This window comes from Anomaloglossus baeobatrachus, chromosome 11 (genome assembly GCF_048569485.1).
Source record: "Anomaloglossus baeobatrachus isolate aAnoBae1 chromosome 11, aAnoBae1.hap1, whole genome shotgun sequence".
In the NCBI taxonomy this organism is placed as follows: domain Eukaryota; kingdom Metazoa; phylum Chordata; class Amphibia; order Anura; family Aromobatidae; genus Anomaloglossus; species Anomaloglossus baeobatrachus.
Genome location: NC_134363.1, coordinates 19,120,843 through 19,265,021, shown reverse-complemented (window position 1 = coordinate 19,265,021; position 144,179 = coordinate 19,120,843). Strand labels below are relative to the sequence as shown.

At 45.3% G+C, this 144,179-nt stretch overlaps 4 protein-coding genes across 4 annotated transcripts in view; all 4 read left to right on the top strand.

Moving 5' to 3' along the window:
• Nucleotides 1-43,862: 43,862 nt before the first annotated feature.
• On the top strand, nt 43,863-61,768 carry LOC142256159 (phospholipase A2 inhibitor and Ly6/PLAUR domain-containing protein-like). Its single transcript, XM_075327695.1, has 6 exons — nt 43,863-43,918; nt 49,151-49,211; nt 49,298-49,411; nt 56,075-56,221; nt 58,718-58,858; nt 60,774-61,768. Exons 2-6 carry the CDS (start codon nt 49,160-49,162, stop codon nt 60,965-60,967), a joined length of 648 nt encoding a protein of 215 aa, XP_075183810.1. The 5' UTR covers nt 43,863-43,918; nt 49,151-49,159; the 3' UTR covers nt 60,968-61,768.
• Nucleotides 61,769-74,735: 12,967 nt separating this feature from the next.
• On the top strand, nt 74,736-91,764 carry LOC142255943 (phospholipase A2 inhibitor and Ly6/PLAUR domain-containing protein-like). Its single transcript, XM_075327403.1, has 5 exons — nt 74,736-74,915; nt 75,002-75,115; nt 83,363-83,509; nt 88,100-88,240; nt 90,732-91,764. The coding sequence occupies exons 1-5, from the start codon at nt 74,864-74,866 to the stop codon at nt 90,923-90,925; spliced, it is 648 nt and encodes a 215-aa protein (XP_075183518.1). The 5' UTR covers nt 74,736-74,863; the 3' UTR covers nt 90,926-91,764.
• Nucleotides 91,765-103,837: 12,073 nt separating this feature from the next.
• Nucleotides 103,838-129,375, top strand: LOC142255944 (phospholipase A2 inhibitor NAI-like). The gene is made up of 5 exons (XM_075327404.1): nt 103,838-103,889; nt 104,137-104,250; nt 105,512-105,658; nt 107,415-107,552; nt 129,161-129,375. Exons 1-5 carry the CDS (start codon nt 103,838-103,840, stop codon nt 129,349-129,351), a joined length of 642 nt encoding a protein of 213 aa, XP_075183519.1. The 3' UTR covers nt 129,352-129,375.
• A 4,650-nt stretch (nt 129,376-134,025) lies between these two features.
• LOC142257071 (phospholipase A2 inhibitor NAI-like) overlaps nt 134,026-144,179 on the top strand; it is a 32,984-nt gene continuing 22,830 nt past the window's right edge. The window contains exons 1-3 of the mRNA XM_075329133.1: nt 134,026-134,140; nt 137,395-137,508; nt 139,362-139,508. Of these exons, the coding sequence (XP_075185248.1) occupies nt 134,089-134,140; nt 137,395-137,508; nt 139,362-139,508 (313 nt within the window). The 5' untranslated portion in view covers nt 134,026-134,088. The remainder of the gene's footprint in view (nt 134,141-137,394; nt 137,509-139,361; nt 139,509-144,179) is intronic.

Sequence of the window (144,179 nt, the reverse complement as noted above, 5' to 3'; positions counted from 1 at the left end):
AATTGCAGAATACATTTTATGGTGCATTTTTTCCTGATACCCTTGTGGAAAAAAAAGATACCTGTTTGAAAAAACAATTTTGTGGTAAAAAAAAGAATAAAATATTTTCACGGCTGAACATTACAAACGTTTGTGAAGCCTCCAAGGGTTCAAAGTGCTCACTAAACAGCTAGATAAATTCCATGAGGGGTCTAGTTTCCAAAATGGGGTCAATTGTGGGGGAGCTCCATTGTTTAGGCACTTCAGGGGGGTCTCCAAACGCAACATGGCGTCCGCTAATAATTCCAACCAATTTTGCTGTGAAATGGCGCTCCTTGCCTTCCGAGTCCTGCCGTGCGCCCAAACATTTGATTTCCACCACATATGGGGTATCTGCGTACTCAGGAGAAAATGCACAATACATTTTATGGTGCATTTTTTCCTGATACCCTTGTGATAAAAAAGCTACCTGGTTGAAGCAACAGTTTTGTGGTAAAATTTTTTTTTTCTTTTCATGGCTCAACGTTATAAACTTCTGTGAAGCCCCCAGGGGTTCAAAGTGCACATCAAACATCTAGAAAAAATATTTGAGGGCTCTAGTTTCCAAAATAGGGTCACTTGTGGGGGAGCTCCATTGTTTAGGCACCTCAGGGAGTCTTCAAACCCGACATGGTGTCCGCTAATGAGTGCAGCTAATTTTGCACTCAAAAATTCAAATGGCGCTCCTTGCCTTCCGAGTCCTGCTGTGTGCCCAAACATTTGATTACCACCACATATGGGGTATCTGCGTACTCAGGAGAAAATGCACGATACATTTTATTATGCATTTTTCCTGATACCCTTGTTAAAATACTAAGTTTTATGGCTAAAGTAACATTTTTGTGTTAAAAAAGTAAAATTTTCATTTTTTCGTCTACATTGCTTTGGTTGCTGTGAAGCTCCTAAAGGGTTAATAAACTTCTTGGATGTGGTTTTGAGCAGAGTGAGGGGTGCATATTTTAGAATTGGGTCACTTTTGGGTATTTTCTGTCGCCTAGGTTTCTCAAATCATTCCAAATGATATGTGGTACCTAAAAAATTTTTTTTTGTAAATTTTGTTGGAAAAATGAGAAATTGGTGATGAACTTTGAACCCTTCTAACTTCCTAACGGAATTTTTTTTTTTTTTCAAAAATTGCGCTGGTGTAAAGTAGACATGTGGGAAATGTTATTTAGTAACTATTTTGTGTGACATATCTCTCAGATTTATGGGCATAAAATTTCAAATTTTGAAAATTGCAAAATTTTCAAAATTTTCGCCAAATTTCCGAAATTTTCACAAATAACCGCAAAACATATCGGCCTCAATTTACCACTGACATGAAGTACAATATGTCACGAAAAAACAGTCTCTGAACCGCCAGGATCCGTTGAAGTGTTCCAGAGTTATAACCTGTCAAAGTGACACTGGTCAAAATTGCAAAAAATGGCCGGGTCTTTAAGGTGAAAACAGGCTGGGGGCTGAAGGGGTTAAAAAAAAATAAATATAAATATATATATATATATATATATATATATATATACATACACAGTACAGACCAAAAGTTTGGACACACCATCCTATTCAAAGAGTTTTCTTTATTTTCAGGACTCTGAAAACTGTAGATTCACATTGAAGGCATCAAAACTATGAATTAACACATGTGGAATGAAATACTTAACAAAAAAGTGTGAAACAACTGAAAATATGTCTTATATTCTAGGTTCTTCAAAGTAGCCACCTTTTGCTTTGATTACTGCTTTGCACACTCTTGGCATTCTCTTGATGAGCTTCAAGAGGTAGTCACCGGAAATGGTCTTCCAACAGTCTTGAAGGAGTTCCCAGAGATGCTTAGCACTTGTTGGCCCTTTTGCCTTCACTCTGCGGTCCAGCTCACCCCAAACCATCTCGATTGGGTTCAGGTCTGGTGACTGTAGAGGCCAGGTCATCTGGCGTAGCACCCCATCACTGTCCTTCTTAGTCAAATAGCCCTTACACAGCCTGGAGGTGCATTTGGGGTCATTGTCCTGTTGAAAAATAAATGATGGTCCAACTAAACGCAAACCGGATGGAATAGCACGCCGCTGCAAGATGCTGTGGTAGCCATGCTGGTTCAGTATGCCTTCAATTTTGAATAAATCCCCAACAGTGTCACCAGCAAAGCCCCCCCCACACCATCACACCTCCTCCTCCATGCTTCACGGTGGGAACCAGCCATGTAGAGTCCATCCGTTTACCTTTTCTACGAAGACACGGTGGTTGGATCCAAAGATCTCAAATTTGGACTCATCAGACCAAAGCACAGATTTCCACTGGTCTAATGTCCATTCCTTGTGTTCTTTAGCCCAAACAAGTCTCTTCTGCTTGTTGCCTGTCCTTAGCAGTGGTTTCCTAGCAGTTATTATACCATGAAGGCTGCTGCACAAAGTCTCCTCTTAACAGTTGTTCTAGAGATGAGAAGGTGTGTCCAAACTTTTTGTCTGTACTGTATATATATATATATATATATATATATATATATATATATATATATAGTGCATTGCAAAACATATTTCAGGCTTTAAACATGAAGATAATATTTTTAATGCTATCGTGAAGAATCAACAACAAGTGGGACACAATTGTGAAGATGAACGAAATTTATTGCTTATTTTAAATCTTTTTTGAAAACCAAGGAACACAACAGGCAGGTCCATGATACTTTTGTGGAGAAGTTTAAAGCCAGATTTGGTTAGAAAACGATTTCCAAAACTTCAAACATCCCAAGAAGCACTGTGCAAGCGATCATATTGAAATGGAAGGAGCATCATAACACTGCAAATCTACCAAGACCTGGCGTCCATCCAAACTATCATCTCACACAAGGAGAAGACTGATCAGAGATGCAGCCAAGAGGCCCATGATCACTCTGGATGACCTGCAGAGATCTACAGCTGAGGGGGGAGAGTCTGTCCATAGCACAACAATCAGCCGTACACTGCACAAATCTGGCCTTTATTGAAAAGTGGCAAGAAGAAAGCCATTTCTCAAAGATATCCATAAAAAGTGTTGTTTAAAGTTTGCACAAGCCACCTGGAGACACCAAACATGTCGAAGAAGGTGCTTTGGTCAGATGAAACCAAAATCAAACTATTTGGGCACAATGCCAAATGATATGTTTGGCGTAAAAGCAACACAGCTCATCACCCTGAACACACCATCCCCACTGTCAAACATGGTGGTGGCAGCATCATTGTTTGGGCCTGCTTTTCTTCAGCAGGGACAGGGAAGATGGTTAAAATTGATGGGAAGATGGATGGAGCCAAATACAGGACCATTCTTGAAGAAAACCTGTTGGAATCTGCAAAAGACCTGAGACTGGAACGGAGATTTGTCTTCCAACAAGACAATGATCCCAAACATAAAGCAAAGTCTACAATGAAATGGTTCACAAATAAACGTATCCAGGTGTTAGAATGGCCAAGTCACAGTCCAGACCTGAACCCAATCGAGAATCTGTGGAAAGAGCTGAAAACTGCTGTTCACAAACGCCTCCATCCAACCTCACTCAGCTCCAGCTGTTTACAAAGGAAGAATGGGCGAGAATTTCAGTCTCTCGATGTGCAAAACTGATAGACACATACCCCAAGAGACTTGTGCTGTAATCGCTGATGCTGATGATGATGCTATGCTATGCTGACACTAATGGTGATACTGGTGCCAATATTGATGCTAATGCTGACTCTGATGCTGACCCTGATGCTGACCCTGATGCTGACCCTGATGCTGACCCTGATGCTGACGGTGATACTGATGATGATGCTAATGGTAAATCTGATGCTGATTCGTATGCTGATGCCCTGTTCTGCACAGCATCCATGATCAGACAATGCCAGCTTCTTATCCCCAAAGGAGACTATAAAATACTTTAAAAAATACAAAAAAGTTTTTAACAATATGAAAAAAAAACCAAAAGTTCTAATCACCCCCTTTTGCTGCATTAAAAAGAAAACAAAAAAATACACAATTTGTGTTCAGAAATGTCTGATGCATCAAAACATCAACTAAAATAATCTGATCAGTAAACAACATTTTGAAAAAAAATGCAAGACTCTTTTGAGAAGCGCTGCTAATATGGTAATAAAATGCAATAAGAGGCGATCAAAACGTAATTTATACCCCCAAAATAATATAAGTAAAAACATTAAATCCTGAAAAATTAAAATGTTACGAGTCTGGGAAAATGTCGAGAAAATATAAAAAGAATTTTGCAAAATTTCCAAATTTTTTCCATCACTTGGGGTCATTTAAAAGTTCAACTTGTCCTGCAAAAAAACCAACAACTCTATGTGGCTATGTGGGTGGAAATATAAAAAAACGTTATTGTTCTTGGAAGAAAGGGAGGAAAAAACGAAAGAGAAATAAAAATGTAAAATCGTCCAATGAGGAAGGAGTTAAATACTTCAAATATTTGAGATCTTAAGATAATGTACCTGTCTCTTAAGGGACTTTACTGGAACTACACAATGTGGCACGCTGTTTGCTTTCATGTAACCAGCACAGAAGTTTCATTTCTCCTCGCTCCTCCCAGGAGAGAACTGTATAAAAGCAAATCCCTAGACGTCTCCAACCCCAGGACCAAGAGCCAAACCATGACGTCTCTGCCTCTGATCCTGAGCCTCCTCGCAGCTCTTACGGCGACAGGTAAGTCTTCTGAAAAAAAAATCCTCCTCATCAGTTTGCACCTGTTACACCGAACTATTAAACCTGCACGGACTCAACTTACGGGCTAAAAACTCTCCAATAGGGCAAAAATGGGACCTCAGGAAACCAGACAAAAAGAGCTTTTCAGAAAATCACATAAAAACAGCAAAGGTTTCATATATGTATCTGCAAAAAAAAAAATCTGAGTAGGACCTCCATATAGAATAAAGCAAGTGTGAACAGGTGCAAGCTGCATACACTTTACGTAGATATCTGAATCAGCAAAAAATGGGAGCAGCACTCAATAATAAGATGGGGAGAAAATGGATTTTACTTGGACAACGTTTTATCTCAAAACAGCTTGCAAAAGGCTCCACTAATTTGAGTTGACACATTGCATCGGCTAAATAATATTTGTTTTTTCACTTCCGATTATTAGCATGCATCCCCCATTTTTGGACTTAAGTTCAAGAGCTTTTAGTGATAAGCTTGGGGGCTTTGTACAATTTTTGATGACATTGCTACCCTTCCTTCCTTCCTTCCCTTTACATTTTATTTGTCTCTATTCCTTTCCTTCCTCCCTTCCTTCCTTACATATTTCCTTCCTTCCATTTTTCTTTCCATCCTTCCTTCCTACCTTTTCTTTCCTTCTTTCCTTTCTTCCTTCATTCCTTCCTTCTTTTCTTCCTTTTTTTCCTTCCTTCCTTCCTTCCCTTACTTCTTCTTCATTCTCTTTCTTGGATTTTTCACATGACCCCTCTAAACACATCAATGGTGTCTATTGTACAGAGTAGCTGGTGAACCTTGTGCTTATGTCTCTATGGCTTCCACTCTCTCGTGTGTCAATTGCTTTTCTTTGTCTCCATTCCTTACCTTTCTTTCCTTTCTCATCCTTTTTTTCCTTCCTTCCTCCCTTCCTTTTTGTGTTCTTTGTTTCTATTCCTTTCCTTCCTTTCCCTTCCTTCCTTCCTTCCTCCCTTCCTTTTTGTGTTCTTTGTTTCTATTCCTTTCCTTCCTTTCCTTTCCTTCCTTCCTTCTTTCCTTCCTTCCTTTCTTTCTTTCTTTCTTTCTTTCTTTCTTTCTTTTTTTCTTCCTTTCTTCTTTCCTTCCCTTCCATGTTCTCTGCCTCAATTCCTTTACTTTCTTTCCTTCCTTCCTTTCCATTCCTTCCTTTTTCCCCTCCTTCTTTCTCCTTCCTTGCTTCTTTTTCCTTCCTTTCTTTCTTTCTTTCTTTCTTTCTTTCTTTCTTTCTTTCTTTCTTCCTTCCTTCCTTCCTCCCTTCCTTCCTTTCTTCCTTCCTTCCTTTCACCCTTCTGCCCTCCCTTCCTTCCTTCCTTCCTTCCTTTCACCCTTCCGCCCTCCCTTCCTTCCTTTCCTTTCACTCCTTCCTTCTTTTTCTTCATTCTTTCTCCTTCCTTCCTTCCTCCCTTCTTTCTTCCTTCCTTTCTCCCTTCCTCCCTCCCTTCCTTCCTTCCTTTCCTTTCCTTTCATTCCTTCCCTCTTTTTCCTTCCTTGCTTCTTTTTACTTCCTTCCTTTCTTCCCTTTCATGTTCACTGTCTCCATTCCTTTACTTTCTTTCCTTTCTCTCCCTTCCTTCATTCCTTCCTTCCTCCCTTCCTTCCTTCCTTCCTCCCTTCCTCCATCCCTTCCTTCCTTCCTTTCATCCTTTCTTCCTTCCTCCCTTCCTTCCTTCCTCCCTTCCTCCCTTCCTCCCTCCCTTCCTCCCTTCCATCCTTACTTCCTTTTTTCCCCTTCCTTCTTCTCCATTCTGTTTCTTGGATTTTCCACATGACCTCTCTACCCTCACTAGTGGTGTCTAATGTATGGAGTAGCTGGTGACCCCTGGGCTTCTGTCTCCGCAGGTTCTGCGCTCTCGTGCATCAGTTGTATGTCTTTCTTGTCCTCGGCATGTTTCGGCAGCAGTGTCACTTGTCCTTCGCACGATCGGTGTGGATCTATATACATAGAAACCAGCACGAGTGAGTACTATGATACAGAGCAATGTTTTACCGCAGTTTGTTGCCATTGAGCTCGCTGATTAGCTGCAGCGTTGTCAATATCATGTCAATGTAGCAGTTAATACTGGAAGCCATAATCAAAATGGAAATTTATCAGAAGGTCTGAAAAGTAAAACACAGTTTGTAGTTAACATCAAACTGTATTCAGGGAACTGGGGTTTTCCAAATGGGATAAACACCTTTAGTGACATGTAAGACTGTAAATATGTTTTTGTAGTGTCACTGCGAATGCAGATATTAAACTGAAAGAGCTTTACCTGTATCTGCTATAATAAATATAAACTGCTGATCCTGGAAGAGACAAAAAATACACAAATAAGGTCTTATCCTGGTGGACTCAGAATACAACTAACTTCAGGGAATTACTCACCTAGGATTGTTGAGCAAGTCGCAACTACTATGTAGTGCATGGCTTAAAACATAATGGCTTTTGCAGAGGTAGATCAATCTGTAGCGTGATGGAGGGAAAGGGGTTAATCCTGGTGCAATGACAGAGTCAAATAAGGGGTTAATGACAGCTGTGACTTGTCAAAAATTACAGCTGAGACAAGGCCTAGTTTAGTAATGAAGAGGGGACTATGAGACCCCTCATTACTAATCCTGTAAGTAAAAAGTTATAAACCAAAACACATAAAAAGGAAAGAGGGAAAGGGGTTAAACCTGGTGCAATGACAGAAAAAGAAAAGGGGTTAATAACTGCTGTGATTTGTCAAAAATCACAGCTGCCACTAAGCCCTGAATTAGTAATGGGGAGGGTACTATGAGACTGTTCTATTACTAATCCTGTAAGTAAAAAGTTATAAACACAAACATATAAAAAGGAAAGGGAGGAAAGGGGTTAATCCTGATGCGATGACAGAATAAAATAAGGGGTTAATGACAGCTGTGATTTGTCAAAAATCACAGCTGCCACTAAGCCCTGGATTAGTAGTGGGGAGGGGACAATGAGACCCCTCATTACTAATCCTGTCAGTAAAAAGTTATAAACACAAACACATAAAACAGGAAGGAGGGAAAAGGGGTTAATCCTGGTGCAATGACAAAATAAAATAAGGGGTTAATAACAGCTGTGATTTGTCAAAAATCACAGCTGCCACTAAGCCCTGGATTAGTAATGGGGAAAGGACTATGAGGCCCCTCAGTAATAATCCTGTAAGTAAAAAGTTAGAAACTCAAACACATAAAACAGGAAGGAGGGAAAAGGGGGTTAATCCTGGTGCGATGACAGAACAAAAAAAAGGGTTAATGACAGCTGTGATTTGTAAAAAATCACACCTGCCACTAAGCCCTGGATTAGTAATGGAGAGGGGACTATGAGACTCCCCTATTACTAATCCTGTAAGTAAAAAGCTATAAACACAAACACACAAAAAATACTTTCTGAAAAAAACACCCTCTTTCTAATATAATAATAGTAATATTAATAATAACATTTAGATTTACATTTAGATTGTGAGCTCCAACCAATAGGGACAGCGATGATCACATTTGTAAAGTGTTGTGGAATTAATAGCACTATATAAGTGAGGAAAATGAAAAAATAAATAAATCCGCCGCTGTGTGTAGATCAAGAACATGATCATTAAGATGAATTTGTGATTTTATTATTCAACGCGTTTCAGAGAATTACACTCCTTTTTCATTGATGTACATTAGTGATTTTTGTGTCCTGAAGAAGGAATGTAATTCTCCGAAAAGTGTTATATAATAAAATGACAAATGTATCTTCAACTCATCGTCTTCTCGATTAACCCCTTTCCTTCCTTCACTCTACACATTAAATATAAACAAATCATTCATATAAAGTCTGAAGTTTACACTATAAAAAAAGAAATGTCCTAACTTATTACTATGTATAAGAAACAGAGCATCAGAAGGGAAGAAAACAACCGCACCAGCGCTCAACTTGCCACAATGTGTTCAGAGCAATTTTTTGGGTGTTGTTTCACGCCTCAAGAAATCTTCATAACATCTAAAGAATATTTTTTTTTCCTTAATCTTTAACTGGGAACATTTTTTTTTCCAATTTTAAGGAATATTTAGGATAAAAAAAATCATCAAGAAACATCTTTTAAATCCCATTCCAAAGGCCATTAACCAGAAGATATAAAATTATTCCACAAGTAGCGTTAAAATGTTGCCTGGCCTCCTTACAGAGAGCTAGGAGCCACTAACTTTCAGTCATAGATGTGTCTGCGGAGTGTGTTGTGAATTCCATCAGAGATGGTGCTGTCCCTGGGAGTGTTTCTGCACTCCCTCTGGTGACTGGTGCTGGTAGTGAGTCTGATTCTGCATCTGTCACTCAGACAGGTGTAGAAGATGATTGCTGTTTCAGGAAGCCTATGGAGTCCAGCCTGAGGGTATAAGGCAAAGCAGTCTCTGTCTAACCTTTGCCGGTGATAATTGTTTCTGCCTCATGGTAAGATGTCCTGAAGTCTTGTCCTCCAGCCTTTTGGCTTTCACTTTAGGTTTTTATTTTACCTTTTAAGTCTTTTTGGATTCTTGTAATGCCTGATAGGAGCCACAGACTCAGACTGGCTGTAAGGGGAATCTAGAGAAAAGTCACTCACAAAGCAGGACCCCAAGAACTCTACAACCCTTTAACCCCTTTACAGGGATTTGGAATTACACAAAGCCTCAAAGATCGCTACCTGTGGTAGACTGTAGTCTGTGGTCGTCAGGCAGGGTCAAAATCCAGGAGATGCAAAACAGGAATAGAATTGGCAGGCAAGGGTGCAGTGAGGAGACAAAGCAGGGGTCAAATCCGGAACTGGCAGCAAGGTACAAAAACAACAGGCAGGGGGGTAGTCAAACAACAAGCAAGGTCAGCGCACAGGAATCACAATACAAATAGCACATGAGCCAGGAGAACAGAACTATCACTGGCAGTGGTCATGTGACAGGAGGGGGAATAAGAAGGGTGTGGTGTCTTCCCATAGGCTGCAGGTGAATGTTGGCCACTTCAGCCGGGAGACACACGCCACCTACAGTCAGCCAGTGGTATTGCAGGTTCCAGGGAAACCCAGCCTAGTGGTTGAGCGGAGCCTGTGCTCCGCAGAACCTCGGGCACCGACTCCTCTCCCATCACCAGCACTATCCATGGTGGGAACATGGCGTTGTCTGGCGATCGGATCAGAAGTCGCAGGAGCGGACTCCGGTGGGGACGTGACAATCCTCCAGGAATGCTTTCAACCGCGTTTTTTAATTCCTTTGTATAGGTTTTGTTCCCATGTCATCCTAAGTCTTCAGCAATGCCTGATAAGTATTTTGTTCTCTTGTTCTGGGCTTGGTTGGGGCTGAATTTGCACTAAAAGGCATTTCTGCTTAATCTATGCCATTTCCTAAACCTGTGTTTGAGAATATTCTCTTTTGTTTCTTGCTGGTGAATAGGTGCTTTTCCTGCACCATTTTTTGAGCGTGATTTATTCCCAGCAAGAAAGGGAGTTGTTACTCCCTGTCTTATCGGGATTTGTATTTTTGTATCTCATGATCTTTTTATTACATTTGCATTTTCCATTTAAATGTATTTGCACAAGCGTTTCTGATATAGTGGGTGGAAAGATCGTGTGATCCTTAGGGGGAATATTTTTTACTATGCGTTATTGGTATTTTTCAGGGTTTTTGCTGACTGCAACCAGTAATCTAGCCTATACTTTTGTATCTAGCTAGCAGAGCCTCACTTTGCTCATTCTATATTAACCATCTGTGTGTTGTTTTTTCTTATATCACCATCATTATATGTTGGGGGCTTTTTCCTTTTCTTTGGGGCTCTTCCGAGGCAAGTCAGGATTTCTCATTTCATCTTTGAGGTTGGCTAGTTCTTCGGCGGTGACGATGCATCTAGGTTGGTTAAGAACGCTCCACCGCTACTTCTACTTGTGATTTGGTAGTCAGTGGATTGCATCCAGCTAAGTGTTCAACTACTCTACAACAGGAGTGGCTACAATTATGGCACAGGGGATGGCGGTTCTAAGCACACTCTGAAACCTTGATTGACAGCTCACTCTCTAGCACATCTGTGCAGAACAAGCTGTCAATCAAAGCTCTGGAGTGTGCGTACTGCCACCACGCACTAAGTACTAAGCAATGCCTGTAGATGGATGTTTTATCGGATAGCACTCGACCCAATCTTATACTATATGCTAGTGACGACTAGCGTTTTTCCGATTCGGCATGAGAAAAAAAATCGCTGCATGCTGTATTTGGCAGCATAAATGTAAGGCGCACACCCATACAGGGTAATCCATCAAGTGCCTGTGATGTTTATCATATGATATAACTTGCAAAATATTGTGGTTTTCACCATGAACAAGTACGAGCAAAGCCTAAAGGATTGAAACAATAATGTATTTTTTGTATTTCAGACGTCTTTCCGGAATTTGCAGGAATTTCGCTAACAATCAGGGACTGCGTTCCTTCATCTCTTTGTGACATGAAGAGCAGCCTGTCCAATCTGTATGCACAAGCCAGGACGGTGACTTCATGTTGTGACACCGATGACTGCACCCCTGAAATTCCTGCAGGTAAGACATTCATTTTATTCAACTTCATTGCTACACATTTTTTTTATTTTGCATTTCCTAAATATACAGTCAAAAGTATTGGCACCCTTGAAATTATTCCTAAAAATGAAGTATTTGTTCCCAATAGTTATTGCATTTACACACTTTTGTTATATGATTGTTTATTTCCTTTGTGTGTAAAGGAACAGCCTCCCAAAAAATGTAAAAAAAGGCAAATTGGACAAAATTTCACACAAAACCCCCAAAATGGTCTGGACAAAATTTTTGGCACCCTCAACTTAATATTTGGTTGCACCCATTTTGGAATAAATAACAGCACTCAATTGCTTCCTATAACCATCCACCTCCTCTCACCTGGAATTTTGGACTCTTCTTTATAAACTGCTCTAGGACTAGATATCTGAAGGCACCTCCTCTCTTCTCTATTCTCTTCTCTTCAATCCTCTTCTTTTCTCTTCTCCCATTTTTCAGATCTCTCCGCAGGTGTCAATGGGGTTTAGATCCAGACTAATTGCTGCTATTTCAGAACTCTCCAGCGCTTTGTTTCTAGCCATTTAAGGGGGCTTTTTGAAGTGTTTGGGGGTCACTCTCCTGCTGGAAGACCCCTGACCTAGGACGCAGATCCAGTTTTCTGACACTGTGCCCTACATTGCCACCCAAAATCCTTTGGTAATCTTTAGACTTCATAATACCTAACACACAGTCAAGACCTCCAGTGCCAGAGGCAGCAAAACATCCCAAAACATCTCTGTCCTCCACCATGTTTGACTGTAGGTGTTGTGTGCTTTTCTTTGTAGGCCTGATTTAATTTTTGGTAAACAGTAGAATGATGTGAATACCAAAAAGCTCTATCTTGATCTCATCTGTCCACAAGATGATTTCCCAGAAGGATATTGGATTATTCCCGTACATTTTGGCAAACTGCAGTCTAGTTTTTGTTTGTCTCTGTGTCAGTAGTGGGGTCCTCCAGGGTCTCCTCTGTAGCATTTAAATTCATTTAGATGTGGGTGGATAGTTCATGCTGACACTGATGCCTCCTGAGCCTGCAAGACAGCTTGATTTTCTTGGGAACGTGACAGAAGCTGCTTATCCACCATCAAGACTATACTGTTTCGCAACCTCTCATTAATTTTCCTCGGCAGTTCATGTCCTGCAGATTAGTAACAGTGTAAAACATAAACATTGTAAACATGTTGTACATGGGTTGTAAACATCTTGATTATGTTGCACATTGTAGGCAAAGGAACATCAAAATCTCTGAACATAGACATATAACTTTGACATTATTGATATTTTTCAACAATTTTGGTTCTGAAGTTTTTAGATAGTTCTCTTCTTTTATTTCTCTTCTCTACACTTAGCATAGAGACACACAATTCAAAGATTGACTTCTCCCCTTTTTATCTGGTTTCTGGTATGATTTTCATATTGCCCACACCTATTATTTTCCACAGGAGAGTTTGATTGAGCATTACATGTTTGAAACAAAGTAGTATACCAACAATTTTGGAGAGGTGCCAACAATTTTGTCCGGTCCATTTTGGTAGTTTTGTGTGAATTTATGTCCCATTTGAAGTTTTTTCAGGTTTTTTTTTGGTGCATTGTTCCAATACACATAAGGCAATAAACGTGTATAACAAAACGTGCAATTGCAATAATTGTCTGGGAGAAATACTTTATTTTCCGGAACAATTTCAAGGGTGCCAAAACTTTTGGCCATGACTGTACCTTTAAGTCTGGAAAAATAAACAGTTCATTGACTCCACCTTTATCCTTGCAGTATTGTTGAGTTACATATCAAATGGGTTGTCAATAGTGATGAGCAGACTCGCAGATAACCATGATCGGCGCGTCCGTTATCTGGTTTTCGAAATCTAGTTCCGGGCTGGATTCCAGTCTCCATATAAGTCTATGGGGTCCAGAAATCAGTACCGAGCCTCCGTGACGGCTGTATGCTGATTCCAGACCGCAAATTCACTTCCGGGGCCGCGCAATACGTTTGTTGCATATTCACTGCTTTTCCAGTCCAGCGGCATCTGTGATTGATTGCAGTCAGATGCGCCCCCACACTGAGTGGCAGCGTATCTGACGCTTCCAGTCACAGGAGCTGTGTGCGTCTCCCGTGGTATAAAAATATATAACTAAATAAAGAAAATTGGAGTAGAGTCCCCCCATATCACTATACCCAGCAAAGAAAAAGCCTACGGCTACATGCTGTAGTCCCAAGCCTTGCGCTTATCTTGGCTGTGTATCAAAATAAGAGGAGCCGCATGCGATTTTTTAAAATTATTTAAATAAATCATTTTAAAAAACAACGTGCGGTGCCCCAAATTTTTGATACCCAGCCAAGATAAACCCTGACAGCTGGGGGCTGGTATTCTCAGGCTGGGGAGACCCATGATTATTGGGAGCCCCCAGGCAGAGAACAGCAGCCTACAGATTAGATGCGATGCGACAATTCGAGCACTTTACTCGGCTCTTCCGAATTGCCCTGGTTCTGTGGCAATCAGGGTAATATTGGTTAATGACAGTTCACAGCTGTCACTAAGCCCAGAATTAGTTATGGGTAGAAGTCTATGAGGCTCCCTATCACTAATCCTATAAGTCAAAAGAAATAATCACAAACACCAAGACCAATCCTTTATTTAACATAAAATAAAGCACTCTCTTTCCAATTTTTATTTACCCCAAAAAGACCGTTGAAGTTCAGCCGTAATCAACACAAAGTCCCACGAGGGTTCTGGCTCTGCTTAATCTGAGCCTGGAGAGACCGAATACATGTCCGCTCTCTCCAGGCTCTGGGAAACCCTGAAAAGGGGGACCAATCTGAAAGCAGTGATATCACTCAGTTCCCCAGAGTTCATACCCGCTTTCCCATGGTATGATGTCTGGTGAGCCCAAGCACTCTGGCTTAAAGTGTAGGGTCGCCAACCCTTTAACACTGACAGTGCCAGTCAATAAGTGTGGGGTTGCCTGCACTCCCGTCCCCTCAACTGGCACCATCACTGTTAAAGTGCGGGGCCATGCCCTGCATCCTGCAAGTTGACAGTGCCCATTTGGGCTCGAGGAGTGCAGGAAAAAATGCTTGAGCTTCCCATTGACTTCCAGTATACTTGGTACACAAGTCGAGACTCCAACAGATAGTTACGAATGCCGAACACATGAGCACGGTAGTGCGCGCTTACCATTAGTTATGAGTACCGAGCATGGTAGTGCCCGCTCATCAATAGTTACGAGTACGGAGCACCCGAGCATGGTAGTGCCCGCTGATCACTAGTTACGAGTCCTTAGCACCTGAGCATGGTAGTGCTCGCTCATCACTAGTTATGAGTACAGAGCACCTGAGCATGGTAGTGCCCGCTCATCACTAGTTACCAGTACTGAGCACCCGAGCATGGTAGTGCCGTTCATCACTAGTTACGAGTACTGAGCACCCGAGCATGGTAGTGCCCGCTCATCACTAGTTACGAGTACGGAGCACCCGAGCATGGTAGTGCCCGCTCATCACTAGCTACGAGTACGGAGCACCCGAGCATGGTAGTGCCCGATCATCACTAGTTACGAGTACTGAGCACCTGAGCATGGTAGTGCCCGCTCATCACTAGTTACCAGTACTGAGCACCCGAGCATGGTAGTGCCGTTCATCACTAGTTACGAGTACGGAGCACCTGAGCATGGTAGTGCCCGCTCATCACTAGTTACGAGTACGGAGCACCCGAGCATGGTAGTGCCCACTCATGACTCGTGATAATTTTTGCCATATGCTTATACTTACAGTATATGTGTAATAAAATGTCTATAAAGTTGTGATTAATAGGCATTTGTTATTTTATTGATTTCTCCATTGCACACTGTTGTCTTTTTCTCTTAATTTCAGTACCAAGAAAACTTTCTGAGCCCAATGGACTGTTCTGTCCATCCTGCCAACCTACTGACCCTTGGTGTTTGACTTCAGAAAGAATATCATGCCTAGGGAATGAGAACAAGTGTCTTCATCAGTCAGCACAAATAAAAGGTATCAAGGAACACCCAAGAAAAATGCAAACATTAGCAAATACCCTAAAATAAGTTAATAAATAGCAAAAAATATCAAGGATTATTTTTATAATTTGGAAAGACATGGTGATCGATTTTTGCTGGGAAACATGGTTTGTATTGTATTTGTGCACAACTGCCATGTAAATTAACAGACTTGTATCTGGACAAACTGGTTCAACCCGAGCAGAGAGATGTTAATGGCAAAGTTTCCCGCTTTGGCAGAACCGGTGTGATTGCCTTTGTCTTGTGTGCAAAAACCCCCTTAATATCCATGTGTCTTAACAGAGCAAATGGAAACTAATGAAACTGATTCTTGGTAAGATAACTAACTTTACTTTTTCAGAAAAGTTTACGAAAGTTTACAAAAGTTTACAAAAGTTTACAAAAGTTTACAAAATAAGTGTGTGGCGCCCTGGACAAGCCAGAATGTCACAGGTACTGCAACAACACACCCCACACCCCAATTAGGCACATCAGTCACACATACAAACCCTTGTTGCCTCACTCCAGGGGCTGATGTCCACACCAGGGGGTGGAGCCAGGTGGTTGGCCCCGCCCATCGAGGAGTTCACAGTCCTGGAGGCAGGAAAAGGGTTCAGTTGAGTTGAGTTGAGTTTTAGAGTTCCGTTGGAGAGCTCAGGAAAGTGGTAGTGGAGGAGCTGACTGACCGTGTCCGGGTACGTGGCCCGGGCACCTAAGAGCAAGGTTGGCAGACGGTGGTGACCGTCTGCATGTGAGGCCGATTGACGCCCAACCGGAAGGACCGGGGTCGGGCGGTGGCCCGCCGATACCGGATCGGGGAGCGAAGAAACACCAGCATCACTCGGCAGGGCCTACGGACCCCGACCAGGCTTGGAGTCGCCGTTAAACCAGTCAAATCCATCAGCGACGGGAACCTCCGGGGTTCCCCAGCAGCAAAGACCCGACTGAAGGCAACCGCTCAACCGTGAAGGGAAATACAGCTACTGCCACAGCTAGAGTTCCCAGAGCCAGAGCCTGCGGGCATAAAGGGGCCCCTCCAGCAACACACCGCTGGGGAGCGGGCTACCGGTGGGAAGCCATCGGGGCCGACAACACATCAAAGGTGCAGGGAGAGACAGTCACCGCCATCCTACCGGGAGTGACCACCGCAGCCATCTGTGGGACCCGTCCATCCAGCCGTTTGTTTCACCAGAGAGTGTACGTTACTGGCTGAGTGAGTACCACTGTGCCGTCTGGCACCGCGCTGCCCTGCGACCCTGCACCTCACCAACTCCCGCCATCCACATTACCGGGCCCCAGGACCACCAAATCCCCCTACCCATGGAGGGGAGAGAAACATCCCAGCTGCTCCCTGTCATTGCTCCCGGGATCCCCGTCCAGAGCAGCGGTGGTGTCCCATTATCACCACAAGCCGTGGATGGCGTCACGGACTACATTCCCAAACCAAACCACCCCTTTCACTCAAGGGCGAGGAGCGCCGCTCGAGTCCCTGGATATGGCCCACCGCTCGAGCCACCGAGCAGCAGCAGCAGCCGGAGCCGAGCCGCGAGCACGGTCGAGCAGCGCATCCTCCGCCCGCGACAAGTGTTCTACTATCTTTGCTTCGTTAATAAATGTTTAATAAATTATGTCCAATTTAGTATTAAAATCAAATTGGTTACTGCAATATAGGTGCAATTTTTATTATTCTACAACCAATACAGTCATAGCACTGACTTTAGGGTTTGTTCACTTCCCAGTTTTTCCTGTATTTTTCCCCTGCACAATTTTGTAGCATTTCACTGATCCAGAAAAGTGAAAGGTTTCTGAAATCTCATGAACACTTTCCTTAATTTTTACCTTGCAAATGTGAAACGGTTTTGAATCTAAAAAACGGTGAAAGAATTGAATCACTGCAATTCAGTCAAGAACAAATGAATAAGCATGTGCGTGAGAGTTTTGGAGTCTAATAGCTTTTGCTGTTACTGTAAAATGCAGCTTGTTATTTGAATAAAAAATTGGCGTAAAAAAATGAATTTGAAAAAAGCTATCAAAAATCACCCCCAGAAGAAGGCAGATCCCGAAACGCGCGTTGGGGTATAGGTACCACTGTGCTATGGCTAGTAAGTTAGCCCTTAACATGTTTGAAGTTATATAGTTTTGGTTGATATAATAGAGGGCTGTCATATATGGTCTGCTTCCACGTTCGTCTGCTTTATGGTCTGTTAGTAGTGTCCTTGGATTGCTTTATAGGACAGTGATTTGCACATATGTATATTATTGGTACTACCACTTTATGTTGATGTACTGGTTATTGCAGCACATTTGTTATGTTAAGGCAGATGTATATAACCGTGCACTAGCACTCTATCTTTATTTATTGATTATAAAGATAGGAGAATATTTTTGAGAATTTTATTTAACTTTTGGTTTATATTTATTATATATAACTATTTTTTTGTTTATAAACATTTGTCACATACATTTAATGTTTGCAATATATTTATTCTTTTTTATTTATTTATTTTTTTCAGTATACTGCTTATCATTTCCTCCTCTATTTTCTCATATTGTACTTCGTACTCCATTTTTATTAATTATTATTTTTATATATTTACTAGCTGTAGTATCCGGCCCTGCCCAGGATAATAACTAAGTCCCGCTTTCTCGGTCTCTCTCCCACTTACCCTCTATCCCTCTCTCCCTTTCTCACTCCCTCTCCCACTCTCTTACTCTCCCCCTCTCTTCCTTTCTCCCACTCTCACTCTCTCCCTCTCTCCCAGTCTTCCACTCTCCCACTCACCCTCTCTTTCTCACTCTCCCTCTATGTGTCTCTCTTCCATTCTCCCTCTATCAAACTCTCCCTCTCTACCACTTTCGCATTCACCTTCTCTCCCACTTACCCTCTATCCCTCTCTCCCTTTCTCACTCCCTCTCTCCTTCTCTCCCACTCTCTTACTCTCCCCCTCTCCCTCTCTCACTCTCTTCCTCTCTCCAACTCTCACACTATCCCTCTCTCCCTTTCACCCTCTCTCCCATTCTCACTATCCCTCTCTCTTCCACTCACCCTTTCTCACTCTCTCCCCACTCTCCTACTCTAATACACTCTCTGTTTCTCTCACTTTGTCTCTCACCCTCTCTCCCACTCTCACTCTCATTCTCACTCTCCCTCTCTCGCACATTCCCACTCCCCTTCTCTCCCACTCACCCTCTATCCCCTTCTCCCACTCTCCATCTCTCTGTCTCTCTCCCATTCTCCCACTCTTCCTCTCTTCCACTTTCTCACTCTCCATCTCACCCTCTCTCCCACTCTCACTCTTTCCTTCTCTCCCTCTTTCCCATTTTCACCCTCTCCCTCCCTCCCACTCTGCCAATTTCTCCTCAAAACATCATCTATGACGTTCCCTGAGTCACATGAGATGTCTGTGCAAAATTTTATAATTGTAAATGTGATGGTGCGGATTCCTTTAGCGGACATACACATATACATATACACACACACACATACACACACACACACACATACACAGACACACACACACATACACACACACACACACATACACACACACACACACACACACACACATACACACACACACACACACACACATACACAGACACACACATACACATACACACACACACATACACACACAGACACACACATACACATTCACACACACACACACACACATACACAGACACATACACACACACACACGCACATACACACACACACACATACACATACACACACACACACACAGACACACACATACACATACACACACACACACATACACAGACACATACACACACACACACACACATACACAGACACACAAACAGACACAAACACATACACACACATACACAGACATACACACACATACACAGACAGAGACACATACAGACACAAACACACACACACACACACAAACATAGACAGACACAGACAGAAACAAACACACACACACAGACACACAGACACACACACACACAGACACACACACACACATACACAGACACACACACACACACATACACAGACACACACACACACACATACACAGACACACACACACACACACACACACAGACACACACACCAACATACACAGACACACACACACACATACACAGACACACACACACACACACACATACACAGACACACACACACACACACACACATACACAGACAGAGACACATACAGACACAAACACACATACACAGACAGACACACAGACAGAAACAAACACACACACAGACACACACACACACATACACACACACATGCACACACACACACACATTCACAGACACACACACACATACACACACACACACACACAGACACATATACACTCTGATTTATATATTAGATCTTTAAATCTTTGTGCACTTTATATGCTTTGGATGTGGGTTAATTTAGCAGGTGTTTGCTATATAATCAGTTACCTACCAGCCATGCATTGTTTGGTGCCACCTTGTGGTTCCCCATAACGTTACATGGTTTTATCAATTTAATTTCATTTTTCTGTAACAAAGAATATACATTGCATGCTTCATACGACTTGTTGTGTACACTTTTTATATAGGATTTAAAAATGCTGCATGTGAACATAACTTAACGAATGGGAAAAAAATATAAAAAATGTGTGCATTTACATGCAGCATTTTACCTGCCAAGAAAACTGTTTTTGGTGCAAACATGTATTAACCCTTAGTAAAAAAGTCCTCTCATTTTATTAACGTTCTTATGTGTTCTGTACCATTTCTGCAGTACCCCTGTTATTCTCCGCAGCCCTTTGGTCATGCGCATCACACAACTTCTGTCATTTTGATCCCCAGGTCTATAACTTTGAAGACATCCATGCTGAATTAAATTTTACCTGCAGAAATCAGGCCTTTTCTTGTACATAAGGCTCCTCGGCTTCCAGTATCGTGCACCTTGTGCTGCTGAAATACCAGAAATATAACTATTCATTGTGCATGTAACTGTTACTCATCCTCTGAACGGTTTATCACTTGCTGATTTTTGTATTTTTCTGTAACTATTGTATTGTAAACCAAGATCCTCCTCAATAAATTTCTAAATGTCATAAAGAATCAATATATACAACACTGGGGAGCTTGTGTCTTATATGATCTTATTTCTTTTGTGCACATTTTCAGCATTTTGTGCTCTGACTGAAAGCAGGTACTAATGCTGTGTGGCTGTCAGTCAGTGCCAGGGGCGTGGTTAGAGCCGCCGCTCTCCAATCACTGATTGGTGACTGAATACGCACCACCCCCATAACTGAGATCCAATTACTGCCAGGAGGATTAAAGTTCATTTCCTCCCAGCAGCAAGTTTCAAAATACGGGTGCGGAGCAGGATTCAGACTTCATTAACCTGCTGATTAATATGGAGGAAGACTGGAGGAGGCATAAACATCTCACTTTACTGAAACTGGATATGGTTTTAGCATTTTCACCTGCTGGTCAAAAGTGTCAAAAAGGGAAGTCTGGAATGAAAACATTAATCCTTCCACTTATCCTTTGTAGAGGTTAGAAACAGCTGATCAATGGAGTTGTGGACTAGAGATGTTCACAATCACTTCACTAAATGCAAAGCTCCAGAACGGCCACTACACAGCATGCGGGTGTCACGGGGACAGGATAGGGGCCCCTAGGCTGGCCCGCAGACTTACACCTTGATCTGTTGTAGCGCCCCTGAAGCCATCAGGGAGCTACAAGGTACAGCATTGCCACCAGGATGCAGGGCCTACCCCCTAGGGACCCAGAAGACCAGTGCGGTAACATCCAAAAACTCCTGATAATCCCTGTTTTTCCCCAACATCCCCCATAAAATGGTACCAGGCTAGGGTTGGACTAATGGATGGCCGCATAGAGGTGGAGCCTATCCAGTCCACTAGGTGACCGGGTGGGAGGGGCAGACAGTAAGACAGTAGTCAGTCTAGCAGTGACAGAGGAAGTGAGCAGACGGACAGATAGGAGTGAACCGTGACCTGAGGGCCCAAGTGGTTAGTTGCCAGTGGAGTATTCCCGGAACTATGCACCAACGGGGTAGAGAATCCCAGGTCAGGCAAATGCTCCAGGCAGACCTGATAAAGTCTGAGGGGACCATTAAGGACCTCACTGACCTTGATATTCGGGACTCAGTAGCAACGGGAGAACTGGGGACATGACTAGAGACTCCAACCCCACAGGGTTCACGCTACCATCATATGGAGTGTCGATAAGAGACAACCAGGAGGGGACCCCAGCCGCTCTATGCCACGGTGTATTGCAAATATAAAAATGGCTATTTTTGAGTCTATACATTATGTTAAACTAGAACATATTGATTAATCAGACAGACAAAGTGTACATGGTTACAAAATCTTGTATATACTTAAGGATTTCTGTGTATTTGTCTTCAATATACAGACAGACAATATACCATTGTAACAGAAACCTTATGATTTACTTATATCAAATATCTGATGGTTTTGTGTGTTTGCTATCCATTGAAATAGAAACTCTGATTTATTTACTTCAACAATCTGATGTTTTATGTTTTTGCTATATACACAGACAGACAATATATCCATTTACCTAGCTCAAATACTTGATGTGTATTCTTGGGAGATTTGAATGTCTGGGGGTTTATTACCCCATTGTCTGATGTGTGGTGTATCTCTAGTTCATCTATGCCCAAAGACTGGCCATCAAAGGGCATGGATCAATAAGGCTACAACACATTAACTTTAAGGTTTGTAATTATTGTACACACCTCTATTTAAGATCAGATGAAATATAGCACAGACAGAAGCTCGTGTTTCCTGTACCGAGACGTCCGGTCAGTGTTGGGATTTCCAGGAGTTCTCTGTCTATGTCATGCTTCTCTGATTCTTAATGTTCCAGGCAGATGATGTTCAAAACTTCTTGGTGATGTAAGTATTTAACTGTACTTAACCTTTGTACGTTCAATATACAAAAGTGTACGCAATATCATACTTTTCCTTTAAGTTTGTATTTCATATTAACCTTTATAATAAAATTACGTATTTGCCTTCTTTAAAGCCGTATCTGAACCTTAGTGCTAAAAATGTAGCAAAACATTTGGTTCCAGAAGTGGGATATACGCAGAAAGCTATTTTTCTATTTTTTATACAGTGTGATATTGCGTAAAATATGCCTCTTTTTAAGAAAAAAGTGGTTGTGAGTGAATCCATTGAGATTCCAGGTTGGGAACAGACTCCCTATGATATTTTGGCAACCAAGTGGTCGCATAGTGTTGGTTTGAGTGAATCATGGGAAAAATGTCTGAAGGATGCTGAACCTGTTGATGTGGTTGAATGCTTGCAGAAAGTGAAAATGGAGAAAGGTAAAGAATTGGGCGCTGTTGGTAGGCGTGGATGGATCCTGTTGTCTGCATATAGAAAACAGCATGAGGAAAAAATACGTATGGTAAGAAAAGTTGAGGAATTGGAAAGACAGTTGTGTGAGGCCCAGAATGCATTGGTTTTAGCACAGTGTCAGAATAAGTTCTTAATGGACAAGTGTGATGGATATCAGCATGTTGCAGAAAAGGCAGCTGTACGTGTAGTGCAGTATAAATACAAAAAGAGGAGAGGAAAAGTGAATAAAAAGAAAGTAGCTTTGTCTATAGCTAAAGCAGGGATAGAGTGGAATCCAGATCAGTGGGATGGTGACGTATGGAACTCAACTGATTCTGAAAACGTCACCGACTCAGAACAGGAGGATGACCATTTCAGTGGGGAGAAGGAAATTGATCCTCCTTTTAACTCCGTAAAGGCTCATCCTATATACCATAGACGAGTTGTGGAAACAGCTACAGGTAAACAGAACAAGAATGTGGTAGAGGATTACAGTCAACAGGAGCTTAAGGACCTTCATGATCGTTTTTCACAAAGGCCAAATGAACCTTTGATAGCTTGGGCAGTCAGATTGTGGGAGATGGGGGCTCATGGAGTACAAGTGGATGCTATGGATGGCCCAAAGTTTGTTCAACTCAGCCATGAACCTGTAGTGAAGGAGGCTTTTCGTACCTTAAAAATTCAGCAACCACATGTGGTGTGTAGTATGTTGGATGTTGTGGCTATGGCATTGCAGCATAAATATCCATCTGAGGTGGACTGGCCGCCCAATGAAAAACCATGGTTTACATTAAAAGATTGCACTCTGAGATTGAAGGAGGAGGTTATGAAAAATGCTATTTCAGCAAGTACTTATGATGATTACATGCAAGTTATTGTAGGGCGGCTTTGCAGACTACGACATCGCAGGTGCGATGTCGGTGGGGTCAAATTGAAAGTGACGCACATCCGGCATCGCATGCGATATCGTAGTGTGTAAATCCTTGATGATACGATTAACGAGCGCAAAATCATCGTAATCGTATCATCGTTGCAGCGTCGGCGTAATCCATAATTACGCTGACGCGACGGTCCGATGTTGTTCCTCGTTCCTGCGGCAGCACACATCGCTGTGTGTGAAGCCGCAGGAGCGAGGAACATCTCCTACCGGCGTCACTGCGGCTTCCGTAGGATATGCGGAAGGAAGGAACTGGGCAGGATGTTTACATCCTGCTCATCTCCGCCCCTTCGCCGCTATTGGCCGCCTGCCGTGTGACGTCGCTATGATGTCACGCGACCCGCCCCCTTAGGAAGGAGGCGGGTCGCCGGCCAGAGCGACGGTCACAGGGCGGGTGAGTGCGTGTGAAGCTGGTGTAGCGATAATTTTCGCTACGCCAGCTATCACACGATATTGTACCTGCGACGGGGGGCGGGCACTATCGCGTGCGACATCGCAGTATCGGCCTGCGATGTCGCAACGTGCAAAGCCCGCCTAAGTGTATCTATTAGAAATCGTATCATTAGAAATGCCCCTCCAGCTTATAAACATATCATGATGACATTAATGATAAATCAGACTGGAAAAACCATCTCCAATACATTGGAGGCGATAGACAATTAGGGGATTTGGGAGAATGGGGTCCCAAACAGAAAGGTAATTTTCCTTCTGAAGAACAGCGTGATGACATCAAAAGTAGTAACAACCCTAGATCCCGTGTTACCAGGAGAGATATGTTTATGGCCCTGATAAAGGATGGTGTCCCCAGGGAGAAAATAGACGGGATTGGTACTGACGAGATGTGGAAATTGTATCAAAAGAGAGGACTTAATAAAAAGTCAGGGGTTTCAAATAATAAAAAGGTTACAGTGAAAGATTCTGAATCTCCACAGCGGAGGCGCAGCAGGACAGGGGGAGAAAGAGGGCCCACTTTCTCATCGTCACCAGCAAAGCCAACCGCACCGGGGTTTGAGGATCTTTATGCTGAAGTCAAATCTTTGGTACAGGAATTCAAAGCCCAACAGAAAGGGTTATCATCTTCTTCCACCCAGATGTCTTCATCTGAAATGGAAGATGGATGGGGGGAAAAAGATAAGATTAATTGACTTGCTGGATAATAGCAAGGACTAAAACATAGCTTTTAATAAATACATTAAAAAAGGGTACCAAAGTGCTTGTGCATGAATTGTGCAAATAACAAAAAGTGATGCCGAATGGCAATAAATCAGACAAATCTCACCCAGATCTTCTCCATGGGCAAGATTAAACACCGGTCCAGGGTTGATCACAGGCTGGAAGAACCAGGGCAATGCGTCGGGTGATGGAATAACAAACCCTGTCGTGCCCCGTGATTGGACTTCCGCCCTGACAAGGGCAGCCCCAAATGAGTTGTCTGCCCCACAACCACAAAATATGAAAATATATGTCCTCCCGACGCGTTTCCCTCTTAATAAAAAGAGTTCCTCAGGGGAGACAAGGAGGGAGATCAGCCTGCAATGGCAGGAGAGAAAAGAAGATCGACCTGCAGTGGCAGGGATCAATACAGGCTAATGGATCAAAAAAAGATCTATGTGCCCGGGTAGACGGTAATACGTAGCCTGTATTGATCCCTGCCACTGCAGGTCGATCTTCTTTTCTCTCCTGCCATTGCAGGCTGATCTCCCTCCTTGTCTCCCCTGAGGAACTCTTTTTATTAAGAGGGAAACGCGTCGGGAGGACATATATTTTCATATTTTGTGGTTGTGGGGCAGACAACTCATTTGGGGCTGCCCTTGTCAGGGCAGAAGTCCAATCACGGGGCACGACAGGGTTTGTTATTCCATCACCCGACGCATTGCCCTGGTTCTTCCAGCCAGTGATCAACCCTGGACCGGTGTTTAATCTTGCCCATGGAGAAGATCTGGGTGAGATTTGTCTGATTTATTGCCATTTGGCATCACTTTTTGTTATTTGCACAATTCATGCACAAGCACTTTGGTACCCTTTTTTAATGTATTTATTAAAAGCTATGTTTTAGTCCTTGCTATTATCCACTATTATATTGGACTATTGGGCTATTTTTTATGCTTGGCAGAATCTGCTATTATAATTGACTTGCTGGCCACGCCCCAAAAATGGATAGACGCCCTCACGTAGATTTGTTGATTAACTGGAAACATAAAAACAGGCAACATGTTAAAGCTTTGGTAGATACAGGGGCGGAGGCCAGTTTGATTTATGGAAATCCAAAACAATTCAGTGGGCGTAAGGTAATAATTACAGGATTAGGAGGAAAGCAAATTGAGGCGGTGCAGACAAAAATATCATTGAAAGTTGGAAATCTTCCTACTGCAATGTACCCGGTAATGATTGTTCCTATTCCAAAGTATATAATTGGCATTGATATATTGAAGGGAATGACCCTGCAACTACCAGATGGTAAATACCAATTTGGAGTGCCTTCCTTAGTAATGGCTCAACCTTTTCAACTATCAGTGAAGCCTTTTATTGAAATGGCTCCAGTGATGGTGGGAAAAATAAAAATGCCTCCAGTAGAGATTCCTCCAAGTTCAAAAATTGTCAGCATGAAACAATATAGGATCCCGGGGGGTGATCAAGAGATCAGTGAAACAATTCAGAATTTGTTGGAGACTGGTGTGCTTGTGCCTACAACTACTGAATGGAACAATCCTGTGTGGCCAGTGAAAAAGAGTGGAGAATGACTGTGGATTACAGGGAATTGAACAAACCTCCCCTCACAGCTGCAGTACCTGACACCATCACTCTATTTGAACAAATACAGAAACACAAAGGAACCTGGTATGGTGTTTTGGATTTAGCTAATGCATTTTTCACCATTCCAATTGCAAAGCAATACTGGGATCAATTTGCTTTTACCTGGAAGGGAAGACAATATACCTTTGCACGCCTTCCTCAGGGTTGGTTGCATAGTCCCACCATTTGTCATCGGGTGGTAGCTGAACATTTAGATGATTTTGTCCTTCCATCACACATGCAAATATCCCATTACATTGATGACATCATGGTACAGGCGGAGACTGAAGCAGAGGTAGCACATCAGTTAGGCCGGTTTCACACATCCGGCTTTTTGGCGTTTTACCAGATGCGGCGCTCTCCCGTACAGTTCATACAGTACAATGACAGCGCTGTAACTTCCGGGTCACATGCGCCGGTCACATGACAGCATGTGACCGGCGCTTGTTGCGCTGTCACTGTACTGTATTAACTGTACGGGAGAGCGCCGCATCCGGCAAAACGCCAAAAAGCCGGATGTGTGAAACCGGCCTTAGATGCACTCTGTGAACACATGAAAAGTAAAGGCTTGGAAATTAATCCTAACAAGTTGCAAGGATCTGCACAAACTGTGAAGTTCCTTGGTATCCAATGGAACAAGGGACATAGAGAAATGACACCAAAAGCTAGACAAAAAATTCTTGACTTTGCGATTCCTAAAGACAAGACACAAACACAACAGTTCATAGGACTCTTTGGATTTTGGAGGCAACATATCCCACACCTTGGCCAGATTTTCACACCCCTTTACAAAGTTACATGGAAGAAATATCAATTTGAATGGGGAACGGAGCAACAGATGGCATTTGAAAGGGCACAAGAAGCAGTGCAAAAGGCAATGGACTTGTGGCCAGTGTTGGATAATGAACCTATGGAACTAAATGTGTCAGTGCAAGAAATGTATGCTAGTTGTAGTCTGTGGCAAAAGCAGGGAAGAATTAAAGTACCTTTGGGTTTCTGGAATAAAAAATTGCCTGATGCAGCCCAGCGTTACACCCCCTTTGAATGCCAGCTATTGGCATGTTACTGGGTATTAATTGACACAGAACAGTTAACAGTAGGACATGAGGTAACGATCAGGCCAGAGATTCCAATTATGCAGTGGGTATGTAGCTCCCCAAAAACTCACCGCATAGGACATGCCCAGGAATCATCAGTAATAAAGTGGAAATGGTACATTCAGGACAGAGCAAAGCCGGGAGTTAGTGGGATCTCAACATTACATGAGAAGGTAAGCAAAGTCCCTACAGGACTTCAGTCGCAGGCGACAAAGAAGTCAATTCAAGAATCGCCGGTAAAATGGGGGGTCCCCTTTGAACAATTGAGTCCTGAACAGAGAAAACATGCATGGTTTACAGATGGATTAGCTAGATACCAAGGTAATAACCGGGTGTGGAAGGCAGTAGGGTATCAACCTTTGAGTAACAGGATGCTGGTGACAACTGGAGAAGGAAGGAGTAGTCAATATGCAGCACTGTATGCAATTTACAGTGTTTTAAGACAAGAGTCATTGAGTGAATGTCACCTGTATACTGACTCTTGGTCAGTATCAAATGGATTGACCACATGGCTACCAACTTAGGCTCAAAATGATTGGAGAATATATAGCAAAGAAGTATGGGGAAAAGAATTGTGGCAAGACATCTGGGAAATTGTACAAAGTTATAAAGTGACTGTGTTTCATGTTGACGCTCATTGTGCTTCAGATACCCTGGAAAGACTCTTCAACTCGGTAGCAGATGAACATTCCAAAATATCAGTTGCTGAATCCACTGAAAAGACTGATACCACTGAGGGGCTACTTGGATTGACTCAGTGGGCACACCAGAAATGTGGACATCTGGGAGAAAAAGCTACTTATCAATGGGCACAGACCAGAGGGTTGCCCATCAGGTTAGATTTGATAAAGGAAACCATCCTAAAGTGTCCAGTATGTCAACATTCACAACAGAGACCAATCCCTCATGTGGTGAGAGGCCAGATAGTTCGAGGAAAGCTTCCCGGGCAAATCTGGCAAATGGACTACATTGGCCCTCTTCCACAAGACGGAGGATGTGTATACGTATGCATGGCGGTGGATACGTATTCTGGGTATATGCTGGTTTGTCCCTGTAAAATGGCCAATGCCAACAGTACTATTAAGACTTTGGAAACAATGATATTATACTATGGTATCCCAATACAGATTCAAAGTGACAATGGAAGTCATTTTAAAAACAGGAAAGTCTCAGGATTTTGCTCAGAATATAATATTGAGTGGATCTTTCATATTCCATATTATCCGCAGGCCACCGGTTTGGTTGAACGGATGAATGGATTATTGAAAGAACAATTAAAGAAACTAGGCAGTGGAACCTATAAAGGGTGGAGAAAAAACTTGAATGAGGCTCTCCATATCCTTAACAACCGACCAATTGGAGAACAAGAAACCCCACTAATGCGAATGATTACCCCAAATCTGCAGATCTTGCCTTTAAAGGCCATGCCCTCAGAACAGACAGTAGTCTATTGGGAACTGGAATCGGGAGCTCTAGGACCATATAGAGCTAATCCACAAGCAGCAGGATTAGACCTATACTCCCATGAGGAATTACCATTAGAAAAAGGAGTTGTAAAGACAGTCAGGACTGCTATAGGCTTGCAAATGCCATCAGAGCATTTTGGTCTCATAGCCCCAAGATCAAGTTTGGCTTTAACCCCTTCACCCCCGGCCACTAAAACACCCTAATGACCGGGCCATTTTTTGCAATTCTGACCAGTGTCACTTTGACAGGTTATAACTCTAGAACGCTTCAACAGATCCTGGCAATTCTGAGATTGTTTTTTCGTGACATATTGTACTTCATGTCAGTGGTAAATTTAAACTGATAATTTTTGCGTTTATTTGTGAAAATTTAGGAAATTTTGCGAAAATTTCGCAATTTTCAAACTTTCAAAATGTATGCCCATAAATCTGAGAGATATGTCACACATAATAGTTACTAAATAAACTTTCCCACTTGTCTACTTTACATCAGCGCAATTTTCGAAACAAATTTTTTTTCGTTAGGAAGTTAGAAGGGGCAAAGGTCATCAGCAATTTCTCATTTTTCCAACAAAATTTAGCAAATAATTTTTTTTAGGGACCACATCACATTTGAAGTGACTTTGAGAAGCCGAGGTGACAAAACATACCCAAAAGTGACCCCATTCTAAAAACTGCACCCCTCACTCTGCTCAAAACCACATCCAAGAAGTTTATTAACCCTTTAGGCGCCTCACAGGAACCAAAGCAATGTGGAAGGAAAAAATAAAAATTTTACTTTTTAACACAAAAATGTTACTTTAGCCATAAAATTTCCATTTTCACAAAGGAGAAAAGAGAAAGTGCACCCTACAATTTATTGTGCATTTTCTCCTAAGTACGCTGATACCTCATATGTGGTAAAAATCAATTGTTTGGGTGCACAGCAGAGCTCGGAAAGGAAGGCGCGCCATTTGAATTTTTGAACGCAAAATTAGCTGCACTCATTAGCGGACGCCATGTTGGGTTTGAAGACCCCCTGAGGAGCCTAAACAATGGAGCTCCCCCACAAGTGACCCCATTTTGGAAACTAGAGCCCTCAGATAAATTTTCTAGATGTTTGGTGAGCACTTTGAACACCTGGGGGCTTTACAGAAGTTTATAACGTTGAGCTGTGAAAAGAATTTTTTTTTTTTTTACCACAAAACTGTTGGTTCAACTAGGTAGCTTTTTTTTCACAAGGGTATCAGGAAAAAATGCACCATAAAAATGTATTGTGCATTTTCTCCTGAGTACGCAGATACCTCATATGTGGTGGAAATCAAATGTTTGGACACACGGCAAGGCTCGGAAGGCAAGGAGCGCCATTTGAATTTTTGAGTGCAAAATTAGCTGCACTCATTAGCGGACGCCATGTCGGGTTTGAAGACCCCCTGAGGTGCCTAAACAATAGAGCTCCCCCACAAGTGACCCCGTTTTGGAAACTAGAGCCCTCAAATAATTTTTCTAGATGTTTGGTGAGCACTTTGAACACCTGGGGGCTTCACAGAAGTTTATAACGTTGAGCCGTGAAAAGAAAAAAATGTTTTTTTTTACCACAAAACGGTTGCTTCAAGTAGGTAGCTTTTTTTTCCACAAGGGTATCAGGAAAAAATTCACCATAAAATGTATTGTGCATTTTCTCCTGAGTACGCAGATACCTCATATGTGGTGGAAATCAAATGTTTGGACACACGGCAAGGCTTGGAAGGCAAGGAGCGCCATTTGAATTTTTGAGTGCAAAATTAGCTGCACTCATTAGCGGACGCCATGTCGGGTTTGAAGACCCCCTGAGGTGCCTAAACAATGGAGCTCCCCCACAAGTGACCCAATTTTGGAAACTAGAGCCCTCAAATAATTTTTCTAGATGTTTGGCGAGCACTTTGAACACCTGGGGGCTTTACAGAAGTTTATAACGTTGAGCTGTGAAAAGAATTTTTTTTTTTTTTACCACAAAACTGTTGCTTCAACTAGGTAGCTTTTTTTTCACAAGGGTATCGGCAAAAAATTCACCATAAAATTTATAGTGCATTTTTTCCTGAGTACGACGATACCTCATATGTGGTGGAAAGTAATTGTTCGGGCGCATGGCGGGGCTCAGAAGAGAAAGAGCGCCATTTGACAGCAAAATTGGTTGGAATCATTAGCGGACGCCATGTCACGTTTCGACACCCCCTATGGTGCCTAAACAGTGGAGCTCCCTCACAAGTGACCCCATTTTGAAAACTAGATCCCTCAAGGAGTTTATCTAGATGTTTAGCGAGCCCCAAGGGCTCCACAGAAGTTGATAATGTTGAGCCATGAATACAATTTTTTTTTTTTACCACAAAACTCTCACTTCAACCAGGTAACTTTTTTTTCCACAAGGGTATCAGGAAAAAATGTAGCATAAAACGTATTGTGCAATTTCTCCTGAGTACGCAAATACCTCATATGTGGTGGAAAGTAATTGTTTGGGCGCATGGCGGGGCTCAGAAGAGAAGGAACGCCATTTGACAGCAAAATTGGTTGGAATCATTAGCAGACGCCATGTCACGTTTGGAGACCCCCTATGGTGCCTAAACAGTGGAGCTCCCCCACAAATTACCCCATTTTGGAACTAGACCCCTCAAGGAATTTATCTAGATATTTAGTGAGCCCCTTGTACCCCCAGGGGCTCCACAGAAGTTGATAACGTTGAACCGTGAAAATTATTTATTTTTTTTTAACCACAAAATTTTTGTATCAACTAGGTAGCTTTTTTTTTTACAATGGTATCAGGAAAAAATGCACCATAAAACGTATTGTGCAATTTTTCCTGAGTACGTAGATACCTCATATGTGGTGGAAAGTAATTGTTTGGGCACATGGTGGGGCTCAGAAGAGAAGGAACGCCATTTAACTTTTCAAACGCACAGACGCGGTGCACTGATCGGCCGCTGCAGGACGCACGGTCGGATGAGATACAAAAAGCGTTGGGGATACGGAAAAAAAAAAGGTCACGCCAAAAATTGAGCAGGGATGCAGATCCGTTATGTGCATCCCTGATCAGCGCTTGGCGGGACGCACGGATGGATGCGATACAAAAAGCGTCGCGAAAACGGAAAAAGGTCACGCCAAAAATTGAGCAGGGATGCCGATCCGTTATGTGCATCCCTGATCAGCGCTCGGCAGGACGCACGGACGGATGTGATACAAAAAGCATCGCGAATACGGAAAAAAGTCATGCCAAAAATTGAGCAGGGATGCCGATCCGTTATGTGCATCCCTGATCAGCGCTCGGCGGGACGCACAGACGGCTGTGATACAAAAAGTGCCACGAATACAGAAAAAAGTCACGCCAAAAATTGACCACGGATGCAGATACGTTATGTGCATCCCTGATCAGCGCTCGGCGGGGCGCATGGACAGATGAGATACAAGAAGCGTCGGGGATATGGGAAAAAAAGTCCATCTGAAAACTGACCACGGATGCAGATCCGTTATCTGCATCCTTGATCAGCGCTCGGCGGGACGCACGGATGAATGAGGTGTAAAAATGGACAGGATACAAGAAAAAAAAAAAATTATACTCACAGTACCAAGAGGATGACTGACCAGAGGAACTGCAGAGGAACAAGAAGGCAGTGAGATGGAAAGCTTTACACGAGCAGCAGGCAGGATGTTGGACAGATCAGCAGAAGGACCCAGCGATGGAGGCAGATGTGATCGGGCCAGTGAAGACCTCGTACGACCCGTGAAGGCAAGTAAGTGGACGTCGGGGGGGTTGCAGAGGGGGATGGGGAGAGGGGGGGGCAGAGAGGGAAAGCAGAGGGGGCGGAGAAGCAAAGGCAGAAGGAAGGAACTTTGGAAGCAGAATAGAGATGACAGAGGAGGCAGGCAGATCGCATGGGGAGCAAATCGGGATGCCGGGGGGCAGATCGGGGTGTAGGGGGGCAGATCGGGGGGGGCACGGGCAGGGGCCTTCATGGGAGCGTGCAGGGTCCATCGCAGGAGCGCAATACTTACAATTGGAGCAGGAGAGGTGACATCAGAGGCTGCGTCTGCGGCGGCAGCAGTGGTGGCGTGGTACCAAAAGTACCAGCCAGTGCACGCTGCAGACATGTTGGGGGAGGGTCCCCAGTCCAGCACAGGCCTGGGGAGAGCGGCCACCTGCAGATCACACCGTCCCACTGCACACTGATTGGAGCGATTGTGCATCATAGCACGATCGCTCCAATCAGTGCTGCAGGGGCTGGGGGCGACATGTTTGAGATCCATTTATGATCTGCTGTAGCTGCTACAATAGATCATAGCAGGATCTCACAGTATCGCACTAATTCGGGCATTATTTTTGCCGAAATTAGTGCGAACGATGTGGTTGGCGGTTCAGATTTGAACAGCCAATCACATCGATTGCCTATGGGGGGTGGCGATGCCACCCCCCCTGGGGTCAAGCAAAGGTCCCCTGCTGTAAGAAACAGCAGGGGATATCATTTGAAAGCCGTTGCTATGGCCACGGCAATCAAATGAAGTTTAGGCAGTAAAATTACGTCCCTGGTCGTTAAGTCACGTTAAAATAGGACGTAATTTTACTGCCCGCGGTCGTGGAGGGGTTAAAAGGAGTTCAGCTTATGGGAGGAGTGATAGATCAGGATTATCAGGGAGAAATTAAGATCCTTTTAATGAATAATGGAGAAAATGACATGCTAATTCAGAAGGGAGATAGGATCGCTCAGTTGCTGGTACTGTCTATTTCTAAAATGCAGGTGGTCAGAGGAAGGGCCCCTACAGTTGTTGCAGTCAGAGAAGATGAATGTTTTGGATACTCACATCCTATCAATAATGGTGCAAAAATTTGGGTGAAACAATTGGGGGAGAAAGGTCCTACAGAACCTGCTGAAGTCATTGGTCAAGGGGCAGACAATGTGTTGATAGTTATGAAACCCGGACAAGACAAGTGGGAACATGTCCCAACTGACAGATGTTATCTCAGAGAATATTATGTGTATTTTTGTCCCATCAGATCAAAATCTGGAAATGTTACATCATTGGCGCCGCCATATCCATGCTCCTCTCCACATCCATCAGTAGCCAAGCAATCTTCAGACCGAAAACAGAAACACCAACCATGGAAAATGTGGCCTTATGGGAAACTAAACAGAATCTATGGGTTTACCTGGCTCAGCTAATGAACACGAGCCATTTTTGTTTGACAAAGACTGCTACTGCTACCAATATATTAGAAACTTGTATGGTGGCAGTACCAACCCCTTTACAATTATGGACAAAGCTGATCGGGATATCGACTCAAGATAAGGACATAGAAGAAGGAGATGTGACCAAAAATTTCACATACAATCCGTATTATGCTTGTGTGGATTGCACTGGAGAACTTTCTCTAACGGAAGAGATGATTACCCTAAAGACTCAAAGTGTTAGGGGTGCTTCACACACAGCGAGCTTGCTGCCGAGATCGCTGCTGAGTCACGCTTTTTGTGACGCAGCAGTGACCTCATTAGCGATCTCGCTGTGTGTGACACTGAGCAGCGATCTGGCCCCTGCTGCGAGATCGCTGCTCGTTACACACAGCCCTGGTTCGTTTTCTTCAAAGGCGCTCTCCCACTGTGACACACAGATCGCTGTGTGTGAGAGCGAGAGAGCGACAAATGAAGCGAGCAGGGAGCAGGAGCCGGCGTCTGGCAGCTGCGGTAAGCTGTAACCAAGATAAACATCGGGTAACCAAGGTGGTTACCCGATATTTACCTTAGTTACCAGCCTCCGCAGCTCTCACGCTGCCTGTGCTGCCGGCTCCAGCTCTCTGCACATGTAGCTGCTGTACACATCGGGTTAATTAACCCGATGTGTACTGTAGCTAGGAGAGCAAGGAGCCAGCGCTAAGCAGTGTGCGCGGCTCCCTGCTCTCTGCACATGTAGCTGCATTACACATCGGGTTAATTAACCCGATGTGTACTGTAGCTAGGAGAGCAAGGAGCCAGCGCTCAGTGTGCGCGGCTCCCTGCTCCCTGCACACACAGCTAAGCGGTGTGCGCTGGTAACTAATGTAAACATCGGGTAACCATACCCGATGTTTACCTTAGTTACCAGTGTCCGCAGCTTCCAGACGCCGGCTGCTGGCTGGGGGCTGGTCACTGGTCGCTGGTGAGATCTGCCTGTTTGACAGCTCACCAGCGACCATGTAGCGATGCAGCAGCGATCCTGACCAGGTCAGATCGCTGGTCGGATCGCTGCTGCATCGCTAAAGTGTGAAGGTACCCTTACACCAGCTGATTTATGTTATCAAATAACTTGTGATAAAAACAAAATAGGGAAATGTCAACAATTAAAATTACAAAAACAGATAGGGGATGGAGAGATTGCTATTATTTGTGGCTCTCGTTCAGATAAGAATTGTAAAAGTATAACGGCAGGAAAAGATATGAAATGTAACAATATAGTGACCTCTCCGTCATAGACAAAACATGTAAAATTGCCTAAAGGGTGGATGTATTCCTGTGGAAATATCACCTTTAATTACATTCCAGCTAACATGACTGGTGGGCCATGTGCTATTTCTAGGTTAGCTCTAATGATGTATCCCTTATTCCCAGCTCATAAAACTCCCCGTATAAAACGAGACTTTTCAAGTTTACCTGAAGATTGTAATTATGATGTCAATCTGTTAACTGAATCAGAAATCCTAGGATTATCCATAATATTTGTAGGGACACCCGCTGTAGCAGCATATGCTGCTAAAACAGTAGGCCGATTGTCTTGTCTAGTGACTAAATTTATAAATACCACGAGTAGAGCTCTGGAAGACATTCTACTAGATATACAAAGTTATCGAAAGGCTATTTTGCAAAATAGAACAACAATAGATTATTTACTGTTAGCCCATAATCATGGATGTCAAGAATTTGAAGGTATGTGTTGCTTTAACCTATCTGATCACAGTAAAGATCTTCAATCCCAAATAGATCAATTATATGTTGATATTAATCACATTAGACAAGATGATGGTAAATGGTGGGATTGGCTATTTTCTTGGTTACCTGATTTTGGATATATTCGTTACCGTATTTTTCGGACTATAAGACGCACCGGACTATAAGACGCACCCTGGTTTTAGAGGAGGAAAATAAAATTTTAAGCAAAAAATGTGGTCATGACACACTGCAATGGGGCGAGGATCTGCTGCTGACACTGTTATGGAGGTAATGTCCCCAAATTCTCTACTAAGGTGCCGCATCCTGGTAATGATCCTCCTGCCTTGTATATACAGTATACAGTTAGGTCCAGAAATATTTGGACAGTGACACAATTTTGGCGAGTTGGGCTCTGCATGCCACCACATTGGATTTGAAATGAAACCTCTACAACAGAATTCAAGTGCAGATTGTAACGTTTAATTTGAAGGTTTGAACAAAAATATCTGATAGAAATTGTAGGAATTGTCACATTTCTTTACAAACACTCCACATTTTAGGAGGTCAAAAGTAATTGGACAAATAAACCAAACCCAAACAAAATATTTTTATTTTCAATATTTTGTTGCGAATCCTTTGGAGGCAATCATTGCCTTAAGTCTGGAACCCATGGACATCACCAAACACTGGGTTTCCTCCTTCTTAATGCTTTGCCAGGCCTTTACAGCCCCACAGCCTTCAGGTCTTGCTTGTTTGTGGGTCTTTCCGTCTTAAGTCTGGATTTGAGCAAGTGAAATGCATGCTCAATTGGGTTAAGATCTGGTGATTGACTTGGCCATTGCAGAATGTTCCACTTTTTTGCACTCATGAACTCCTGGGTAGCTTTGGCTGTATGCTTGGGGTCATTGTCCATCTGTACTATGAAGCGCCATCCGATCAACTTTGCGGCATTTGGCTGAATCTGGGCTGAAAGTATATCCCGGTCCACTTAGAATTCATCCGGCTACTCTTGTCTGCTGTTATGTCATCAATAAACACAAGTGACCCAGTGCCATTGAAAGCCATGCATGCCCATGCCATCACGTTGCCTCCACCATGTTTTACAGAGGATGTGGTGTGCCTTGGATCATGTGCCGTTCCCTTTCTTCTCCAAACTTTTTTCTTCCCATCATTCTGGTACAAGTTGATCTTTGCCTCATCTGTCCATAGAATACTTTTCCAGAACTGAGCTGGCTTCATGAGGTGTTTTTCAGCAAATGTAACTCTGGCCTGTCTATTTTTGGAATTGATGAATGGTTTGCATCTAGATGTGAACCCTTTGTATTTACTTTCATGGAGTCTTCTCTTTACTGTTGACTTAGAGACAGATACACCTACTTCACTGAGAGTGTTCTGGACTTCAGTTGATGTTGTGAACGGGTTCTTCTTCACCAAAGAAAGTATGCGGTGATCATCCACCACTGTTGTCATCCGTGGACGCCCAGGCCTTTTTGAGTTCCCAAGCTCACCAGTCAATTCCTTTTTTCTCAGAATGTACCCGACTGTTGATTTTGCTACTCCAAGCATGTCTGCTTCTCTCTGATGGATTTTTTTCTTTTTTTTCAGCCTCAGAATGTTCTGCTTCACCTCAATTGAGAGTTCCTTAGACCGCATGTTGTCTGGTCACAGCAACAGCTTCCAAATGCAAAACCACACACCTGTAATCAACCCCAGACCTTTTAACTACTTCATTGATTACAGGTTAACGAGGGAGACGCCTTCAGAGTTAATTGCAGCCCTTAGAGTCCCTTGTCCAATTACTTTTGGTCCCTTGAAAAAGAGGAGGCTATGCATTACAGAGCTATGATTCCTAAACCCTTTCTCCGATTTGGATGTGAAAACTCTCATATTGCAGCTGGGAGTGTGCACTTTCAGCCCATATTATATATAGAATTGTATTTCTGAACATGTTTTTGTAAACAGCTAAAATAACAAAACTTGTGTCACTGTCCAAATATTTCTGGACCTAACTGTATGTCCCTCATCCTGCTATATACCGTCATCCTGCCATATGGCCGCATCCTGCTATATACTGGCATATGGCCGCATCCTGCTATATAACCCATCATGGCATATGCGCCCATCCTGCTGATGTGACCCCATCCTGCTCAGATGACCCCATCCTGCTCAGATGACCCCATCCTCCTCAGATGACCCCATCCTGCTCGTATGATCCCATCCTGCTCAGATGACCCCATCCTGCTCAGATGACCCCATCCTGCTCGTATGACCCCATCCTGCTCGTATGACCCCATCCTGCTCGTATGACCCCATTCTACTCAGATGACCCCATCCTGCTCAGATGACCCCATCCTGCTCATATTATACCCCCATCCTGGTGTATGGCCGCATCCTGTGGCACATAAAAAAAAATAAACGTTCATACTCACCTCAGCTCACCTCACTCCCTGCAGCATCGCTCGTCCTCCGGTCTGTGTCAGCGGCAGCGCCGCTGAGTGGTGCCGTCCCCGTTCTCCTGCAGCATCACTTGTCCTCCCATCTGTGTCAGCGGCAGCGCCGCTGAGAGGAGCCGTCCCCGTTACCCTGCTGCATCGCAATCATCTCCTGTGTCTGTGCCGGTGGCGGCTGCGTGTGGACACGTGCGCACAGCGATGACGTCATCGCTGTGCGCGCCGCTAGTCTCCACCCAGCCGACGGCACAGGAGATGATTGCGATACAGCAAGGTAACGGGAATGGCTCCACTCAGCGGCGCTGCCGCTGACACAGACGGGAGAATGAGCGATGCTGCAGGGGAACGGTCAGTACTGTACACTGATTCACTGCTCCCCGCGCTGATGATGATGCGCGGGGGGCAGTGAATACAGCCGCACATGATCACTCCAGGCCATAGTTGCCAGGGGTGATCATGCGGGCCGACTGTTTATCCCCCACCCACCTGTCAGTGCCTGCTTCAGCGCTGAGGGATGATGGGCGGGGGATGGGCGTGCATATTAAATGAGCGGGTCCACGTGGTCACGGCAGGCTGCTACAGCCTGCTCGTGTCCCCGATGACCCGCTGTACCGCAGCACCCTCATTCCCCGCAGCCACATTCAGACCATAAGACGCACCTCCCACTTCCCCCCAACATTTGGGGGGAAAAAAGTGCGTCTTATGGTACGAAAAATACGGTATATATTAGGAGTAATATTTGCTATAATTTGTGCATGCATTGCTTTGTGTTGTTGTATACAGTGTACACTTTCCTTATGTCAATCATCTGCTAAAACCATGCCCTTAGGATATGGTACCTTGTATAAATAATCTATGGCTCAAAATAGCCAAGGGTGGAATGTATTGCAAATAAAAAAATGGCTATTTTTTGAGTCTATACATTATGATAAACTATAACATATTGATTAATCAGACAGACAAAGTGTACATGGTTACAAAATCTTGTATATACTTAAAAAAAATTGTTTAAAAGAACTGAGAGTCCTCAGTGGTTGATACCTTTTAATGGCTAACTGAAAAGATGGTAATAATTGCAAGCTTTCGAGACTACTCAGGTCTCTTCATCAGGCATGGTATAACACAAAATCTGAAGAGTCACATATTTATACACAACAGGACATAGAAAAGTGCAGTAAAAAAAAAAACAAAAAACAAGTTATATAAAACAGAACTATCACTATGGCAGGGGGGCAAACTGTTGTGGCCATAAATTTTGCTGCAGTTCAGTGTGAAAGTTTTATTGTCCTTTGATAAGGGTCTGTGTCACAGCCCGGACCAGACCCTTATCAAAGGACAATAAAACTTTCACACTGAACTGCAGCAAAATTTATGGCCACAACAGTTTGCCCCCCTGCCATAGTGATAGTTCTGTTTTATATAACTTGTTTTTTGTTTTTTTTTTTACTGCACTTTTCTATGTCCTGTTGTGTATAAATATGTGACTCTGCAGATTTTGTGTTATACCATGCCTGATGAAGAGACCTGAGTAGTCTCGAAAGCTTGCAATTATTACCATCTTTTCAGTTAGCCATTAAAAGGTATCAACCACTGAGGACTCTCAGTTCTTTTAAACAATTTTTTTTATCTCTACTGGCTAACACGGTACAAAGATATATTTTACTTGTATGTATATACTTAAGGATTTCTGTGTGTTTGTCTTGAATATACAGACAGACAATATACCATTGTAACAGAAACCTTATGATTTACTTACATCAAATATCTGATTGTTTTGTGTGTTTGCTATCCATTGAAATAGAAACTCTGATTTATTTAGTTCAACAATCTGATGTTTTATGTGTTTGCTATATACACAGACAGACAATATATCCATTTACCTAGCTCAAATACCTGATGTGTATTCTTGGGAGATTTGAATGTCTGTGGCTTTATTACCCCATTGTCTGATGTGTGGTGTATCTCTAGTTCATCTATGCCCAAAGATTGGCCATCAAAGGGCATGGATCAATAAGACTACAACACATTAACTTTAAGGTTTGTAATTATTGTACAAACCTCTATTTAAGATCAGATGAAATATAGCACAGACAGAAGCTCGTGTTTCCTGTACCGAGACGTCCGGTCAGTGTTGGGATTTCCAGGAGTTCTCTGTCCTTGGTGTGCTTCTCTGATTCTTAATCTTCCAGGCAGATGATGTTCAAAACTCCTTGGTGATGTAAGTATTTAACTGTACTTAACCTTTGTACGTTCAATATACAGAAGTTTACGCAATATCATACTTTTCCTTTACGTTTGTATTTCATATTAACCTTTATAATAAAATGACTTATTTGCCTTCTTTAAAGCCGTATGTGAACCTTAGTGCTAAAAATATAGCAAAACACACGGGGACCCACCAACCAAAAGATAGGTGCAGGGGAAGAAGTCACCAGGTCACTAAACCGGCACTGGAACTACGGGGACCTGATGGTGGAGCCAGCTGGCCTTGAGTGACCAGTACCAGCTTGCAATGAATAAAAGAACCAGTTAAACTGAAACTCTTGTGCTTCCTGCATTCTTCCAACAACCGTTACATCACCTATCCTCTGAGGCCTGGCCCTGCTTGAGAAGGGTCTAACATCCAGGCTTCCACTAACACCAGCCGCAGTAACAAAGACTGTGCAGCGGCGGCTCCATCCACATAGCCGCAAACTGCAAGTGGCGTCACGTGTGAACTTTATTCTAAAATCCCTTGTAAATATAACCCCTTTTAAAAAGCACCCAGGGCATGGAACCAGGTAACAGCCACCAGAGTGACATTCCCCAGTTATACCACCCGGGACTCAAGTACCGCATAACCCTAGGCAACACGCTGTCCCTTATCTCGGAGGTAGGTTTGATGGTAACCAGGTCCAAGCCCCCAGCATGGCCCTGACTCCTGTTCAAGCCCTGATCTTATTACCCCACTCTTGGGGTTGGCTGGATAACACAAAGACAAAACCCCACAAAACGACACGGACAAGAGAGAAGAGAAACTCTTTCACATGGCACTCAAAACACACAGGAGAGACAATATGTGTACCGGGGAGCAATGAAAAAGGGGAGGAAGAAACACACAGCAGAGGAATGCTCACACCACTCAAAAGCACAGCAAGGATCACCATAAACAGGAAAATCACCAAGACTGGCTTTGCTGGAGAAAAAGCTGAAGCTATCATCAGAACATAGAGGAAGGAGGCCATGCCTTAAAAAGGGAAGAGACAGCTGCACTAAGAAATTAGCAATCTGATCACTAAGGTCCTGCTCAGCAGACTGCAAGAATTCCTGAAGAGCTGAAGATCAGTGAACCTGAACCAGCCGATGCCCGGCTCTGGCTGAACAATTCAGAAGCTTCAGGTTGCTTGTCAGACTCGGTGATGTGAACAGAGTCTGATGACACCATGTCAGCAGGTGTGAGCAGAGCTGTGAACCTGAACCAGCCGATGCCCGGCTCTGGCTGAACAATATAGAAGCTTCAGGTTGCTTGTCAGACTCGATGGTGTGAACAGAGTCTGAGGACACCATGACAGCAGGTGGGAGCAGAGCCAAACTTCACATAACAGCGATAAACAATTAAGTAAAATCCGGCACTCAAACTTGTAGAATTTGCAAAAAGAACATTTTTTATTATTTTTTTATTACTTTTTTGACAGGCGTAGTATTCTGTGTGACAATCAATATAACGTTTCGGTCATATATGACCTTCTTCACATTATTTCACACAGGCTGCCTGTGTCAGGGGTCTCTCCACTGATAAGGGTGCTATTCTGCTCTGCTGCCACTCAGGTCCTCATTGGTATGCGTAACCAATGACCCCTAGGTGGGCGCTCCCATCCGCCTGGTCCCGCCCACTGGTGTGTGTCCCTATTGTCATGTGGGATGACTAGGCTATACTGGCTGGTGTTGTGCACCCGGGTGTCAGTTTTGTGTTGGACTGCCAAGGAGGATGGAGTTTTTTACCTGAGAAATTGTACAACCTCTGTGACTACCTGGTTTTGCCAGGTCGTCACATCTATCTATATATATATATATATATATATATATATATATATATATATATATATATATAGATATATATATAGATATATATATATATATATATATATATATATATATATATATATATATATATATATATATATATATATACATGTCAATGAAAATTGCAATTGAAAACCAAAAGACTCCACAGGAACAATGTAACAAAAGGGATGTGAAACAAAAACAGTGCATTCCTGAGATATACAAGGGGAGATATAAAGACCCTAAAGTGCTAGGTAAGGCCCCCTTCACACATCTGTGTTTCCGGTATGTGTGATGCCCGTTTTCACATGTACCGGAGACCCGGGCACATGTAGACCCATTAAAATCAATGGGTCTGCGCACATATGTGTGTCTGTGGGCTCCACACATTGACATGTGGAAAAAAGCTGTGGAAATAAAAACGCAGATAGGGTATTACCCCAATATGTGCGGGGTGAGGAGGGGGGAGGAAACGTACTCACCAGATGCAGTTGTGACAGTCACAACTACTTTATTCGCGTGTACAACTTGATCAAGGCTGCAGCCACCCAAACGGCAGATAACAGAGAGAGGTACAGAAAGGGTGATTAATGCTGCGCCAAACGATCACTGTCCAAATGTCAGATTAACGTGTCTTTATTGTTGGCATAGGTCTACGCGTTTCAGGAGCTCAGCTCCCTTCCTCAGGACCGTCAAGCACCAAAGAAACATCAAATCACATTGAGATTTGATGTTTCTTTGGTGCTTGACGGTCTTGAGGAAGGGATCTGAGCTCCTGAAACGCGTAGACCTATGCCAACAATAAAGACACGTTAATCTGACATTTGAACAGTGATCGTTTGGTGCGGCATTAATCACCCTTTCTCTACCTCTTCCTGCACAGTGACACGTGTGTTTTTCTCCAGCAGCACGGGTGTCACACGGACCTGCTCCGTGTGACATCAGTGTGGCATGTATCGGAGAAAACCACGTTTCTGAGAAATAAAGTTATTTTATACAGTCAACTTCTCCAGCACTGCTGTCTCTGCTGCTGCTGTCACTTGCTTCTGACTCCTGCTCATTATGCTCATGCATATTCACTGAACTTTGGGCCGGAAGCAGCAGTAGCGAGGAGTTGGCAGGACTGGAGACTGTAGAGCGGAAGACATCAGCACCGTGGACAGCAGCGCCGAGGACAAGTGAGCATAAAGTTCCTGCTCTCCGTGTGTTATCACAGATAGCACACGGAGAACATTCGTGTGACAAAAAAAAGGCACAGAGGGCTATACGCACCTTCTACATGTCCGTGCAAAACGTGCGTGGTTTTCACGGACATGTGAAAGAGGCCTTACATACATTCCACTTGTCCTTTATTGTAAGCTTCTCTCTAGTAGTGTGCCTGCTTGGCTTTGTTATAAACAACTCTAATAGGCATGCTCCAGCGTCCTTACCCTCCTCCATTGTATTCCTGCACATTATCATCTTGACTTTGGCCTGGCGCCAGTCCCACCCTCACCCTCAGCCGCTTATTTGCTCACCTAGGCTCATCACAGCTTTATTTGCCTAGTGCTCGGCTCCTTTTACGCTGCCTATTTCTCATCACTGAAGGATCCACACCCATTCATACACTCCAGGTTTGCATTGGTTTCACTGTATAGCCTTATGTGACCCTGCTTTGTTTGAGATTGCGGGTTTCTCAATTGTAATTTAATATCGGTACTTATGGATATACAGTTATCTATTTATTTCTGTTTATTGGGCTAGTCCGTTCCGTTTCAGAGCCTTTTTTTGTGATTTTGTTCCTGTGGAGTCTTTCGGTTTTCAATTGCAATTTTCATTGATAAATATATATATATATATATATATATATATATATATAAAAAATATATACATTTTATATATACATATATATATATATATATATACATATATATATATATATATATATATATATATATATATGTATTCAATATAATGTATTATTTATTTTGTATTTGAGGGTGTGTACTATTGTATTCTATCAGCCTGTATGCTTTTTACATGTTTTTATGTGTCTTTTGTCCTTTGTTTCTTTGATATATGTTCAATAAAAAGTCTATTGTTTATGGTGACCCCCCCCCCCTTTGTGTCATGGCACATACTTTTGCTTTTGGCTTCCCTTATTATAATGCACCCCCATAATCCTCCATATATTATAATGCATCCCCCATAGACACCCTTATAGTATAATGCACCCCATAATCTTCAATATATTAGATTGTGCCACCAGAGCCCTTCATATATTATAATGCAACCCCCATAGACCCCCTTATAGTATAATGCACCCCATAATCTTCAATATATTATAATACATCCACCATAGTCTTCCATATATTAAATGCACCCCCATAGACCCCCTTATAGTATAATGCACCCAATAATCTTCAATATATTTTAATGCACCCACCATAGTCTTGCATATATTATAATACCCCCTTCATAGACCCCCTTATAGTATAATGCACCCCATAATCTTCAATATATTATATTGCGCCACTAAACTCCTCCATATATTATAATGCACCTCCCCATAGACCCCCTTATAGTATAATGCACCCCATAATCTTCAATATATTATAATTCACCCACCATAATCTTCAATATATTATAATACATCCACCATAGTCTTCAATATATTATAATGCACCCCCATAGACACTCTTATAGTATAATGCATCCTATAATCTTCAATATATTATATTGCGCCACTAAACTCCTCCATATATTATAATGCACCACCCATAGACAGCCTTATAGTATAATGCACTCCATAATCTTCAATATATTATAATTACGTCCACCATAATCTTCCATATATTATAATGCACCCCCATAGACCCCTTTATAGTATAATGCACCCCATATTAATCAATATGCTAAATTGCGCCACCATAGTCTTCCCTATATTATAATGCACCCCCATAGAACCCCCTATCGTATAATGCACCCCATAGTCCTCAATATATTATATTACGCCACCAAAGTCCTCCATATATTATAATGCACCCCTCCTAGACCCCCTTATAGTATAATGCACCCCATAATCTTCAATATATTATAATACATCCACCATAGTCTTCCATATATTATAATGCACCCCCCATAGACCTACTTATAGTATAATGCACCGCATAATAATCAATATGTTAAATTGTGCCACCATAGTCCTCCATATAATACAATGCACTCCCTATAAACCCCCTTATAGTATAATGCACCCCATAGTCCTCAATATATTATAATCCGCCACCAAAGTCCTCCATATATTATTATGCACCATGTAGTCCTCCATGTAGTGTCATGCACCCCTATAGACTTTCATATGTTAAAATGCATCCCATAGGCCTCGCTATTATATAATTCCCACCTCATAGATTTTTTTGGCCTCCCGTATACTCACTGATATTAAAAAAATCACCTTTCCTTGGTCCCTTCTGCTCTGACGATGCCGATACAGTTGGTGGTTCAATACTGGGTGGGTAGGGGAGTGGCCTGCTGTTTTCAGCACTGGCACCAGGCCCCCCATCTCACGGGCCCCATAATGGATTTGTGGTCTTCTGCCATTGGTAGTATGTCAATAGTGTTCATGAATGCCTGCAATTATTGTAGCTTGGATACTGTTAGAACTCCCAAGTGATAGTGAATTCCAGTGCGTAACCTTTTCCTACAATTTGGATTGATAAATTTGCAAACTGCTTTTAAAAAGAAAGCAACTTTGTAACTTACCTAAGGTTAAAAACTCTATCTCCTTTCTCAAAATGGAGCAATTTATAATTTCAATAATTCTATAGTTTACGGCTCGTTGGTTAGATTACTGGCTACTGCTGTCGTCTATCAGACGTGACCAATTCCTAGACAAGGAGTGTGCAATTGGAAGCTGTGTGCTATAGAGCTTGTAAGCGCTGCTCTGAAGGCTTTTTGCTGCAGGGGTAAAGCTAACTCTGCCAGCAGCATTGGAGAATGCTCAGATTCAGAGTGGCTCAAGTATGCTACTGCTTCCAAACTGCAATGCTACTCAGAAAGCAGAACGCCAGGATGTAGAGACGCTTTTCGCCGGTGACGTAACTAGAGTAAAATCGGCCCGATGCAAAATTTGGACTTCAGCCATCAACTGCTTGTTGGTCAGATGTATGGGCCATTGTAGAGTTCTAAATGCTATAAAGACATACTTGTTTCCCCCTATAATAAAATAATGTTCCCATCCTGTACTAAGGTCCTCCAACCTTGCCCGTTGCAGTAATAATTCCCAACATCCTTTGCCCCTACCTGTATGAATGTTCCCCATTCTGGATCTCTTCCAGTAATAATGTCCCCATTCCTGATGTAATATCTCAATCCTGGACCCTTCCATTAAAATATTTCACCCTTCCTAGTATAATTCCCCAATCTTTGGCCCTTTCTTGGTATAATCGTCCCCAGGCAATAAAAATGTCTCTCATCCTTGAATAATGCTCCACATTTTTGGCTCCTTCCTAGTATAATGACCCCCATCCTATAACAATGTCCCCCATTCTGGTATAATGCCCGACATCTTGGGCCCCTTCCTCATATTATGGCCCCATCCTATGACAATGTCTCTCATCCTGGTATAATGCCCCACATCTTGTGCGCCTTTCTGGTATAATGGCCCCCATCCTATATCAATGTCTTTCATTCTGGTGTAATACACCCCATCGTGTGCCCGTTCCTAGTATAATTTCTCCCATCCTATAACAATGTCCCCTATCCTGGTATAATCCCCCACATTTTGAGCTCCAACCTAGTATCGTGGCTCCATCTTATAACAATGTCTGCCATCCTGGTATAATGCACCACATATTTGGCCCCTTACTGGTATAATGTCCCCATCCTATAACAATGTCCCCCATCCTCGTATAATGCCCCACATCTTGTGCCCCTTCTTGGTATAATGACCCCCATCCTATAACAATGTCCCCCATCCTGGTAAAATGCAGTACATATTTGGCCCCTTACCGGTATAACCTCCCCCCATCCTATAACAATGTCCCTCATCCTGGTATAATGCCCCAAATCTTGGCCTCCTTCCTGGTATAATAGTCTCTATCCTATAACAATGTCTCTCATCCTGGTATAATGCCCAACATCTTGTGCCCCTTCCTGGTATAATGGCCCCCATCCAATAACAATGTTGCTCATTCTGTTATAATGCACCACATCAGTGGCCCCTTCCTGGTATAATGTCCCCCATCTTGTGCCCCTTTCTGGTATAATGGCCCCATCCTATAACAATCTCCCCCATCCTGGTAAAGTGCCCCACATCTTGGGCTCCTTCCTAGTATAATGGCCCCTATCCTATAACAATCTCCCCCATTTTTATATAATGATTCACATCTTGTGCTCCTTCCTGGTATAATGGCCCCATCCTATAACAATGTTGCTTATTCTAGTATAATGCACCACATCGGTGGACTCTTCCTTGTATAATGTTCCCCATCCTATAACAATGTCCCCCATCCTGGTATAATGCCCCATATCTTGGACTCCTTCCGGGTATAATGTCCCCCATCCTATAACAATGTCCCCCATCCTGGTATAATGCACCACATCTTGTCCCCTTCCTGGTATAATGACCCTCATCCTATAACATTGTCACATATCCTGGTATAATGCACTCCATCTTTGGCCCCTTCCTGGTATAATGGCCCTCATTCTATAACAATGTCACCGATCCAGGTATAATGTCCCACATCTTGTGCCCCTTCCTGGTATAATGGCCCCCATCCAATAACAATGTTGCTCATTCTGGTGTAATTCACCACATCAGTGGCCCCTTTCTAGTATAATCGCCTACATCCTATACCAATGTCCCCCATTCTGGTATAGTGCACCACATCTTGTACCCCTTCCTAGTATAATGCCCTCATTCTATAACAATGTTGCTAATTTGGGTATAATGCCCCACATCTTGAGCCCCTTCCTGGTATAATGTCCCCCATCCTTGCATAATGCCCCTCATCTTGGACCCATTCTTGGTATAATGGCCTCCATCCTATAACAATGTCACGCATCCTGGTATAATGCACCCCATCTTAGGCCCCTTCCGGGTATAATGTCCCCCATCCTTGCATAATGCCCCTCATCTTGGACCCATTCTTGGTATAATGGCCTCCATCCTATAACAATGTCACGCATCCTGGTATAATGCACCCCATCTTAAGCCCCTTCCGGGTATAATGTCCCCCATCCTATAACAATGTTGCTCATTCCAGTATAATGCCCCACATCGGTGGCCTCTTCCTTGTACAATGTCCCCATCCTATAACAATGTCCCCCATCCTGGTATAATGCACCACATATTTGGCCCCCATTCCCATGATGCCGGCAGCTCACATTGGTGTGCCTGTTATCGCTGACGCATACCATCACTGTTATGCGTTTTGCCTGTGACTGGCAACCAACGACAGCTTTTGGCTCTGATTACCGGTGGCACTTATTTCAGATCATGATGCCGGCATCATCAATGTATATCAGCTTAATGTGTGTCCTCGGAAGCACATCCATCTCAAATAGGCAGTTCCCCCTTCCACACTGACCCGGTCATGGGCGCACCCTTTGCAACTGCGATCACATTACTCTCCTGTCTTTTGCCAAAGAAATAAAGCACAAAGATTTACATAGTAAATACGGTTAAAAAAATACAAGTGGAAACTAGAAATTGGCAAGGGTGCGAGAGTGCAGAATATAAGTTTCGTTTCTCGGTAGACCAGGTTTTATTTGCTTAGGATTAATATGATATGCTCCTCCCCATAGCAAGATGAATAAATGAATTTGGATTGTAAGTGATTTTCATTTCACCTATCTTCTAGAGCGGAACAATGTCCTCCCTTATTGGACTTTTGAGCCTCCTCTTGACCATTGCGGCAACAAGTAAGTTTTCTGCATTTATCTTTTTCATTATCATTTATTAAGTTCAAGATTGAAGATTAATTAACCGACTGTGCCGTTCTCTTTAGGTTACGCTCTCTCGTGTACGGAGTGCATGTCTCCGTCCTCCACATGCTCGGGCAATAGTGGGACTTGTCCATCCGGCCAAGTATGTGGGACTGCATATTTGGAAACCACTAAAGGTGAGTGATAGGATTGACTCGAATGATTGTAGATTCTTCCATCCTTGTTACTTTCCCGTAAACAGTTTCGAACCATTTTTAAGAAGTGATTGGGCACATTCCCATATACATTCACAGCCTAAGAACTCTAAACACTTGAGCTACGTGCTCAAGATGTCTCAAGACGCTAGTGGACCCTCGAAGCTTTTCACGGTGAAGGCACTTCAAGGAAATGTTGGCGTTGTTTTCCTTAAGTCTCTTCTCCGGCATCTTTTTAGTCATTTTTGAAGCGGCTCTTATTGATTAAAATTATGAGCAGTTTCCAAGCAGAAGACGTCTCAAGAATTAACAGGCGACTTCTTTAGCTTCATAGTATGAGTAATGTGATTACAGCAATGCCAAATTTATACCGTTTCTTCCGTTTTTCAATTTTTGCACAAGAAAGTAATTTAATTAAATTTATATTTTTTTTTTACCTTTTTAATTTTTTTAAATTTATTTTTTTTTATTTTTTTTTCTATTTTAATTTTTTTTCAAAAGCAGTGGTCAATAGGGGCTTGTGTTTTTGAGTACATTTTTTTTTTACTTTTTATTGGTACCATTTGGAGGTAGATTCCTATTTATAATCATTTTTATTTAATTTTATGTGAGTTGGAATACAAAATAATAGCAATTCTGCTGAAGTTTTTCACATTTTATTTGTTTTTTTTTTGGGGGGGGGGCATTCACTACAGAATTAAGAAAAATAAATCTTTTTATTATATTATTGTATTTTTCATGTAGATTTTTTAATGTAATTGTATGATAGAGGATCACACATGGACGTCACACGGACATAAAAAATGGAAACATAGATGGTACACGGATTTAAAAAATGGACACACAGTTGGCCCACAGATTAAAATAGGATGTAAATTAGAAAAAAAATAATTTGCGTTCTCTGGATGAAACTCAGATGATTTCTTATATGCTCCTCTGCAGACACCCTTACATTGAAAGCCTGTCTATTAGCCTCAGGCATGGTCTATTAGGCTTTTGAACTAGGCAGTCCCGGTGGTCATCTGTAGGTTTCTGTTACCTCTAATAATCAGTTCCCTGTTTTGAATGCCCTTACCGTAATATGCTGTCTGCTAGCCTCAGGCATGTTCTATTAGGCTTTGATCTATGGCAGACCCCATGGTCATTTTTAGGTCTCTGGTACCCCCATTATCTTTTTGTTCACTGTGATGGGCCATCTGCAGATGCCCTTAGATTGTTAGGCTGTTTACCAGCCTCAGCCATGGTCTATTAGGCTTTGATCTATGGCAGACCTGGTGGTCAACCCTTAAGGTGGTGTCACACACAGCGACGACGACAACGACGTCGCTGCTACGTCACCATTTTCTGTGACGTTGCAGCGACGTCCCGTCGCTGTCGCTGTGTGTGACATCCAGCAACGAGCTGGCCCCTGCTGTGAGGTCGTTGCTTGTTGCTGAATGTCCTGCTTCATTTTTTCATCGTCGCTCTCCCGCTGTGACGCACACATCGCTGTGTGTGACAGCGAGAGAGCGACGAAATGAAGCGAGCAGGGAGCAGGAGCCGGCGTCTGGCAGCTGTGGAAAGCTGTAACCAATGTAAACATCGGGTAACCAAGGGAAGACCTTTCCCTGGTTACCCGATATTTACCTTCGTTACAAGCCTCCGCCGCTCTTGCTGCTAGTGCCGGCTCCTGCACTGTGACATGTAGCTGCAGTATGCATCGGGTAATTAACCCTATGTGTACTGTAGCTAGGAGAGCAAGGAGCCAGCGCTAAGCAGTGTGCGCGGCTCCCTGCTCTCTGCACATGTAGCGACGTTACGATCGCTGCTGCGTCGCTGTGTTTCACAGCTAAGCAGCGATCATAACAGCGACTTACAAGGTCGCTGTTACGTCACAGAAAATGGTGACGTAACAGCGATGTCGTTGTCGCTGTCGCTATGTGTGAACCCAGCTTTAGATCTCTGGTACCCCTAATAATTAATTCCCTGTGATGGTTCATCTGCAGGCCAGGTGCCCTTATCTTAATAGGCTGTCTACCAGCCTCAGACATGGTCTATTAGGCTTTGATCTATGGCAGACCTGGTGGTCATCTTTAGGATTCTGGTACCCCCAGTAATCATTAGTTTCCTGTGATGGATTATCTGCATACACCCTTAAATTGATAGGCTGTCTACTACCCTCAAGCATGGTCTATTAGGCTTTGATCTATAACAGACCCAGTGGTCATCCTTAGGTCTCTAGTATCCCTAATAATCATTGGTTCTCTGTGATGGATCATCTGCAGATGCCATTACATTGATAGGTTGTCTACTAGCCTCAGGCATGGTCTATTAGGCTTAGACCTAAGGCAGACCTGGTGATCATCCTTAGGTCTCCAGTACCCCCACTAATCATTGGTTCATTGTGATGGATCATCTACAGTCTCTATTACATTGATAGGCTGTTTACTAGCCTCAGGCATGGTCTATTAGGCTTTGATCTATCACAGACCCAGTGGTCATCCTTAGGTCTCTAGTATCACTAGTAATCATTGGTTCCCTGTGATGGATCATCTGCAGATGCCATTACATTGATAGGATGTCTACTAGCCTCAAGCATGGTCTATTAGGCTTGGATTTATAGCAAACCGGGTGGTCATTCTTAGGTTTCTGGTACCCCTAGTAATCATTGATGCCCTGTGATGAATCATCTGCAAATTCCCTTAAATTGATAGGCTGTCTTCTAGCCTCAGGCATGGTCTATTAGGCTTTGATTTATGGCAGACTCATCTTTCTGGTCTACGGTACCCCAGTAATCATTAGTAATAGTTCGCACTGTAGGAATCTGATGATTATAAGAAGGAGGTAACTCTGTCTCACTCTATTCTTGCTGTGGTCACGTTTATCGCAGCAAGTAAACAGTTATTTGCACCATAAAAACACCGGCAGCTCTCAATTCCCTCTGCTACAACTCTTCTAGGAGTGATGCTGCCAAGCTGTATTCACCTGGGGATCAGCATCTCGGGATGAACGTCTATTAGGGCGTAAAAAGGGCAGCGCAGTGATGGGAAGTGGTTAAAACACAGTGTATATAGGCAAGCATGCCACAAATGAGAATGCACCATATCAAGCCCTTAGGGCTTTTAGTATTTGCATATATTTTGTTTATTTTCATTTAAATACTGTGCTACAAATGCAACAAGATCACAAATTCTTTTTTCTCATTAGTTTGTTTCTTAACCCCTTCCAGCACAAAAAAAATGAAGTGAACCCAAAAAAATAGTACAAAGCAAACAAAAATATAATATAATAAAAAGAAAAACACCCTTCCAGCACCATAATATGAAAGCTATGACTCGGCAGATGCCAGATGAATCATTCATGTGCCTCTAACAGAGCCGTCTTTATTCCCTACGGCTACGTTACGACAGTGAGCTTCTGACGTTCCAGATTTTCTGCACCCATTCATTGATTAGGTTACTTGCATTTTTTGTTGTCTTTTTGTCATGTTTTTGATTCTGTATTTTTTTACTTTTTGTTTGTTTGTTGTTGGTCCGCTGCTTTGGGTTTGATACTACCTGATATTTGGCTTTCACAAATTTTATTGTATGTGTATATGTGTGCTGCCCCCACGTCAGCAGCCGGGCTGCTTCGATCCGGATCCGCGGTAGCTCGAGGGGCGTCGTGCGGCCACTCGAATTAAGGGGCTATTTACAGGGGATGGTATATCTAAAATTTGTGACGCCACCCATGGTGTGTGTTAAGGTGGAGTACCACCGCAGCAGCTGGGAGTACTCGGTGGTGATGGAGTGGGCAGCCAGGTGTGTAACCCCTCCACGGGTAGGGGGGATGCCCCGGCACTCGGTGGTGCGATAGGGGAGTGCCGTTGAGGAGGTAAGGGTCACTTGCCTACTCACTCAGTCCATAAAGCTGACACCGACAACTTAGTAAACCAAAGTTCTGGACACCGCTGCCCCTGAGGGGGAGCACCTCTGGGTCCCATTTCTGCTGGTGGTGCCTGATGATCTGTGACCATTCCCTTGGCACCTTGTTCTCTTCTTAGTTGACCCCTATAGCTTGAAACTAATCGGGTCCCGCTCCCCAGTGTGGCTAACTGAGGGAGCTTGCTCTCAGGGTTCACGCTTGGGATTTCCTTGACCGTTTTAGTGGAAAGTCCTATCCTCCTCGTTGCGGTATTACCCCGATTTTCGAGTGGATGGAGAGTGGATCTTGCAGGCTTCGTTCTCATTGGGTAAATTGTCAGGTTGCCTGAAGCTACTCCCTGACCTAGGGTCCACGTACCCCGTCGTGCCTGGTCCCAGCTCAGTGATGGCACAAGGTCTCTGGCTGTCCTCTACGATAATACCGTGCCCCTTGTCACAATCCCCTGCGACCGGGGGTCCAGCTCTTACCGGGCCCAGACCAACGTCTGCTTCCTAGTACTTCCAAGGAACCCAGCTCCTGACCTCCTCTCTCCTTCACCTCCAACATTACACTGGCCTTCTCCTGACACTCCTGACCTCCCCTTAACCAAACCCCCAAGTGGGGGGTTGGTTAAGGCCGTCCACTGGTGTGTCTGGTGGGTGTGGTGCAGAGTGTTCCTAGGATTTTTATTAGCTGGTTTTGGCAACACCATAGGTTAACGACCCGTAACCAAGGAGGAGGTGGATATTGCACAGAAGGGCAGATTGCACAATACCCTGTGATGACCTGATAGGCCAGGGCATCACATGTGCATATTACATGCGGTTTTGAAAGAGTTTTCGCCTCAGAAATGCACTAAAAAAACATGTTCAGTTTTTACCTGTGGATTTTCTGCATCTAATAAAAGTCTAGGGGAAAAATAATGACATGAAAATCAGCGTACCCGTCACACGTTTCGGATTTGGGTCAGTTTACAATGAGTAAAAAAAAATTGCAGTGGGTAGGAAATCTCTAGAAATCCAATCCACTTTACTAGAACTGTAAGAGGTTGCATTTTTTAAAGAAGCAAAAATAGGCAACATAAAAAAATCACCATGGGACACCATACTTCGCAGAAGTGTCACTCTTGGGGTCTTATACCGTGTTTGGGTCAATGTGCGGTTCGCTTATACTATGGAGGCAAACTGTGTACAGGAATTCACTATTGAGGTAATATACCATTTATGGGGTCATTTTGGGGAGCATTATACTCTATGGGGACAATTAAAGAGGTATGGTAGTGGGTGAGAACACAAAGCGACTGCAGTAAGCACAAAATTACTGTGTACGTGCTGAAAAACTTGTCCCTCTCCTTGTCTTTCAAAGTTTGGAGATGTGCCAATTTGTCATACTGTCTCTAGACCTCTGTGCTTTGACCCCATCTATTGTAACAATTTTTTGGGAGGAAGGGACAAGGTAGAACTTTTGCTATAGGGCTTTATTTATTCTTTCTACTCCCCTGCTTACTGTCCTCAATGAATTTGTGACAATGAACAGTAGAAAGACTGTTCTGAGCTTTCTAACAAGTCTTTTACTTCACCCCAGACCTGAATACACATCTACACTGCTCAGTAGGTACTAATTATGTAATCAAGAGCAGGTTTGTCTACTATGTATTACTATGCTGTATATGGGAGATACATATTATAACAGCCAGACTTTTCCCAGTAGCTCAAAGTCAATTGCATATTAAGGGCTGGAGAATTGTTATGCTCACTGGGCGAGCAGAGATGTTAGTGCAGCCACCTGGACCCAGCACACAGAAAACGCTGAAGGGCTTGACTACGTACCTGAGCCTGGTCTTCTCCACAGCACCTAAAGGTGAGGGTGTTACACTTCAGGTATGAGTCCAGGTTCTACTCGGGAAGACTGGTGCTGCATCGACTGGCCCCAGGGGTACGGGAGCTGTAGTTTTTGGTAATAGGTTGCAGTGGGAGTCGAGATTCTGTCTGGTATGGATAGGTGGATGGACAGATGGATGACTATCTGGCGTGGATACTTGTAACGGGTATTGTGTAAGTCGGCCAGCGTGGATATTTGTGGCAGCAGGGGATGATACTTTGTGACAGTGGGTATTGTGATAGGTGTCTGGGATAACGGCTTGCAGCAGCAGATAGTGATAAGGCAGCAGTATCCTGTAATGCAAACAGGTATCAGCAAGCAGAACTAGCACAATGTAAAAGTGGCAACAGCACAGTGCTAGGGGACCTGAGAAGTATTAGGCTCATTGCCCAGACACCACTGATGGGGTAGATGTACCTTAGGTACCAGTGGCCTCCAAGATGACCTGGAAGGTGTTTCTGGGTTAGGAGGATGCTGGCCCTTTAAGAAAGGGGACGAGGCTGTGGACATGCCCTACGGGCAGAGGACTAAAGCCTGCCAAATGTACAGATGCTTTGTGAGGCATGGGACATGACCACCACTGCAGGATGCCTGGATAGATGAGGGAACCAACGTTCTCACTGGGAGGGGGAGCAGGAGAGTGTGAGTAAGCCGGCATTGGTGTTTCAAGAATGAATGGGGTAACTGGTAAAAATGCAAGAAACAAGTCATATAATGGCTAGAAATCGTACTAATCCTCATCCATTCACAGGACAACTTATTCTGAGAAGTCATTATTTCTCTTTAAAGAAACCCTTCTAACCAATAGGTCTAATCAACTTTATGAATTATATATGTTTTATGAAATTTTAGAAAAAAAAAGTTTGCTATGTTTACCTTTAGGTGGAAAGAAGACTGAATTTGTCATGAGATCATGCACACCGTCATCTGAATGTAACATTAAGGGCAGCACAAGCACAGCAGAAGCACAATTACGGATGGTCACGTCATGTTGCAACACGGATAACTGTTCTCCTAGTTCTCTAGAGTGTAAGTCGGCCAAATTGGCTTTTACTTCTATTTGAACCTCAAGTTTGGAATATGAAATCGTTCTCTGACTCTATTACTCATAATTTAATTTAGATTTCACATTATCAATGTCTTAAGGGGGCTTTACACGCTACGACATCGCTAATGCGAAGTCGTTGGGGTCACGGAATTTGTGACGCACATCCGTCCGCATTAGTGATGCCGTTGCGTGTGACACCTATGAGCGATTTTGCATCGTCGCAAAAATGTGCAAAATCGCTCATCGGTGACATGGGGGTCCATTCTCGAATATCGTTGGAGCTGCAGGTACGAAGTAGTTTGTCGCTCCTGCGGCAGCACAAATCGCTCCGTGTGACGCCGCAGGAAAGAGGAACCTCTCCTTACCTGCCGCCGGCCCCAATGCGGAAGGAAGGAGGTGGGCGGGATGTTACGTCCCGCTCATCTCCGCCCCTCCGCTTCTATTGGGCGGCCACTCAGTGATGTCGCTGTGACGCCGCACGGACCACCCCCTTAGAAAGGAGGCGGTTCGCCGGTCACAGTGACGTCGCAGGGAAGGTAAGTATGTGTGACGGGTCCGGCCGATGCTGTGCGACACGGGCAGCGATTTGCCCATGTCGCACAACCGATGGGGGCGGGAATGCACGCTAGCGATATCGGTACCGATATCGCAGCATGTAAAGTAGCCTTTGAAGGGGTTGTCTAGGTTTAAGTTTCAACTCTGCATTCACTTTATGTGATTGAAGCCTTCTGAATCCTCAGAGCACGCACTGTATGCTTTCATGACTCTTCGATGCCAGAAATGGGTGGTTACGTGACCGCAAGTATGTGATTTGTATATATATGGTGATGTGCTGTCTAGACTTACATGACCTCTCTCAATACACTCATTTGTATTGGTTTGGCACGTCTAGTTGGAATATGACCGGAACTGCATACCGTAGGTCTATTGTCCACCTATTCCCGACACTGGAGAATCTTAACGTGGAATGTGCATGAACAATTTCAGGATTGTTAGGGATCCCTGTGGTTGGACCTCCAGCAATCAGGAAGTTGGAAAAATCCCTTTGAGGGAGTATTCTTATCTCATACATTAATGGCATATTCAGAGGATATAAGAATTCTAACCATCTCTCTACTGACAGCAACCCACGTCAGAACTCTGGAAATAGATGTTTGGCCCAATGGTTATAAGTACTAAGTAATAAGTACTATATCCCTGGATCAATAATATCTCCAAGATCATTGAGATTGATCAGTGATAAAGATATGTATTTAACATTTAGAAACAAAGATATTTTAAATTATTTTTAATAATTTTTTGCCATGATGAGAAAATGTTGAGTTGAGTTGAGTGAACCTCTCGAATTTGAATTTTGGCAGATTTCTAAAATTCAGGGAAGACCTTATATTTGAATGGAATAAATTTGGTGCAAATATAATCTCTCATTGAGGTTAAATGCTTCTACTTGTCTCTTCTTGGGCCATTACCTGTCCCACTATTGTTGTTCCTTGCGAGAGTCTCCGAGCAGCTCTTCTTCTTCTTCTTCTTCTCCTCCTACCGGGTCTTCCAGCCGTCAAAGCCACTTATTAAGCAACACAAAGTCAAATTGAGTGTGATGCATATTATTGTGGGGCTCATTCACTGTTGGCATCATCTTGAAGACCAACAGGAAAAAGAGAAGGGATAGAAGCCAATTGGAGGACTGGGAGCTTTGCCACGGGTGCAAGTAGGGGGAGCACAAGGATAGATGAGAATATGCAGAAGTCCATCAAGTTCAACCAAGGGATGAGAAGGGCTAAAGAGAAGGCGCATGTCATGACTACAGCTGAACACTGATGGGGTTAAGTCCGGTGGGAGGGGTCTGCTTGGTCGTGCCTCGTTCTGGGGCTCACACTGCTTTATCATAGTGTGGATTCCTCCGGAATGCCACCAGTAATAGTTCCTGCTCTGCAGCGTGTGCAACTGGTTCTTGTGAGTTAGCCCTGATCCTTACTGCTACCTAGCTTTCCTCTCCCTGACCTCTGTTCCCTTGTACTGTTTGTCCACCCTGTCTACCTGACTCCGGTCCCATTCTGTGTCTTTTCTCCTCCTGCTCCCTGTACTTACTTGCTCTCCCGGCCTCTGACCTCAGTAACATTTCCTGACCTCAGCTATGCTTCCCCTGCTTGGCTTTTGATGTGACTTCTCAGCTCCTGACCCTTTTGCTCCCCCCTGTATTGACGTGACATCCCGGTTTAGACTTAGGCTTGCTGACTAGACTTTCTGGTGCTTGTGCCTTCTTGTGGACTTTTGTCTAAGTTCCATCTCCATTCAACCTCTGTGCCCCCTGGTAGAAGCCTGACAGTGCACATGCACACGCACAATGCATGATCCAGTCTGCCCAAGAAAACGTGATCTTCCCCTCATGACTCCGATTTTTCCAATGAGATTTCTACCTTGGACAATCTAATTTTATATGCTGTGATAACTTCTCCTTTTTATCTGTTTGCTTTTAGTACCAGCAAAAGGCACCAACCTCAATGGACTGGTCTGTCGATCCTGCGTATCTGATGACTCCACCTGGTGTTACACTCCAGATACAGTACAATGCACCGGGGATGAGAATATGTGTCTTCTACAATCAACAAAAATGTCAGGTACCAAAAATAGTTTCTTTTTTTAATTCACTTTAAAGGGAACCAAAAGATAAAGACTTATTGGTCCTCCTCAATTTACTAACATTAAACTAACGAACAATAAAAAGATGATGATCATGCGCTAAACTGCTCGAATCGAGATGGTTGGACACTCAAACCCGCTTGATTCGAGTAACGAGTATAATGAAAGTCTACGGGAAATTTGGGCATTTTTCCAGCAGATCCCGCTAGAAGGCTGGGGAGGCCGGAAGATCGCTGAAATGAATGGGAACAGTGCTCAAATGGAATGCGAAGAGCATGAGGAAGACGTCTGAATCCCTGACTCCCAGGTTGCTGCTGGGACGTAAAAAAATAAATAATTTAAAAAAGAGTGGGGTCCCCTTCTTTTATGATAACATCATCTAAGCCAAGGTAGGCTCTTAAAAGAACAGTGCATTTTTGCTGATCAGAGCTGTACAGCTCTGATCAACAGATATGCACAAGCGATCAGACTATGATAACAACAGAAAATAATTGGAGTAACACATCCACTAAAATGTATATATTTTATTCAAAATTACAAAAAAATAGCAATTATAAACAGCAATAATATGAATCAGGTTTCTTCACAGAGGAAATGTCAGACATAGGCCCGTTTCACACGTCAGTGAAAAACAGACGTTCTTCACTGACGTGTAAAACACGCACATGTCCCTCCATGTTAGCGTGATTCACGGCACACATGGGTTGTCCATGTGCAATCCGTGATTGCAAATGTGCATTACTTACCTGCCTTCGCTCCTGCTCTCCATGGTGCTGAACTCCTCGGCTTTGCAGCATTCGCCCACCGCTCTCTGCAGCTACTTCCAGGTCGGCTGTTCCTGCTTTCATGAATATTCATGAGCCGGGCAGGAGCTGCAGAGAGCGGAGGCTGCACAGTGCGTCGCTGGAAAGGTGAGTTGAAAATGTTTATTATTTGATATGTCAGTGTTTTTCTGGTGCGTGTTTCATGGATCACACACGGATCACACCATAGTGTGGTCCGTGGGTCATCAGTGATGCCGGAAAAAAACTGACTTGTCTCCGTGCAGAATCACGGACACGGGTGTACGCTGCACGGAGACACGTTCAGTGAAAAATCACTGATGTGTGAGCAGACCCGTTGATTATAATGTGTGTGCGTATGTCAGTGATTCAGGTACGTATATATATAAAAAAAAACCATATGTACCAGAATCACTGACGTGTGAAGGAGACCATAAGAAGAGGGGAATTTTAGTAGGAAAAAAATCATCCAAAAACTTGGGACATATGTTAAAAAAAGTGAATACAACACTGAGTGAGGTATGAAATCAACTGAATTAATCAATACTCTTAAATACTGTAGTAAAGAGACATCAAAAATTCCACTCAGTAAGTGTAAATGGATTATCATAGCATAAGTTTACCCATGGTAGATGAGAGAAGTCCCCCTACAGATCTCTATCAACCCAACGCGCGTTTCGCCTGATGGTTTTCTCAAGGGAAGCGATCAGACTGTTGATCCATAAATTCCCCTAGGGGGACTAGTAAAATAAATAAAAAAAGTTTTAAAAAATATAAAAAAAAACTAAAAATTCAAATCACCCCCATTTGCCCCATTGAAAATAAAGCAGATAAAAAATATACACATATTTAGAATTTGTCGTGTTCAGAAATGCCCGATCTATCAAAATCTAAAATTAATTAATCTGATTGGTACACAGTGTGTCGAGATGATTTTTTCCAAACGCTAATATTCAGGGTTTTTTTGGTTGCGTCAATATATTTTTATAATTCAATAGCAATCAATAAAAATGTAGCATTTATGGAAATAGTGCACAAATATAAAAAATGTAATTTACAGCGCAGGTAAAATAATGGCATTTGTCATATTCATATCTGGGTATTTTTGCAGGAAGCGCCTCCAAATCTGCAGCCTATAGAGGATGTGCAACAAAATCCATCTGTGATCTCGGCAGCACCTCTAAAACCATCGGAAGTTTATTAATAGAAGAAAAGACGATTTGTACCAGTGGCGGCACAAGTGTCTACAAATTCTTCCTGACTCCGGCAATTGCATGTCTTCTACTTCTGAAATTGTTCTTTTAACACTTTTTAGCGATTTTTTTTGGAAGAATGTTGCAGAGACTATCTACAGTATAGTATATTTTTAGAAATATTTGCAAAAAAACATTTACAGTAATTATCATATATTTTCACATTTCTATACACACCCCTATGCTTCTTCTTGGTGCATAGTGCTAAGGTGTTATTTCTTTGTTTGGGGTACTATATAAACTGGTCATATGATGTTTTAAAGCAGAAACTTTCTATAGACCACATATCGTTTGTGCTGTACTGATCTTCTTCCTGACTCTGGTAATTGCGTGTCTTCTACTTCAGAAATTGTTCTTTTAACAGTTTTTAATGATTTTTTTTTGTAAGAGTGTTACAGAAACTATTTACAGTATAGTATATTTTTAGAACTGTTTGCAAAAAAACATTTAAAGTAATTAAGTATCATATAGTTTCACATTTTTATACACACCCCTGTGGCTCTTATTGGTGCACAGTTCTGAGGTGTTATTTCTTTGTTTGAGATACTATATAAACTGGTCACGTGATGTAATAAAGCAGAAACTTTCAGTAGACCACATAGTGTGGGTGCTGTATTGATTTCCCGAGCACTCGTAAAACAAATCTTACTAATTTGGAGTTCCAATGGCATAGAAGGAGTGTATTTCCCTCCCACCACAGTGAAAGATGAAAAATAATACAGTTATTAGTATTCTGCATAATAAATCATTGAAATTGAGTATCCAATGTATAAGAATTTATGTATAATGCTGCCTATGAGAGTAAGAACCTGTTGGGGTGAGGGCACATAATACAGAGACCCTGCGTCCTGGATGCAACATGTCTTCTCCTGCAGAGACACAAGTGTTCTCCAAGGGAAGAAAAGGGAGGAATCCAAGTCTTGAACATGCAATTTTCTTCTTCATTATTTAAAATAAATTGCATTACAAAGTGATCATTGGTAGGATATCCATCAATGCATTTCAAGTGCACATGACACACTTAATCATGATGATTCATTCACTGAAAAAGAAAGGTGGAAACGCGCATCGGGGCGCAGACTTCCAATCACCAGGCTCTCCCTTTCTGCAGATTTTGCTGGAATTCTTTTTTGGAGGGAGCCATAGCGCTTTTCCTGAGCCTTTGTGCTGGTGTTTTTGTGGGTTGAGTTGAATGTTATTTTTGGGGATTTAGATACAGAACATTTTGGATTACTTCACATTTATCCTGTGCTCTATACTGAGTGTTTACATCGGGGATTCCAGCTACATCTCCGAAATATGTGATTTAGGTGAAGCCCCCAACGAATCCATTCCCTAATGAGGCAGCAGAATTATTCTGGACACTGTTTGGCTTCTGTTCAACAGTGTCCTTCTTTTCAAAGGTGCACAAAACTGTTGTGCACAAAATACTTTTGTGCACGCCTAAAATTACATGTAAAAATACAGACACCATCGGACTACCAGCCAAACGAGAGTTCAAAGAGACTCCTCTGCCTCATCTTAGGATTATTTATTTATTTTTTACGTCGTTCATCTTGCAGTATAAGTTGTTAGGCAGCTTTATTCCTCTGGTCAGTATGATTACAGCGATACCAGTTTTATATAACTTTTTTTAAAGGTTTGGCTACTATCACACTAAAACGAAATTTTACCAAATAAAAAGGTGTTTTGCATCCTCGAATTTTGAATTTTTTATTTTTCTGCTTACAGAGAAATGTGAGGGCTTATTTTTTGCAGGATGAGTTAAAGTTTATAGTGGCATCATTTTGGGCCACATAATATTTTTTGATCGTTTTCTATTCTGCTTTTTGTAAGGCAGAAATCAAAAAGAAACTTCAATATTGTTTTTGCACCGCTGTATTGTGAGAGCTATAGCTTTTTTATTTTTTCTATGACAGAGTTGTATGGCAGATTGTTTTTTAGAAGACTGCATGTCGTTTTCAGCAATTCCAATTTTATATATATATATATATATATATATATATATATATAGCTGAATGTGTGTATGTATGTGTGTGTGTGTATGTATGTGTGTGTGTGTGTGTGTGTATGTTCAGCATTGGCATTCGCACCGTCGCAGCTACAGCCACAAAATTTTGCCCACTCACATTTCTGGACCCCGAGAGCGTCATAGGCTATGTTTTGAGGGGAAATTTTAACCCTGCACTTTACAGTTATTCACCAAAAAACCTGTCTCCATTAAAGCGAATAGAGCTGGGAGTCACAGTGCAGCCAGAACTTCAGAAGAATGCGCAGCCACGCCCTTAAATGAAATGTTGGCATGTCACAATGCAGCCAGGGAAAGAGACAGACAGGGAAAGAGGCAGACACAGACAGGGTAAGAAACAGACATAGACAGGGTAAGAGACAAACACAAAGAGACAGACTGACAGGGAAAGAGACAGGGAAAGGGAGGGAAAGAGAGAGACAGGTTAAGAGACAGACACAGACAGGTAAAGAGACAGACACAGACAAAGAGACAGACACAGGGAAACAGACAGACAGGGAAAGAGAGGGAAAGAGACAGACAGGGTAAGAGACAGACAAAAACAGGTAAAGAGACAGACAAAGAGACAGACTCAGGGAAAGAGACAGAGCAAAAGAGGGAAAGAGACAGACAGGGAAAGAGAGGGAAAGAGACAGACAGGGAAAGTGACAGAGATAGATAGACAGACGGGGAAGAGATAGATAGACAGACAAAGAGATAGAGAGAGACAGAGAGATCTATACAGAGGGGGAGACAGACATTATAATTACATTTATATCTATTTTTTTTGTGGTTTTTGTGTGCAGAATACATTTTTGCTAATACATTCTATTTTGTTAACAGCAGTTATTAACCCGGGCGAAACCGGGTGGTTATTTGTCCTTCCTCATTCTCAGCTCCTCTACCAGAGGCCTGGGAGTTTGAGTGTTCTGCGCAGGATCTTAGTTGTTCCCAGCACTGCGCTTTTCTGGACAGAGAGCTCAGATGTTGCTCCTGGAATCTGTTGCAGCCATTTTTCCAACTTAGGGGTCACTGCTCCAAGTGCTTCTATCACCACTGGAATCACTGTTACCTTCACCTTCCACATCCAGTTGTTTTTAAGGCCCTGGTATTTCTCCAGCTTGTCATATTCCTTCTTTCTGGTGTTACTGTCATTAGGCACTGCCACATCTATTATCATTGCTGTCTTCTGACCCTTGTCTACTATCAAGATATCTGGTTGGTTAGCTACCACTTGCTTATCCGTCTGGATCTTGAAGTCCCACAGGATTTTAGCCCTTTCATTCTTCACCACTTTTTCTGGGGTCTCCCACCTGGACGTAGGGGGACTTAGCCCATACGCTGTACAGATGTTCCTATATACAATCCCCGCTACTTGGTTGTGGCTTTCGGTGAACGCTGTTCCTGCTTGCATTTTGCATCCTGCCACTATATGTTGGATTGTTTCTGTGGTTTCTTTACATAGTCTACACCTTGGGTCTTGTCTTGTGTGGTAGATCACTGCTTCTATGGATCTGGTACTTAGCGCCTGCTCTTGTGCTGCTATGATTAGTGCCTCTGTGCTCTCCTGGAGTCCAGCTTTCTCCAGCCATTGGTAGGATTTCTTCATGTCAGCTACCTCGATTATTTGTCTATGGTACATCCCATGCAGCGGCTTGTCTTGCCATGGCACTTCATGTTCTTGTCCTTCCTTCTCGGACTGTTGTTGTTGCTGTCTTAGGCTCTCCTTCAGCATTTCCTCTTTTGGTGCCATTTTTCTGATGTATTCCTGGGTACTTCTTGTTTCATCCAGGATGGTGGCTTGGACACCTATCAAGCCTCGACCACCCTCCTTTCTGTTGGTATACAATCTTTGGGTGTTTGACTTGGGGTGGAGACCACCATGCATTATGAGGAGCTATATTGTGAGGAGCTATATATATATATATATATATATACATTTATATATCCTCTTGATCGCGTTTTATTCCACTTTTTCGTTAGCCGTATGATAAAAAGTTACATTTTTGTAATCTAATTTTTACCGTGTTTACTGAAGGGGTAAACTGCTGTGAAAATACTTTTTTGTTTATTTTTGTTCTTACATAAATACATTTATTGCTATATATTTCATTATCTGGGGTCTTAGATATTTTTACCCTTTTTTTCCCTTTTTTAACTTTTTTACATAGTCCCTATATGGGACATTAACTTTAATTAGTCTGATCTCTGGTATAATCTAATGCAGTGTACCAGCATTGCAATACATTATACCTGTCAGGGAGACATTGACACAAGCCCCTCACACCATGGTCCTGGCACTGTCTAACAGGCTTACTGTAGTTGACAGACCAGACAGAGCTAGTAATAAGTCATCTCTGCCTTCTATATGAAAAGTAAGATGTATTTGACAGCTAGCTCCCTCCTCGCCCGGCTGTAGGATCTCATGCAGCTGCTTATTCTGCAATGGTCATATATGCCGAGAAAAAGAAGGACTAACCACACGTTTAGGCCTCTTTTATACATCCGTGTAAAAAAAGCAGGTTTTGCAAGGCCCGCATTGAATATCCATATGACCATCCTTGTTTCCGTGTGTGTCATCAAAAAATAAATGCTAAAAAGCAATGCTATAAAAGCAATCTAAATGTTATAAAGGCATACTGTCACATCCGGGTACCGGACGAGGAGGAAGTGGGTTCACCGGTCCAAGGCGCTGTTCAATGACCTGGAGGATTAGACCTGGGCCACTGAGTCTTCACTACTACTACCGGAGGTGAAACAGGTAGAAATGCTGGTAAGTGTCCGGAGGAAGCACTTTCGGGTCCAGTGGAGCTAGCTCATTAACAAAAGGGAAGGAAGCGCGGCCGTACTGCTGCACCCTACCGTGCATGTGAGGCCGCAAAGTACGAGGGAGGAGGCAGCAAGAGCAGACCATCAGCACTTCTCTGAAGGAGGCAGCGGGTTACAGATGGAGGTGTGGAGGAGACCCGAGAGCCACAGGGCAGGGCAGGAGGGACGGAAGCTGGACAGGTGATTGGAGGATGGTATCAGCGCTTCCGGGCTAGGAGCACCAATGGTGTGGTACATACATGTTTCCCCTCCCACAATATAATAACGTTCCCATCCTGTACTAATGTACACAGTCCTTGGCCCCTTGCAGTAATAATTTAGTAATAAAGACTGTGCCTCTTCCGGTATGAAAATGTTCCCCATTCTGAATCTCTTCCTATAATAATTTCCCTATTCTTGATGTAATATTCTCATTCTGGCTCATTCCAGTAAAATTTTACACCCTTCCTAGTATAAAGCCCCACATCTTGGGCCTCTTCCTGGTATAATGGCCCACATGCTTTAAGAATGTTCCCCATCCTGGTATAATGGCCCACTTCATGGGCCCTTTCCTGGTATAGTGCCCCACATCTTGGGCCCCTTGCTTTGTATAATGTCCTCATTTCCCATTCAGTAATATTCTCTTTATTCAACAATTCAGTAGTATATGTTATCCATCCTGGTATAAAGTCCCAGCTCCTGGGCCCAACCTGTGACAATGCTTAACCTTTCTGTAACACGTTTAAAGAAAAAACAATCCTCTCTGCTTCCCCCGCTCCCATGATGTGCAACGTCCACTTCAGTAGCTGCCAGTGACATGCCCACCAGGGCCGTGGGGCTCTCGGAAACAGGCTGATTCTGTTGGAAGGTCACGGCGGTAGTGCCTGACTTCGTGACCCTGGCGGTGTCGTTTAAATGAGGTATAAGGGGATAAGTCATGAAGTCACCTGTGGTATTCGACAATGTATGGCCGACACTGCTGGATAGGACCGCTGGGGCAGATGGGGATGCAGCAATCATGGTACAACTCCCCACAGGTGAGAGCAGGGCCCCAGGGCAACAGTTATAGTCTATGATGGAGGAATTAATGTTGCGGTCCAGGACTGGAAGAGCAGCCAATAACTGGACGACACAGGGACTGTAGTTTCTTTTACCTTTTTACTTGGTAGTGAATGGTGCAGGCCAGGAAAACTAGTTTGGATGGTAATGAAGGTCCGGACAGCTTGGAAGCAATTGGTGATCCACCTTGCCAGGTGAGTTTGGAGGCCTTCTTTCTGCGCTGTCCTGTGTAGGTCCCTGCTGCTTAAAGCTATGCTGTGGCCCACTTCCTGGTGTTGTTCTGTTTCTCACCTGTATGGCAGGTGACGCAAGCCTTTTACAGGTGCCGCTCTTCTGGTATGCTACTATGCCCTGGGCATTTTGCGTGGCCAGAAGACATGCAGTCTCCTGCCCTTCGGATTCAGCTGCCGGGCCTTCAGTACCTGGATAACTAAGGACTCTGGTGTCCTGTTCCTAGCGCTCTGCTCTGGGGCGAGCTCTGTTCCTGCTCCGCTCCCCAGGCTCTTTCTCCAGAAACTGTCTGATTCTGCTCTGCTCTCCTCTTCCTTGTTTCTGACCCCTTCTCTAAGCCAGAATGTACAGGGAAGCTCCCCTTAAACCGGGTTCTTGAGCTCCCCCTTCTGGTCTGGAGTCAGGAAAGTGTTAACTGCTGGTGCTACCTTGCGTGGAGCACCCCCTTCTTGCTTGAAGGCATAAAAGTACCCCCTGTGAGGAGGGCAACGCTAGTGGGGCAATCGGAGCACTGGGGTGCCATATGTCACGCTCCCCGGGTCCCCTGTCACGCTCCCCGGGCCCCCTGTCACGCTCCCCGGCTCCTCTTCCATGCTCCCCGGCTCCCCTGCCTTGCTTACCGGCTCCCCTGCCGCGCTCCGCCGCTCCCGTGCCAGGCTTCCTGGTCCCCTGCTCCACAGCCTTCCTGCCCCATCGCCTGCGGTCCCCAGGCAGCCCGGTCCCCGCTCCCGGCGTCCGATGGCAACCCAGCCCCAGCCCGGCTCTCCTGCTTCCTCCTCACCGCTCCCTCCTCTGGCTTTTGGCACCCGGGCCGCGCGCATGCGCATTAGGGCGCGCGCGCGGTCATTGACCCTCTCTTAAAGGGCCAGCGTCCACTGACAGGAAATTGAACACGCAGGTACAGGGTATAAAGGGGTTTAATGTCCAAGTGGGCGGGGCCTGTTCTTCGTGTTTCCTAAGCTAGGAGTCAGGTCTCCTTGTCTCTGTGATATACTCACCTCTCTCTCTTCTAGAGCCGCTCCTGCCTCGCCATCCGGTCCTGCCGATCCCCGAACCCCGAAAGCTGACGATCTGCCATCTCGTCAGTCCGTACCATCTCTGATCCCTGTGGTGACCCGTCCTCTCGCTCCATCGGTTCCGGACTCTGCCTGACAACATCTCGGCCTCCGAACCTGAGCTCCGTCACCCGGACTACCATCAGTGACTCCGTGGTCCCAGGGACTTCTCCATTCCACGCTTTTGCACGGACTATCCTGCTACCTGTAGTGCTCCGGCTACCGGACCCCTTGCCTTCAGTGAGGAGTTCAGCCCAGTGGATCCACCTCCTGGGTCTGCCCGTCCACCTGGCCCTAACAGTAAGAACAGGCCATGGATCCCGCCGAAGCACTAGCGGCCTTGCAGGAGGAACTCACACGACAGCGTGAGACCCAGACCCGCATGCTGAACTTCATGACTTCTCTGGACGCCCGCCTGAACACGCTGCAAGCGTCGGTCACATCTTCGGCATCTCGAGCTTCCACTGTACGATCCACGGCCACGGCTCCCGTGGCAGCCTCCTCGGATGCTTCCAGACTTCGTTTGGCCTCACCACCCCGGTACGCTGGAGATCCCAAGACCTGCAGAGGTTTCATCAACCAATGCTCTCTCCATTTCAAGCTGCTGCCGCACCTTTTTGCCTCTGACCAAGCCAAGGTCGCGTTCATGATGTCCCATCTAGAGGGTGAGGCGCTGGCCTGGATGAACCCCTTGTGGGAGAAGGAGGATCCGGTGACCACCAACATCCAGGAGTTCCTGCAGGCATTTCGTGGCACCTTTGACGAGCCCGGACGCGCCTCTGCGTCTGCCTCATCTCTCCTCAGGCTACGTCAGGGCACCATGACGGTGGGGCAGTATGCCATCCGTTTTCGCACCTTGGCTTCGGAACTCGGGTGGAATAATGAGGCTCTAACCGCCGCCTTCTGGGAAGGTCTCTCGGGTCGTATCAAGGATGAGCTGGCTGGTCGTGACGTGCCGTCCACCTTGGATGCCCTGATTGCCCTAGCGACTCGGGTGGATCTTCGTTTTCAGGAACGATCCAAAGAGGTGTCCCGTGAGAGACGCTCGATAAGGCATTCCTCTCCTCCGCAGAAGCCCGCCGTACTTCAGTCAACGTCATCTGGTGTCTCCGTCCACGAGCCCATGCAGATCGACCGTTTGCGGCAGTCTGAACAACGCCGAGCAGAACGACTCACCAAGGGTCTCTGCTTCTACTGCGGAGAGGGCACACACCTTCTACGCTCCTGTCCAGAGAGGTCGGGAAACTCCAAAGCCTAGGGTTGGTAGGAGAGGCCACCCTAGGTGCTGGGATTCTCTCAGACCCGGTTACGTGGACTGTTCAAGTGACAACGGGAGAGACGCGGTTCACGGCCGAGGCGTACCTCGATTCCGGGGCCGCAGGCAATTTCATCCAGCAGGCCACGGTGGACAAGTACCAGGCGCCTGTTACTCCACTCGACAAACCCCTCGTGATTGCCTCTGTGGATGGGAGACCCCTCTCTGACACCATCTCGTGGATCACCAAGCCGGTGGAACTACGTATCGGTGCCCTGCACACCGAGAACATCGCTCTCTATGTCCTCCCACACATGTCTCATCAAATCTTGCTGGGACTCACCTGGTTGCGGACACACGAACCCTCGGTCAGCTGGGGTACTGGTGAAATCACCCGATGGGGCTCCTCTTGCCACGAGAACTGTCTGAAGACCATACAACCCATCTGACGACCTCCGGTTCCAGAGTCCCTACCGGGACTGCCCTCGGCCTATTGGTCCTTCGCGGACATCTTTGACAAAAAGGAGTCAGAGGTACTGCCGCCACATCGTCCTTACGATTGTGCCATCGACCTGCTCCCGGGAACTACACCACCTCGAGGACGGATATATCCGCTGTCTCCTGCCGAAACCAGAGCCATGTCTACCTACATCACAGAGAACCTGGCAAGGGGATTCATTCGGAGATCCTCCTCTCCTGCTGGAGCAGGCTTCTTCTTCGTTAAGAAGAAAGAGGGCGATCTACGCCCATGCATTGACTACCGGGGATTAAACCAAATCACCGTGAAAAACAAATACCCCCTGCCGCTCATCCCCGAATTGTTTGATCAGCTTAGAGGAGCTCGTGTGTTTACCAAGTTGGATCTTCGGGGTGCCTACAACCTGGTCCGCATCCGCTCTGGGGACGAATGGAAGATCGCGTTCAATACTCGCGATTGGCACTATGAATACTGTGTGATGCCCTTCGGCCTGTGTAACGCACCAGCAGTCTTTCAGGAATTGGTGAACGACGTGTTCCGAGACCTTCTCTACGTCTGTGTGGTGGTGTATCTTGATGACATCCTGGTCTTTTCTCCGGACCTCCAGACCCACAGAGAGAACGTGCAGCTGGTTCTACAAAGACTGAGGGAAAATCGTCTGTACGCCAAGTACGAGAAGTGTGTCTTTGAGCAGTCTTCTCTTCCCTTCCTGGGTTACGTAATCTCCGATACCGGACTGCAGATGGATCCGGAGAAGGTCTCTTCCATTCTCAACTGGCCCCCTCCTTCTGGACTGAAGGCAATCCAACGCTTTCTGGGATTCGCAAACTATTACCGTCAGTTCATCCCTCACTTCTCTGCTCTGACTGCACCTCTCTCCGCCTTGACCAAGAAGGGGGCTAATCCAAAGGACTGGTCACCTGCGGCCGACGCCGCGTTTGGCTCCCTGAAACAGGCATTTGCTTCTTCCCCTGTGCTCCACCGTCCGGAGTTAAACCGACAGTTCACCTTGGAGGTGGATGCCTCCTCCTCGGGAGCCAGAGCAGTGCTCATGCAGAAATCCTCCTCCGGGAAGATGGTGACTTGCGGTTTCTTCTCCAAGAGCTTCTCAGCGCCTGAACGCAACTACACCATTGGTGACCGAGAACTATTGGCAGTCAAATTGGCTCTGGAGGAATGGCGCTACCTTCTGGAGGGAGCAGTGTACCCGTGATCATCTACACGGACCACAAGAACCTGGAATACCTGCGGTCCGCTCAGCGACTGAACCCACGGCAGGCCAGGTGGTCCTTGTTCTTTGCCAGGTTCGATTTCCAGCTCCATTTCCGACCTGCGGATAAAAACGTACGTGCAGATGCCTTGTCCAGGTCATTCATGCCCTTGGAGCAGGAGGAGGAGACATCCCAGCCCATCATCTGCCCAAGTAAAATCATTCCGGTGGCTCCTGTCACCCTGGCCCAGATACCGCCTGGGAAGACCTATGTCTCTGAGACTGACAGGCAAAAAGTGTTGCACTGGGGCCATGCCTCGAAAACAGCCGGCCATGCTGGTCAGAAGAAAACATGGAGTACGATTGTACGTCATTACTGGTGGCCATCCCTTCGTACGGACGTCTCTTCTTTTGTCTCAGCCTGCTCCTCTTGTGCCAGGAACAAGACGCCCAAACACCTGCCATATGGCCGTCTTCTGCCTCTGCCTATACCCTCAGTTCCGTGGCAACACATAGCAATGGACTTCATTACGGACTTGCCCCTGTCCTCCGGACACACAGTCATATGGGTCGTGGTGGATCGGTTCTCCAAAATGGCTCATTTCGTCCCTATGGCCGGACTGCCCCCAGCCCAGGAACTCGCTGACGCCTACATACAACACATCTTCCGGTTGCATGGCTTTCCATCACACATTGTGTCCGACAGAGGGACTCAGTTCACCTCCCACTTCTGGAGGGCTCTCTGCAAACATCTGGGAGTGACTCTGGACTTTTCTTCAGCCTACCATCCTCAGTCGAATGGCCAAGTGGAACGAGTCAATCAGATCTTGACCTCCTTCTTACGTCACTACGTCAACGTCCCATTGCCTGTATCCTCTTCCTCGGATGTCCCTGCTGCTGATGCTGTAGTCCGTGACTTTGCAACTATTTGGGACTCTGTCAAGGCGTCCCTTGGACGTGCTTCCCTGTGGATGAAGAGACACGCAGACAAGAGGCGTCTGGATCCTCCGTGTTTCTCTCCAGGAGATCTGGTCTGGCTTGCTTCCAAGTACGTCCGATTGAAGCTGCCATCCTACAAGCTGGGTCCTCGCTACATCGGGCCGTTTAAGGTCATCAGCAAGATAAATGAGGTCTCCTACAAGCTGCAGCTCCCGGCCACGATGAGGATACCCAACTCCTTCCACGTCTCCCTGCTCAAGCCGGTTGTCCTTGGTCCCTTCTCCGCTGCTGCCAGTTCTGCTCCTCCTCCAATTGCAGATGATGACATTTTTGCGGTAAGGGATATCGTGGCCATGAAAACCGTACGGGGCCGACAGTTCTTCCTGGTGGACTGGGCAGGGTATGGTCCTGAGGATAGGTCCTGGGAACCCCAGGAGAATGTGGGTACTCCCCTGATACGTGCCTTCCTGTCCCGGTTGCGGGGAGGGGGGCGTGGGGGAGGGGGTACTGTCACGCTCCCCGGGTCCCCTGTCACGCTCCCCGGGCCCCCTGTCACGCTCCCCGGCTCCTCTTCCATGCTCCCCGGCTCCCCTGCTTTGCTTACCGGCTCCCCTGCCGCGCTCCGCCGCTCCCGTGCCAGGCTTCCTGGTCCCCTGCTCCACAGCCTTCCTGCCCCATCGCCTGCGGTCCCCAGGCAGCCCGGTCCCCGCTCCCGGCGTCCGATGGCAACCCAGCCCCAGCCCGGCTCTCCTGCTTCCTCCTCACCGCTCCCTCCTCTGGCTTCTGGCACCCGGGCCGCGCGCATGCGCATTAGGGCGCGCGCGCGGTCATTGACCCTCTCTTAAAGGGCCAGCGTCCACTGACAGGAAATTGAACACGCAGGTACAGGGTATAAAGGGGTTTAATGTCCAAGTGGGCGGGGCCTGTTCTTCGTGTTTCCTAAGCTAGGAGTCAGGTCTCCTTGTCTCTGTGATATACTCACCTCTCTCTCTTCTAGAGCCGCTCCTGCCTCGCCATCCGGTCCTGCCGATCCCCGAACCCCGAACGCTGACGATCTGCCATCTCGTCAGTCCGTACCATCTCTGATCCCTGTGGTGACCCGTCCTCTCGCTCCATCGGTTCCGGACTCTGCCTGACAACATCTCGGCCTCCGAACCTGAGCTCCGTCACCCGGACTACCATCAGTGACTCCGTGGTCCCAGGGACTTCTCCATTCCACGCTTTTGCACGGACTATCCTGCTACCTGTAGTGCTCCGGCTACCGGACCCCTTGCCTTCAGTGAGGAGTTCGGCCCAGTGGATCCACCTCCTGGGTCTGCTCGTCCACCTGGCCCTAACACCATACCAGCAATAGAGATGAGTGAACCCATGGAAGTTCGGTTTGGTGGGCGCAGTCGGATCGACCTTGCATGGTTTCAGACTTTGACCTCAACCCCAATAGAAGTCACTGATTGGCAGTTCGGATCTTCGCCCAGATGCAGCCAGACATAAGCAGAACATTGCCAGGGGAAGGTAGGTGTTTTTTGGGGGGGGAGGTTGCACACAACATCCAATCACACTTTTCTTACCACCAATGTGAGCCGTTCAAACACTTCAAGAGCCTCACACTGGGCTGAGCAATGTGCATACGTGAGCACAGTTGTCAGCATAAGTAGAACACCCAAACTTCTAAGGCTAGGTTCACATTTCCATTGTTTTCCATCAGTCACATGCGTTGCTTGACGCTTGCGACTGATGCTTTGTACAACGGATGACAAGAATTAGAATTCATTGTCGGACTCCATTGTAAAACGTGAAAGAGAGAACGATCAGCTGATCGTTAACAATAGCCGGCCGCCGGCTTTTGAGAGTGAACAGATGATCTCCCGGCGGCCGGCTAATGAGAGCGATCAGCTGATCATTCACAATAGCCGGCCGCCGGGTGATCAGCTGATCGCTCTCATTAGCCGGCTGACGGGTGATCAACTGATCGCTCACAGAAGCCGACCACCGGGTGATCAGCTGATTGCTCACAGCAGCCGGCCAACGGGTGATCAGCTGATTGCTCACAGAAGGCGGCTGCCGGGCAATCAGCTGATCGTTCGGCCGCCGAGAGAGAGCATGCGCAGCGAAATCCTAAGGATTCCGCTGCTCAAAAAACGCTACATGCTGCGTTCCTGCCGCCCGACGGTCAGTCATTCCACGACTGATCAGTGGGGCGGAGGATGCAACGCAGCGCCATCAGTCACAATCCGCCGCTCATACAAGTATATGGGAACAACAGAATCCGCCAAACGGATTCCGTTGTTTACCAGAGCCGCGGATTGTGATACAAATTGACGGAAATGTGAACCTAGCTTAACCCGAACTTTGTTTCTTTGGGAAAATCGGTGTTCGGCCCAAAAACTGAACACAACATTGGGTTCGCACACCTCTAGCTGGCAGCTGACGTCCGTGTGCCTGATATGGCCATTGAATGTCGTCACTGTTATTCGTTTTGCCTGTGACTGGCATGCTGACATAAGCTGCTGACTCTGATTGCTGGCAGCACGTATTGCAGTATATGATGCCAGCCCACAATAGATTATAATTTAACATGTGTCCTCGGAAGTACATCCATCTGAACTAGGCACTGGAATCAGTGAGTCCCCCTTCCACACTGATTTGGTCGTGGTCCCATCCTCTGCAACCACAATCATTATGCTCCTGTCTTTTGCCAAGGATAAAAACCATAAAGAATTACATGGTTAAGAAGGTTAAAAAAGACTAGGGATTGGAAAGAGTGCGAAAGTGGAGAATATTACTTTCATTTTTTAGTAAGCTTAGGGTTAATATGATCTGCTCCACCCCATAAAAAGTTAATAAATAAATTCGGTTTGTAAGGGATTTTCATTTCACAATAGCACCTATCTTCCAGAGCTGAACAATGTCCTCCCTGATAGCACTTTTGAGCCTTCTCTCGACCCTTTCGGCAACAAGTAAGTTTTCTGCAAAAATTGTAAAGTGTATTGATAAATAACAATGTAATTAACGATTAATTGAGCGACTGTGCCGTTCTCTTTAGGTTATGCTCTCTTGTGTACGCAGTGCATGTCTCCGTCCTCCACATGCTCGGGCAAAAGTGTAACTTGTCCATCAGGCCATGTCTGTGGAGCTGCATATTCGGAATTCATTTATGGTGAGTGACAAGATTAACTTCATAGTACGGGTTAACGTGATATCGCAATGTACAATTTATACCGTTTCTTCTGTTTTACAACTTTTGGCAAGTGGATAAAAATTCCAAATTTTCTGGCTGGAACCCAAATGATTTAATTGTTCATTTGAAGAAGCCATTACCTTGATAGGCTGTTTACTAACCTCAGGCATAGTCTATCAGGCTTTAATCTACAACAGATCTGGTGGTCATCCTTAGGTCTCTAGTACCCCCAGTAATCATTGGCTCCTTGGGATTGATCATCTGCAGATGCCCTTAAATTGCTAGGCTACTAGAGATGAGTGGACCTGGTGAAGTTCTGTTCGGTGGATGCAGCCAAACTTGAAATTAAGATAGGTTTGAGACTCAAACTTGACCTGAACCCCAATGGAAGTCACTAATTGAGCAGTTCAGGTCTCCTGCCACATGCAGCCGATCATAAACAGATCAGTTCTGGGGGTGGGTGGGGGTTTTCCTTTTTTTTATGCACACTACATCTGATCATGCTATTTATGCCCCCAGTGCAAGTTGTTCAAACACTTCTTCAAGCAGCTCACTTTGGGTTGAACATCGAGAGCAGCCAAGCACAGCGATGCTCGCATGAGTGTTGTTCATACGTAAAGCATCTGAACTCCGTATCTGAAGTCCGTTGTTTTCTAAAGTCTGTATTTGGTGCAAACACCGAACCTCGTGTTTGCTCATCTCTACTGCCAACTAGGCCTTGATCTATGGTCATCCTTAGGTATCTAGTAATCATTGCTGCCTTGTGATGGATCTTTTGCAGATGCACTTAGATTGATAGGCTGTCTTCTAGAATCAGGCATGGTCTAATAGGCTTTCATCTATGGCAGACCTGGTGCTCATTCTTAGGTCTCTGGTAGCCCTAGTAATCATCAGTGCCTTCTGAAAAATCATCTGCAGATGCCCTTAAATTGATAGGCTGTTTATGAGCCTCAGGCATGTTTTATTAGGCTTTGATCTATGGCAGACATGGTGGTCATCCTTAGGTCTCTGGTAACCCCAGTAATCATTGGTTCCCTGTGATGGATCATCAGCAGGAAGCTTTAAATTGATAGGCATGGTCTAGTAGGCTTTGATCTTTGGCAGACATGATGGTCATCCTTAGGTCTCTGGTGACCCCAGTAATCATTGGTTCCTTGGGATATTTCATCAGCAGGCAGCCTTAAATTGATAGGCTGTCTACTAGCCTCAGGCATGGTGTAATAGGCTCTTATCTATGGCAGACATGATGGTCATCCTTAGGTCTCTGGTAACCCCAGTAATCATTGGTTCCCTGGGATGTATCATCAGCAGGCAGCCTTAAATTGATAGGTTGTCCACTAGCCTCAGGCATGGTCTATTAGGCTTTGATCTATGGCAGACACGGTGGTCATCCTTAGTTCTCTGGTAACCCCAGTAATCATTGGTTCCCTGGGATGTATCATCAGCATCCAGCCTTAAATTGATAGGCTGTCTACTAGCCTCAGGCATGGTCTATTAGGCTTTGATCTATGGCTGACACAGTGGTCATCCTTAGGTCTCTGGTAAAACCAGTAATCATTGGTTTCCTATGATGGGTCGCACTGCTAGGAGTTGATGATTTGATAAGAAGGAGAGAACGCTTTCTGTCTCACGCTATTCTTGATGTGTCCACCTTGATCACAGAAAGTAAAGAATTAATAGAGCTTTGGAAACATCGGCAGCTCTTAATTCCCTTTTCTACAGCTCCACATCTCTGGATGAATGTCTGTTAATATGCAAAAGGACACGGCAGTGATGGCAAGTGGTTAAAAAATACAGTATATAAGCAAGCATGCCACAAATCAGAATGCACCATATAGGGCTTTTAGTATTGAAAAATATTTTGTTTATTTCCATTTAACCCCTTTCACCCCCTGGCTATTTACCATTTTTTTTGGGGGGGGGGTTCTCCCCTTTTTCCAAGAGCCGTAACTTTCTTTATTTTTCAGTAAATCTTGCCATATGTGGGCTTGCTTTTGTGGATCAAGTTGTAGTTTTAATTGAAACCATACGTTTTACCATATAGTACTGAAAAACGGAAAAGAAATTCCAAGTGCGGAAAAATTGCAAAAAAGTGCAATTGCATGATTGTTTTGGGGATATTTTATTCACCGTGTTCACTGTATGGTAAAAGTAATGTATGGGTGTGATGCCACAGGTCGGTACAAGTTTGTAGAAACCAAAGATGTGAAGGTTTATTTTTATCTAAGGGGTTAAACAATTTTCAGAATTCTGTCCAAAAAAAGTGGAGCACTTTTTGCGCCATTTTCCGCCACCCGTAGAGTTCTCATTTTTTGGCACCTGGGGCTCAATGATACCTTATTTTTTGCATCTCGAGCTGACGTTTTTAATGGTATCATATTTGCACAGATGCTAAATTTTTGTCGTCTGTTATTGCATTTTGCTTAAAATTGGTGACTACTAAAAAACGTAACTTTGGCTTTAGGAATTTTTTTGCCGCTACGCCGCTTACCGATAAAGTTAATTAATTTTATATTTTTATAGATTGGGCATTTCTCAATGCGGCGATACCAAAAATTGTGTATATTTTTTATCCCTTTAGTTTACACTGGGGAAAATGGTGGGTGATTTGAACTTTTAGATTTTTTTTATTTTTTTTCATCTTTTATTTTTTTTTTACTTTTTTTTATTTTACTAGCCCCTTAGGGGACTATAAGGATCAGCAGCCTGATCGCTCATTTCTGTAGATCACAGCTGCACAGCTGAAACCTGGATAAATGCTCATCTCTTGTAACAGCGGCTGCTCTTCCGGCTGTTACAGGAAGTGAGTCTTAGCACAGGAGTCATTACATGACCCTGTGCTACCATGACAACCATTGGCTCCCTGTTATCACGTCACGGGGCTTTCAAAGGCAGCGGGTAAGTGCGCAGTACCCGCTTCAGGCATTTAAATCACGCAGTCACATTTTTACAGCATTATTTTAAAGTGTTAAAAGGCACAGGTGGATCGCGGATCCACCTGCGCCTCCGAGGCACACATGTCTGCTGTACAAATCATCAGACACGTGCAGAGATCACCGCAGGATCACCGCAGCAGCCATCAGTGATTACCCCTTCATGTTTTAGGATATACAGGTACGTCCTCTGTCGAGAATGGGGTTAAATACACTGCTACAAATGCAACAGGAATACAAATGAAAAAAATATGTGTTGGTGACTGCTGCGCCAATAGTACTGGGAAAAACACAGTGAGAGTATTTACAGTGTGAATCTACGGTATAAGAGACCCTTCTTGGCAGGATGAAGAGCTCGTGTATCCCACCTGGGTTGGGTATAGTTTGTACAAGTCAACGTAGATAGAGGCACAGGCTGCTGAATAGTCAAGCAGATTAAATATTAAATATATAAAAAAATAAATAAATAGGTTAAATTAGATAAAATGGCCTGCAAAGGCACTTAAAATACTATATCAGTTGGCATAAACAGTAACTTGCCTAGTACATTTTTTTAAAAGGCACAATCGACATGATGGAGAAGGTCCTCACTATAATCCTCAGCACAGGAGGTGCTAGATCTAGTCTAGTGAGAAGCAAATGAGAGGAACTAATTACAGTTGGAAACTATTACAAAATAGATTACTTTGCACTGACAATAACTTGCCTAATAAAGATTTTTTGAATGGGCACAATCTACAGGGAGAAAATCCTCACTCGAATCCTCCCAACATGAGGTGTTGAGTCACAACTAGTGAAAAACCTATGAGAAGAGCTGGTCACAGTTGGAACTAATAAGGCTGATTGTGATGGTGGAATATTGTGGGTCATGTACCATTTTGTGTGGGTTAATGTTTAGGCATGGTTCACTGTCCATTATTTGTATTGCTTGCGTGTACATTGTATTGTCTGTAGGCAATCTCCCCCTGTAGTATTCCTGACCCTAAGTCTGGGGGAAAGGGGCCTGGGATCCACCTACTGTAAACTCTCTGCTTACCTGGGGCATTCTGTCAGTCTGTTTGAGAACTTGAAGAGAGAAGGAGGAAGATTGAACCTCTGAGGGAAAAGCTGCGGCTCCCCGCAGAGACCTGGACATTTATCGCTTATTGGATTATATTCATATTTCTGGACTAATTTTGCCCTCTTTGTGGTGGATTATCTTGTGGATCATTTGATTTGCTTGGAATAAATGCTTATTGGATTGTGCAGCCATCTCTCGCTCTGTTGATTGTGTGATATGGGAGAAGGACCGCGTCACACTGATATTTATAAACACTTCATCTTAGGATACTTGCTTTTAAGCTGTGTACCTGGTGTGGGGTTCCTCTTGCTGGTGGCATGGAGGATAGGATGGAGGTTGGGGGCTGCGACAGCTCGGTAGTGTGCAGTTGGAGTGAGGAGCCAGAAGCAGCAGACAGCGTGTGCTGCAGCGGCATGCATTGGTTTTGTTGTAGCTGTTCTGTTTCAAAAGTCAGCTTATGGGATCACCAGTGAGGTCCTCTGAATTAGGCCTTTTCAAGATTGAGCGCTCGGAGAAAAGACCTGCATTCATGTGAGCATGATCAGTTTTCTGTTTATTCAGCCAAGGTACAGTTTATTTATACCATTTACAGATCAATGTGATATTGCAAACATTTAGCAGACAATAATAATCCTTGAGCTTGTTTCTTATTCCGAAGGCTCCATAATGACTATGAACTAACACCAGATATACTTACTAATGGAACAATAAAATATTTAAAATCAAGAAATAAAGAAACTATTAACCCTTCTATATCAGTTTCTATGAGCCTCGGCTGAAGGCATACCTTGTTACCATATGCGTGGAGCAGGGAAAATGAGTGGGTGATGTTACTTAGCTCCCGGCTCCAACTGCACACTACTGAGCCGTTGCAGCCCCTAACCGTCCGTCCAATAAACAGGGGAAACCAAAACTCTATCACGCAACACGCTTATACAGAGTTATCAGACAGCAAATCATAAAGAGGAAAACCAAGAGCTGGGAGGAAATAACTAGACAGGAGGAACTCCGCAGCACTCCAGGCAACACGCAGTAAATCACCAGTTACTGGAACACAACAGAACATAGCACAAAAAGCTATAGCCGGCATGGGAAGACAAATGCCTCCATCCTAAAAAGACAGGGAGTAACTGTGATAGGTCTTCCGCAACATGTGAGCTGAAAGGTAACCAGCAGGCTAGCAAAATTTAACTCCTTCTAGTTTGATCACTAATGAGCACACAGCTGGTTGATGCCCGAGCCCTAGTGTGTAACTCAGAAGCACTAAAGAAAGTATAGTGTAGAGTCTCAGGGTCTGTGGTCTGAACAGCGTCTGATGCCGTCATGATACTTGGCGAGTTTAGAGCAACACACCGTAAAACAGTACCCACAAAAGAAATTGACATGTTTTGAATTTGGAACATTCAAGCCGGTGCAGTTTACTCTGGAAAAATAAAAATCATAGTGGGCGGGAGATTTCTAGAAATCCCAAGAGAAGTTAAAATATGCAACATAAAAAAATCACCAAAAACTCATTGCTCAACCTAAAGGGAATAGAATATAAAAAATATAGCTAAAAAAAGGTTAAAAAACAATAAAAAGTAAAGAGTCAAATTAGCCCTGTTTTCCATAGTTGCAAAGAAAAAAAATATAAAAGTAAAATTCCAAAGTATCAAAGTATAAATAATATTTAAATCAGATAGTAAACGCCATAAAATGAAAAAAAAAAAAAAGCAAGACAGCAGAAATGTTGGTTTGGTCAATGCACCTCACCCCAAAAAATGTCATATGAATAGTATCACTATAAGAAGCGTCATGCAGGGGAAGAAAGTCAATGGTCTCAGAGATTGTAACACCCTACTTTGTAAGTGTGATGATACCGTAAGACTCATGTCCACAGGTCAGTACAACACTTGCACAATTACTTATCAAAGAACATTTCCGTACTTTGGACACAACGTTTACAGTATTTATCGTTATATTGCATACTAGACATACCAACTATTAAATATCTGTGTGCTGAGTATAAGAGTAAATCTGCAAGTATGGGCAGACAGGCTCCTTGCTATAAAGGATCCTATATAGCCAGGAGCCTCTGCCCATATTTGCAGATTTTTAATAGCACATAAAGGCATTAAGGTTAGGTTCCCGAAAAATTAGAGATTACCTTGTCGTTGGTTTTCGGGCTCATTTGCATTGATCAATACATTTGCTAAACATCTCTACTATTTTCAAATATTCATAGCAGCTTTTTCAATACCATTTTTTTATGTATTTCATTTTTTCCAGATAGCTAAATGTATTTTTCAGTGCTCATAGTATCCCTATAGCAGTAATGCTTTACCATTTTTCATGTTTATATTTTTACTGGCTGTAGTACCCGGCGTTGCCCGGGATAGTAACTGTCTCTCTGTCTCTCTCCCAGTCTCTGTCTGAGTGTCGCTGTCTGTCTCTCTGTCTCTCTCTTTCCTTGTCTGTGTCTATGTCTCTGTCTGTTTCTATCTCTCTGTCTGTCTTTGTATTAGTCTATCTGTCTCTATCGCTGTGTCTCTGTGTCTGTCTTTCTCTCTATATCTCTGTGCCTGTCTTTCTGTCTCTTGCCTCATCTGTCTCTTTTCCTTGTCTGTCTCTTTTCCCCGATTGTCTCTTTTCCCCGTCTGTCTCTTTTCCTTGTCTGTCTCTTTTCCCCAGGTCTGTCTCTTTCCCAGGTCTGTCTCTTTCCCAGGTCTGTCTCTTTTCCTGTCTGTCTCCCCATCTCTTTTCCTGTCTCTTTCCCTGTCTGTCTTTTCTATCTCATTGTCTGTCTCTTTCCCTGTCTGCCTGTCTCTGTCTGTCTCTTTCCTCCTTGTCTGTCTCTATTTCTCTGTCCCTTTCCCCGTCTGTCTCTATCAAGGTCTGTCTCTTTCCCCATCTATCTTTGTCTGTCTCTCTGGCTGTCTCCTCTTTCCATGTCTGCCTGTCTCTGTCTGCCTGTTTCTTTCCAGGTCTGTCTCTTTCACCATCTGTCTTTGTCTGTCTCTGTCAATCTCTTTCACTGTCTGTCTCTGTCTATCTCTTTCACCGTCTGTCTGCCTCTCTGTCTGTCTCTTTCCCTCTCTCTCTCTGTCTGTGTCTTTCTCTCTCTGTCCGTCTCCCCACCGACATCATATTACCTCACACATACAGTAAGCTTCTTATACTAACAATTTGTTCTTATAGCAACCAATCTGCCTTTTGTTCCTATAGCAACCAATCACAGCTGCTATTAAAACCAGTAGTTCCAGGCTCCATTCTCTTTAATAAAGGCAGGTTTTTTGGAGAGTAACTGTAAAGTGTGGGGTTAAATTTTCCTGTCAAAACATAGTCTACGACGTTCTCTGGGTCACATGGGGCGTCTGTGAAAAATTTTGTGATTGTAAATGTGACGGTGCAGATTCCTTTAGCGGACATACACACACACACACACACACATATACATACACACATACATACATACATACACACATACATACACACATACAAACATACATACATACATACACTCAGCTTTATATATTAGATAGTGGTTAGTGTGCAGCTTATTATCTATATTATAGTCATGTATTTTAGGCTAGCACCTAATTCACACACATAGGTGTTCCAGTCAGTCTTTTTCCTGATTAGTAAACACCTATGTGCTGTGACCTCATCAACTTCAACATTTTGTTTTTATTGAGGGACTTTTGCTATAGGGATTTATGAATTATTTGAATGCCTCTGACTACTGTTCTCAATGAAATGGTGAGAATGAAGAGAAGGAAGATTGTGCTGAGCTTTCTAACAAGTCTTTTACTTCACTCCAGAGCTGGATACACATCTACAGTGCTCAGAATGTATTAATTATATCATCAAGAGCAGGTTTTTGTACTGTGTATTACTCTACTGTGTATGGTAGGTATGTAGTATAGCAGCCAGCCTTTCTCCAGTAGCTCAGAGTCAATTGCAAATTAAGAGATGGGGAATGAATGGGGAAAGCGGTGAAACTGCAGGAAACAAGTCATATAATGGCTAGAAATGGTATATTCTGAAAAGTCACTATTACTCTTCAAAGAAACCCTTCTAGAAAAGAATAAAAAAGAAATCGAATCACCCTTAAGGATTATATATATATATATATATATATATATATATATATATATATATATATATATATTTTTATTTATTTATTTTTTTAGTTTTTTCTTTTTTTTTAATTTTAAAAGAAAAAAATCTCTGCTATATTTAATTTACCTCTAGGTGGAAAGAAGACTGCATCGATGTTAAGATCATGCACACCGTCATATGAATGTAATACTTTTAGCAGCATAACCACGTCAAAAATACAATTGCGGATGGTCACATCATGTTGCGGCACGGATGACTGTACTCCTAGTTCTCCAGCACGTAAGTTGGCCATTTCTGCTTCTTTCCATTTGAACCTCTATTCAAATTATTGATGCTTTAAAGGGGTTGTCCAGGTTTAAGTTTAAACTCTGCAGTCACTCTATGGGACAGTTCACAAGGGATGATACAGGTTCTTGGATAATTGTTTTATTCAGTGAATGTTGAGTTTACACCCCTTCATCAGGACAATCACGCAATAGTTTTCTTTTTCAATCAGGAAAACAAAAACAATTGTGTGCAATAGATTAATGAAATCTAGCGTTTGCTGGTAATTTAAAAATCACCTTATTAGTTACATAAAACTTGAAAAAATACTGCAAAAATACTACAGGAGATGGCACACAGTTAAAACAAGAAGTTTCCCCCAACTATCTATGAAGACACATCTGCAGGTTGTTCCCTCCATTTTCTATACAGACACATCTGCAGATTTTTTCCCTCCACTCTCTATAAAGACACATCTGCAAGTTTTTCCCACCGCTCTCTATAAAGACACATCTGCAGGTTTTTCTCTTCGTTCTCTATACAGACACATCTGCAGGGGTTTCCCTCTGCTCCCTATATAGACACATCTGCAGGTTTTTCCCTCCACTCTATAAAGACAAATCTGAAAGTTTTTCCCTCCACTCCTTATATAGACACATCTGCAGGTTTTTCCCTCCGCTCCCTATATAAACACATCTGCAGGTTTTTCCCTCTGCTCTCTATAAAGACACATCTGCAGATTTTTCCCTTCGTTCTCTATACAGACACACCTGCAGGTTTTTCCCTCTGCTCTCCATACAGACCCATCGGCAGGTTTTTCCCTCCGCTCACTATAAAGACATATATGCAGGTTTTTGCCTCCGCTCTCTATAAAGACACATCTGCAGGTTTTTCCCTCCCTATCTTTAAAGACACATCTGCAGGTTTTTCCCTCTGCTCTATATACAGGCAATTCTGCAGGTTTTTCCCTCCGCTCTCTAAAAAGACACATCTGCAGGTTTTTCCCTCCGCTCTCTAAAAAGACACATATGCAGGTTTTTCCCTCCACTCTCTATAAAGACACATCTGTAGGTGTGTCTTTATAGAGAGAGGAGGGAAACTTCTGGCTTCAACTGTAGTAGAGAGGGAAATAAAACTACACCCACTATTAGTCATCAGCAAATGTCATTTTAATATTTTTCTACCTTTTCTGGGCAGGTGATGTGTGTGACATGGTCAGACCCATCCTGCTAAATTTATTAAGGAGGGACTCTGAAACTCACAAAGCCAATGTGGACAATGCAAGAAGTACCACAAATTAGAATAAAAAGGGACTCCGATACACCATGTATTAGACACAAAGGAAGACCTCATACTCCTTCTGTTAAAATTGTAGGTAGTGGGCTCCTAGACTCATAAAACTTATGCACTAAGTGCAATGGCTGCCAAAAATTAGATGGAGGAACGTCAATACACCCTGCAAGACAAGTAGAGAGGGGGCGCAGAAAACAATTTTTTCCCATTATTAATGAGTGAGACCCTTAGACTGGTAAAGCCTATGCCCTATGTGTAGGGGCTAGCAAATATTGGAAGGAGGAAGTGCTATACTCCCTGGAAGACACATAGAGGAAGGCCTCTGAATTTTTTTTTTACTATTATTAAAGAGTTTGAATCCTACACTGGTAAAGCCTATGCACTATATGCAAGGGCTGACAAATATTAGAAGGTGGAACTGCAATACAGCATTGAAGCCTCTTCTGCACTCTGTTCGTCTTCCTGACTACTAGACTTCATCTGACTTGCTGGAAACTGGGTCTCATCTTGATCCACCTCTTGAGACACTAATTGCCTTTCTCCCCCGTTGTTTTCTTGTGACCATGGCTGCCAAAATATTTGGGCATCCCTACACATGATCTCCTCATGTTCCTCTTGAAACATACATGAGAGGCTATAAGTCAATAAAAATGTAAAGAGCTACTCAGTGTGTACAAATGTGGGATCACTTGCCTTCTGGGATTCGCCATGATGGGAGGAAGGAGGATCATGGTGAGGATAATGTAGTATAGACTCTTGGCTAATGAAACTGGACCATGGGGAAGACAAGGTGTTAATGGGAAACATGCAGGAAGCATTATCTGCATTACTACTAGCCACCTGTTTGCCCTGTTCTGGATTCAAAAGTGGTGTCCTGCGTCCCCCTGTAAAGAAGGACAGGAAGCTAGGACTCATGGATGAGCATGTTTCTCATGCTCCTGAAGAAGGGGTGGTTACTCCTGGAGCATAGCCTCGGTGTCTGCATGCTGCATCAGCAGCATGATCACTTTCCCATCCCTTACCGCCCCCCTTGTGCATATTAAATGAGATAGATGATACTGTATATGTTTGCAAAGTTCACAATATTAATAGGCAATAGAATAAATGTAGCCCTGACAATGGACTTTTTCCTATATGCCTCCAATCCAAAATTATACCTCCTCCAGCAGCTGTTATATTTAGTTAATAGTGGTATTAATGGGGAGTAGAATAGTCATAGCCCTGAAAAGGACTTTTGGTGTTTGGTTGAAGCAGCAAGGAATGTAAGGCAATAATCCCTGCCTTTATGCTTCTAATCACATACTATACCTCCTCCAGCAGCTATTCCTACAGTGAATGCAGCTAATAGTGGTATTAATAGAGAGTAGAATAGTCATAGCCCTGAAAAGAACTTTTGGTTTTCGAATCCAGCAACATGGTAATAATCTCTGCCTATATGTCTCTAATCCAATACTATCCCTCCTCCAGCAGCTATGCCTACAGTGAATGCAGCTAATAATGGTATTAATAGAGAGTAGAATAGTCATAGCCCTGAAAAGGACATTTGGTTTTCGGTTGCAGAAGCAAGGACTGTAAGGCAACAATCCCTGACTTTATGTCTCTAATCTCTAATCTCCAGCAGCTATCCCTACAGTGAATTCAGCTAGTAGTGGTATTAATAGAGAGTAGAATAGTCATAGCCTTAAAAAAAAAGGACATTTGATTTTCAGTTGCAGCAGCAAGGATTCTAAGGCAATAATCCATGCCTATATGTCTATTATTCAATACCATCCCTCCTCCAGCAGCTACTCCTACAGTGAATGCAGATAATAATTGTATTAATAGAGGGTAGAATAGTCATAGCCCTGAGAAAAACTTTTGGTTTTCGGTTGCAGCTATAAGGTAATATTCCCTGCCTATATGTCTCTAATCGAATACTATACCTCCTCCAGCAGCTATTCCTACAGTGAATGCAGCTAATAATGGTATTAATAGAGAGTAGAATAGTCATAGCCCTGAAAAGGACATTTGGTTTTCGGTTGAAGAAGCAAGGACTGTAAGGCAATAATCCATGCCTATATGTCTATTATTCAATACCATCCCTCCTCCAGCAACTATCCCTACAGTGAATTCAGCTAATAGTGGTATTAATAGAAAGTAGAATAGTCATAGCCTTAAAAAAAAAGGACTTTTGATTTTCAGTTGCAGCAGCAAGGACTGTAAGGCAATAATCCATGCCTATATGTCTATTATTCAATACCATCCCTCCTCCAGCAGCTACTCCTACAGTGAATGCAGATAATAATTGTATCAATAGAGAGTAGAATGGTCATAGCCCTGAAAAGGACTTTTGGTTTTCGGTTGCAGCAACATGGTAATAATCTCTGACTATATGCCTCTAACTCAATACTATCCCTAATCCAGCAGCTATCCCTACAGTGAATGCAGCTAACAGCAGTACTAATGGGGAAAAGAAATTTCGGTGACAAGGGACTTTTGGTTTTAGGTTACAACAATAACTGTAAGGCTATAATCAATCCTATATGCCTCTAAGCCAATACTATCCCTCCTCCAGCAGCTATCCCTACAGTGAATGCAGCTAACAGCAGTACTAATGGGGAAAATAAATTTCCGTGACAAGGGACTTTTGGTTTTAGGTTACAACAAGGACTGAAAGGCTATAATACAATCCTATATGTCTCTAATCCAATACTATCCCTCCTCCAGCAGCTATCCCTACAGTGAATGCAGCTAAAAGCAGTACTAATGGGGAAAAGAAATTTCCGTGACAAGGGACTTTTGGTTTTAGGTTACAACAAGGACTGTAAGGCTATAATCCAATCCTATAAGCCTCTAATCCAATACTATCCCTCCTAGAGCAGCTATCCCTACAGTGAATGCAGCTAAAAGCAGTACTAATGGGGAAAAGAAATTTCCGTGACAAGGGACTTTTGGTTTTAGGTTACAACATGGACTGTAATGCTATAATCCATGCCTAAATGTCTACCTTCTTACAGATAACACTGGACAGTGCATTATTTGTAGCTCCTTTCCAGCAGCGGAGCTAGGGAGTGCATTGAGGACTGTTGCTTCCTCTCTTCAATCTACACACAGCAAGCTCTCAGCTTCAGTATTTCGGAGGCTAAAGACTTAGAGAAATCAATGAATGAGTTGAGTCACAGCAGGGGGTCCCTCTGAATAGCGGTCCCTGGGCAATTGCCTAGTCTGCCGCCCCTAACACCGGCCCTGCATGGGATCCTCAATGGGATTTCCACCTTGGACAACATAATGTTATGCTCTCTGATAACTTCTTTTTTACCTTTTTACTTTTAGTGCCAGCAAAAGACACCAACCCCAATGGACTGGTCTGTCAATCCTGCACAGCTGCTAAATCCATCTGGTGTAACAGTCCGCATACAATAGAGTGCACCGGGGATGAGAATACGTGTTTTGTACAAACAACAAAATTATCAGGTACCAAAAATAGTGCATTTATTAAGTTCACTTTAAAGGGAACCAAAGATAAAGACTTATTGGTCCTCCTCATTTTACCAACACTGAACTAATGATGAGCACTAAATAATTCTCCAATATTCCCATTAGTAGAGCAGGAAAATGATTTACTGCCCCTGTTCAGAAATATTCAATATTTGCAGATGTAGTATTTCTTCTTCATTCACTTGTTGCAATGCTCTCTTATACTCAATCTGCAAAATGCGCCCTCTCAATTGCGAAGTTAACTCCTTCTCGACGTTGTGATTTTCTATTTTTGCACTTTTGGTTTTTTTATATAGTTTTTTTTTTATTATATTTAAGGGATGAAAAGTGTTTGGAGAATTTGTAAGAAATTTTTTTTTTTGCTTGTGTTGCTGTTTTCTGTAACCCGTAAAGTTTTCAATTTTAAGGATATGAGGCTGTGTAAGGACTAATTTTTTACAACCCAGAGCTGCCATTTTAACTGATACCATTTCGAAATAGATACAATGTTTTGATCTCCTTTTATTGCAACATTGCGATGGCTCAACAGACATAATTCTGGAGTTTTGATTTTTTTTTCTTGTTATGTTGTTTACCATATAGATTATTTATTTTATACTAGCTGTAGTACCTGGGCATTGGCCGGGATAGTAACTATCTCTCTGTCTCTTTCATTGTCTGTCTCTCTCTTCATCTCTTTCCCTGCCTGTCTCTGTCTGTCTCTCTGTATCTTTCCCTGTCTATCTCTTTCCCCACCTGTCTGTTTCTTTCCTTGTTGTTTCTTTCCCTGTCTTTCCCTTTCCCTGTCTGTCTCTTTCTCTGTGTCTGTCTCTTTGTCTGTCTGTCTGTCCCTTGGTCTGTCTGTCTCTGCCTGTCTCTGTCTGTCTATATGTTTTCCTGTCTGTCTCTTTCCCTGTCTGTCTCTTTCCTTGTCTGTCTCTGTCTGTTTCTTTTCCTGTCTGTCTCTTTCCTTGTCTGTCTCTGTCTGTCTGTATCTTTTGCTGTCTGTATCTTTCCCTGTCTGTCTCGTTCCCTGTCTGTCTCTGTCTCTTTCCTTGTCTGTCTCTTTCCCTGTCTGTCTCTTTCTCTGTGTCTGTCTCTTTGTCTGTCTGTCCCTTGGTCTGTCTGTCTCTGCCTGTCTCTGTCTGTTTATTTCCCTGTCTGTCTCTTTCCCTGTCTCTTTCCTGGGTCTGTCTCTGTCTGTCTGTATCTTTCCCTGTCTGTCTCTTTCCCTGTCTGTCTCTTTCCCTGTCTGTCTCTGTCTGTCTCATTCCGTGTCTGTCTCTTTCCCTTTCTGTCTCTTTCCCTGTCTATCTCTTTGTCTGTCTGTGTCTGTCTATCTCTCTGTCTCTTTCCCTGTCTCTGTCTGTCTGTCTCTTTCCCTGTCTGTCCCTTTCCCTGTCTATTTCTTTGTCTCTTTGTCTGTCTGCGTCTGTCTCTCTCTGTCTGTCTCTTTCCATGTCTGTCTCTGTATGTCTGTCTCTTTCCTTATCAGTCTGTCTCTATCTGTCTCTGTTTGTCTCTTTCTGTGTCTTTCCCTGGCTGTATTGTGACACGCCAACATTCTTCTGAAATTCTGGCTGCATTGTGGCTCCCAGCTCCATTGACTTTAATGAAGGCAAGTTTTTTGCGAATAACTGTAAAGCGCAGGGTTAAAATTTCCCCTCAAAACATAGTCTATGACGTTCCCTAATTTAAATAAGGTGTCTGTGCAAAAGTTTGTGATTGTAAATGTGACGGTGCGGATTCCTTTAGCAGACATGCACTCATAGATACATACATACATACTCACATACACTCAGCTCTGTATTAGATTTTGATACATCAGACTTTTAAGAACCCAGAGACACCAAATATTTGTATTTCTTTTTTTAAAAAAATGTTTTATTTTTATTAGGGCAAAAGGAAATCACTTTAAACTTTTGTGGGTTTTTTCATATGTTTTTACTTCTTACCCTGTATTATATTTAGTAGTCTCTTTAGGAGACTTGATGCTATGATCAGAGATTGACACCAGTATTCAACCTCAAAACGCATAGACCTATGGAATAAAATAATCTTTCAAAAAATTAACAATTCTTTTATCATCCTTTGGCAACAGCACGGCGTTAACCCCTTCTCTCCAGCATTGAAGAGTCTTACCATTTGACTTAGGATAAAAGCCAAACTAGAATTTGAATTTCCAGACCCATTGTTCCAGGGGATTACCCCTCCTCAGTGCAAAGCATGGGATCTGATTTGGCTATATGAGAGACTTATGACTGGGATATAAGGAAACATTTCTCCTTGTGGATTGTGAAATGCCTGACAAGCATATATTCTTTCAGGCTGTAACATCAGTGTGTTGGTAAAAAGAATCTCCTAGATTGACTAAAAAATATAATACATAAACTAAATTTATGAAAACTGTTTACAAATATAAAAAAGCTGTTTCCAGTGCAGGTAATATAAAGCCATATGACATTGTGATATATGTGAATTTTTTCAGGAAACTTCTCCGATTTTTCAGTCATGAGAGGATGTGCAACACAATCGGTCTGTGAACTCGGCAACCGGCCCGAAAAGATGGAAGGCTACTCAATAGATGTTAAGACGATCTGTATCGGTGGCAGCACAAGTGTCTACAAAGTTGTCCTGACTCCGGCGTTTGTGTGTCTTCTACTTCTGAAATTGTTCTTTTAACAGTTTTTTATAGGATTTTTTTGGATGAATGAGGCCAAAATAATTTACAGAGTAGTATTGTATATTTTTATAATATTGCAAGAAAATTTACAAATACAGTTAGGTCCAGAAATATTTGGACAGTGACACAATTTTGGCGAGTTGGGCTCTGCATGCCACCACATTGGATTTAAAATGAAACCTCTACAACAGAATTCAAGTGCAGATTGTAACGTTTAATTTGAAGGTTTGAACAAAAATATCTGATAGAAATTGTAGGAATTGTCACATTTCTTTACAAACACTCCACATTTTAGGAGGTCAAAAGTAATTGGACAAATAAACCAAAACCAAACAAAATATTTTTATTTTCAATATTTTGTTGCAAATCCTTTGGAGGCAATCACTGCCTTAAATCTGGAACCCATGGACATCACCAAACGCTGGGTTTCCTCCTTCTTAATGCTTTGCCAGGCCTTTACAGCCACAGCCTTCAGGTCTTGCTTGTTTGTGGGTCTTTCCGTCTTAAGTCTGGATTTGAGCAAGTGAAATGCATGCTCAATTGGGTTAAGATCTGGGGATTGACTTGGCCATTGCAGAATGTTCCACTTTTTTGCACTCATGAACTCCTGGGTAGCTTTGGCTGTATGCTTGGGGTCATTGTCCATCTGTACTATGAAGTGCCGTCCGATCAACTTTGCAGCATTTGGCTGAATCTGGGCTGAAAGTATATCCCGGTACACTTCAGAATTCATCCGGCTACTCTTGTCTGCTGTTATGTCATCAATAAACACAATTGAACTAGTGCCATTGAAAGCCATGCATGCCCATGCCATCACGTTGCCTCCACCATGTTTTACAGAGGATGTGGTGTGCCTTGGATCATGTGCCGTTCCCTTTCTTCTCCAAACTTTTTTCTTCCCATCATTCTGGTACAGGTTGATCTTTGTCTCATCTGTCCATAGAATACTTTTCCAGAACTGAGCTGGCTTCATGAGGTGTTTTTGTCAGCAAATTTAACTCTGGCCTGTCTATTTTTGGAATCGATGAATGGTTTGCATCTAGATGTGAACCCTTTGTATTTACTTTCATGGAGTCTTCTCTTTACTGTTGACTTAGAGACAGATACACCTACTTCACTGAGAGTGTTCTGGACTTCAGTTGATGTTGTGAACGGGTTCTTCTTCACCAAAGAAAGTATGCGGCGATCATCCACCACTGTTGTCATCCGTGGACGCCCAGGCCTTTTTGAGTTCCCAAGCTCACCAGTCAATTCCTTTTTTCTCAAAATGTACCCGACTGTTGATTTTGCTACTCCAAGCATGTCTGCTATCTCTCTGATGGATTTTTTCTTTTTTTTCAGCCTCAGGATGTTCTGCTTCACCTCAATTGAGAGTTCCTTAGACCGCATGTTGTCTGGTCACAGCAACAGCTTCCAAATGCAAAACCACACACCTGTAATCAACCCCAGACCTTTTAACTACTTCATTGATTACAGGTTAACAAGGGAGACGCCTTCAGAGTTAATTGCAGCCCTTAGAGTCCCTTGTCCAATTACTTTTGGTCCCTTGAAAAAGAGGAGGCTATGCATTACAGAGCTATGATTCCTAAACCCTTTCTCCGATTTGGATGTGAAAACTCTCATATTGCAGCTGGGAGTGTGCACTTTCAGCCCATATTATATATATAATTGTATTTCTGAACATGTTTTTGTAAACAGCTAAAATAACAACACTTGTGTCACTGTCCAAATATTTCTGGACCTAACTGTACATACATACATATATACACACATATATCAGCTTTACATATTAGATGAAACTTTTTGTCCTCTTTCCTCTCTTGCTTTACATTTTGTCTCTAATGTTCTTTTTCTTTACGCATGGATAGATATTGCAAAACTTTTTCAAATGACACCTCCTCCTACTTCTTTGAATTTAGCTGGAACTGAACTAATACATTATAAATCAAGAGTTTTTAACTATTGTTAACTAAATGGAAAGATGAATAAATTGAGGATATTGCATCTTTTGTGTTTTCTTTACACATTACTAAAAAGTAGAAGAATAGGCTACCCCCCCCCCCCCCCCATTCATGATCAAGCATATTTTCGGATTTCTCAGTAATTCAGTTTGTAGAGCTCTGAAATATCTGAAGATATTCACATAACTTTTGCCTTCTTTATTCTTTCCATGGACGGTCTACTTGATTCCTTTGGATGTCCAGATGAAGGAGATGGATATGTCTCTGACACACGTAGACCTGTGAACAAATAAAAAGGAATTTACTAACCCTTGGCTCCTGTTGTTCCAGCGCGGCTTAACCCATACTTTCCCCTCCTATTGTATTTAGTATTTAGTTGTATTTAGTTTTTTTTTGTATTTTGTATTTAGTTGTATTTAGTTGTATTTAGTGATAGGTAAACCTGAACTGTAACGTTCCCGGTTCCATATCACATGCTTAAACCTCAGACATGGTCTCATCAGGGAAATTTCCATTACTGTTTGGTTTTGGTCACCCAGACAAAAATAAAAAAGGGAAAAGGAAGCAAAATAGGGATTAAAGCAGGACAATTATACTTACCAAGTTTCCGCGCAGCTGTCACGCTGGATGTGGGGAGAGACACCCAGCAAGTAGACGGAGGCTCAAACACAAAAAGGGGGGGTAATCAGGGGCTCCTGCACTGACCTAGGCACTGGGGGGCCCTGCGCTTGCCCTCAAACCATAGGTACCTATAAGGGTTAGAAGGTGTGGCCCGCCAACGTGCCCCTGTCTCCTAGCCAAACCCTAGGACTAAATACCACCACCCCCCAAACCACGGAGGGAAAAACAAACACAAAAATAAACAGCAAAAGGGGAAAAAGGAAAAACAACAACTTATCTTGAGAGGAAATCTTCAGAATATACAGCAACAGTAGTCTGAAGCCACATGCACTCCTGAGCAAGCAACTTCTCCAAGTGAAGAGTATAACCGGCACTGGAGAAGTGAAAGGCCCCACGTTATAAAGACCCTTAATTACCAGCTGGAGGAAAGGCTCCTCCAACCTGGCAAGGAAACCGAAAAAAAACTAAACCAAGCCCTTAAAGGGACAGGGTCCATTAAAGTCTGGACAATCGCTGGGCCCTTCTGCACCTGGTCCTAGCAGCAGCAAATGAAGGTCCAGACATATCCGTGACAGCAGCTGTCACACTGCTCTTGAGACTGCTCATTAAACCTCATGAATATTCACTGCTTTCAGGACTGCTCATTAAACCTCATGAATATTCACTGCTTCCAGTACTGATCATTAAACCTCATGAATATTCACTGCTTCCAGGACTGCTCATTAAACCTCCTGAATATTCACTGCTTCCAGGACTGCTCATTAAACCTCATGAATATTCACTTCTTCCCCTCCCACCCTTTACGTCAGCATCTGTGATTGGTTGCAGTCAGAATTCCTGATCAGGCCAATTTTTTCAATTCTGCCCAGTGTCAGAATGAGGTAATTGTCATGATCCAGGACCAGTATTCTCCACTCCAGAGTTTCACAGACCTGGCCTGGTCATGTCAGGGGTTAACTCCCATCAGCCTCATCCTGGTGTCAGGAGACACTATACATAGTCTCTGAACAATGCATTCCAGTGCTAGTTATAGTTTTGCTCTGCAGTCTGTGACTGGCTCTGGTGAGATTTCCTGGTTTACCTGACTCCTTGTTGTCGTGCCCTGACCTGTACCCTCCCCCATTCATCAGTCTGTCCTAGTTGTCATGATCCAGGACCGGTATTCACCACTCCAGAGTTTCCCAGACCAGGCCTGGTCATGTCAGGGATTAACTCCCATCAGCCTCATCCTGGTGTCAGGAGACACTATACATGGTCTCTGAACAATGCATTCCAGTGCTAGTTATAGTTTTGCTCTGCAGTCTGTGACTGGCTCTGGTGAAATTTACTGAATTATCTGACTCCTTGATGTCGTGTCCTGAACTGTACCCTCCCCCATTCGTCCATCTGTCCCAGTCCCTGACTTCCCGCTCCTGTCTGTTGTTTGTGTTTCCCTCTGCATTCCTCTTGGCTTCTGACTCGGTTCTGTTTTCTGCCTTGATTTTGATCCTCCCTCTGCACTGACTTGACTTCCTGACTAGACCCTGACTGTTTGACTACTCTATTGCCCCCTGGTGGTTCGCCTGTTAACTACCTGCTGAAGTTACTCTGCTGTACTTCTGCTGCCTTTCTGTTACAGTGTAACTTTGTCTCTCCTTCACTACTCTGCTGCCACCTAGTGGGGAATACGCTGTACTACGTCATTGTAGCCCTTTGTACAGCGTGACAGTAATAACTAGAGCGCTTCAATGGACATATTGTACTTCATGTTGTATTTATTTATGAACAAAAAAATCAGAAATTTGGTGAAAATGTTGAAAATTTTACGATGTTCAAATTTTTTAATTTATACCCTTAAACCAAGGGTTATGTCACACAAAATAGCTACTAAATAACATTTTACGCATCTCTACTTTACATTTTTGAAAAATAATTGTCTTTGTTAGAAGGGTTAAAAATTTGTCAGCAATTTCCAACAAAATTTACAAAACCATTTTTTAGGGACCACATCACATTTGAAGTGACTTTGAGAGGCTGAGGTGACAGAAAATACCCAAAATCGACATAATCCAAAAAACTGCACCCCTCAATTGTAAACCACCTCCAAGAAGTTTATGGTTCATAGGAACTAAAACAATATGGAAGGATAAAATGTACTTTTTGCCCAAAAAAAGTTACTTTAACCCCAAATTTTCCATTTCCACAAAGGTAGCAGAAGAAATTGCAACATAAAATTTGTTTTGCAATTTCTCCTGAGTACACCAGTAACCCACATGTGGTGGAAAAGTACTGTTTCGGCGTATGCCAAGGCTCGGAAAGAAAGGAGCGCCATTTGACTTTTTGAACACAAAATTGGCTGGAATTGTTGGCGGACACCATGATGCATTTGCAGCATCCCTGATGTGCCTAAAGAACATAGCTCCCCCACAAGTAACCCCATTTTAGAAACTAGACTCCTTAAGGAATTTATGTAGATGTTTGGTGAGTACCATGAACCCCTAGGTGCTTCACAGAATTTTAAAAGATTGGCTTTAACCTAATATGAGCTTGTAAAAATTGTCTTATTTTTTTTTCAGAAAACTATGAAGATTTTCATCTATATGGTTATTGTCAGGATTCCACCAGGGGGCGCACAAGCCGAGTGGAACCAGAAAGCAGTAGTCTAAAGTTTACAGGGAAGCACAAACAGAAAACGAGTAATCAGCAAGCCGAGTCAAAGCCAGGAGGTCACGTAAGGATAGAAGGAATGAGCAAGCCATAAACCAGGTGAAAGCACGAGAGTCAGGAGCCGAGAGAGCACGTCTATACCAGAGCAGGAAACAGCCGAGGTCAGGAAAACATTACAGAGGTCAGAAGCCGGGAGATTAGTCAGAGCAATGGAGGGGGCAAGGACCTGGATGTAGGATGGGACCAGGGTCAGGGAGACAGGGAAGACAAACAAAACACGGGAGACGGAGGTCAGGGAAAGATAAGATGAGTAGTGGGACGGATCAGGGAAGTCACAGAACCAGAAACACACACTGTAAAAAAAGAGCTATCACTGGCAGCGCTCTGGGGAAAACCACGCCAACATAAGGCTACTTTCACACATCAGGTTTTTTGCCTTCAGGATCCGTCGCATCAGTTTTTCCAATCCATTTCTTCCGTTTTTTGATGGATCCATTGTGATACTGAGCATGCTCAGTTTAAAAAAACGCAATCCGTCGCTGTATTGCGTTTTTTTGCCGTATTACGATGGATCCGGCGCCTATAGGTTTCCATTATACAACACGCCGGACAGCACCGGATCCATCGGCGTCCGTGTTTTTTTTGTTTTTCAACAAAAAACTTTACTTTTTCACATTTTTTTTCTTCAGGCACAAACCGGATTGTGCCTGATACGACGGATTCGTCACAGATTGTGACAAAACTGATGTAACGGATGAGCCAAAAAACAGGATCCATCTAATTTTTCCCCTTACGGCGAGAGTTTTGTTTTTTTCTTTGCAGAAGTGAATTTACATATGTTCTGGGCATGCCAAGAAACAAAAAACGATCCGTCACCTGATTCCGTTTTTTTACGGATTGCGACGGATCCGTTTTACCCGTTTTTTGCCGGATTGTGCCTGATGCCAAAAAACTGATGTGTGAAAGCAGCCTAAAGCAGCACGAGTCCTGGAGAGAGGCACCCCAAAACAAGCCCCGCCCACCAGAGTTAACCCTGAAGGTGACCAGCAGCAGTCATGGCTGTTATCCATGTGACATCTGTGCAACATCTGTGTGTCCGTGTTTTACGTTCATGTGCCATCCATTGTTATACAACAATATTTTAGAAAGTAAAGAATCAATTATACAGTAGTTTCTCTAGTTAATTATGCAATGTGTCCTCAAAAATCGGATGCTATACACACTTTTTTATTTTTGGGATCCTATTTTTTTTTCCGCCCCATAGACTTGAATAGGAATTGAAGAGAATAGTGCATGTTGCATTTTTATTACACTGAAGCCTTGTGAAGAAACTGTCATCTGAATGGTACTATTAATTTAGTGGTCGGTGCACTGTCTGGTTTTTACTTGGACTGCACATGTGCCGCCCCGTGCCCCGTTACCTTCAGGTCGTCTCAGGGTCTTCAGGGACGGCGCGTCCTGGGTCCTTCAGGTCACAGGTAGGTTGACTTCTATAGGATTCATGACGCCACTCTCGTTATTGCGGTCAGGGCGATCGCCACTGCAGTTTAGGGGATGCCTGGGGCTGATGGTGGGTGCAGTAGATGTAGTGGCCTCCCGAGAGTGAGGCTGGCCCCAGGACCCGATGTAGGTGTGTAGTACCACAGGTCGCAGAAGAACTCACACGCACAGCAGGAATGTCTTTCAGGGTTTTTATTCACTTCAGGTGGCAGGGTGAGTAACCCGGGCGATGCTGTGATGCTCCAAGTAGGAACCAGGCTCCTTCAGGCTGACTTAGGGGGTGGCTGCTGACTCGCCTTCCTAGTCCTCGTGTTTTTGTGGTGACCCAGACTTGAAGTCCCTACGGGGTCACCCAGGTAAGTTGCTTCCACCTGTTCTCCCCTTTTTCGGCCCGTTTGCTTGTAGCCTGGCCAGGTCACTCCGGCTGCTTACCTCTTGTGATCTATGAGCCCTCTCATTGCTACGTGGCTGCAGACTCTGTGGTGTTATGGTGGAGGGTATGAAGTACCCCCACCTGCAGGTTGAGCAGGTCAACTGAATGGGCCCCTGCTCTGGGGACCTGTAACCCCGTGCGGGCCTGGTTCACCTGGCAGTCCCCGTACTCAGCCACCTCTCTGCGCTCCGGCCTTAGGTGGATTTCGGGCGGCACTACCAGGTGACCGTTCTCCCTCACCAGCAACCACTGCACCTGTGGTGTCTGACTAGTGACAGCCTCCAGGTTTCCTCCTTACGACTGCTCTCTCTCCCTGAGCTTCACTGACTGACTGGCTCCTTACTCCCTCCCCTCTGTGCCTGCCTCCGCAACCTAGCAACCAGACTCTCTACCACACCCCTTGAGTGGACATGGAGGCCACGCCCCCTCCTGGATTCCCCAGGGGTCCCTTCAAAGGTCCATGTGGGAGACCTGATTACTATGCGCCTGTGTAACCACACCCCGGTCAGCCTTCTGGATTACCTGTGTTGTACTGACCCAGCATGGGTGCAGTACTCAGTGGTGCCTGAACAGGTCAGAGGCGCCACACACACATCAATATTACATGCTCGTTTGAATGTGCACTAAGGCTACTTTCACACATCAGTTTTTTGCAATCAGGCACAATCCGGAAAAAAACGGGTAAAACGGATCCGGTACCGCATCCGTTTTATCCCCATAGATTTGCATTGTTACCGGATTGTGCCTGATGGCTTTGCGTTGCATCCGTTTTTTTTCCGGAAGCGGCAAAAATTAATTAAAGCGGCGGCCGGAGGCAACGTATCTTGTAACGTTTTTTGTCCGGCAAAAAACGCATCGAGCCGGCGCGATACGGCGTGTTTTGCAATGGAAGCCTATGCACGCCGGATCCGGCGTAATGCGGCAAAAAACGGATGCGGCTGCCGGATCCGTTTTTGTAAACTGAGCATGCTCCAATGTATTGAAAAAAACTGATCCAGCAAAAAAACGGACAAAACGGATGCAAAAACGGATGCAAAACGGATCCAACAAATCCGGGGTTTTTTTACGCATCCGGCATAACGGATCCGTAAAAAACGGATCCGGTGGATACGGTTTTTACATTTTTTGCCGGATCCGTTGGATCAGGAAAAAAAAGGATTGTGCCTGAATGCAGAAAACTGATGTGTGAAAGTAGCCTTAGGGTGGAAACACATCTATGCGAGTAAAATCGGTCCGACTGGGCTGAAAAAAACTCGGCTGATTTTAGTTCACGTTAGGTGCGAGTGCAACGCAAGTGCGATGCTATTTATGAGATTTTACTAGCGTGTGTAATGCGTGTGTAATGCGTGTGTAATGCGTGTGTAATGCGTGTGTAATGCGTATTTTTTACTATGTCATCTGCCATTCAGCGCTGCTACATGGCCGCTGACAGCAGACACAGACAGCCATGTAGCAGAGCTGAATGGCAGATGACAGCAGACACAGACAGAGCCGCACTGTCAGAATGAACTCGGGTGAACTTAACCCGATTTCATTGTCATGCTGCGGCTCTCTCTGTGCCGCGTCCTGATTAGCGGTCACCAGTGAAGGACTCACCGGTGACCGCTAATCCCCCGAGTGACTGAATTGAGCAGCCCTCTCTCATACTCACTGATCCCCGGCGCTGCACGGCTTTCTCACTGCTGCGGCGGCTTTTACTATTTTGAAAAAGCCGGCCGCTTATTAAACAATCTCGTATTCCCTGCTTTCCCCGCCCACAGGCGCCTATGATTGGTTGCAGTGAGACACGCCCCCACGCTGAGTGACAGGTGTCTCACTGCACCCAATCACAGCAGCCGGTGGGCGGGTCTATACTGTGCAGTGAAATAAATAAATAAATAATTAAAAAAAATGGCGTGCGGTCCCCCCCAATTTTAATACCAGCCAGATAAAGCCATACGGCTGAAGGCTGGTATTCTCAGGATGGGGAGCTCCACGTTATGGGGAGCCCCCCACCCTAACAATATCAGCCAACAGCCGCCCAGAATTGCCGCATACATTAGATGCGACAGTTCTGGGGCTGTACCCGGCTCTTCCCGATTTACCCTGGTGCGTTGGCAAATCGGGGTAATAAGGAGTTAATGGCAGCCCATAGCTGCCACTAATTCCTAGATTAATCATGTCAGGCGTCTACGAGATACCCTCCATGATTAATCTCTAAGTTACAGTAAATAAACAAACACACATGAAAAAATCCTTTATTAGAAATAAAAAACACAAACACATTCCCTCATTACCAATTTATTAACCCCCGCAAACCCTCCATGTCCGGCGTACTCCACCGACCTCCAGTGTCGCTTCCAGCATGAAGGTGACCGGAGCTGCAGAAGACACCGCCGCTCCGGTCACCTCCAAGCAGCAACTGAGGTGAGTAGCGCAATCTGCTGAGGTGTCACTGAGGTTACCCGCTGTCACCACTGGATCTCAGTGATCGCGATTTTTTCATGTGTGTGTGTTTATTTACTGTAACTTAGAGATTAATCATGGAGGGTGTCTCGTAGACGCCTGACATGATTAATCTAGGAATTAGTGGCAGCTATGGGCTGCCATTAACTCCTTATTACCCCGATTTGCCAACGCACCAGGGTAAATCGGGAAGAGCCGGGTACAGCCCCAGATCTGTCGCATATAATGTATGCGGCAATTCTGGGCGGCTGTTGGCTGATATTGTTAGGTTGGGGGGCTCCCCATAACGTGGAGCTCCCCATCCTGAGAATACCAGCCTTCAGCCGTATGGCTTTATCTGGCTGGTATTAAAATTGGGGGGGACCGCACGCCATTTTTTTTAATTATTTATTTATTTATTTCACTGCACAGTATAGACCCGCCCACCGGCTGCTGTGATTGGGTGCAGTGAGACACCTGTCACTCAGCGTGGGGGCGTGTCTCACTGCAACCAATCATAGGCGCCTGTGGGCGGGGAAAGCAGGGAATACGAGATTGTTTAATAAGCGGCCGGCTTTTTCAAAATAGTAAAAGCCGCCGCAGCAGTGAGAAAGCCATGCAGCGCCGCGCCGGAGATCGGGGAACGGTGAGTATGAGAGAGGGGGGGAAACTGACCGACAGACTGTGAGAGAGGGACAGAGATAGTGACGGACCGACAGAGAGAGAATAGAGACCGAGAGGGAGAGAGCGACTGACAGAGAATAGTGAGTGACAGACATTGGGAGACATCGCTCGTTTCAAGTGTTTTAGGAAACCTGCGAGAAATGTATTTAGAAAATCGGATGTCACTAGGATGGTGTGAGTGCCGTCCCGTGACATCCGATTTTTTACACGCTCCCATAGACTTGCATTGAAGAAACTCGCAGTAGAAACTCGCAAAAAAGCAGCATGCTGCGATTTTTTTCTCGGTCCGATTTGGACTGAGAAAAAAAATCGCAGATGAGAGCTGAGTCATTCACTAACATGCGTCCGGTCCGATTCCAATGCGAGATTTTCTCGCATTGCTCTACTGCGAGAAACTCGCAAGTGAGAAGCAGCCCTTAGGCTACTTTCACACCTCCGGTTTTTGCTCTGCGGCACAATCCGGCACTTTGCAGGAAAATCGCAACCGGTTTTTTTTGCTGCCGGTTGCGATTTTCCTGCATAGACTTTAATTAGTGCCGCATTGTGCCGCATGGCCTTGCGTTCCATCAGGTTTTTGCCGCATGCGGCAGATTTAGCCGATGCGGCGGCCGTATGGAACGTTGCCTGGCACGTTTTTTCGTGCGGCAAAAAAACCCGCATCGCGCCGCATTCGGCCGATGCGGCGCATTTTTCAATGCATGCCTATGGCGGCCGGATGCGGCGCGATGCGGCAATAACCGCATCCGGCCACCGCATGCGGTTTTTGCCACTGCGCATGCTCAGTAGCATGCCGCAAGCGGCAAAAACCGGACTGGCCGCATGTAAAAAACTTATGCAAAGGATGCGGTGTTTTCACCGCATCCGTTGCATAGCTTGCACAGCCGGATTGAGCCGCACAGCTCAAGCCGGATGTGTGAAAGTAGCCTTACATTGACAGCCTTGATAATGCATTGCACTGCATGAGCAATGCAGGGTATTTTCCATAAGATCAGAAAATCATGTGTTCATGCCCTCTTGTGGGACAAATAAATATTGTAAAAAAAAAAAAAGAATAATAATAATGTTTGGTATGCTCTTTATTATCCTTACAAAAGGTAGTTTATTAATTACTCCCCGTGGTAAATGGAGCTTTTGATCATTTCACCTCCTCAAAACCTTTTGGCGTCATTCAGACGTCCATGTTTTATTTACTTGTTCTCTCCACATTCTATGGAGCTGTTCACATGTCCATTTTTTATTTTTTTTTGCAGATCTTGTGTTCGTTCAAAAATCATGGGGACGTGTTTGTTTTTTAACAACATCACAAATGAAAAGTATCTTTTTTTAACTATTGTGGTCAAATATGGACGTCTGAATGAAGCCTAAGGCCGGTTTCACACATCCGTCTTTTCGCCGGTTTGCTGGTTCCGGTGCACGCCAGTACAGTGTATACAGTACAGTGGCAGTGCCGCAACTTCCGGGTCACATGACAGCATGTGACCGGCGCTTGTTGTGCTGCCAGTGTACTGTATACACTGTACTGGTGTGCGCCGCATCCGCCAAACCGGCGAAAAGACGGATGTGTGAAACCGGCCTTAAAAAAGTGATCAAAAAGTCCCTCAAATGAATGACAATGAAAATGTCATCTTGTAAGGCTAAGTTCACACTTCCGTTGTTTTCAATCCGTCAGGTCCGTCAGCAACGGATCAGTTGTTTTTTAGATGTCAACTGATGCAACAGATGTGTTGTTCACAGGAATCCTGTGAAAAAACGGATCCGTTGTGTCCGTTACATCCGCTGTGCGTCCGTTCTTTGACGGATCAGTCATGATCCGTTTGTGTTTGGGACAGCCCAGTGGGCGTGCCATACATGCTGGGCATGCTCAGTAGAGCATGACGGAATCCAGTGCTGGATTCCGTCGTAAGACGGATTACGACGGAATCCAGCACCATAGACATACATTACAAGTGTGACGGATGGCGACCGATTCCTGCGTGGTGCGTTGTTTTCGACGGCCTGAAAAACGTTACATTCTGCGTTGCTCCCCGCCCGGCAGTCAGTCAAAAAACGATGGACCGCGACGCAGCGGACGCAACGCAGGGTCATAAGTCACAATCCGCCACTAATGCAAGTCTATCCGCTAAACGGATTCCGTTGTTTACCATAGCAGCGGATTTCGACTGATACATTTTAGCGGAAATGTGAACTTAGCCTAACTCAAAATTTAAGACCCCCATCCAAAAAAAAAAAAAATTGTTTTTTTTTTTCTTTTACTCCCCTAAAAAAGTTAATAACATTTAGGCATTTGGTTATTTATACCCCAAATTGATGACACTGAAAAATACAACTCTTCCCACAAAAAAAAAATCAACAAAATGAAAAAGTAAAAAGAATAAGTTGTGTCCTTTGGAATGTAACAAATAAATAAATAAAATAATGTGTGCATATCAAGGCCAATTTAGGTCCTTAAAGGGTTAATGAAACTTTTTTTTTTTTTTTTTTTTTTTTTTTTTTTTTTTCCTCCTTGAAATCAACTGGATCTCTTCTGCCCCACCCTGCAAAAGAAAAAAAAAAAAAAACAGGGAAAAATAATCAATAAATTAGCCACCTTGGTTAAGAACCTCCATTTCACACCCATCATTGTAATCACACAGAGCTGCAGGATGGGGTCGCTGGTTGGGATCCTGAGTCTCCTCTTGGCTCTTGCTGCAACAAGTAAGTTTTTTGGAAAATTGTATCATGATTAAAATGTCTTTTTCTTTGTAGAATCTATAATAGGGGATTATATTTACTTATATAGGATCTTAATGCAGATGGTGGGGAGGGGAGGCAGAATTTTTGCACATGGGGACATGGCCGAAGTCTCTATTGCAGCTCTGATTTTTCATTCTCTGATGTTACATTGTAACAAGTGTTTTGTAAACAATGATGGAATGTGACTCCTGCGCTGGTGTCTCCTTAGGTTCCGCGCTCTCATGTACTCAGTGCGTTTCTGCATCCACCTTCTGTTGGGGCGCCAGCAAATCTTGTCCATTGGGTTCGGTCTGTGCTTCCACATACACCAAAACTGTTGCTGGTAAGTGACCAAAACTGTTGCTGGTAAGTGATGGTATTTACTATTTTTCTGTAGTTTCCTAAATAGATGAGGTGGTTTAAAAAAAACAACAAAGTGGTCACTTTCCTGTATACATCAAACAGCTGAGAATTGGTCTTAGCAGAAAGAGAATTTTATATATATATATATATATATATATATATATTTTATATATTTTTTTTTTTTACCCTTTTGAAGCTTTTAAAAAAAAAAAAAAAATAATTACAGTATTCCCTTGTGTGCACAGACTTGCTGCAATTCAAGCAGATATGTTGCAAAGCAAAAAATCATTTTCAACATATCTATGCACACAAGGGAATGTTGTGCATTTGTTTTTAAAAAAAAATAAAAAAAAACCTTGAAGCTTAAAGGGGAAAAAAAAATTAAATTTCTGCTAATACCAATTCTCACTTGTGTTTTTTTTTTTTTTTCTTGCACTTGGGGCTCCGTAATGACTTATTTTATGCATCTTGATCTGCAGTTTTTAATACTATTTGTGTAGATGCAATGTTCTAATTTCCTTGCATTTAAAGAAATGTTGCGGCAACCAAGAAAGAAACAAAAACTCACTCTAAATTCAATTTACCCCCATTTTTCCCCATAAAAATAAAAAAAAAAAATTAAGTAATTGGAATTGGTGACTTCACAAATGCCCAATCACACTAAGTGTGACTGGGCATTTGTGAAATCGGAGATGGCTATATTTAATTTTTTTTTTTTTTTTTTTTTGCTAATCACCCTTTAGTGTTACATGAAAGTCACTATAGGGTGCAAGATTGTAAAGTGCTGGAGAGAGGGACATTATATATGTCTTATCTATCACTCTAGCCAGTCATTCATTTATTCCTCTATCCCTAGCTATCTGCTTCTGTTTTTTGCGGTCTGCAAAAAAATGGATGCATCCATAAAAAGGAATTTTTTTTTTTTTTTTTTTTTTTTTTTTTTTTTTTTTGCAGATTGTGAAAATAGCCTTAGTGTCAGGCGTGGGTGACTCTCTAATCCACCTGCGCCTGTTAGCCACACATGTCTGATCAGCAGACATGTGCCAGGAATACCACAGATTCACCGCCAGAGCCTGTAGTAACTGAAGGGAGGTAAAGACGAATGTACCAGTACATCCTAGGTCGTAAAGGTGTTAAATAAGTCCTATATCAGCTTCAGTGGTTTTTTTTTTTTTTTTTTTTTTTTTTTTTTACATTTTGGAAAGAGGTAAAATAAAATGGAATTTTATGTTAATTTGTAGGTGAGAAGACAACTGAATTTTTCATTAGGAGCTGTGAGCCTTCATCAGAATGTGACTTTAATGGCAGCATAACCCTACAGTATGGAAACATCAGTATGGTGACGTCATGCTGTGACACAGACAACTGTATTCCTAAAACTCAACCATGTAAGTCATCCATTATTTTTTTTTTTTTTATATTTTATTTTGTTTTTGTGATTTTTATTTAATTTACTAGCTGTAGTATCTGGCATTGGCCAGGATTTGCTCTTGCTCTGAAGTGACACTACTTCAAGAAGGAGTTGATATTTTTCTTTATGCAAAACTATGGGGAATATCAAAGACTGACCTGCACATTCAACAAGTGTGAACATGTGCTTGCTGAAAACAGATTACTACAAAACACATACAGCTGCACTCTAAAATGATAATGAATAAGAGTACTGTGGTATTTCATTACTGCTATAGAAATACTTGAAAAAAAGACTTGGCTTATGTATTGGCCAATGCATGTGTAGCGCCACTGAACCAATCGGGGCACTACAAGGTACCGCATCCCACCAAAGATGCAGGGCCTACCCCCTGGGACCTGGAAGACCAGTGCCGGTAACGGCAAAACACATAATCCCAGTTTTCCCCCATCCCCACAGACTGGTGACAGACTAGAATTGGACTCAATGGATGGCCACCAAGGGGTGGAGCCGATCCAGTTAACTAGTCAAAGACCAGGTGGGAGGGGACAGTAAGTGGAAATGAGAGGAGATGGACATAACTGCACTGATACTTGAGTGTGATGGTGACCTGAGGGCCCAGGCAGTTGGTTGCTGGTAAAGTACGGCAAAGTACTCCTGGAACCACAGCACTGACTGGGTACAGAGCTGTAGGTCAGGCAAATGCTCCAGGCAGACCTGATAAAATCTGCAGTGAGGTGACCATCCAGGACATCACTGACCTTAGAAGTCCTGGGGCACCAGCAGTAACAGGAGAACTAGGGACACACCGACCCTACAGGGTTCACACTGCCCACCGTATGGACCAGAGACTAAGACAAACAGGAGAGGACCCCCCCCGATGCTCCAAGCCGTGGGCATCCACCAACTTTAGAACGGTGCAGGGGAAAGAAGCCACCAGGTCATCAACCGGCACTGGGACCAAGGGAACCAGAGGTGAATACCTTCCTCCGGGTACTAGTTGCCATATACTGTGAGAAAAGAGAACCAGTTACACAGCATGCCCCCCTCGTGTGGTATACCTTTCTCTCCACGCCTAAATCTATCACCACCCCCTGGAGGGCCCAACATCCAGGCTGCCATCACATCAGCCCCAGCAGCAAGACTGTGCAGCGGCGGTTCCATCAACATAACCGCAAGTGGTGTCACAACAAACTTTATCAACTATTCCCCTGTATATAACCTTTTTTTTTTTTTTTTTTTTTTTTTTTCGGCTAGCACCTGTTCACACCTGTTGTATTTGTAGTGCTCTTCATTCTGAGGACTCCACCCTATAACCAGGCTATGTTCACTTCCCTTTATAGCTGGAGCCTCATATTCTAATGAAGGCGCACACTTCCAAATGCTGGAAAAATTCAGTTGTCTTTCCACCCACAAATAAACATAAAATTGCTTTTACCACTAAAAGTAAAATGCAATCTATCATGTTTTGGTACCTAGCCGCAGATCAATATTGTGGAGGTTTTTAAGCCATATAAAGTATTTCAAGTTAGGTTCCTGGTATATAGACAGATGCCTTGCCGTGGTGACTGGGCTCACATACATAAGCTAAATATTACTTATTTTTTTCAAATTTTCCTATAGGAGTAATGCAAAACCAGAGTTCCCTTATTCATTGGTAGCATTTTAGTGTGCAGCTGTATGTTTTTGTAGTTTTGTTTTTCTATATTTTTATTTTCTTTGTTTATTTCTAGTACCAAAGAAAGGTACTGATCCCAATGGACTTGTCTGTCGATCCTGTGTATCTGCTTCTGCCTGGTGTTACACGTCAGATACGATACAATGCACTGGGAATGAAACCATGTGCATCTTCCGGTCAACAAAAGTAACAGGTAAAGTGCTCTTGTTGGAACCAATGTCAAAGTGTCTTCTGCTTTTATCTGTAAACAATGAACAAGTGATAACTAACTAGTAGAGTTGAGCGCGGTTCGTGGTTCTCCAGTTCTAGGCTCGAGTGATTTTGGGGCATGTTCTAGATAGAACTAGAACTCGAGCTTTTTGCAAAAGCTCGATAGTTCTAGAAACGTTCGAGAACGGTTCTAGCAGCAAAAAACCAGCTAAATCCTAGCTTGGTTTCTGCTGTAATAGTGTAAGTCACTCTGTGAATCACACTATTATGACATTTCAGTGTATAGTGTGCGGGAACAGCGCCTTCAGATCACTGCTGTTTCTATAATGGCGATCGCCATTTTTTTTTTTTTTTTTCTTGTCTTCCTTCCCTAAGCGCGTGCGTGTAGTGGGGCGGGCCAGCATGTCAGCCAATCCCAGACACACACACAGCTAAGTGGACGTTTAGCCAGAGAAGCAACGGCATGTGTGATAGGATGTCCATGTCACATGTCCCTGCATTATAAAACCGGACATTTTCTTCCAGGACGCCATTATCTGCCTTCTGCGTCTTTGGTGTCCGACATCACTGTCGCAGCTCCGTCCTCCTGAGTCCTATCGCTGATACAGCTGTATGCGCTGCATACACAGCGTTAGACAGCTTAGGGAGAGCACTTTCTATCAGTCCATTTAAGGGCTCAAACCGGCAGGGTCAGAGAGCCATAGGTGACAGGTCCTGAAAACAGCAACAGCGTCTGTGTAGCCCAGGTCAGGGATTTCCTCCCTGCATTTCACCATTAGGAGGGAATAGAAAGGCAGGCTTCCATTCCTCTACCCAGAGCCCCACAATCCTGCCACTGTACCCTCTTGTCCTCTGCACACTCCAACTCATTATAACTAAGCCATTATACTAGCAAACACTCAGTGTACCTAGTGGCATCCTAAACGTGGCTATTGGACTTTGCTATAGTCCCACTAGTGCAAAGACATTTGCAGAGCGCGTCTGCCTGCATTGCACACTCCAACTCATTATAACTAAGCCATTATACTAGCAATTTTTGCTGCCAGTTTAAGGGCCGTAGTTGCATTGTCAGGGATATTTATTCTTTATTATTCTGCTGTTAATAAATCTAGACCACCACTGCAATCTTCACCACCTCTCAATTTTTACTACCACATTTTCAGTCCACAATCTTGTCGCAATCAACATGAGTGGCAAAATGACAGCTGCTGGTGGAAAGGGGAAGAGGCGTGGTGTAAAAGGCAACAAAGGTTTTGTCCGTGGGGAAGGTGGCAAAGCTCCATTATCATCTGCTGAAGATAGACCATCTACCAGCAAAAGTAAGATGTCTACTTACCGTGGACAATCCGATGTGCTCCCTTTTTTACGGACACGAACAACAGGAACAAAGGTAGATGATGGGCAAAAAAGGAAAATGCTTGAATGGATCTCAAGTGGTCCAACAAGTGCCCTCTCAGCCACTTCAAGTACCGCATCCAAAAAACACCAGTCCTCTGAGTTGTCATCCCAATCAAACTTGCTTTCTCCCAGCTCTGAAGTCTCCATCAGCCCTGCACAGTATGGTGGAACTGAGATGGCTGAGTCTGCAGAGCTGTTCAGTCACACTATAGCCTGGGAATCAGAGGTCTGCTCCCAAGCTACAGTGAGTACAGAACAGGAAATGGTCTGCAGTGATGCCCAGAACCTTTGTGACTCTGATTCAGGCCGTGAGGACCAAGTTTCTGAGCATAATGTTGACCCTTTGTCACAAACTGTAATACCTGTGGTTATAGACAATGAGGAACATACTGATGAAGATGAGACGCAGATACCCGATTGGGATGACAACTTAAATATTCGGTCAGGGCAAGAAGAGGCTCGGTCTGAGGGGGAGGGGAGTGCAAACACAACAATTGATGAGGAAGTTCTAGATCCCACCTACTGTCAACCCACAGTCAGACACTCGAGGAGGTCAACAGAGGCGGTGGAGGAGGATGCAACCGACAACGAAGTTACCTTGCGCCTTCCTGGACAGTCGGAGCACTGGTAGCACGTCTACAACTGCATCCTCAGCCACCACTCTGCCTCTGAGCATTATTCGGGGTGGATCAACAGGTCGCATGGCCTTTAAGCCTTGCCTAGCCTGGTCCTTTTTTGACATAGAAAAAGATCGCCCAAATTATGTGATCTGTAAACTTTGTCATGATTCTCTTAGTAGAGATCAAAACCTCAGCAGTTTGACAACTTCTTCCATGAATCGTCACATGAATAAATATCATAGGTCCCGGTGGGAAGCTCACCGTGCTGCAATGCGGCCTAGCGGAGCGAACCATCCACCGCCTGCCCCTTCCAGTGCATCCGCGCGCTCTTCATCTTCTAGGACTGTGGGGACAGCTGTCACACCTGTGTTTCCACGCACAACTTCCACCACTGTAACCGCAACAGGCAGTTTGCTTGGTAGGTCGTCAGTTGGTTTGGAAGGGGAAACAAGTGCGTGTGTACTGCTCTCTCAGACATCGATAGCACCAACGTTGGATGAAGGCAACATGTCTCCGCCTGCACTTTCCTCACAAACCTGCATTTTTCCAGGGACACCCTACTCAACACCGTCTACACACAGCAGCCAGATCTCTGTCCCTCAGATGTGGTCAAATAAAAGGCCACTTCCTGCGACCCATGACAAAGCTAAGAGGTTGACTCTATCCCTCTGTAAGCTGTTGGCTACCGAAATGCTGCCTTTCCGCCTAGTGGACACACAGGATTTTAGAAACCTTATGTCTGTCGCTGTGCCCCAGTACCAGATGCCTAGTCGCCACTACTTCTCTAAGAAAGGTGTGCCCGCGCTACACCAGCATGTCGCACACAACATCACCGCTTCCTTGAGAAACTCTGTGTGTGAAGGGGTGCATTTCACCACCGATACTTGGACCAGTAAGCATGGACAGGGACGTTACATGTCGCTGACTGGGCACTGGGTAACTATGGTGATAGATGGTGAAGGGTCTGCTGCACAAGTCTTGCCGTCCCCACGACTTGTGTGTCAATCCTCTGTCTGTCCAAGTTCCGCCACTGCTTCTGCCTCCTCCACCTCATCTGGGTCCTCCACCTCCGCCCCAAGCCTGCCTGGTCAGGCCACCAGCGTTCTCACTGCGCAGAAGGAATCACGCACCCCTCATTACTATGCTGGCAGCCGAGCGCAACGGCATCAGGCGGTCTTTAGCTTGACATGTCTTGGGAATAAGAGTCACACATCTGAGGAGTTGTGGTCAGCTCTGCGGTCCGAGTTTAATAAATGGTTGTCTCCACTCAACCTGCAGCCTGGTAAGGCCGTGTGCGACAATGCTGCAAACCTGGGTGCGGCCCTTCGCCTGGGCAAGGTGACACACGTACCTTGTATGGCTCACGTGTTGAACCTTGTCGTCCAGCAATTTTTAACACACTATCCCGGCCTAGATGGCCTTCTGAACAGGGCACGAAAACTGTCTGCTCACTTCCGCCGTTCAAGCACCGCAGCTGAGCGACTTGCATCGCTCCAGAAGTCTTTCGGCCTGCCGGTTCATCGCCTGAAATGCGATGTGGCGACACGCTGGAATTCGACTCTCCACATGTTACAGCGACTGTGGCAGCACCGCAGAGCCCTGGTGCAATACGTCATGACGTATAGCCTGGGCCAACGAGATGCAGAGGTGGGGCAGATCACCCTGATGGAGTGGTCTCAGATCAAGGACCTATGCACCCTTCTGCACAGTTTCGACATGGCGACGAATATGTTTAGCGCTGACAATGCCATTATCAGCATGACAATTCCAGTCATTTACATGCTGGAGCACACGCTAAACACTATTCGGAGTCAGGGGGTGGGACAACATGAAGGGGAGGAACTACAGGAGGATTCATATGCGCAAGGGACAACAACATCACCAAGGTCCAGATGTTCATCATCACCAACGCAGCAGGCATGGGACCATGGGGGACAGGGATCGACAAGGGCGCATAGTAGCAGGCGAAATGTTGAGCAAGGTGCAGGAGAACATGAAGAAATGGAGGACGAACTGTCCATTGACATGGAAGACTCAGCGGATGAGGGAGACCTTGGTCAAATTTCAGTTGAAAGAGGTTGGGGGGAGATGTCAGAGGAAGAAAGAACGGGTAGCACCTCTATGCCACAAACACAGCGTGGACTTGGTCCGCATGGCTGCGCAAGACACATGAGTGCCTTTTTGTTGCACTACCTCCAACGTGACAGTCGTATTGTCAAAATTAGAAGTGATGATGACTACTGGATTGCCACACTATTAGATCCCCGGTACAAGTACAAATTTTGTGACATAATTCCAGCCATAGAAAGGGACGCACGTATGCAGGAGTATCAGCAGAAGCTGTTACTCGATCTTAGATCCGCTTTTCCACCAAACAACCGTGCAGGTGCAGGGAGTGAATCTCCCAGTTGTAACTTGACAAACATGGGACGGTCTCGTCATCTTCAACAGTCTACCCGTACCAGTAGGACCGTATCTGGTGCTGGTAACAGCAATTTTATGGAATCTTTTCATAATTTTTTTTTAGACCCTCTTTTGCAAGGCCACCAGAGACAACAAGTCTGACACATAGTCAACGGCTGGAGAGGATGATACAGGAGTATCTCCAAATGAACATCGATGCCATGACTTTGCAAATGGAGCCTTGCTCCTTTTGGGCTTCAAATCTAGAAAAATGGCCAGAGCTCTCCAGTTACGCCTTGGAGATTTTGTCGTGTCCAGCTGCCAGCGTTGTCTCTGAACGTGTCTTCAGTGCTGCTGGGTGTGTGCTGACAGATAAGCGCACGCGTCTGTGCAGTGACAATGTGGACAGACTGACGTTCATCAAAATGAACAAGTCATGGATCCACCAGGAATTTACTACCCCTGTGTCATCCAGGGGAGAGTAAATGCTTGTGGATTTGGAATGTGCTTGATGCAAATCAAAACATCCTGTTTGCAACTAGGGCACAAGTGCTGCTGTGGCGCCCCTGACCTGGTCAGGCACCACTGAGTACTGCACCCATGCTGGGGACAGTACAATACAGGTAATCCAGAAGGCTGACCGGGGTGTGGTACACAGGCGCATAGTGACCAGGCCTCCCACATTACCAGAGGGGACCCTTGAGTAGCCAGAAGGAGTTAACTTTCAATTCCCAGCTAGGGGTGTGTTCAGGGGCTGGTTGCTAGGTGGCGTAGGCAAGAACAGGAGAGGAGGGGCAGTGAGTCAGTTAGAGAGAACTCCAGAGGGCTCAGTGAGGAGCAGACCTGTGGGGTTGATGCTGTCTAACAGCGCCCGCGCAGTGGCTACTGACGGGGGAGAACGGTCAACTAGGAGTGCTGCCTGAAAGCCAGCTTCAGCTAGAGAGAAAGCACGGAGTGGGAAGTAAGGAGACTGCTAGAGAGCACCAGGCCCAACCGGGCGGCAGATCCCGAAGCAAAGATAGATCCAGCTTTCTTCTGCTAAACCTGCCGGTGTGGGGCTCTCAAAGCCCACACCACAACACCACAAAAGCCGCAGCCACGTAACCGCAGTGAGGGCCCATAGGTCACAGGAGGCAAGAAGCTGGAGTGGCCTGGTCCGGGGAACAAGCAAACGGCAAACAAAAGGGGGAGAGAGGCTGCAGCATCTTCCCTGGGCGACCCCCATAGGGACTAAAAGTCGGGGTCACCCCAAACCACCAAGGGCTAAGGAAGGCGAGTCAGTAGTCACCCTCATAAAGTCAGCCTGAAGGATACCTGGTTCCCATCTGGTTCATCTCAGCTACGCCCGGGCTACTCACCCTGCCATCAAATGTGAGTAAAGCCCTTGAAAGACAATTCTGCCTGTGTGGAGTTATTCTGCGCCTTGTGGTACTACAAACCTACACCGGGCCCTGGGGCTTGCCTCACTCTCAGGAGGCTATTCCAACTAACTGCACACACCATCAGCCCCAGGCGTCCCCTAACCTGCAGTGGCGGTCCCCACTGACCGCAATACTGAGAGTGGCGTCACGACAATCCTAAAAGAAGGTTCCCTACCTGTGACCAGACTGTTCCATCCACGTGGAGTCCCTGAAGGTACTGCACCGACACATACTAGCGGGGCTTCACACTGCCACTGAAGGGGTGGGTGTGTGTTTGGCCCAATTTTTGGAAAAAAGGGAGACTCCGCTTGGAGTAACCCTTGCTTGATGTGTTTTTAAAAGAAGCCAAGATGAACAGAGCTGGGATCAGGAAAGACTTTGCTACCTACCCCGGTGTCATCCTGGGGACTGGTAAGAATGGCGTATTTTTGAATGTGCTTGATGCAAATGTAGCTGTGAAGTGTACAACTGGGGCACAAGTGCTGCCACTGAATGGGTGGGTGTGTGTGGGGCCCAATTTTTAGAAAAAAGGGAGACTCCGCTTGGAGTCACCTTGCGGTGTTTTACATGACTTTAGAAGGGCGTGCCATGCCTATATCTGTGTGTCCTCCTCTTTTTCCTTGTCCAGCTCTTTTGTTTTCGCATGAGTATATGTCCTTGTCACTTTCCCATGTGTTTGTTGTGTTGAGTTGTTTGTCACCTTTTGGACACCTTTTGAGGGTGTTTTCTAGGTGTTTTTATGTGTTTGTGATTGCCTGCCATTGTTTCCTATGCAGTTCGAGTTCGGTTCGACGAACCGAACTCGAACGGGACCTCCGTTCGGCGAACTGACCTCGAGCCGAACCGGGACCGGTTCGCTCATCTCTACTAACTAGTTCTTTAATATGGCCATTGGGAGGCCAGGAAAATGATTTGCTGTCTTAGACCTACTTCACACATCTGTGCCAAACAAATGTTTTGCCAGTGAAGGTAGGTATCATCCGGATAGCACACGGACCACATGAGCTGGTACACTTGCCTGTCTCTAGGGCTGCTGCTACTTCAGATCTGCTGTGAATATACATGTGACGCCCTGGCCTATCAGGTCATCACAGGGTATTGTGCAATCTGCCCTCCTGTGCAATATCCATCTCCTCCTTGGTTGTGGGTCCCTACCCTAACTAATGGTGTTGCCAAAACCAGCTAATCAAAATCCTAGGAACACTCTGCACCACACCCATCAGTGGACGGCCTGAGTGGAATAGGGTTACCTACGGGGGTGGGGGGGTTGGTTAAGGTGAGGTTAGGAGTCAGTCTAAGAGGAGTGTTGTGTTGGAGGTGAAAGAGAGGAGGTCAGGAGCTGGGCTCCTTGGAAGTACTAGGTAGCAGACGTTGGTCTTGGCCGGTTAGGAGCTGGAACCCCGGTCACAGGGGATCGTGACAAGGGGCACGGCATTGTCGTGGAGGACAGCCACCGGACTGGGACCAGGGCACGACTGGGTATGTGGACCTTAGGTCAGGGAGTAGCTTCAGGCAACCTGACAATTGACCCGACGAGAACGGAGCCTTCAAGATCTGCTCTCTACCCGCTCCAAAATCTGGGTACTAACGCAACGAGGGGGATAGTACTTTCCACACATACAGTCCAGTAAATCTCAAGTGTGAATGTGAAGCCCCACAGGTGCGGTGTCGGTGTAGCGGTGCATTACCTTCAGGGACTCCACGTGGCTGGATCTGGTCTTCGGTCACAGGTAGGGAATCTTCTTCTCTTTTGATTGTCGTGACGCCACTCTCGGTATTGCGGTCAGTGGGGACCGCCACTGCAGATTAAGGGGTGCCTGGGGCTGATGGTGGGTGCAGTCAGTTGTAGTAGCCTCCCGAGAATGAGGCAAGCCCCAGGGCCCTGTGTAAGTGTGTGGAACCACAAGGCGCAGAATGACTAGGGCACAGTCCAAACAGTCTTTCAAGGATTTTACTCACTGATGGTGGTAGGGTGAGTAACCCGGGCGTAGCTGGGATGAACCAGGCTGGAACTAGGCGTCCTTCAGGCTGACTTGTGAGGGTGGCTACTGACTCTCCTTCTCTAGCCCTTCTGTTTGTGATGACCCCGACTTGCAGTCCCTACGGGGGTCACCCAGAGAAGTTGCTGCTTGTTCTCCCCTCGTTTTGGCCTGTTTGCTTGCAGCCTGGACCAGATCACTCCGGTTGCTTGCCTCCTGTGAACGATTGGTCCTCTTTGCTATGTGGCTGCGGACTCTGTCTTGAGGGTCGGAAGTGCCCCCTCAGGCAGGTTTGGCTGATGAAAGATAGATTCATCTCTGCACTGGGACCTGTTACCCTTGCGGGCCTGGTACCTCCCTAGCAGCCCCCTTACTCTGCCATTACTTTGCTCTCTCTAGCCTTGAGTGGATTTCGGGTAGCACTACTAGGTGACTGAACTCCCCCGTCAGTAGTCACTGCACAGACACTGATAGATTGCAGCAGCTCCAGGGCCCTCCATCTGCTCTCCCTGAGCTCCACACTAAACTGGCTCACTAGTGGGTTCTGCACGTCTGCTCTGTCTGAGCTCCACTTCCAGACTCTTCACTCCTCAACACTCTGCTCCAGACTCCTTGCTCCGCCTTCTTTCTCTTTCCCCAATGTGCCTGCCTACGCCACCTAGCAACCAGGCTCCACCACACCCCTTGAGTGGACATGGAGGCCCCCCCCCCCCCTCTCAAAGGTAGATGAGACCTGATCACTATGCGCCCGTGTAGTCACACCTCGGTCAGCCTTCTGGATTACCTGTATTGCACTGCCCCAGCATGGGTGCAGTACTCAGTGGTGCCTGACCAGGTCAGGGGCGCCACATTAACCCTGAGAGCAATCTCCCTCAGTTAGCCATACTGGGGAGCAGGACCCAATTAGTTTCAGGCTATAGGGACTAACCAGAAGAAAATAGAGTGCCAAGGGAAAGGTCACAGATCAACAGGCAACACCAGCAGGAACCGGACCCAAATGTGCTTCCCCGTTCTGACCCCCCCCCCCCCACCTCCTTCCTCCATCGTTGCGGGCGCAGCAGTGTCCAGAACTTTGGTTTACTAAAGTTGTTGGTATCAGCACTATTGGACTGAGTACGCAAGTGACACTTACCTCCCCAACGGCACATCCCTGTCCCATCACTGAGTCCTGGAGCATTTCTCCCTCCCCACCCCGTGGAGGGGGTTAACACCTGGCTGCACACACAATCACCGCCGGGTACTCTCAGCTGCAGCGGTGGTACTCCACCTTGCCACACACCACGGGTGGCGTCATGAGCTATCAAATACACTGTCCCCTGTAAATATCCCCTTTACTGGAGTGGCCGCATGAAGACCACCATTCAAACCCCCCCCCCCCCCTCCGTCCCAGGGTCAAAACGCCCCTCGAGCCACCACGAATTTGGATACGAGCAGCCCGGCTGACGCGAGGGCGGTATACGTGTTGCCCACGGCTGTGGGGTACTCGGTCCGGGCGATATGTTGCTGGGGAGATGTCACTGGGTGGCCGTTGCCCACTTCCGTGACCCTGGGGACGCTTTTCAAAAGGGGAATATTTACAGGGGAGATTAGGTTAAAGTTTATATCATGATGCCACTTGTGGGTTGCGGCCATTTAGTGGAGCCGCTGCTGCACAGTTCTCACTGCTAGGGCTGGTGTTGGTGGCAGCCTGGATGTTGGGCCCTCTGCAAGTAGGGCCAGGCCCCAGAGGATAGGTGATGTTGATGGGCGCAGAAAGAAGGTAGGCTACACAGGGAGTTGCAGTGTAACCAGGGCCGTATTTGCCATTAGGCACTTGAGGGCACGTGCCTGGGGCGGCGCCTTCCAGGGGGGCGGCGCCCAAACCAAAACTTAAAAAAAAAAAAAATTTTTTTTTAATCTTCCTCCCTCCTCCAAACTCTTTATTGAATCGGCGCCTTTTTGGAGGAGGGAGGGGGCGCCGCAGTCATTTATAGTCGCGTCTAGAACACGCGACTATAAATGAAACTGAGCGTGCTGGTACTTCCGGGGTCAGAGGAGCTGTAATCAGCTCCCCGCCCCGACGTGCTGCCGTGCGCTCACTGTGCAGAGGTCACAGCAGCGTGAGGCAGCGCCACGCAGAGGAGGACGGGACATGGAGCCGCCGCCGAGGAAGATGTTGATCCAGCCACCGCCACCACCACCGCGGAGAACGGGAGGTACAGCCGCCGGAGATGCCGCCTGGAGCAGGTAAGCGCTTTACAGCCGAAGACAGCGCCGAACAAGCAACCCGGGGGGGATGGAACATGATATGGGGGCGCAACATGGAGGATGGGGGGGGGGATGGAACATATGGGGGCGCAACATGGAGGATGGGGGGGATGGAACATATGGGGGCGCAACATGGAGGATGAGGGTGATGGAACATGATATGGGGGCGCAACATGGAGGATAGAGCATAATGGGGGTGCACAGCATGGGGGATGGAGCAGAATGGGAAAATGGGGGGAGGGAAAATGAGGGTGGTGGACAGTATAGCGAATGGGAGTTGCAGTATGGAGAATGGGAGGCATGGTATGGGGAAGCATGGGGGGGGTGCTCGGTATGGAAGGGGAACCATGGTGGGCTTGGTATGGAGGGGGCTTGATATGGAGAAGGGGCAGCATGGGGAGCGCTCAGTTAGGAGCCTGGGAGGGCTCGGTATACAGCATGTGAAGCAGAAGGTTCATTAGAGTGGGGACATCATGAGGGGGGCAGTGAAGTGGGGGCTGCATGGAGAGGTGGGGACAGTGGAGGTCATAGTTCATAAGTGAGGAAGGTCTGGAGGCTATAATTCAGTGGGGAGGACAGTGGGGGTTTTCATGTGAGGGGGCAGTGTAGTGGAAATGTTACAGGAGAGAATGTGGAGGCTGTATACTATAAGTGACACGGTGTGGGGGTCATGGTTTGTGCTGTGAGCTCAGTGATGGACAATTATTTATTCTTGGGCACAGCCTTGGGCTTACTTAGGGTGGTTACTCTTTAGTGAGGAGAATTATGAGTCTGTCACCAGGTCTTTGCCACCTAATTTGAGAGCAGCATAATGTAGGGGCAGAGATCCTGATTCCAGAGGTGTATCACTTACTGGGCTGTTTAGTGTAGTTTTGATAAAATCACTGTTTAATCAGCAGTAGTTATCATTTCAGGACTACTTGGTGTGCTGCAGAAATAAGGAGAAACAGAAGTCTTTACATTTGCCTCAGTGTCTGTATATCCCATGGTCAATAATTAGCGATAATAAACGCTATAGTGCACATAAAACGTTTTATTAGACACAAGGTACATGGGGTATAGAATATAATAAAACACAGGACAGGATGTGACAATAACAGGCCACATGCAGGATCATTCATATACTGTGTCCCTGATATACAAAGTGCTGAGTGCTAGAACCAAGCTGATGTGTCGCCCTGGGCAAGCCAGGGGACACGGGTCACAACACCACCACACCCCACACTCCAGGTAGGCACATCTGCTAACCAGAAATCCTTGTTGCCTTCCTCCAGGAGTCTGTTGATGCACACCAGGGGGTGGGCCAGGCGGTTGGCTCCACCCACCGAGGAGCTCACAACTCTGGAGGCAGGAAGTAACCAGGCAGATTAGCCCAGGCAGGGCAAGAGTGCAGTTCTGTCAGGGAGGAGGAAGTGGAAGGAGTGGAGGAGTAGCCCAGGCAGGGCTAAAGTAAACAGCAAGTGGAAAGTGAAGGAAGGAAAAGTGGAAAAGGAGGAGAGCAAGAAGTGGTGACAGAGCAGAGAGTGTGCAGAGCCTGAGAGCCCAGCTTTGTGTAGGGCCAGAACAGCAAGGTCAGCGACGGTGGTGACTGTTTGGAGGGGGACCGTTTGGAAGGACCCCGTTGGCTGTGTGCCCGGTGGTCTGGAGCAGTGTGCCGAAGGACAGTCAGCACCAGGGCAGGGGCCTCTCGGACCCCGGCAAGGCTAGGAGTCGCCGAATCCGTCAGTGAAGGACGTAGATCCCCCCCCCCCCCCCCCCCCCCCCAACAACCAAGTCCCGATTGACGGCAACAGCCCAACCATTACAGGGGAGACACCGCCACCGCCAGGGCACCAGTTTCCCCAGGGCCAGCGCCTGCGGGCAAAGTGTAGAGCTCCTCCGGCCCAGATTGCAGTCGGGGAGCGGGTAACCGGAGGGAATCCACCGCTACCATCAGACAACACAGGTGCAAGGAAGAGAGACGTCACCTACCAGGAGTGCAGGTGCAGCAGTCTGTGGGACCGTCCTACCAGCCGTTGGTTTACCATACAAACTGTGTCCGTGTCTCAGGCTGAGTGAGTACCACAGTGCCGCAAGGCACAGCGCTGCCCCCGTGTCCCTGCGCCCACCGGGCCCTACACTTTACATCTCTTCACTGGGCCCCGGGATCACCAACCCCTACCCACGGAGGGGCAACACAACACCTGGCTGCTCCGCATCACCATCCCCGGGACCCCCATACTGAGCAGCGGTGGTGCAATCACCACAACCGTGGGTGGCGTCACGAACTATAACAATCCCCACACCCAACAAACACCCCCTTTCACTCACGGGCGAGGAGTGTCGCTCGAGAAACCCCGGGATCCGGCCCGCAGCTCGAGCCACCAGGAGCAACTGCCGGACCCGAGCAGAAGGGGTGAGCGCGGTGTGCTGACACCCTCCTCCCCGCCCGCGACACTGATACATGAAACACCGACCAGCCCTTACCTACAGCAGTGTACTGACCAGAGCCAGATAATCACAGGCTAGAAAAACAGTGAGCCATAGAGAACCACACCAGCACTGGCTAGCAGTACAGGGAGCCATGGAGACCCACAACAGCACTGGCTAGCAGTACAGGGAGCCATAGAGACCCACAACAGCACTGGCTAGCAGTACAGGGAGCCATAGAGAACCACACCAGCACTGGCTAGCAGTACAGGGAGCCATGGAGACCCACAACAGCACTGGCTAGCAGTACAGGGAGCCATGGAGACCCACACCAGCACTGGCTAGCAGTACAGGGAGCCATAGAGAACCACACCAGCACTGGCTAGCAGTACAGGGAGCCATAGAGAACCACACCAGCACTGGCTAGCAGTACAGGGAGCCATAGAGACCCACAACAGCACTGGCTAGCAGTACAGGGAGCCATAGAGAACCACAACAGCACTGGCTAGCAGCACAGGGAGCCATAGAGAACCACACCAGCACTGGCTAGCAGTACAGGGAGCCATAGAGAACCACACCAGCACTGGCTAGCAGTACAGGGAGCCATAGAGAACCACACCAGCACTGGCTAGCAGTACAGGGAGCCATAGAGAACCACACCAGCACTGGCTAGCAGTACAGGGAGCCATAGAGAACCACACCAGCACTGGCTAGCAGTACAGGGAGCCATAGAGAACCACACCAGCACTGGCTAGCAGTACAGGGAGCCATAGAGAACCACACCAGCACTGGCTAGCAGTACAGGGGGCCATAGAGAACCACAACAGCACTGGCTAGCAGTACAGGAGCCATAGAGAACCACAACAGCACTGGCTAGCAGTACAGGAGCCATAGAGAACCACAACAGCACTGGCTAGCAGTACAGGAGCCATAGAGAACCACAACAGCACTGGCTAGCAGTACAGGAGCCATAGAAAACCACAACAGCACCGGCTAGCAGTACAGGGAGCCATAGAAACCCACACCAGCACCGGCTAGCAGTACAGGGAGCCATAGAAACCCACAACAGCACTGGCTAGCAGTACAGGAGCCATAGAAAACCACAACAGCACCGGCTAGCAGTACAGGGAGCCATAGAAACCCACACCAGCACTGGCTAGCAGTACAGGGAGCCATAGAAACCCACACCAGCACTGGCTAGCAGTACAGGGAGCCATAGAGAACCACACCAGCACTGGCTAGCAGTACAGGGAGCCATAGAGAACCACACCAGCACTGGCTAGCAGTACAGGGGGCCATATAGAACCACACCAGCACTGGCTAGCAGTACAGGGGGCCATAGAGAACCACACCAGCACTGGCTAGCAGTACAGGGGGCCATAGAGAACCACACCAGCACTGGCTAGCAGTACAGGGAGCCATAGAGAACCACACCAGCACTGGCTAGCAGTACAGGGAGCCATAGAGACCCACACCAGCACTGGCTAGCAGTACAGGGAGCCATAGAGAACCACACTAGCACTGGCTAGCAGCACAGGGAGCCATAGAGACCCACAACCGCACTGGCTAGCAGTACAGGGAGCCATAGAGAACCACAACAGCACTGGCTAGCAGCACAGGGAGCCATAGAGACCCACACCAGCACTGGCTAGCAGTACAGGGAGCCATAGAGACCCACACCAGCACTGGCTAGCAGTACAGGGAGCCATAGAGACCCACACCAGCACTGGCTAGCAGTACAGGGAGCCATAGAGACCCACAACAGCACTGGCTAGCAGCACAGGGAGCCATAGAGACCCACACCAGCACTGGCTAGCAGTACAGGGGGCCATAGAGAACCACACCAGCACTGGCTAGCAGTACAGGGAGCCATAGAGACCCACACCAGCACTGGCTAGCAGTACAGGGGGCCATAGAGAACCACACCAGCACTGGCTAGCAGTACAGGGAGCCATAGAGAACCACACCAGCACTGGCTAGCAGTACAGGGAGCCATAGAGAACCACACCAGCACTGGCTAGCAGTACAGGAGCTTACCAATAGGGGGAGATCGCATGTGGCCCCACATGGGGATTATTCGCCTGTCATTGTCAAATCCTGTCCTGTGTTTTATTATATTCTATACCCCATGTACCTTGTGTCTGATAAAACATTTTATGTGCACTATAGCGTTTATTATTGCTAATTATTGACCATGGGATATACAGATACTTAGGCAAATTTAAAGACTTCTGTTTCTTCTTATTTGTGCATACCTATTGAAGTTGTTGCCTTTCACTCCTAATGAAGCCCATATACACTGCTCTGTTTTCCTTACTCTTGGTGTGCTGCAGGTAGTCCAGCATATTCATGAGCTCTGTATAGCTGCAAGATCTGCAGCAGAGAAAATGACAGCAAACAGCTCAGTAAGTGACACATTGCTGGAATCAGGGTCTGTCTCTACATTATGCTGCTCTGAGGGGGGGGAAATAACCTGGTGACAGATTCCCCATATGGGCACCATTGCAGTATGTGCTGCAGCAGACCAAATAAGAGGGAAGTCTTGGGAGACGCAGGACAATGTGTTGCTAAGAGCAATGACATTTTACTTTTACTCCCAAAATGCCAATTAATCTGCAGACACATTTATACAGGGGATGTCGCTCTGGCATGTACAGTTTTAACTTAGTATTTTATTATATATATGCAGACTGTTCTGTCCCCCCTGGTGCGGCCGATGTCTTGGTGCAGATGTGCACCGTCCTATTTGCATATTAAAGACAGTCCCTCGCCCTTAGGTGTGAGTCAGTGCTGTTTAAAATCACTTAGCATTTCTGCACGTGTCCTGACACTGGAGGAGCAGAGTAGCACTCCAGGTGTCCGCATGGGTGCGCCTGCAATGTGACTGCAGTGTCTGCGTGGGTGCGCCTGCAATGTGACTGCAGTGTCTGCGTGGGTGCGCCTGCAATGTGACTGCAGTGTCTGCGTGGGTGCGCCTGCAATGTGACTGCAGTGTCTGCGTGGGTGCGCCTGCAATGTGACTGCAGTGTCTGCGTGGGTGCGCCTGCAATGTGACTGCAGTGTCTGCGTGGGTGCGCCTGCAATGTGACTGCAGTGTCTGCGTGGGTGCGCCTGCAATGTGACTGCAGTGTCTGCGTGGGTGCGCCTGCAATGTGACTGCAGTGTCTGCGTGGGTGCGCCTGCAATGTGACTGCAGTGTCTGCGTGGGTGCGCCTGCAATGTGACTGCAGTGTCTGCGTGGGTGCGCCTGCAATGTGACTGCAGTGTCTGCGTGGGTGCGCCTGCAATGTGACTGCAGTGTCTGCGTGGGTGCGCCTGCAATGTGACTGCAGTGTCTGCGTGGGTGCGCCTGCAATGTGACTGCAGTGTCTGCGTGGGTGCGCCTGCAATGTGACTGCAGTGTCTGCGTGGGTGCGCCTGCAATGTGACTGCAGTGTCTGCGTGGGTGCGCCTGCAATGTGACTGCAGTGTCTGCGTGGGTGCGCCTGCAATGTGACTGCAGTGTCTGCGTGGGTGCGCCTGCAATGTGACTGCAGTGTCTGCGTGGGTGCGCCTGCAATGTGACTGCAGTGTCTGCGTGGGTGCGCCTGCAATGTGACTGCAGTGTCTGCGTGGGTGCGCCTGCAATGTGACTGCAGTGTCTGCGTGGGTGCGCCTGCAATGTGACTGCAGTGTCTGCGTGGGTGCGCCTGCAATGTGACTGCAGTGTCTGCGTGGGTGCGCCTGCAATGTGACTGCAGTGTCTGCGTGGGTGCGCCTGCAATGTGACTGCAGTGTCTGCGTGGGTGCGCCTGCAATGTGACTGCAGTGTCTGCGTGGGTGCGCCTGCAATGTGACTGCAGTGTCTGCGTGGGTGCGCCTGCAATGTGACTGCAGTGTCTGCGTGGGTGCGCCTGCAATGTGACTGCAGTGTCTGCGTGGGTGCGCCTGCAATGTGACTGCAGTGTCTGCGTGGGTGCGCCTGCAATGTGACTGCAGTGTCTGCGTGGGTGCGCCTGCAATGTGACTGCAGTGTCTGCGTGGGTGCGCCTGCAATGTGACTGCAGTGTCTGCGTGGGTGCGCCTGCAATGTGACTGCAGTGTCTGCGTGGGTGCGCCTGCAATGTGACTGCAGTGTCTGCGTGGGTGCGCCTGCAATGTGACTGCAGTGTCTGCGTGGGTGCGCCTGCAATGTGACTGCAGTGTCTGCGTGGGTGCGCCTGCAATGTGACTGCAGTGTCCGCGTGGGTGCGCCTGCAATGTGACTGCAGTGTCCGCGTGGGTGCGCCTGCAATGTGACTGCAGTGTCCGCGTGGGTGCGCCTGCAATGTGACTGCAGTGTCCGCGTGGGTGCGCCTGCAATGTGTCTGCAGTGTCTGCGCCTGCAATGTGACTGCAGTGTCTGCGCCTGCAATGTGACTCCAGTGTCCGCGTGGGTGTGCATGCAATGTGATGCAGGTACGTTCTGACACTTGGTTGCTGCCTGTATTTGACTGCAGATTCAATGAGGAAGGTTGTTGAAGTGAGCAGACAGCACATCACAGCGCCGTGTCCCCCCCCCCCCCCCCCCCCCCCTCCTCACTGTGCTCCTCCTGTGTTGTGTGCACACATGCACTGACGCTTGGAGTGTGCCGCAGTGTTGGGTGCGGTGCAGTTAGGAGATCTGGTGTTACGGTGCTCACTCTCACCAATGGATCACTATTAATCAAGACACAGGCCTGGCTAGTATTTTCCTATATTCGGTGGTAATGGTGCACCCAGGCTTAGGCCGCGCAGAAATGTCCTCATTTTCATATCAAATAAATGTGGCTTTTCAAGTGAATATTAAAGGGAACCTGTTACATCCTTTTTCAATTTTAAACTGCCCCCCCTCTTGTTAGTGACGCAACGTAAGTGATGCACATTTTCTGACTAACAAGACAATGGAGCAGTTTAATATTAAAGGTCGTGACCAGTTCCTTTTAAGCTGAACTCTATATGGGTGGGATTATTTCTCCACAGATCATGTCCCCCATATAAATATTTCTGCAGTCTAGGTGTCATTTTGGGGTGACAGATTCCCTTTCAGTCAGCTTAAAAATCATCTCACCTGACAAGTTTTTTTGCTCGTGCATCGGGTGATTGACACTGTGTAGATCCGTTTCCCATCTTTGGCTGCAGTGTGAATGCTGCTTTAAAGGGGTTTTCTCACATTGGGATCTTACCCCCTATCCTTGGTATGGGGAATAACTTTCCAATCGCTGGGGGTCCGACTACCGTGGCCCCGAGTGTTTCCCAGAACCAGAACATGCAGACAGAATGGATTCCAGGAGTAAAATTTCATAGTCCTGTCTCCTGAGCTGTGCACTTAAGAGGTCTTTTGAGCAATTGGTGGAGGTCTCAAATCCCACCCCATGATGTCCCATCTCCCTACTGAGCCCACCTCTGCCCTACTAATCTCCTCAGAATTAATGAACCTAAACATATAAGATCTCCTCCAAAAGTTAAGTCTACTGCCTGGGACTAATCAGTATTGTGGTTCTTATATGGTCTACAGTCTAATGATGGCTGGTAACAACTACCAGCATCTCCTTACCATTGTTAAGGACATACTGGGAGTTGTACGTTAATGCAATACATATATGTATATGGGTCTAACCTGACACTGCACTTGATTGCTGTACGAAGTTGGCAATGTATTCATGTACTGATGGTGGTTTTGGTGATGTATTATTGTATTTAGGGTGGTTTTGGTGATATTACTGTATTGACAGTAGTTCTGTTGATGTATTACTGTACTAACTGTGGTTTTTGTTACGTATTCTTGTATTTAGGGTGGTTTTAGTTATGTATTACTGTACTGATGATGGTTCAGGTGATAGTCATGTGGCTGTTGTAATCTTTACCTTATCAGTCTTGCTCCTAAAACATGGGGTCAGCGTGCTGGACTAAAAATACAGCTATCTGCATGTCTGTCAGCTGAATAAGTAATAGACTAAAGCCCCCATACAGTATAGTCTGATCTTTCAGCCGACAGCTATCTTGCTCAGCTCTCCCATATACAGGAGCACTCATTCTGCCAATTGTTTGTGTTCTTTATTAGAGCCGCTGCTGGACATCTCCCGCAGCAGCTTATCATTTAGAGGATAATAGGATCTACACTCCGTAATCAGACATGCTGGATCCTTATTCCCCCCCCCGACAATCAGAAGTTAGAGCCCCCATACACATTGGGCTGTCAGCAGAACCCGTCGATATTGGCGGGTTTAGACCACTTTTGGTTAATGTGTATGGAGGTCTTAACTACTATCTGAAGGCTCTGGGCTCGATCAGGGAATGTGCACACGTCTTCTAGATGTCTGTGAACCCCCGGAATTTTTCAGACAGAATATCCTGAAGCAAATATTTATTTATTCTTTTTATTTTTTTGCTGTTGCTTCTTGGTTGTTTTTTCCAACATCTTTTAGCTACTGGATTTTACTTATATTTTTTAAATGAAGTAGTAAGCGGCATCCAAGCAGCAGGCGCCATATAATGGACCGGTCACGGTCAGCCGCTTCATGTCTGAGGAAACCTGACACGCTTAAAAAAAACTCCAAAGACTGAACATATGGACAGCAAGTCGTTATTACACTGCAGTGTATGAGTTCATTTCTTTAATATTTAGAGTTTGGGTTTTTTGGGCGGGTTACAGCGCGGATCTGTCTGAAAAAAAAAAAAAAGCTGTGTGCACATACCCTAATCTGACTGATCAGAAGGGGGCGCCACCACTGACAGTGCCTAGGGCAGCAAAAACCCCAAATACGGCCCTGAGTGTAACTGGTTACTTTACTCAGTGAGATGGAAAGCTGGTCTTGACCGCTGGTCCCCCTTAGTCCCAGTGCTGGTGTAGTGACTGGTGGCCTCTTTCCCCTGCACCAGTCTCTGGTTGGTTGGGTCCCCATGGCTTTGGGTGGCTGGGCGTCCTCAACTGTAGTCCATATGATGGTAGCGTGAACCCTGTGGGGTCAGTTCCTCTGGTCCGGTTCTCCCGTTGCTACGGTGTCCCGAACTTCACGGTCAGTTAGGTCCCCTCACTGTGCAGATTTATCAGGTCTGTCTGGAGCATTTGCCTAACCTAGGATTCTCTACCCCGTTGGTGCTATGATTGCGCGAGTACTCCACCGGCAACCACACGCTTGGGCCCTCAGGTCGCAATCACACTCCTGTCAGTGCTTCCACTCACTCTCCCCGTCACTGAACAAATGACTGACTCTCCACTGTCTGCCCCCTCCCACCTGGTCGTCTAGTCAACTGGATCGGCTCCACCCCTAGGTGGGCATCCATTGGGTCCAATCCTAGTCTCACCAGTCTTTGGGGATAAACTGGGATTAACTGGAATGTTTTGCTGTTACCGACACTGGTCTTCTGGGTCCCTGGGGGTAGACCCTGCATCCTGGTGGGGATGCAGTACCTTGTAGCTCCCTGATGACTTTAGAGGCGCTACACATGGGCTTAATGAGCAAGACCTGAAACAAACAGCAGCACCCGAGACAGGAAAGTATAAAGTCTGTATTTTGTGACCGGTTTCTCCAGTACATGTCACATGCAGCACATCAAAGTGTGGTTCATGTCACATCCGTGCTGCTGGCATAAACAAGTCAGTCTGTGTGAAAATGCTGGTGTGATCAAGCTCATTGATGTGAGTCTGTGGGAGGGTTAGGGGGTGGGGGGGGGGATTGGTGGACTTGGAGGTTGGACTGGGTGGACCTTGGGGTTAACCAGGGGACTGCATTATGACATATAGTGACCTAGATGCCGCCCCTGATCTTATCAGGGTGTCAGAATACTGTACGCCTTTTCCTTATGGTGCAGAACTCTACCTCCATGGTTCTGGCATCCTAATCTTTGGTATTGCTTCCATCAGCACTCAAATCCTAGCCACACCTCACACTACACCCTGTCAGGCACACCAGTGGGTGGTCTAGCTGGAATAGGGCCACCTGTCTAGGGGTCAGGCAGATTGGTGGGAGGGAGATAGTCAGTCAGTTGAGTGGTAGCCCTTAGAGTGAGGAGCTGGGGGAGTTGTAGCTCCGTTGCAGACGGTGGTCTGGGACCGGAGGAGTTGGAGACCCGGTGGCAGGGTATAGGACAAGGGTGCCCAGATTTAGTTTTGGAGAATGGTTGGTTGGCACCGAAAAATCTAGTAACCGGACTGGTACAAAGCACGGCAGCATACAGGACCCTAGATAACAGCTAGATAACATAATAGCTTCACACAACCTGATAATTTAACCTGTGGAGAATAGTCTCTTTATGAACGTTGCCACAAGAGCTCAGAGATCGAAGGCACCAACACAATGAGGGGGATAGGGCTTTCCAGCTTATGCGGCCCACTGAAATCCCAAGTGTCAGCCATCGAGAGCACGGCTCCTCTATTTAATCATAGGGAGTGGGATCCCGACAGCTTCAAGCTGAAGGATCACTCATAAACTCAGTTCATGGAGGCAGGTCCAGAACCATCAGCAATACCAACGGGGAAGGATTCCCGGACGAGCTCCCCCGAGTGGCAGCGGCACCCAGAGACTTGATTTACTCCTGTCAGTCTGCTTAATGGTCGCACCAACATCCACATGGCCTGAGGTGAATATGCTGTGCTCCCGAGTCTGCCCGCCTGGCCTGTACCATGCTCCCCCTACACCTCCACGATCCAGAGTCCCGGGGCCTCCCCTACCCATGGAGGAAACGTCATCTGGCTGCCCTGCTCCAGCTCCCCCAGATAGTGGCACAGACACTAATCCCCTGCAAGTAGTCCCCCTTTTATTTTATAGTGACCGCAAGCCACTGGGTCTGGAGACCCTCGAGCCACAGCAACCCCGGATCCGAGTGGTCCGACTGCTGCAGGGGCAGTACACATACATAAGTTATGCTGTAACTCAAACATAAAGATGCTTAATTCATTTTATTAAGAGTAATTGTGGGATTAATTCTTATAAACTATAATTTTACACCACTTAAGGATAAGGTGATATCAGATCACTGCCCTGATGCTGCTTATTCCGGACATGTTTTGCCTCTGCTTCCTCAAGAGTTTGGTCAGTTAAATAGATTGTGAAAGCTGTATATGAACATTTGACTTAAACTTGGCTGATAACTCTAGTTTCTTTGCAGAACCAGGCTCCTCTTCTTCTATAGCCCTTCGAGGATGTGCAACTAAATCAATGTGTGATCTTGGAAGCTGGTCCCAAAATGTTAACAATGTCTCAATAGAAGTGAAGGATGTCTGCACCAGTGGTGGAAAAAGTGTCCATAGACTTATCCTGGCTCCGACCATTGTGTGTCTTCTTCTCTTGAAAGTGTTCTTATAGACTTGTCTTTAGGATTTCTTAAATTAATAGGTAAAAAAAATTGCATATTTTTATTCAGTGTGAATTTTCTTTAGAAAATGTTTAAAATATGAAAGTAAAGTAACTTTAACACTTCTAAATAACCTTTGTTCTGTAACAATCTAAGATTGTTCTGGAAATCTTATTGTATGTGATAATAAAATCTCCTGATTTCTTTACTTGTGCACATTAATTATCATGCATCCACATGTTTTAATGGGAACCTGTCAGCAGACTTGGGGCCTACAAGGTGTGTGTGTGTGTCTTTCTTAGATGGGTGGGGCTGCGTGGCTGTGTGTGTGTGTGTGTGTGGCTTAGATGGGTGGGGCTGCGTGTGTGTGGCTTAGATGGGTGGGGCTGCGTGGCTGTGAGTGTGTGGCTTAGATGGGTGGGGCTGCGTGGCTGTGGGTGTGGCTTAGATGGGTGGGGCTGTGGGTGTGGCTTAGATGGGTGGGGCTGCGTGGCTGGGGCTGTGTGGCTGGCTGTGTGGGGCTTAGATGGGTGGGGCTGTGGCTGGCTGTGTGGGGCTTAGATGGGTGGGGCTGTGTGGCTGGCTGTGTGGGGCTTAGATGGGTGGGGCTGTGTGGCTGGCTCAGTGGGGCTTAGATGGGTGGGGCTGTGTGGTTGGCTGAGTGGGGCTTAGATGGGTGGGGCTGTGTGGCTGGCTGTGTGGGGCTTAGATGGGTGGGGCTGTGTGGCTGGCTGTGTGGGGCTTAGATGGGTGGGGCTGTGGCTGGCTGTGTGGGGCTTAGATGGGTGGGGCTGTGTGGCTGGCTGTGTGGGGCTTAGATGGGTGGGGCTGTGTGGCTGGCTGTGTGGGGCTTAGATGGGTGGGGCTGTGTGGCTGGCTGTGTGGGGCTTAGATGGGTGGGGCTGCGTGGCTGGCTGTGTGGGGCTTAGATGGGTGTCTTCGTCCTCCGGCGCCTCCTCTTTCTGAAGCCACGGTACACGACGCGTCTGTCATGCACGCTCACCAGTCCTGTGCAGGCGCACTACAATACTTTGTACCTTTTGGCCATCTTGGTCTTCCTTCTGAAGCCACGGTGCACAACGCATCTGTCATGCACACACGCATGGGCATTGAGGTCCTGCGCAGGCACACTTCTGATCTGCCCTGCTCAGGGCAGATCAAAGTATTGTAATGCGCTTGCGCACAACCTTAATGCCTGCGCGTGTGTATGATGTAGACGTGTTATGCACCACTGCTTCAGAAGAAGGAAGACCAAGATGGCCAAAAGGGAGGTGTCTCTCCAGCACCTATCTGGCCGCTCATCAATCCATCATCCATGTATTCTCTCCTTTCCCTGCCCACGGGTGGCTATGATTGGTTGCAGTCAGACACACCCACATGCTGAGTGACAGCTGTCTCACTACAACCAATAACAGCTGCTGGTGGGTGTGTCTATATCGAGCATTTAAAAAAAAAAAATTAAATGAATAATAAAAAAACAAGACGTGCGGTCCTCCCCCCCCCAATTTTGATACCAGCCGGAGTAAAGTAACATGGCTGAAGGCTGGTATTCTCAGAACAGGGGAGCTCCACGTTATGCTCCATGCTATTTTTGACAGTGCGGTCCCACTCGGGTCTGCTGCAAGTCTATGGGGATGCTGCAGAGCAGAGTGGGACCGCACTGTCAAATGAGCGTTCTGGATGCTTTTCCCACTCTGTCTATGGCAGAGCAACACATGAATTCTCCAGGAATGTGCGCACGTTGCATTCTGCCGAATGAGTCTCAGAACGCAGCTTTTTCGGCTGCGTTCTGAGATGTATAAGCAGTGGAATAGCACTCAACGTGCGCACATAGCCTTAAGTGTGTTTTGTTATACCCAGCGGCCTGGGCTCTTATATACAGCATTTTAAGAGCAGAGTGGTGGTGGCTGTAGCTTATAGGGCAAAAAACTGGTCAAAGGTTCCCTTTAAAGATTACACTGAGCTGGCCTCCTTAGGAGATTAAAAAAAGGTATATAAAATATATTATATGGTCAACGTGTGGAATAAGCCTTGCTACAAAGCTCAATCTACTGAACAATAGTGCCAACTACCCTGTTGTATACCAGTGAGACTTGGATAGGAGATATGCCAGGCAACTGAACCACTGCCACATGACCTGCCTCCATAGAATTCTGCAGATCCGGTGGCAGGATAAGGCGCTGGATACTGAAGTTCGCTCTAGAGAAACCTAGCCTTCAATTCCCACCTTGTTGATGGCTTGCCCATATGTGCTGGGCAGGCCATGTTAGGATGGCAGACCATCGGATCTCTAAACAGCTCCTCTATGGTGAGTTGTAAGAGAGATCGCATGGGGGACACAGGAAGCGTTACAAAGACTTGTTGAAAAGCTCAAAGTCCCTGGATATCGACACAACCTCCTGGGGAAATACTGGCACAAGATCGACAAACATGGCGCATGCTGATCCACCAAGGCTGCCAGATATGAGGCCAGAAGAACATTCAGAGCACTTTGCAAAGCCAGGGTTGTGACGACACATGGCCGCCCAATATGTGGCGCAACATTTAGTGGCCTCAGCAGCCACTTGCGGACACATCGTGTATAGTCCATAACCCTTTAGATGTCAAGGTCTTCTTCGAATACAATGGACGAACATCATTATATACAATGTATATCCGGCTTTTATCATGTAGCCCTGTTTTGGCTTTTTGTTGAACATGGTCCAGTGAAGCCCACACAGATGTCTGGGCTAAAGATTTGTCTGGTGTTGGGTTTGAAGGTTGGAGAGAAGGCTGGTGCTAGACTGCTGGTTGGTATGTACAAGTTATAAATTGGTTGTGATTTACAGCAGTCTTCTATCTTGGATGTGAAGCGCATCTATCTTTCGAAGAACAGTATGTATGTTCTTCGAAGCTTCAAGAAAGGAGGAGACTAACACTAGTGCCACCTATTAGAAGTAGCAATTCTAAAAGTCAAAAGTGGCCCTTTAACGAGCCTTGTCATATGACCTAGGATTTATGGCAGATCAGAACCAAAATTTGCAAACATGGTGTTTTGGGGTGATTGTCCCTCATCAGTGCAAAGTATGAGATCTGATCTGTCTGTATGAGAAGCTATAGTGGGGTCTAAAGGGAAACCTTTTCTCCTTGTGGAGACTGACAAGTGTGAGTGAGGAGACTTATGGTTGCAATGCTCCTCTGGGAAACATGCAAATTGTCTCTTCAGGGAGGGAGGAGGTGAACTCTAATGTCACCTATTGGAAATAGCAATACTTTAAGTCTCCTCACTGGCAGTCTGATTGGTTTTTCAGTCTCCGCAAGGAGAAAAGTTTCCCCCTTTAGACCTGTTCTTTTAAAGTCCAAAGGCTCCTGCATTTACTGCAAACGCAAAGTAGTGAAGGGGCTCAATTATAACTCCACATATGTCCTCGATTCTATTAGAAGTGTATAGACTTACTGAACCGTTACACCATCTATGCGTTTAGAAGATGCTACCGGTGCTGTGCACTTCAGAGCCGAATTTTGAATAATCAGTTGGGGTCTGAATACCATCAGCAACACTAATACAGACTAGAATATACAGTGTGTCCACCCATATCCTATTCACCGCCATTAATTGAGAACGGTGGCAGCTATAGGCATAGAAGTGGTGTCTAGGTATAGTAAAGTAGCCATGCGCTACACAATGAAACCACCTATAGCGCCATCTGGTGGAAAACAGCGGAGTTAGCATTTTTAGCCTAAATGGAACGAGATAGAGAGAAGAAGTGAACTACAAAGTTGCAGGGCATCATCAATTCAATAAGAATCCACACCTTGCATACAGAAATGCTATGATTAGAATGTGTATAACTCACAAGGCTGCGGACATGAAGCGATACCTCATGGAGACCTTCCTATAAGTCATTGGGTATGGTGGCTGCATGGAGTGGCCTCCACCCTCACCTGACCTGACCCCATTTGACTTCTTTCTGTGAGGTCACATCAAACAGCAGGTGTAAGCGACCCCTCCACCAACATTGCAGGACCTATGACGACGTATCATAGATGCTTGTGCAAATGTGTCACCTACCATATTGCACAACGTGCAGCAAGATACAGTATGCTGTGCAGAGGCCAGATGTGCATTGCAGATGACGGGGGGCCACTGTGAGCATCAAAGTTAAATGAGTGCCATATGCGTGACCAGCATTCAATGTTTTGGGGGGTCATGGGTTTCATATCATAGCATTTCTGTATGCAAGGTGTCGATTCGAATTGACTTGATGATGCCCTACAATTTTTAATTCACTTTTTTTCTCTATCTCGTTCCGTTTTAAAAAAAAAAATGCTAACTCCGTTGTTTTCCACCAGGTGGCGCTATAGGTGGTTTCATTGCGTAGCGCATGGCTACTTTACTATACCTAGACACCACTTTTATGCCTATAGCTGCCGCCGTTCTCAAGTTAATGGTGGTGGAGAGGAGATGGGTAGACACACAATATATAGGGGACGTGTATACAGGAGATGGGTGGACACACTGTAGAAAAGCAGTTTTGGATTGAGATGTGCAGTATACAGTGGCGTGTGGCTTTTTATTTTTTTGTGTGTAATGTAGTGTCACAACATACATTTTCCAACAGCATAAAGTGAAGTATGTGGTGATTATCATTATTTTGTCATCATTGTTTCGTGACAACTGCAATAATATCCTTTCTCATAAAAAGTGAACAATTCACACTTCATCAGGACCTTTTCTCCCAATAGGACTCGTCTCGAAGAGCTGAACGATGAACTCCCTGATTTTCATTTTGAGTCTCCTCTCGGCTTTTGCAGCTACAAGTAAGTTTTCTAGAATGTTTATGCAAACTGCCTCTTCAAAAAGATAGATGACTCTCTCTACAAGAAGATCCTTTAGACCCTAGCTAGATACCTCTCATAGAGCTAAATCAGATCTCATGCTTTGCCTTGAAGAGCGGACAACACCCCGAAACAAGTGTCTGCAAATTTAGATTCTGAGTTATCCTATGTCGTATGGCAAGGCTTGTAAAGGGTTGATATTAGCTTCTAGGTTTTCTACTCCCAAGTCCTCTTTATCTCAAGAAGCAATTTGAATATTTAGTTTCATAGGTGAACTTTGCATGGCTTATAAGCCGCCTTACCCTTGCATGTAGGGATGTTAATCTCCAAAAGGAGAAATGTTGCCCCTTAGATTTTGAAAGATTGTAACTCATCAAATAATTGTTTTACTTTGCCTTTATTTTTAGTTATTCATATTATTGCATATATTGCTACTAATATGACTATTACAGCTGATCAAAATAAATCACTGGACCCTGGATCAACAGTCAGTTAAGGCTACATTCACATGACTGTTCCGTTTTTGCGGTCTGCAAAAAATGGTCCTTTTTTTTCACGGATGCATCTGTGTGCCCTCTGGGGTTTTTTTTGCGGACCGCAAAAAACGGAAGCAGCTAGAAAGATAAATAGATGGGTAGATATAGAGACAGAGAGATAGAGGGATTGATGAATGAATGAATAGAGGGATAAATAGATAGAGGGATAATCGATGAGAAACACATATATAATGTCCCACCCCCCTGCATATTCTAAGCTGGCACCCTTTAGTAACTTTTATGTGGCACTAAAGGGTGCTTAGCCTTGTATTTAGCAAAAAAATAATAAATAATAATAATAAAAAAAAAAAAATGATGTGGGGTCCCCCCTATCTTTTGTAGCCAGCTAGGGTAAATCAGACGGCTGCAGACTGGAGACCACAGCTGGCAGCTTCACCTTGACTGGTAATCCAAAACAGAGGGCACCCCACACTGTTGTCTTAAATTAAATAAATCATTTAAAACAAAAAACGTGGGGTGCCCCCCAAATTGCATCACCAGCCAAGGTAAAGCGGACAGCTGTGGTCTGGTATTCTCAGACTGGGGAGGTCCACTGTTATTGGACACTCCCCAGCCTAAAAATAGCAGGCCACAGCCGCCCCAGAAGTGGCGCATCCATTAGATGTGCCAATCCTGGCGCTTCGCCCCAAGTCATCCCGTTGCCCTGGTGCGGTGGCAAACGGGGTAATATATGGGGTTGATACCAGATGTGTAATGTCACCTGGCATCAAGCCCTGGGGTTAGTGATATCACGCGTCTATTAGATACCCGACATCACAACCCGTCAGTAATTTTAATAGACAACAAAAAAAGTTTTATTTGAAAAAAAACTCCCCAAAACATTCCCTCATTCACCAATTTATTGAAAAGAACAATCAAATCCAGGTCCAGCGTAATCCAATAAGGGGGTCCCACAACGATCCATACCATAGTCACTGTCCCAGTCAATGAAGAACAGAATGTTCCCCATTGGGTGGGAGAGCAGTGCAGTGACCTGAGCTAACATCAATAGGTCAGCCCAGGTCACTGCAGGTGATGACGAGCGCTGCCATCAGGAGGTTAGATGAGATCATTACCTGCTGAGATGATCTCCTGCACTCCTGACGTCAGCGCTGTCACTGACTTTTTTGCCCGCCGGCAGTATCGCGGGAGCCCGTGAGGTCACCGCTAGTGACAGTCTCTGGCTGCCCGCGAGACGTGATGTGAGAACGCGGCGGACATAGAAGGCAGTGACAGCGCTGACGTCAGGAGAGCAGTAGATCGTCACAGCAGGTAATGATCTCATCTAACCTCTTGACAGCAGCACTCGTCATCCCCTCGGCTGCCCCCGCTGCAGTGTGACAAGCTGCTGATACTGCAGTGCGGCCAGACACTGACACACTGCAGTGTGGGCAGCCGCGGGGTTGGCAGGGAGCGGGACACGGTCTGCAGGGGCACTCAGCGGAGGTGCGGCTTCCAGGGATTTTGTGAGCCCATTGACTTGTATTGAGTCACGGTCCATTATTATGGAACAGAATAGGACGTGTTCCATAATAACGGAACGGACATACGGCATTCAATGTACTTTTTTTTTGTAGGATCGGAAGTTCTGCCATGTGCCATCCGATCCTACACAAAAGACATTGAAAACATGGTCCTGTCAGTAGGTCCGCAAAAAAACAGGAACTGACCAGGACAAACGGAACGGTCATGTGAATGTAGCCTTTAAGTAGTCCACAACTGGTGGATCAGAAACCTGAGAACCTCCTCCTATTTTCATCCCCTGACCTAGTAGGATGCCAGGTCTGCAATGATGACAATACACCGGACGTACTAATCAGAAGAGACGCTGGGGATGCCACGGGTAGGTGGAGGTTTGCAGGAGTGTGGTCCACTTGTCATGCTAGGTTCAGGGAAGTACCAAATGAAAGGTAAGGGATTTGAACCCATGTGTCCAGAGCAGGTGGTGGTTCCTGACCAAACCTACTGCTGGTCACTGGGGTCCCTCACCACCCTAAATAGGTTCTGCATCTATGTGCTGAGCCGGGTACCTGACCCTAGGTATCCCTAGTGCTTGACCCTAAATTTGGAATGGGTGGGATGAGCTCTTTGTAAATGCTAAAGGAAGGCACAAGGTGGACACATTGGGGGGGGGGGGGAAAGCATGACCTACTTATCCATGGATGACACAGGCAGGCTTCAGCAATGATACTACAGATGAGAGCAAGCCACCTGCTTGCAACCAGAGCTAGAATGAATTGAATAATAACACCAGCACCAGTCAAGTGATGATGGGAGTATTTAAGAACTAAGAGAATGCTGATGATCAGCAGCTGGGTGGAAGGAGAGCTCCTGCTGGGTCCAAAAGGTGAGAGATGAATCGAGCAGGAAATCAACTGACAGCAGGAACAATAGAAAGTCAGGGGGCATTTTTCCCAGCCAAACGCCGTGACCTTCTATTGCCAGACACCACATGACTGTCAACTGTGACACCGCTGGTCACGAACTACAAACATTTCCATCAGACCAGGGTGCTGGGAATCATTTTGCTCCACTCTAAATATGATATAAACTACTAAGGTTTTATCCATCTCTTGTGATGATGGAGATGAGCTTCTAAAAGTTTGTCTTAGATGCTGGTGATCTTGGTGACTTTACAGCAAAGAAAAGAGGGTGCAAAGAAGAGTGTAATAAATGATTAATGGTCTGACATCTCTGTAGGCTTCGCTCTCTCGTGTACGCAGTGCATCTCTGGATCCCCCCCATGCACAGGCAGCAATGGGACTTGTCCATCGGGGCACATGTGTGGATCTGCATACTTGACATTCACTTTTGGTGAGTAATGGGGTCACCTCTGATCTTTTCTAACCTCTTCATGGGATTCTGTTATAGGCAAACAAATGTAATTATTTTATAATATGACTCATAGACTTTGTTTTATAATTCCTCACCAGTTTTAGCACTCTGCTGACCCCATGTGATTATGCATGTCCCTATTTACCTCCTTCACAAAAAAAGTGCAATTGCACGATTGTTGTGTTTTTGAATTTGTGAAAGTGTTTTTTTTGTTTTTTTTTCTCAATGGTAGATAAAGGGGGTGATTTTGAGCTTGGAGATCGATATAGATATCTCCATCCATCCCTGTTAGGTCACTTGAAGCCTGTGCTGTCCGATCACTTGTGCTCTACAAGATGATGCTTCAGCATCGCTTTGATAAATAGAAATACTGTGTTCCTGTGAATGCCAGCAGTCAGTCGGCATTCACAGGAGGTGAGTCATCATGACAGGTGACCCTGCATTTTCATGGCAACATATCGGCACTCCATGAGCATGTCACAGGGCCGCCAATGGGGCAGGGAACAGGGAGATCCCTGTCGGAGTGTGTTAGACAGCATGATCTAATTGGTTAATGGGCACGATCCACCTGTGCCGGTTGGCTGATCTGATCAGCAGACGTGTGCACCGATTACTGTGGGCTCACCATGGGATCCTGCAGTAACGGGAGGAAGGTGACTTAGGATGTGTGTGTCTATCTTTCATAAAAATTTCTACTCGCCTCCCACGTCTTCTGGTGTCTTCCTCTGTAACCGGCACAGTAGCTGGCATCGGCGTATCTGCTATGGCAATGTATGATGGCACAGACACGCCGATATCAACTGCCGAACTATGTTTGGCCAGCAGTATGTATTGCAGTGCAGCGACTGATGGGTCTCTGCACAGCAATGCATTTTAGCTGGATGCACTGAAGTAGGCACTGAGATCGGTGAGCCCCTTTCACCCACAGGCCCGGTCAGAGATTTGACCTCTTCAACCGTGATCGTCACACCCCTGGTTTTCACTGTATTGCATAGCTAAAATATTTTTAATTCTTACTTAAGTTGACCGTGTTTTTTATTTTTTATTTTTTTGCTTAGGTCATCTTGTGAAGTTTTGCAAATGTTTTTCAATTTTTGGCTTTTGTATTTCAGTACCACATCGAAATACAAAAATCAGTCAAATTTCATTATCGAGCTGTCGAAAACTAATGTGACATTTCAAAGGTTTCTCCGACTTTCTGCTCTAAAAACGTTACGAAAAAGTTTCCTTAACCCGTATTTGCCATTTTAAAGACTATTGTGCAAATAATGGTGACAAAAGTAACTTTAAAAAACCCCTAGAAAATAATGAATCAAAGCCCTTCCCCCCCACCCACCCCTTCAATTTACTAGTATATTACATAGTAAAATGAATGGTGTCATTCAAAACCTTAACTCTTCCCGGAAAATGCAAGCTGTCATATGGCTATGTCAATAAATTATGGCTTTTGGGGAAAAAGTGAAAAGTCACAGGTCATTAAAGGTTTAATATATAGATGGTTAAGGACCCTGTACTTTTTTTTTAATTCTCCTATGAGACTTGAACATGGGATATTTTATCATTTGCACTATAAAATGCAATGCCACAATGTTGCAGTATGTAGTCAAAATTGTGCTATCCTTTGAAGCCCAGCTTTATGCTGTGCTTCATAGGAGTACCAAGATGGCAGCAATTAGAAACTTGCAACTTTAAGTGCACCGTACTGCATTGATTTATGGGTTAAAAAAAAAAAACACCAGTCTGGATAAACTCCACTTGATGGATTATTTCTAATCCCACCTAAAAATGACAATACTTTAAGGACTTATTTTTTTTTGATGTTTTATTTGTAGGCGGAGATACAGAAACAAGGTTTGAGAGGACGTGCATGATTTCTCAAATCTGTAACATTAAGGGCAGTTGGACCGTAAATCAAGTACAATACAAGGTGGCCACATCATGTTGCAGCACTGACGACTGTACCCCTACTACGCCTAAGCGTAAGTCATCAATATCTGCCTAACTCTTTGATTGGGGGAAAAAAATAATTTACTAATACTAATGCGGGCATTACATGAGACGAGCTATCGCGCAATGCATTGTCGGGGTCACGGTTTTCGTGACGCACATTCGGCATTGCTTGCGACGTCGTTTCGTGTGACACCTCCGAGCGACGCAGAATCGTTCACAAATCGTGAGTCGTGTACTCGTCGCTTATTTTTAAAAAATTGTTTATTTTTAATGGCGCCGGTTGATCATTGTACCCCTGGCAGCACACATCGCTCCGTGTGACACCCCGGAAACGATGAACACAGCTTACCTGCATCCCGCCTGCAATGCGGAAGGAAGGAGGTGGGCGGGATGTTTAGGTCCCGCTCATCTCCGCCCCACCGCTTCTATTGGCCGGCTGCTGTGTGACATCGCTGTGACGCTGAACGTCCCTCCCACTTCAGGAAGTGGATGTTCGCCGCCCACAGCGAGGTCGTCCGAGAGGTAAGTACATGTGACAGGGAGTTAACGACTTTGTGCGCCATGGGCAACTAATTGCCCGTGGTGTACAAACGACGGGGGCGGGTACGATCGCTCGTGCGATCGCACGATAGATCGTACCGCATGACGCTGGCATAAGAGTATGTCCGCATGCTGCATTCTTGATTTGACAAAAAAAATGCATCCTCTGGCAGACTTGACAACTGTAAACACTGCATTTGACAAAAAAGTGGTAAAAACGCATGCATTTTTGATGCATTTTTGTCAGTGCGTTTTTTAAAGCAGAAAAAAATGATAGGATAATTGATAGAAAGAATATATAGAATGAACATATAGAATAGATAAAAAGTAATAATAATAATAATAATAATAATAATAGAATAGCTTGATAGAGGGATAGCTAGTTGGACAGCTGTTTTTTTGTTTACTTGCTAAAAAATTTTTGTGGGGTCCCCCCATTTTTCATATACAGCACAGAAACAGCAGCTGGAGCCTGCAACCCTCAGCTGTCTGCTGTACCCAGGCTGGATATGAAAAATAGAGGGGATCCCACACTTTTTTTTTTTAAATTTGATTTATTTAAAAAAAAAAAAGAATTAAACAAAAAAATAAAAACGAGGGGACCCCACGTCATTTATTTTTTTCTAAAACCATCCAAGGTGCAGCAGACAACTGAGGGCTAATATTATGGTGGGAAGGCCCATCGTTATTTTTGCCCTTTTCAAACTAATAGCAGCCTACAGCCTCCCCAGAAGTGGTGCATCCATAAGAGGCGCCAATTCTGGCGCTGCACCCAGCTCTCCTCATTGTCCTGGTGCGGTGGCAATTGGGGTAATAAGGAGTTAATAACAGCCCACAGCAGCCACTAAGTCCTAGATCAGTGATGGCAGTCGTCTGAGACCACACCACCATCACTAATCTGTAAGTAAAATAAAATAAACACAAACACCCCCAAAATCGTTAATTGGGAATAAAATACAAAAAAACACTCATTCTCACCACTTTATTAACCCCTAAACACCCCTGCAGGTCCGAAGTAATACACACAAGGTCCAATGGTGATTCAGCTCTGCTACATCCCTGTCCTGTCACAGCAGTACCGTAGAGCATGACTGCCCACTGACAGCAGACAGACAGAGCTGCGCGATGAGAATGAACTCGGGTGAACCTCTGATGTCAGTGCCGCTACACAGGCAGTAGTGCAGGGCCTGCGGCTGTAACGTCAGAGGTTCACCCGAGTTCATTCTCCTCGTGACGCTCTGTCTCTGTGTCATGGCCTGTTTTGTGCTCACCGGTGGAGAATTTCAGCTGTGACCGGAAATCACCTGAGTGACGTCCCGCTGATCGTGCTGCTCGTTTCAGTCACTCGGGTGATTTTCTGTCACAGGTGGAGAACTCCAGCTGTGACAGCGGCTAACCTGAGTGATGTCACCCCTGATAGCGGGACTCACTTCAGTTGCTGCATGGAGCTCACAGTGAGCAGTTTTATTCTATAGCGCTCACTGTGAGCATCAGATGTAGCAGTGCTGGAAGTGTCGTGTGACCTTGTGTGGATTACGTTGAACCTGGAGGGGTGTTTGGGGGTTAATAAAGTGGTGAAAGAGGATGCTTTTTTGTCTTTATTTCAAATAAAGGATTTTTCGGTGTTCGTGTTTATTTACTTTTACTTATAGATTAGTGATAAAGGGGTGTCTCATAGACGCCTGCCATCACTAAGCTAGGACTTAGTGGCTGCTGTGGGCTGCCATTAACTTCTTATTACCCAAATTGCCACTGTTCCAGGGCGATTGGGATGAGCCAGGTAAAGTCCCAGGACTGTCGAATTTAATGGATGCAGCAATTCAGAGCGGCTGCTGGCTGATATTATTAAGCTGGGGGGCTCCCAATAATGTGGGTCACCCCAGTCTGACCAGCCCCCAGCTGTGAGCCTTTATCTTGGCTGGGTATCAAAATTGGGGGGATCGGACGCCGTTTTTTTTTTTTATTTATTGTACTGTACGATATAGACCCGCCCACTGGCGGCTGTGATTGGTTGCAGTCTGACAGCTGTCTCTCAGCGTGGGGGCGTTTCTAACTGCAACCACTCATAGGTGGCGGTGGGCGGAGGAAGCAGTGAGTATAAGATGAGCCTTATGAATGCGTGAGGTGAATATGAGATGAGTCTATTGAGCGGCTGGTACTTTCAGAAGCAGGAGAGGCCACGGGAGTAGAGCGACAACCGAGCCAGTAATTGGTGAGTATGAAGTGGAGAGAGACAGAGAGCGAACGAGAGAGAGAGAATGGAGAAAAGTTAGTGACCTGCATTTTTGCTGCCAAAAATATATCCAAAAAGCAACCAAAATGCAGTGCAAACGCACAGCTAACATTGTGGTTGCGTTTTGACACACCTCATTAATTTCAATGGGTGGAAAATGTTCACAAAATGCACTGAAGTACCACCGCTGCTATTGCGGAGCACCCAGGGGCGATGGAACTGCAGTTGGGTGTTAAACCCCTCCGTGGAAGGGGTGGATGCCCCGGGGCTCAGTGTCCAGGACACGGGAGATAATGTCTGTCGGAGGTGGCGCGCCAGACCGGGGAGTGTTGGTATACTCACTGCTGAAGAATTGCACACGAATCTGCTGGTAAACCAAGGTGTCAGTTGCCGGCTGCCACACCACAGCCGGGTGTACTCGGGTCCCACACTCTGCTGGTGTACCAATGTCCCTTCCTCCGGCACTCTGTAACTTTCTTAATTCTGGACAACTCCGTATCGAGCAGGGAAGTCTGCTCCCGGTTCAGTTGTGGTTTGGAGTCATGCCCGCGAAAAACTGACCCTTGGGATCTCAGTGGGTGTTTGCGGATACCCTATCCCCCGCGGTGGGCTGCCGTTTCGCTCTATCTGGGCTAACACTTCTGAAGCAATGTCTGGAACCTTGCTCCGGGCCTGGTCAATTAGAGAAGGGGCTTGCAACCATCTTCTAACTAGGATCCAGGTACCCCGCCTGTACACGGTCTCTGGACCGGATTTCCGCTGTCGGTACCGGCGGGCTCCAACCCTGTCCCGGTCCACGTTGGATTTCCCGCGACCGGACTCCCGTCGCTTTTGGACACGGTTCACTGCTTGCCACCTAGCCAGTAGACCAGGGCTACTACCCTGGCTACCATTCACTAGGTTGTCAACTGCACTGACTTGTTCCCGCCCCTGGATCCCCAAGACCCTAAGGTGGGCGCTTCCAATCCACCTGGTCCTGCCCACTGGTGTGTCCTTCTTACCCTGAGGGGGGTGGCTAGGATTTAGTGGCAGATGTTACCTGGTGTGGGATGGTGTTGTGTCGGGTGTATGTTTCTCTGTGACCACCTGGCGGCGCCAGGGTGTCACGAATTTTGTCAATGATACGGTGCAGTTTGAAATGCAACCAAAACGCAAGAAAATACGCAGCGTGCGCACATGGCCTAAGTTACATTTCTGGTACACTTCACTGAAAGCTTTCAGGGAGTCGGGAGGGAACATTAACTATTAACGTTACAACACAACACTTCTTCCAGTTACCTGGCTGGAGCTATGGTGAGGACTGGTCATGGTCTTATTTCCTCCATGACGTTCCTTCAGGTTTGATGTCCCAACCAAAGAAAAGTGAACAATCTGCAATTCTACAAAATTACCAACTGATGTGTTACTGTCTAAGGGTATGTGCGCTCTAGTCGTTTTATTGTGGCATCAAAAACGCTGCGTTTCTGGCCGCTAGAAAACGTACATAAATGCAAAAAACGCGATTTGGTGAGTTTTTGCCTGCGTTTTGATGCATTTTTGTTCATTACAATTTTATGTGGTTTTTTTATCAGTGAACAATGCCATTAAAGATTGGTGAAGATAAAACAATCTGTTCTCCTTCATTCTCCACTAGTGTATGCAGGAGAGCAGACAGCAGCTGCAGAACCACAAGGCTCAGCATCCTCCATCCAGGACTATATGCTGGAGGGAGAGGCATAGGAAACAAAACTACAAGGCTCAGCATACTACATCCACTAGTGTATGCAGGAGAGCAGACAGCAGCTGCAGAACTACAAGGCTCAGCATCCTCCATCCAAGACTGTATGCAGGAGTTTTTGCCCAAAAACGTAAAAAAAATGACGTGGGCTTCGTCATATTTTTGTATGCTAGCCAGGTACAGCAGGCAGGTACGGGCTGCCCCCAACCC

Bases quoted from the DNA above. Each gene is read 5' to 3' on its own strand.
- LOC142256159 (XM_075327695.1), top strand. From the start codon at position 49,160: ATGTCCTCCCTTATTGGACTTTTGAGCCTCCTCTTGACCATTGCGGCA. The intron at 49,212-49,297 runs GTAAGTTTTCTG...CGTTCTCTTTAG, and splicing joins CTTGACCATTGCGGCAACAA to GTTACGCTCTCTCGTGTACG. The intron at 58,859-60,773 runs GTACCAAAAATA...GTATTTTTGCAG, and splicing joins ACAATCAACAAAAATGTCAG to GAAGCGCCTCCAAATCTGCA.
- LOC142255943 (XM_075327403.1), top strand. From the start codon at position 74,864: ATGTCCTCCCTGATAGCACTTTTGAGCCTTCTCTCGACCCTTTCGGCA. The intron at 83,510-88,099 runs GTAAGTTGGCCA...TTTTACTTTTAG, and splicing joins TACTCCTAGTTCTCCAGCAC to TGCCAGCAAAAGACACCAAC. The intron at 88,241-90,731 runs GTACCAAAAATA...GAATTTTTTCAG, and splicing joins ACAAACAACAAAATTATCAG to GAAACTTCTCCGATTTTTCA.
- LOC142255944 (XM_075327404.1), top strand. From the start codon at position 103,838: ATGGGGTCGCTGGTTGGGATCCTGAGTCTCCTCTTGGCTCTTGCTGCA. The intron at 103,890-104,136 runs GTAAGTTTTTTG...GTGTCTCCTTAG, and splicing joins CTTGGCTCTTGCTGCAACAA to GTTCCGCGCTCTCATGTACT. The intron at 104,251-105,511 runs GTAAGTGACCAA...GTTAATTTGTAG, and splicing joins ATACACCAAAACTGTTGCTG to GTGAGAAGACAACTGAATTT.